Source organism: Cervus canadensis, chromosome 14 (assembly GCF_019320065.1).
Source record: "Cervus canadensis isolate Bull #8, Minnesota chromosome 14, ASM1932006v1, whole genome shotgun sequence".
Taxonomy (NCBI): domain Eukaryota; kingdom Metazoa; phylum Chordata; class Mammalia; order Artiodactyla; family Cervidae; genus Cervus; species Cervus canadensis.
Window position 1 is genome coordinate 69,164,836 of NC_057399.1, and position 144,179 is coordinate 69,309,014.

Consider the following 144,179-nt stretch of genomic DNA (forward strand, 5'->3'; position numbering starts at 1 on the left):
TGTGAAAATATGAAGAGCATGAAACGGACTGAAAAATACAAGGAGCATGAAACAGTCAGAAAAATATGAGGAGCATGAAATGGTGTGAAAATATGAAGAGCATGAAATGGTCTGAAAAATATGAGGAGCATGAAAAGGTGTCAAAAATATGAGGAACAAGTAAAGGTATGAAAAATATGAGGACCATGAATCTGGATGAAAAATATGAGGAGTATGAAACGGTGTGAACAATAGGAAGAGCATGAAAAGGTCTGACAATACGAGGAGCATGAAAAGGTCTGAAAAATATGAAGAGCCTGAAAAGGTGTGAAAAATATGAAGAACAAGAAAATGTCTGAAAAGTATGAAGAGCACAAAAAGGTGTGACAAATAGGAGGAGAAAGAAAAGGTGTGAAAAATACGAGGAGCATAAAAAGGTGTGACAAATACGAGGAGCATGAAAAGGTGTGACAAATACGAGGAGCATGAAAAGGTGTGAAAAATACGAGGAGCATGAAAAGGTCTGAAAGATATGAGGAGCATGAAAAGGTGTGAAAAATTAGAGGAGCATGAATCGGTCTGCAAAATATGAAGAGCCCGAAAAGGTCTGAAAAATATGAAGAGCCCGAAAAGGTGTGAAAAATATGAAGAGCATGAAAAGGCATGAAAATTCGAGGAGCATGAAAAGGAGTGAAAAATGCGAGGAGCATGAAAAGGTCTGACAAATTGGAGGAGCATAAAAAGGTCTGAAAAATATGAAGAGCCTGAAAAGGTGTGAAAAATATGAAGAACAAGAAAATGTCTGAAATGTATGAAGAGCACAAAAAGGTGTGAAAAATACGAGGAACATGAAAAGGTGTGACAAATACGAGGAGCATGAAAAGGTCTGAAAAACATGAAGAGCCTGAAAAGTTTGATAAATATGAAGAGCTTGAAATGGTCTGAAAAACATGAAGAGCACAAAAAGGTGTGAAAAATATGAAGAGCACGAAAAGATCTGAAAAATATGAGGACCACGAAAAGGTGTGAAAAATACAAGGAGCACGAAAAGGTGTGAAAAATACAAGGAGCACGAAAAGGTGTGAAAAATACGAGTAGCATGTAAAGGTTGAAAAATAAGAGGAGCATGAATTTGTATAAAAAATATGAGGAGCATGAAACGGTGTGAAAAATATGAAGAGCATGAAAAGGTGTCAGAAATATGAGTAGCATGTAAAGGTTGAAAAATAAGAGGAGCATGAATTTGTATAAAAAATATGAGGAGCATGAAATGGTGTGAAAAACATGAAGAGCATGAAAAGGTGTGAAAAATATGAGGAGCATGAAAAGGTGTGAAAAATATGAAGAGCATGAAAAGGTGTGAAAAATACGAGGAGCATGAAAATGTCTGAAATATATGAAGAGCACGTAAAGGTCTGAAAAATACGAGGCGCATGAAAAGGTGTGAAAAATACAAGGAGCATGAAATGGTCTGAAATATATGAGGAGCATGAAAAGGTCTGAAAAAGATGAAGGGCCTGAAAAGGTGTGAAAGATATGAAGAGCATGAAAAGGTCTGAAAAATACGAGGAGCATGAAAAGGTCTGGAAAATATGAAGAGCCTGAAAAGGTGTGAAAAATATGAAGAACAAGAAAAGGTCTGAAAAGTATGAAGAGCACGAAAAGGTGTGAAAAATTGGAGGAGAACGAAAAGGTGTGAAAAATACGGGGAGCATGAAAAGGTCTGAATAATATGAGGAGCATCAAAATGTGTTAAAAATATTAGGAGCATGAAACGGTCTGAAAAAAATGAGGAGCATGAAAAGTTCTGAAATATAGGAGGACCATGAAAAGGTCTGAAAAATATGAGAAGCATGAAAAGGTGTTAAAAATATTAGGAGCATGAAATTGTGTGAAAAATATGAAGAGCATGATAAGGTGTGAAAAATATGAGCAGCATTAAAAGGTGTGAAAAATAGGAAGATCATGAAACACTGTGAAAAACACAAAGAGCATGAAAAATTTGGAAAAATATCAATAGCATGAAAATATCTGAAAAATATGAAAAGCATGAAAAGGTGTGAATAATATGAACAGCATGAAAAGGTGTGGAAAATACGAGGAGCATGAAAAGATCTGAAAAATAGGAGGAGCATGAAACGGTCCGAAAAATTTGAGGAGCATGAAACTTTCTGAAAAATTTCAAGAGCATGAAAAGGTCTGAGGAATATGAAGAGCATGAAAAGGTATGAAAAATTCAAAGAGCATGAAAAGTTGTGAAAAATACGAAGAGCATGAAAAGTTGTGAAAAATACCAGGAGCATGAAAAGGTGTGAAAAATACTAGGAGCATGAAAAGGTGTGAAAAGTACGAGGAGCATTAAAATGTCTAAAAAATACGAGAGCATGAAAAGGTGTGAAAAACATGCAGAGCATGAAAAGCTGTGAAAAATATAAAAAGCATGAAAAGGTCTGAAAAATATGAAGAGCATGAAAAGGTGTGAAAAATATGAAGAGCATGAAAAAATGTGAAAAATAAGAAGAGCATAAAAGGTGTGAAAAACATGCAGGGCATGTAAAAGTGTGGAAAATAAGAAGAGCATGAAAAGGTGTGACAAATACGAAGAGCATGAAAAGGTCTGAAAAATACGAGGAGCATGAAAACGTCTTAAAAATACGAGGCACATGAAAAGGTTTGAAAAATATGTAGAGCATGAACAGGTGTCAAAAATATGAGGAGAATGAAAAGGTGTGAAAAATATGAAGAGCATGAAAAGGTGTCAAAAATATGAGGAGCATGAAAACGTGAGGAAAATGTGAAGAGGATGAAAAGGTGTCAAAAATATGAGGAGCATGAAAAGGTGTGAAAAAATATGAGGAGCATGAAAAGGTGTCAAAAATATGAGGAGCATGAAACGGTGTGGAAAATGTGAAGAGCATGTAAAGGTGTCAAAAATATGAGGAGCATGAAAAGGTGTGAAAAATACGAAGAGCCTGAAAACATGTGAAAAACACGAAGAGCATGAAAAGGTGTGAAAAATACGAAGAGCTTGAAAAGGTGTGACAAATACGAAGAGCATGAAAAGTTGTGAAAAATACCAGGAGCAAGAAAAGTTGTGAAGAATACTAGGAGCATGAAAAGGTGTGAAAAGTACGAGGAGCATTAAAATGTCTGAAAAATACGAGACCATGAAAAGGTGTGAAAAACCCAAAGAGCATGAAAAGCTGTGAAAAATATAAAAAGCATGAAAAGGTCTGAAAAATATGAAGAGCATGAAAAAATGTGAAAAATAAGAAGAGCATGAAAAGGTGTGACAAATATGAAGAGCATGAAAAGGTCTGAAAAATATGAGGAGCATGAAAAAGTGTCAAAAATATGGCGAGTATGAAAAGGTGTCAAAAATATGAAGAGCATGAAATGGTGTCAAAAATATGAGTAGCATGTAAAGGTTGAAAAATAAGAGGAGCATGAATTTGTATAAAAAATATGAGGAGCACGAAACGGTGTGAAAAATATGAAGAGCATGAAAAGGTGTGAAAAATATGAGGAGCATGAAAAGGTGTAAAAATATGAAGAGCATGAAATGTGTGAAAAACACGAAGGGCAAGCAAAGGTGTGAAAAATATCAAGAGCATGAAAAGGTCTGAAAAATATGAAGAGCATGAAAAGGTGTGATAAATTTCAAGAGCATGAAAGATGTGAAAAACACGAAGGGCATGAAAAGGTGTGAAAAATATCAAGAGCATGAAAAGGTCTGAGGAAAATGAAGAGCATGAAAAGGTATGAAAAATTCAAAGAGCATGAAAAGTAGTGAAAAATACGAAGAGCATGAAAAGTTGTGAAAAATACCAGGAGCATGAAAAGGTGTGAAAAAAACTAGGAGCATGAAAAGGTGTGAAAAGTACGAGGAGCATTTAAATGTCTGAAAAATACGAGAGCATCAGACCTTTTCATGCTCCTCGTATTTTTCACACCTTTTCGTTCTCCTCCAATTTTTCACACCTTTTCGTGCTCTTCATACTTTTCAGACACTTTCTTGTTCTTCATATTTTTCACACCTTTTCAGGCTCTTCATATTTTTCAGACCTTTTCATGCTCCTCGTATTTTTCAGACCTTTTCATGCTCTTCATATTTTTCACACCTTTTCAGGCCCTTCATGTTTTTCAGACCTTTTCATGCTCCTCATATATTTCAGACCATTTCATGATCCTTGTATTTTTCACACCTTTTCATGCTCCTCGTATTTTTCAGACCTTTACGTGCTCTTCATATATTTCAGACATTTTCATGATCCTCGTAATTTTCAGAACTTTACATGCTATTCATATATTTCACACCTTTTCATGCTCCTCATATTTTTCACACCTTTTCATGCTCTTCATGTTTTTCACACCGTTTCATGCTCCTCATATATTTATACAAATTCATGCTCCTCTTATTTTTCAACCTTTACATGTTACTCATATTTCTGACACCTTTTCATGCTCTTCATATTTTCTTCACCGTTTCATGCTCCTCATATTTTTTATACAAATTCATGCTCCTCTTATTTTTCAACCTTTACATGCTACTCGTATTTTTCACACCTTTTTGTGCTACTTGTAGTTTTCACACCTTTTCGTGGTCCTCATATTTTTCAGATCTTTTCATGCTCTTCATATTTTTCACACCTTTTCGTGCTCTTCATATTTTTCAGACCATTTCAAGCTCTTCATATTTTTCAAACTTTTCAGGCTCTTCATGTTTTTCAGACCTTTTCATGCTCCTCGTATTTGTCACACCTTTTCATGCTCCTCGTATTTTTCACACCTTTTCATTCTCCTCCTATTTTTCACACCTTTTCGTGCTCTTCATACTTTTCAGACATTTTCTTGTTCTTCATATTTTTCACACCTTTTCAGGCTCTTCATTTTTTTCAGACCTTTTTATGCTCCTCCAATTTCTCAGACCTTTTCATGCTCCTCGAATTTTCACGCCTTTTCATGCTCTTCATATTTTTCACACCTTTTCGGGCTCTTCATATATTTCAGACGGATTCATGCTCCTCTAATTTTTCACACCTTTTCATGCTCCTCATATCTTTCAGACTTTTTCATGCTCCTCGTATTTTTCACACCTTTTCATGCTCCTCGTATTTTTGACACCTTTTCATGCTCCTCGTATTTGTCACACCTTTTCATGCTCCTCATATTTTTCACACCTTTTCGTTCTCCTCCTATTTGTCACACCTTTTCGTGCTCTTCATACTTTTCAGACATTTTCTTGTTCTTCATATTTTTCACACCTTTTCAGGCTCTTCATATTTTTCAGACCTTTTCATGCTCTTCCTATTGTTCACACCGTTTCATACTCCTCATATTTTTCATCCAGATTCATGCTCCTCATATTTTTCATACCTTTACTTGTTCCTCATATTTTTGACACCTTTTCATGCTCCTCATATTTTTCAGACCATTTCATGCTCTTCATATTTTCACACCATTTCATGCTCCTCATATTTTTCTGACCGTTTCATGCTCCTTGTATTTTTCAGTCCGTTTCATGCATACTTCTCATATTTTTGACACCTATTCATGCTCCTCATATTTTTCTGACCGTTTCATGCTCCTCGTATTTTTCAGTCCGTTTCATGCTCTTCATATTTTCACACCATTTCATACTTCTCATATTTTTGACACCTATTCATGCTCCTCATATTTTTCTGACCGTTTCATGCTCCTCGTATTTCTCAGTCCGTTTCATGCTCCTCTAATTTTTCACACCTTTTCATGCTCCTCATATTTTTGACAACTTTTCATGCTCCTAATATTTTTCTGACCTTTTCAGGCTCCTCGTATTTTTCAGACATTTTCATTCTCTTCATATTTTACACACCTTTTCATGCTCTTCTTATTTTTCACACCTTTTCATGCTCTTCATAATTTTCACATTTTTTCATGCTCTTAATAATTTTCACAGCTTTTCATGCTCTTCGTATTTTTCACACCTTTTCATGCTCCTCATATTTTTCACACCTTTTCGTGCTTCTCATATTTTTCACACCTTTTCGTGCTCTTCGTATTTTTCCGACCTTTTCGTGCTCTTCATATTTTTCAGACCTTTTCATGCTCCTCGTATTTTTCACACCTTTTCATGCTCTTCATATTTTCACACCTGTTCTATCTCCTCAAATTTTTCAAATTTTTCATGTTCTTCATATTCTTCACACCTTTTCTAGCTCCTCATATTTTTCCGATCTATTCATGCTCCTCCTATTTTTCAGGCCTTTTCATGCTCCTCGAATTTTTCAGACCTTTTCATGCTCCTCGTATTTTTCACACCTTTTCATGCTCCTCGTATTTTTCACACATTTTCATACTCCTCGTATTTTTCACACCATTTCGTGCTCCTCCTATTTTTCACACCTTTTCATGCTCCTCGTATTTTTCACACCTTTTCATGCTCCTCGTATTTTTCACACATTTTCATACTCCTCGTATTTTTCACACCATTTCGTGCTCCTCCTATTTTTCACACCTTTTCATGCTCCTTGTATTTTTCAGAATTTTTCATGCTCTTCATATTTTTCACACCTTTTCATGCTCTTCATAATTTTCAGAACTTTTGTGCTCTTCATATTTTTCACACCCTTTCATGCTCCTCGTATATTTCAGACCTTTTCATGCTCCTCGTATTTTTCACAACTTTTCTAGCTCCTCATATTTTTCAGACCTTTTCATGCTCCTCGTATTTTTCAGATCTTTTCATGCTTCTCGTGTTTATTACACCTTTTCATGCTCCTCAAATTTTTCAGACCGTTGCATGCTCCTCGTATTTTTCACACCTCTTCATATTTTTCACACCTTTTTTAGCTTCTCATATGTTTCAGACCTTTCCATGCTCCTCATATATTTCAGACCATTTCATGCTCCTTGTATTTTTCACACCTTTTCATGCTCCTCGTATTTTTCACACCTCTTCATGCTCCTCGTATTTTTCACACCCTTTCCTATTTTTCACACCTTTTCAGGCTCTTCATATTTTTCACACCTTTTCTAGCTTCTCATATGCTTCAGACCTTTCCATGCTCCTCATATATTTCAGACCATTTCATTCTTCTCATGTTTTTCACACCTTTTCATGCTCTTCTTATTTGTCACATTTTTTCATGCTCTTCATATTTTTCACACCTTTTCATGCTCTTCATATTTTTCACACCATTTCATGCTCTTCATATTTTTCAGACCTTTTCATGCTTTTTATATTTTTCACAGCTTTTCATGCTCTTCATATTTTTCACACCATTTCATGCTCTTCATTTTCCTCAGACCTTTTCATGCTTTTTATATTTTATAAAACAGCTTTTCCATGCTCTTCATATTATACAGCCCATTTCATGCTCTTTCAATTTTCCTCAGACTTTCATAGCCTTGATATTTTTTCTCCAACACCTTTTCATGCCCTTCGTGTTTTTCACATCTTTCATGCTCTTGAAATTTTTCACACCTTTTCATGCTCTTCATATTTTTCAGACCTTTTCATGCTCTTGATATTTTTCACACCTTTGCTTACCCTTCGTGTTTTTCACACATTTCATGCTTTTCATATTTTTACACCTTTTCATTCTCCTCATATTTTTCACACCTTTTCACGCTCTTCATATTTTTCACACCGTTTCGTGCTCCTCATATTTTTTATACAAATTCATGCTCCTCTTATTTTTCAACCTTTACATGTAACATCCATATTTGACCACCAATTTTATCATGCTCTTAGATATTTTGACACTATACTCGACCTTTTCATGCTCGCACATATTTTTGACACTTTTTCATGCTCCTCAATTTTTCCAGACCTTTTCATGCCTTATATTTGTCCCACCTTTTCTAGCTCTTCTTATTTTTCACATTTTTTCATGCTCTTCATATTTTTCAGACCTTTTCATGCTTTTTATATTTTTCACAGCTTTTCATGCTCTTTGGGTTTTTCACACCTTTTCATGGTCTCGTATTTTTCAGACATTTTAATGCTCCTCGTACTTTTCACACCTTTTCATGCTCCTAGTATTTTTCACACCTTTTCATGCTCCTGGTATTTTTCACAACTTTTCATGCTCTTCGTATTTTTCACAACTTTTCATGCTCTTTGAATTTTTCATACCTTTTCATGCTCTTCATATTCCTCAGACCTTTTCATGCTCTTGATATTTTTCAGAAAGTTTCATGCTCCTCAAATTTTTCGGACCGTTTCATGCTCCTCCTATTTTTCAGATCTTTTCATGCTCCTAGTATTTACCACACCTTTTCATGCTGTTCATATTATTCACACCTTTTCATGCTTTTCATATTTTTCAGATATTTTCATGCTATTGATATTTTTCCAAATTTTTCATGCTCTTTGTGTTTTTCACAGTGTTTCATGATCTTCCTATTTTTCACACCTTTTAATGCTGCTCATATTTTTCACACCTTATCATGCTCTTCATATTTTTCACACAATTTCATGCTCCTAATATTTTTAACACCTTTTCATGCTTCTCATATTTTTCAGACCTTTTCATGGTCCTCCTATATTTCAGAACTTTTCATGCTCCTCATTTTTTTCAGACCGTTTCATGCTCCTAATATTTTTAACACATTTTGATGCTCCTCATATTATTCAGACCTTTTCATGCTCCCCGTATTTTTCACACCTTTTCGTTCTCCTCCAATTTTTCACACCTTTTCGTGCTCTTCATACTTTTCAGACATTTTCTTGTTCTTCATATTTTTCACACCTTTTCAGGCTCTTCATATTTTCCAGACCTTTTCATGCTCCTCGTATTTTTCAGACCTTTTCATGCTCTTCATATCTTTCACACCTTTTCAGGCCCTTCATCTTTTTCAGACCTTTTCATGCTCCTCATATATTTCAGACCATTTCATGCTCCTTGTATTTTTCACACCTTTTCATGCGCCTCGTATTTTTCAGACCTTTACGTGCTCTTCATATATTTCAGACATTTTCATGCTCCTCGTATTTTTCACACCTTTTCATGCTCTTCATATTTTTCACACCTTTTCATGCTCCTCATATTTTTCACACCTTTTCATGCTCTTCATGTTTTTCACACCATTTCATGCTCCTCATATTTTTTATACAAATTCATGCTCCTCTTATTTTTCAACCTTTACATGCTACTCATATTTCTGACACCTTTTCATGCTCTTCATATTTTTCACACCGTTTCATGCTCCTCATATTTTTTATACAAATTCATGCTCCTCTTATTTTTCAACCTTTACATGCTACTCGTATTTTTCACACCTTTTCGTGCTCCTTGTATTTTTCACACCTTTTCGTGCTCCTTGTATTTTTCACACCTTTTCGTGGTCCTCATATTTTTCAGATCTTTTCGTGCTCTTCATATTTTTCACACCTTTTTGTGCTCTTCATGTTTTTCAGACCATTTCAAGCTCTTCATATTTATCAAACTTTTCAGGCTCTTCATGTTTTTCAGACCTTTTCATGCTCCTCGTATTTGTCACACCTTTTCATGTTCCTCGTATTTTTCACACCTTTTTGTGCTCTTCATACATTTCAGACATTTTCTTGTTCTTCATATTTTTCACACCTTTTCAGGCTCTTCATATTTTTCAGACCTTTTTATGCTCCTCCAATTTGTCAGACCTTTTCATGCTCCTCGCATTTTTCACTCCTTTTCATGCTCCTCGAATTTTCATGCCTTTTCATGCTCTTCATATTTTTCACACCTTTTCGGGCTCTTCATATTTTGCAGACCTTTTCGGGCTCTTCATATTTTGCAGACCGATTCATGCTCCTCTAATTTTTCACACCTTTTCATGCTCCTCATATCTTTCAGACCTTTTCATGCTCCTCGTATTTTTCACACCTTTTGATGCTCCTCGTATTTGTCACACCTTTTCATGCTCCTCGTATTTGTCACACCTTTTTATGCTCCTCGTATTTTTCACACCTTTTCTTTCTCCTCCTATTTGTCACACCTTTTTGTGCTCTTCATACTTTTCAGACATTTTCTTGTTCTTCATATTTTTCACACCTTTTCAGGCTCTTCATATTTTCAGACCTTTTCATGCTCTTCCTATTGTTCACACCGTTTCATACTCCTCATATTTTTCATCCAGATTCATGCTCCTCATATTTTTCATACCTTTACTTGTTCCTCATATTTTTGACACCTTTTCATGCTCCTCATATTTTTCAGACCATTTCATGCTCTTCATATTTTCACACCATTTCATGCTCCTCATATTTTTCTGACTGTTTCATGCTCCTTGTATTTTTCAGTCCGTTTCATGCTCTTCATATTTTCACACCATTTCATACTTCTCATATTTTTGACACCTATTCATGCTCCTCATATTTTTCTGACCGTTTCATGCTCCTCGTGTTTTTCAGTCCGTTTCATGCTCTTCATATTTTCACACCATTTCATACTTCTCATATTTTTGACACCTATTCATGCTCCTCATATTTTGCTGACCGTTTCATGCTCCTCGTATTTTTCAGTCCGTTTCATGCTCCTCTAATTTTTCACACCTTTTCATGCTCCTCATGTTTTTGACAACTTTTCATGCTCCTAATATTTTTCTGACCTTTTCAGGCTCCTCGTATTTTTCAGACCTTTTCATTCTCTTCATATTTTACACACCTTTTCATGCTCTTCGTATTTTTCACACCTTTTCATGCTCTTCATAATTTTCACACTTTTTCGTGGTTTTCCTAATTGTCACAGCTTTTCATGCTCGTCGTATTTTTCACACCTTTTCATGCTCCTCATAACTTTCACACCTTTTCGTGCTTCTCATATTTTTCACACCTTTTCGTGCTCTTCGTATTTTTCAGACCTTTTCGTGCTCTTCATATTTTTGAGAACTTTTCATGCTCCTCGTATTTTTCACACCTTTTCATGCTCTTCATATTTTCACACCTGTTCTATCTCCTCAAATTTTTCAAATTTTTCATGTTCTTCATATTCTTCACACCTTTTCTAGCTCCTCATATTTTTCCGATCTATTCATGCTCCTCCTATTTTTCAGGCCTTTTCATGCTCCTCGAATTTTTCAGACCTTTTCATGCTCCTCGTATTTTTCACACCTTTTCATGCTCCTCGTATTTTTCACACATTTTCATACTCCTCGTATTTTTCACACCATTTCGTGCTCCTCCTATTTTTCACACCTTTTCATGCTCCTCGTATTTTTCACACCTTTTCATGCTCCTCGTATTTTTCACACATTTTCATACTCCTCGTATTTTTCACACCATTTCGTGCTCCTCCTATTTTTCACACCTTTTCATGCTCCTTGTATTTTTCAGAATTTTTCATGCTCTTCATATTTTTCACACCTTTTCATGCTCTTCATAATTTTCAGAACTTTTGTGCTCTTCATATTTTTCACACCCTTTCATGCTCCTCGTATATTTCAGACCTTTTCATGCTCCTCGTATTTTTCACAACTTTTCTAGCTCCTCATATTTTTCAGACCTTTTCATGCTCCTCGTATTTTTCAGATCTTTTCATGCTTCTCGTGTTTATTACACCTTTTCATGCTCCTCAAATTTTTCAGACCGTTGCATGCTCCTCGTATTTTTCACACCTCTTCATATTTTTCACACCTTTTTTAGCTTCTCATATGTTTCAGACCTTTCCATGCTCCTCATATATTTCAGACCATTTCATGCTCCTTGTATTTTTCACACCTTTTCATGCTCCTCGTATTTTTCACACCTCTTCATGCTCCTCGTATTTTTCACACCCTTTCCTATTTTTCACACCTTTTCAGGCTCTTCATATTTTTCACACCTTTTCTAGCTTCTCATATGCTTCAGACCTTTCCATGCTCCTCATATATTTCAGACCATTTCATTCTTCTCATGTTTTTTACACCTTTTCATGCTCTGCGTATTTTTCAGACCTTTTTATGCTCCTCTTATTTCACAGACCTTTTCATGCTCCTCGAATTTTGCACACCTTTTCATGCTCCTCGTATTTTTCAGACCTTTTTATGCTCCTCCTATTTCTCAGACCTTTTCATGCTCCTGTTTCTCAGACCTTTTCATGCGCCTCGTATTATTCACACCTTTTCATGCTCCTCGTATTTTTCAGACCTTTACGTGCTCTTCATATATTTCAGACATTTTCATGCTCCTCGTATTTTTCAGACCTTTACATGCTCTTCATATATTTCACACCTTTTCATGCTCCTCATATTTTTCACACCTTTTCATGCTCTTCGTGTTTTTCACACCGTTTCATGCTCCTCATATTTTTTATACAAATTCATGCTCCTCTTATTTTTCAACCTTTACATGCTACTCATATTTCTGACAACTTTTCATGCTCTTCATATTTTTCACACCGTTTCATGCTCCTCATATTTTTTATACAAATTCATGCTCCTCTTATTTTTCAACCTTTACATGCTACTCGTATTTTTCACACCTTTTCGTGCTCCTTATATTTTTCACACCTTTTCGTGGTCCTCATATTTTTCAGATCTTTTCATGCTCTTCATATTTTTCACACCTTTTCGTGCTCTTCATATTTTTCAGACTTTTTCAACCTCTTCATATTTTTCAAACTTTTCAGGCTCTTCATGTTTTTCAGACCTTTTCATGCTCCTCGTATTTGTCACACCTTTTCATGCTCCTAGTATTTTTCACACCTTTTCATTCTCCTCCTATTTTTCACACCTTTTCGTGCTCTTCATACTTTTCAGACATTTTCTTATTCTTCATATTTTTCACACCTTTTCAGGCTCTTCATAATTTTCAGACCTTTTTATGCTCCTCCAATTTCTCAGACCTTTTCATGCTCCTCGCATTTTTCACTCCTTTTCATGCTCCTCGAATTTTCATGCCTTTTCATGCTCTTCATATTTTTCACACCTTTTCGTGCTCTTCATATTTTTCAGACCTTTTCGGGCTCTTCATATTTTTCAGACCGATTCATGCTCCTCTAATTTTATAACCCTTTTCATGCTCCTCATATCTTTCAGACCTTTTCATGCTCCTCGTATTTTTCACACCTTTACATGCTCCTCGTATTTTTGACACCTTTTCATGCTCCTCGTATTTGTCACACTTTTTCATGCTCCTCGTATTTTTCACACCTTTTCGTTCTCCTCCTATTTGTCACACCTTTTCGTGCTCTTCATACTTTTCAGACATTTTCTTGTTCTTCATATTTTTCACACCTTTTCGGGCTCTTCATATTTTTCAGACCTTTTTATGCTCCTCCAATTTCTCAGACCTTTTCATGCTCCTCGCATTGTTCACTCCTTTTCATGCTCCTCGAATTTTCACGCCTTTTCATGCTCTTCATATTGTTCACACCATTTCATACTCCTCATATTTTTCATCCAGATTCATGCTCCTCATATTTTTCATACCTTTACTTGTTCCTCATATTTTTGAAACCTATTCATGAGCCTCATATTTTTCAGACCGTTTCATGCTCTTCATATTTTCACACCATTTCATACTCCTCATATTTTTGACACCTATTCATGCTCCTCATATTTTTCTGACCGATTCATGCTCCTCGTATTTTTCAGTCCGTTTCATGCTCCTCTAATTTTTCACACCTTTTCATGATCCCCATGTTTTTGACAACTTTTCATGCTCCTAATATTTTTCTGATCTTTTCAGGCTCCTCGGATTTTTCAGACCTTTTCATTCTCTTCATATTTTTCACACCTTTTCATGCTCTTCGTATTTTTCAGACCTTTTCATGCTCTTCATATTTTGCACACCTTTTCAGGCTCTTCATATTTTCAGACTTTTTCATGCCCTCATTATTTTTTCAGGACTTTTCAGCCTTCCTATTGTTTCACACCGTTTCATACTCCTCATATTTTTCATCCCGATACATGCTTCTCATATTTTTCATACCTTTTCATGCTCCTCATATTTTTGACACCTTTTCATGCTCCTCATATTTTTCTGACCGTTTCATGCTCCTCGTATTTTTCAGTCCATTTCATGCTCTTCATATTTTCACACCATTTCATACTTCTCATATTTTTGACACCTATTCATGCTCCTCATATTTTTCTGATCCTTTCATTCTCCTCGTATTTTTCAGTCCGTTTCGTGCTCCTCTAATTTTTCACACCTTTTCATGCTCCTCATGTTTTTGACAACTCTTCATGCTCCTAATATTTTTCTGACCTTTTCAGGCTCCTCGGATTTTTCAGACCTTTTCATTCTCTTCATATTTTTCACACGTTTTCATGCCCTTCGTATTTTTCACACCTTTTCATGCTCTTCATAATTTTCACACTTTTTCATGCTCTTCATAATTTTCACACCTTTTCGGGCTCTTCATATTTTCACACCTTTTATATCTCCTCAAATTTTTCATGTTCTTCATATTTTTCACACCTTTTCTAGCTCCTCATATTTTTCAGATCTATTCATGCCCCTCCTATTTTTCAGGCCTTTTCATGCTCCTCGAATTTTTCAGACCTTTTCATGCTCCTCGTATTTTTCACACCTTTTAATGCTGCTCGTATTTTTCACACATTTTCATGCTCCTCGTATTTTTCACACGTTTTTGTGCTCCTCGTATTTTTCACATCTTTTCATGCTCCTCATATTTTTCACAACTTTACATGATCCTCGTATTTTTCACACCTTTTCGTGCTCCTCCTATTTTTCACACCTTTTCATGCTCCTCGTATTTTTCAGAATTTTTCGTGCTCTTCATATTTTTCACACCTTTTCATGCTCTTCATATTTTTCAGAACTTTTGTGCTCTTCATATTTTTCTCACCCTTTCATGCACCTCATATATTTCAGACCTTTTCATGCTCCTCGTGTTCTTCAGAGCTTTTCGTACTCCTCGTATTTTTCACACCTTTTCATGCTCCTCGTATTTTTCAGAACTTTTCATGCTTCTCATGTTTATTACACCTTTTCATGCTCCTCAAATTTTTCCGACCATTTCATGCTCCTCGTATTTTTCACACCTCTTCATGCTCCTCGTATTTTTCACAACTTTTCATGCTCTTCATTTTTTTCACACCTTTTCAGGCTCTTCATATTTTTCACACCTTTTCTACCTTCTCATATGTTTCAGACCTTTCCATGCTCCTCATATTTTTCAGACCATTTCATTCTTCTCATGTTTTTTACACCTTTTCATGCTCTGCATATTTTTCAGACCTTTTTATGCTCCTCTTATTTCTCAGACCATTTCATGCTCCTCGTACTTTTCAGACCTTTTCGTACTCCTCGTATTTTTCACACCTTTTCATGCTCCTCGTACTTTTCAGAACTTTTCATGCTCCTCGTATTTTGCACACCTTTCCATGCTCTTCATATTTTCACACCTTTTCTATCTCCTCAAATTTTTCATGTTCTTCATATTTTTCACACCTTTTCTAGCTCCTCATATTTTTCAGAACTTTTTATGCTCCTCCTATTTCTCAGACCTTTTCATGCTCCTATTTCTCAGACCTTTTCATGCGCCTCGTATTATTCACACCTTTTCATGCTCCTCGTATATTTCAGATCTTTACGTGCTCTTCATATATTTCAGACATTTTCATGCTCCTCGTAATTTTCAGACATTTACATGCTCTTCATATTTTTCACACCGTTTCATGCTCCTAATATTTTTCACACCTTTTCATGCTCTTCATATTTTTCATATCGTTTCATGCTCCTTATATTTTTTATACAAATTCATGACCCTCTTATTTTTCAACCTTTACATGCTCCTCATATTTTTGACATGTTTTCATGCTCTTCATATTTTTCACACCGTTTCATGCTCCTCATATTTTTCACACCTTTTCATGCTCCTCTTATTTTTCAAGCTTTACATGCTACTCATATTTTTCACACCTTTTCGTGCTCCTTGTATCTTTCACACCTTTTCGTGGTCCTCATATTTTTCAGATCTTTTCGTGCTCTTCATATTTTTCACACCTGTTCGTGCTCTTCATATTTTTCAGACCATTTCAAGCTCTTCATATTTTTCAAACTTTTCAGGCTCTTCATGTTTTTCAGACCTTTTCATGCTCCTCGTATTTTGACACATTTTCATGCTCCTCATATTTTTCACTCTTTTTCGTTCTCCTCCTATTTTGCACACCTTTTTGTGCTCTTCATACTTTTGAGACTGAAAAGGTCTGAAAAATATGAAGAGCACGAAAAGGTCTGAAATATACGAAAAGCACGAAAAGGTGTGAAAATTATGAAGAGCATGAAAAAGTGTGAAAATTATGAAGAGCATGAAAAGGTGTGAAAAATACAAAGAGCATGAAAAGGTGTGAAAAATATGAAGAGAATGAAAAGGTCTGAAAAATACGAGGAGAATGAAAGGATCAGAAAAATATGAGGAGCATGAATAGGGGTCAAAAATATGAGAAGTATGAAATGGTGTGAAAATATGAAGAGCATGAAATGGACTGAAAAATACGAGGAGCATGAAACGGTCAGAAAAATATGAGGAGCATGAAAAGGTGTCAAAAATATGAGGAACAAGAAAAGGTATGAAAAATATGAGGAGCATGAATCTGGATGAAAAATATGAGGCGTATGAAACGGTGTGAACAATAGGAAGAGCATGAAAAGGTGTCAAAAATATGAGGAGCACGTAAACGTTGAAAAATAAGAGGGTCATGAATTTGTATAAAAAATATAAGGAGCATGAAACGGTATGAAAAATATGAAGAGCATGAAAAGGTGTGAAAAATATGAGGAGCATGAAACGGTGTGAAAAATATGAAGAGCATGTAAAGGTCTGAAAATTACGAGGAGCATGAAAATGTCTGAAATATATGAAGAGCACGTAAAGGTCTGAAATATACGAGGAGCATGAAAAGGTGTGAATAATACGAGGCGCATGAAAAGGTATGAGAAATAGGAGCATGAAAATGTCTGAGATATAGGAGGAGCATAAAAAGTTCTGAAAAATATGAGGAGCTAGAAAAGGTGTGAAAAATATGAAGAACATGAAAAATTTGAGGAGATAGAAAAGGTGTGAAAATATGAAGAGCATGAAAAGGTGTGCAAAATACGAGGAGCATGAAAAGGTCTGAAAAATATGAAGAGCACGAAAAGGTCTGAAATATACGAAGAGCACGAAAAGGTGTGAAAATTATGAAGAGCATGAAAAGGTGTGAAAAATATGAAGAGAATGAAAAGGTCTGAAAAATCCGAGGAGCCTGAAAAGGTCAGAAAAATATTAGGAGCATGAAAAGTTGTCAAAAACATGAGGAGCATGAAAAGGTGTGAAAAATTAGAGGAGCATGAAACGGACTGAAAAATACGAGGAGAATGAAACGATCAGAAAAATATGAGGAGCATGTATAGGTGTCAAAAATATGAGAAGTATGAAATGGTGTGAAAATATGAAGAGCATGATATGGGCTGAAAAATACGAGGAGCATGAAACGGTCAGAAAAATATGAGGAGCATGAAAAGGTGTCAAAAATATGAGGAACAAGAAAAGGCATGAAAAATATGAGGAGCATGAATCTGGATGAAAAATATGAGGAGTATGAAACGGTGTGAACATTAGGAAGAGCATGAAAAGGTCTGAAAAATACGAAGAGCATGAAACGGTCTGAAAAATATGAAGAGCCTGAAAAGGTGTGAAAAATATGAAGAGCATGAAAAGGTGTGAAAAATACGAAGATCATGAAAAGGTGTGAAAAATATGAAGAGAATGAAAAGGTCTGAAAAATACGAGGAGCCTGAAAAGGTCAGAAAAATATTAGGAGCATTAAAAGTTGTCAAAAACATGGGGAGCATGAAAAGCTGTGAAAAATTAGAGGAGCATGAAACGGACTGAAAAATACGAGGAGCATTAAAAGGTCAGAAAAATATGAGGAGCATGAATAGGTGTCAAAAATATGAGAAGTATGAAATGGTGTGAAAATATGAAGAGCATGAAACGGACTGAAAAATACGAGGAGCATGAAACGGTCAGAAAAATATGAGGAGCATGAAGAGGTGTCAAAAATATGAGGAGTATGAAATGGTGTGAAAATATGAAGAGCATGAAATGGTCTGAAAAATAAGAGGCGCATGAAAAGGTGTCAAAAATATGAGGAACAAGTAAAGGTATGAAAAATATGAGGAGCATGAATCTGGATGAAAAATATGAGGAGTATGAAATGGTGTGAACAATATGAAGAGCATGAAAAGGCGTGAAAATTCGAGGAGCATGAAAAGGAGTGAACAATGCGAGGAGCATGAAAAGGTCTGAGAAATTGGAGGAGCATAAAAAGGTCTGAAAAATATGAAGAGCCCGAAAAGGTGTGAAAAATATGAAGAACAAGAAAATGTCTGAAAAGTATGAAGAGCACGAAAAGGTGTGACAAATAGGAGGAGAACGAAAAGGTGTGAAAAATACGAGGAGCATGAAAAAGTGTGACAAATACGAGGAGCATGAAAATATTTTTCACTCCTTTTCATGCTCCTCATATTTTTCACACCTTTTCATGCTCTTCATATTTTTCATACCGTTTCATGCTCCTTATATTTTTTATACAAATTTATGCCCCTCTTATTTTTCAACCTTTACATGCTACTCATATTTTTGACACCTTTTCATGCTCTTCATATTTTTCACACCGTTTCATGCTCCTCATATTTTTTATACAAATTCATGCTCCTCTTATTTTTCAACCTTCACATGCTACTCGTATTTTTCACACCTTTTCGTGCTCCTTGTATTTTTCACACCTTTTCGTGGTCTTCATATTTTTCAGATCTTTTCGTGCTCTTCATATTTTTCACACCTTTTCGTGCTCTTCATATTTCTCAGACCATTTCAAGCTCTTCATATTTTTCAAACTTTTCAGGCTCTTCATGTTTTTCAGACCTTTTCATGCTCCTCCAATTTCTCAGACCTTTTCATGTTCCTCAAATTTTTCACTCCTTTTCATGCTCCTCGAATTTTCACGCCTTTTCATGCTCTTCATATTTTTCACACCTTTTCGAGCTCTTCATATTTTTCAACCTTTTCGGGCTCTTCATATTTTTCAGACCGATTCATGCTCCTCTAATTTTTCACACCTTTTCATGTTCCTCATATCTTTCAGACCTTTTCATGCTCCTCGTATTTTTCACACCTTTTCATGCTCCTCGTATTTTTGACACCTTTTCATGCTCCTCGTATTTGTCACACCTTTTCATGCTCCTCGTATTTTTCACACCTTTTCGTTCTCCTCCTATTTGTCACACATTTCCGTGCTCTTCATACTTTTCAGACATTTTCTTGTTCTTCATATTTTTCACACCTCTTCAGGCTCTTCATATTTTTCAGACCTTTTCATGCTCCTCATATTTTTCAGACCTTTTCATGCTCTTCCTATTGTTCACACCGTTTCATACTCCTCATATTTTTCATCCAGATTCATGCTCCTCATATTTTTCATACCTTTACTTGTTCCTCATATTTTTGACACCTTTTCATGCGCCTCATATTTTTCAGACCGTTTCATGCTCTTCATATTTTCACACCATTTCATACTCCTCATATTTTTGACACCTATTCATGCTCCTCATATTTTTCTGAACGTTTCATGCTCCTCGTATTTTTCAGTCCATTTCATGCTCTTCATATTTTCACATCATTTCATACTTCTCATATTTTTGACACCTATTTATGTTCCTCATATTTTTCTGACCGTTTCATGCTCCTCGTATTTTTCAGTCCGTTTCATGCTCCTCTAATTTTTCACACCTTTTCATGCTCCACATGTTTTTGACAACTTTTCATGCTCCTAATATTTTTCTGACCTTTTCAGGCTCCTCGTATTTTTCAGACCTTATCATTCTCTTCATATTTTTCACATCTTTTCATGCTCTTCGTATTTTTCACACCTTTTCATGCTCTTCATAATTTTCACACTTTTTCATGCTCTTCCTAATTTTCACAGCTTTTCATGCTCGTCGTATTTTTCACACCTTTTCAGGCTCTTCATATTTTTCAGACCTTTTTATGCTCTTCCAATTTCTCAGACCTTTTCATGCTCCTCGCATTTTTCACTCCTTTTCATGCTCCTCGAAAATTTCACGCCTTTTCATGCTCTTCATATTGTTCACACCATTTCATACTCCTCATATTTTTCATCCAGATTCATGCTCCTCATATTTTTCATACCTTTACTTGTTCCTCATATTTTTGACACCTTTTCATGCTCCTCATATTTTTCAGACCGTTTCGTGCTCTTCATATTTTCACACCATTTCATACTCCTAATATTTTTGACACCTATTCATGCTCCTCATATTTTTCTGACCGTTTCATGCTCCTCGTATTTTTCAGTCCGTTTCATGCTCTTCATATTTTCACACCATTTCATACTTCTCATATTTTTCACACCTATTCATGCTCCTCATATTTTTCTTACCGTTTCATGCTCCTCGTATTTTTCAGTCCGTTTCATGCCTCCTCTAATTTTTCACAGCTTTTCATGCTCCCCATGTTTTTTGACAATTTAATGCTCCTAATATTTTTCTACCTTTTTCAGGCTCCTCGTATTTTTCACACCTTTTCATGCTCTTCATAATTTTCACACTTTTTCATGCTCTTCCTAATTTTCACAGCTTTTCATGCTCGTCGTATTTTTCACACCTTTTCAGGCTCTTCATATTTTTCAGACCTTTTCATGCTCCTCGTATTTTTCAGACCTTTTCATGCTCTTCCTAATGTTCACACCGTTTCATACTCCTCATATTTTTCATCCAGATTCATGCTCCTCATATTTTTCATGCCTTTTCTTGTTCCTCATATTTTTGACACCTTTTCATGCTCCTCATATTTTTCTGACCATTTCATGCTCCTCGTATTTTTCAGCCCATATCATGCTCTTCATATTTTCACACCATTTCATACTTCTCATATTTTTGACACCTATACATGCTCCTCATATTTTTCTGATCGTTTCATTCTCCTCGTATTTTTCAGTCCGTTTCATGCTCCTCTAATTTTTCACACCTTTTCCATGCCCTTCATGTTTAGACAACTTTCAATGCTCCTAATATTTTTTTCTGACCTTTTCAGGCTCCTCGGATTTTTCAGACCTTTTCCATTCTTCTCATATTTTTTCACACCTTTTCATGCTCTTCATATTTTTCATACCCTTTCATGCTCCTTATATTTTTTATACAAATTCATGCCCCTCTTATTTTTCAACCTTTACATGCTCCTCATATTTTTGACACCTTTTCATGCTCTTCATATTTTCACACCTTTTATATCTCCTCAAATTTTTCATGTTCTTCATATTTTTCACACCTTTTCTAGCTCCTCATATTTTTCAGAACTTTTTATGCTCCTCCTATTTCTCAGACCTTTTCATGCTCCTATTTCTCAGACCTTTTCATGCGCCTCGTATTATTCACATCTTTTCATGCTCCTCGTATATTTCAGACCTTTACGTGCTCTTCATATAATTCAGACATTTTCATGCTCCTCGTAATTTTCACACCTTTACTTGCTCTTCATATTTTTCACACCGTTTCATGCTCCTCATATTTTTCACACCTTTTCATGCTCTTCATATTTTTCATACCGTTTCATGCTCCTTATATTTTTTATACAAATTCATGCCCCTCTTATTTTTCAACCTTTACGTGCTCCTCATATTTTTGACACCTTTTCATGCTCTGCATATTTTTCACACCGTTTCATGCTCCTCATATTTTTTATACAAATTCATGCTCCTCTTATTTTTCAACCTTTACATGCTACTCATATTTTTCACACCTTTTCGTGCTCCTTGTATCTTTCACACCTTTTCGTGGTCCTCATATTTTTCAGATTTTTTCGTGCTCTTCATATTTTTCACACCTGTTCGTGCTCTTCATATTTTTCAGACCATTTCAAGCTCTTCATATTTTTCAAACTTTTCAGGCTCTTTATGTTTTTCAGACCTTTTCATGCTCCTCGTATTTTTGACACCTTTTCATGCTCCTCATATTTTTCACTCCTTTTCGTTCTCCTCCTATTTTTCACACCTTTTCGTGCTCTTCATACTTTTCAGACATTTTCTTGTTCTTCATATTTTCCACACATTTTCAGGCTCTTCATATTTTTCAGACCTTTTTATGCTCCTCCAATTTCTCAGACCTTTTCATGCTCCCTCGCATTTTTCACTCCTTTTCATGCTCCTCGAATTTTCATGCCTTTTCATGCTCTTCATATTTTTCACACCTTTTCGTGCTCTTCATATTTTTCAGACCTTTTCGGGCTCTTCATATTTTTCAGACCGATTCATGCTTCTCTAATTTTTCACACCTTTTCATGCTCCTCGCATTTTTCACTCCTTTTCATGCTCCTCGAATTTTCACGCCTTTTCATGCTCTTCATATTGTTCACACCATTTCATACTCCTCATATTTTTCATCCAGATTCATGCTCCTCATATTTTTCATACCTTTACTTGTTCCTCATATTTTGACACCTTTTCATGCTCCTCATATTTTTCAGACCGTTTCATGCTCTTCATATTTTCACACCATTTCATACTCCTAATATTTTTGACACCTATTCATGCTCCTCGTATTTTTCTGACCGTTTCATGCTCCTCGTATTTTTCAGTCCGTTTCATGCTCCTCTAATTTTTCACACCTTTTCATGATCCCCATGTTTTTGACAACTTTTCATGCTCCTAATATTTTTCTGACCTTTTCAGGCTCCTCGAATTTTTCAGACCTTTTCATTCTCTTCATATTTTTCACACCTTTTCATGCTCTTCGTATTTTTCACACCTTTTCATGCTCTTCATATTTTTCACACCTTTTCAGGCTCTTCATTTTTTTCAGACCTTTTCTTGCTCCTCATATTTTTCAGACCTTTTCATGCTCTTCCTATTGTTCACACCGTTTCATACACCTCATATTTTTCATCCAGATTCATGCTCCTCATATTTTTCATACCTTTTCTTGTTCCTCATATTTTTGACACCTTTTCATGCTCCTCATATTTTTCTGACCGTTTCATGCTCCTCGTATTTTTCAGTCCATTTCATGCTCTTCATATTTTCACACCATTTCATACTTCTCATATTTTTGACCCCTATTCATGCTCCTCATATTTTTCTGATCCGTTCATTCTCCTCGTATTTTTCAGTCCGTTTCGTGCTCCTCTAATTCTTCACACCTTTTCCTGCTCCTCATGTTTTTGACAACTTTTCATGCTCCTAATATTTTGCTGACGTTTTCAGGCTCCTCAGATTTTTCAGACTTTTTCATTCTCTTCATATTTTTCACACCTTTTCATGTTCTTCGTATTTTTCACACCTTTTCATGCTCTTCATAATTTTCACACTTTTTCATGCTCTTCATAATTTTCACACCTTTTCGTGCTCTTCGTATATTTCAGACCTTTTCGTGCTCTTCATATTTTTCAGACCTTTTCATGCTCCTCGTATTTTTCACACCTTTTCATGCTCTTCATATTTTCACACCTTTTCTATCTCCTCAAATTTTTCATGTTCTTCATATTTTTCACACCTTTTCTAGCTCCTCATATTTTTCAGATCTATTCATGCCCCTCCTATATTTCAGGCCTTTTCATGCTCCTCGAATTTTTCAGACCTTTTCATGCTCCTCGTATTTTTCACACCTTTTAATGCTCCTCATATTTTTCACACATTTTCATGCTCCTCGTATTTTTCACACCTTTTTGTGCTCCTCGTATTTTTCACATCTCTTCATGCTCCTCATATTTTTCACAACTTTACGTGTTCCTCGTATTTTTCACACCTTTTCGTGCTCCTCATATTTTTCACTCCTTTTCATGCTCCTCGTATTTTTCTGAATTTTTCATGCTCTTCATATTTTTCACACCTTTTCATGCTCTTCATATTTTTCAGAACTTTTGTGCTCTTCATATTTTTCACACCCTTTCATGCACCTCGTATATTTCAGACCTTTTCATGCTCCTCGTGTTCTTCAGAGCTTTTCGTGCTCCTCATATTTTTCACACCTTTTCATGCTCCTCATATTTTTCAGACCTTTTCATGCTTCTCGTGTTTATTACACCTTTTCATGCTCCTCAAATTTTTTGGACCATTTCATGGGGGTGGGGCCTTCTCCCCCTTTTGTAATTTTTTTTTCCACACTCTTCATGTTCCTCATATTTTTCACAACTGTTTCATTCTCTTTCATATTTTTCACACCTTTTCATTGCTCTTCGTATTTTTTTCACAACTTTTCATGATCTCTATTTTTTCACACCTTTTCAGGGCTCTTCATATTTCAACACCTTTTCTAGGCTTCTCATATGTCAGAACCTTTCCTTGCTCCTTTCATATTTTTCAGACCATTTCATTCTTTCTCATATTTTCCACACTTTTTCATGCTCTTCATATTTTTCATACCCTTTCAATTGCTCCTTATATTTTTTATACAAATTCATGCCCCTCTTTATTTTTTCAAAACCTTTTACATGCGCTCCTCATATTTTTTGACACCTTTTCATGCTCTTTCATATTTTTCACACCGTTTCATGCTCCTCAAATTTTTTAATACAAATTCATGCCCTTCTTATTTTTCAACCTTTACATTGCTACTCATATTTTTCACACCTTTTCGTGCTCCTTGTATCTTTCACACCTCTTCGTGGTCCTCATATTTTTCAGATCTTTTCGTGCTCTTCATATTTTTCACACCTGTTCGTGCTCTTCATATTTTTCAGACCATTTCAAGCTCTTCATATTTTTCAAACTTTTCAGGCTCTTCATGTTTTTCAGACCTTTTCATGCTCCTCCAATTTCTCAGACCTTTTCATGTTCCTCAAATTTTTCACTCCTTTTCATGCTCCTCGAATTTTCACGCCTTTTCATGCTCTTCATATTTTTCACACCTTTTCGAGCTCTTCATATTTTTCAACCTTTTCGGGCTCTTCATATTTTTCAGACCGATTCATGCTCCTCTAATTTTTCACACCTTTTCATGCTACTCATATCTTTCAGACCTTTTCATGCTCCTCGTATTTTTCACACCTTTTCATGCTCCTCGTATTTGTCACACCTTTTCATGCTCCTCGTATTTTTCACACCTTTTCGTTCTCGTCCTATTTGTCACACCTTTCCGTGCTCTTCATACTTTTCAGACATTTTCTTGTTCTTCATATTTTTCACACCTTTTCAGGCTCTTCATATTTTTCAGACCTTTTCATGCTCTTCCTATTGTTCACACCGTTTCATACTCCTCATATTTTTCATCCAGATTCATGCTCCTCATATTTTTCATACCTTTACTTGTTCCTCATATTTTTGACACCTTTTCATGCGCCTCTTATTTTTCAGACCATTTCATGCTCTTCATATTTTCACACCATTTCATACTCCACATATTTTTGACACCTCTTCATGCTCCTCATATTTTTCTGACCGTTTCATGCTCCTCGTATTTTTCAGTCCGTTTCATGCTCTTCATATTTTCACACCATTTCATACTTCTCATATTTTTGACACCTATTCATGCTCCTCATATTTTTCTGACCGTTTCATGCTCCTCGTATTTTTAGTCCTTTTCATGCTCCTCTAATTTTTCACAGCTTTTCATGCTCCCCATATTTTTGACAACTTTTCATGCTCCTAATATTTTTCTGACCTTTTCAGGCTCCTCGGATTTTTCAGACCTTTTCATTCTCTTCATATTTTTCACACCTTTTCATGCTCTTCGTATTTTTCACACCTTTTCATGCTCTTCATATTTTTCACACCTTTTCAGGCTCTTCATATTTTTCAGTGCTTTTCATGCTCCTTGTATTTTTCACACATTTTCCTGCTCCTCGTATTTTTCACACCTTTTTGTGCTCCTCGTATTTTTCACATCTTTTCATACTCTTCGTATATTTCACACCTTTTCATGCTCTTCATAATTTTCACACTTTTTCATGCTCTTCCTAATTTTCACAGCTTTTCATGCTCGTCGTATTTTTCACACCTTTTCAGCTCCTCATAATTTTCACACCTTTTTGTGCTTCTCATATTTTTCACACCTTTTCGTGCTCTTTGTATTTTTCAGACCTTTTCGTGCTCTTCATATTTTTCAGACCTTTTCATGCTCCTCATATTTTTCACACCTTTTCCTGCTCTTCATATTTTCACACCTTTTCTATCTCCTCAAATTTTTCAAATTTTTCATGTTCTTCATATTTTTCACACCTTTTCTAGCTCCTCATATTTTTCAGATCTATTCATGCTCTACCTATTTTTCAGGCGTTTTCATACTCCTCGAATTTTTCAGACCTTTTCATGCTCCTCGTATTTTTCACACCTTTTCATGCTCCTCGTATTTTTCACATATTTTCATGCTCCTCGTATGTTTCACACCTTTTTGTGCTCCTCGTATTTTTCACATCTTTTCATGCTCCTCATATTTTTCACAACTTTTCATGATCCTCGTATTTTTCATACCTTTTTGTGCTCCTCCTATTTTCACACCTTTTCGTGCTCCTCATATTTTTCAAAATTTTTCATGCTCTTCATATTTTTCACACCTTTTCATGCTCTTCATATTTTTCACACCCTTTCATGCTCCTCGTATATTTCAGACCTTTTCGTGCTCCTCGTATTTTTCACAAATTTCCTAGCTCCTCATATTTTTCAGACCTTTTCATGCTCCTCGTATTTTTCAGACCTTTTCATGCTTCTCGTGTTTATTACACCTTTTCATGCTCTTCAAATTTTTCGGACCATTTCATGCTCCTCGTATTTTTCACACCTCTTCATGCTCCTCGTGTTTTTCACAACTTTTCATGCTCTTCATATTTTTCACACCTTTTCTAGCTTCTCATATGTTTCAGACCTTTCCATGCTCCTCATATTTTTCAGACCATTTCATTCTTCTCATGTTTTTTACACCTTTTCATGCTCTTCTTATTTTTCATACCGTTTCATGCTCCTTATATTTTTTATACAAATTCATGCCCCTCTTATTTTTCAACCTTTATATGCTCCTCATATTTTTGACACCTTTTCATGCTCTTCATATTTTTCACACCGTTTCATGCTCCTCATATTTTTTTTCATGCTCCTCATATTTTTCACACCTTTTCATGCTCTTCATATTTTTCATACCGTTTCATGCTCCTTATATTTTTTATACAAATTCATGCCCCTCTTATTTTTCAACCTTTACATGCTCCTCATATTTTTGACACCTTTTCATGCTCTTCATATTTTTCACACCGTTTCATGCTACTCATATCTTTCAGACCTTTTCATGCTCCTCGTATTTTTCACACCTTTTCATGCTCCTCGTATTTGTCACACCTTTTCATGCTCCTCGTATTTTTCACACCTTTTCGTTCTCCTCCTATTTGTCACACCTTTTTGTGCTCTTCATACTTTTCAGACATTTTCTTGTTCTTCATATTTTTCACACCTTTTCAGGCTCTTCATATTTTTCAGACCTTTTTATGCTCCTCCAATTTCTCAGACCTTTTCATGCTCCTCCTATTTTTCACACCTTTTCATGCTCCTCGTATTTTTCAGAATTTTTCATGCTCTTCATATTTTTCACACCTTTTCATGCTCTTTATATTTTTCAGAACTTTTGTGCTCTTCATATTTTTCACACCCTTTCATTCACCTCGTATATTTCAGACCTTTTCATGCTCCTCGTGTTCTTAACGCTTTTCGTGCTCCTCGTATTTTTCACACCTTTTCATGCTCCTCGTATTTTTCACACGTTTTCGTGCTCCTCCTATTATTCACACCTTTTCTTCCTCCTTGTATTTTTCACACCTTTTCATGCTCCTCGTATTTTTCACAACTTTTCATGCTCCTCGTATATTCCACAGCTCTTCGTGCTCCTCGTAAATTTCAGACCTTTTCGTGCTCTTCATATTTTTCACACCTTTTCGTGCTCTTCATGTTTCTCATCCCTTTTCATGCTCCTCATATTTTTCACAACTTTTCATGATCCTCGTATTTTTCATACCTTTTCATGCTCCTCCTATTTTTCACACCTTTTCGTGCTCCTCGTATTTTTCAGAATTTTTCATGCTCTTCATATTTTTCACACCTTTTCATGCTCTTCATATTTTTCAGAACTTTTGTGCTCTTCATATTTTTCACACCCTTTTATGCTCCTCGTATATTTCAGACCTTTTCGTGCTCCTCGTATTTTTCAGACCTTTACGTGCTCTTCATATATTTCAGACTTTTTCATGCTCCTCGTAATTTTCAGACATTTACATGCTCTTCATATTTTTCACACCGTTTCATGCTCCTCATATTTTTCACACCTTTTCATGCTCTTCATATTTTTCATACCGTTTCATGCTCCTTATATTTTTTATACAAATTCATGACCCTCTTATTTTTCAACCTTTACATGCTCCTCATATTTTTGACATGTTTTCATGCTCTTCATATTTTTCACACCGTTTCATGCTCCTCATATTTTTCACACCTTTTCATGCTCCTCATATTTTTCACATCTTTTCATGCTCCTCTATTTTCACACCGTTTCATACTCCTCATATTTTTCATCCATGTACATGCTTCTCATATTTTTCATACCTTTACATTCTCCTCATATTTTTGACACTTTTTCATGCTCCTCATATTTTTCAGACCATTTCATGCTCTTCATATTTTCACATTGTTTCATACTCCTCATATTTTTGACACCTATTCATGCTCCTCATATTTTTCTGACCCTTTCATGCTCCTCGTATTTTTCAGTCCGTTTCATGCTCTTCTAATTTTTCACACCTTTTGATGCTCCTCATATTTTTGACAACTTTTCATGCTCCTAATATTTTTCTGCCTTTTCAGGCTCCTCGTATTTTTCAGACCTTTTCATTCTCTTTTTATTTTTCACACCTTTTCATGCTCTTCATAATTTTCACACTTTTTAATGCTCTTCATAATTTTCACAGCTTTTCATGCTCTTCGTATTTTTCACACCTTTTCATGCTCCTCATATTTTTCACACCTTTTCGTGCTTCTCATATTATTCACACCTTTTCGTGCTGTTCGTATTTTTCTGACCTTTTCGTGCTCTTCATATTTTTCAGACCTTTTCATGCTCCTCGTATTTTTCACAACTTTTCATGATGTTTGTATTTGTCACACCTTTTCAAGTTCTTCGTTTTTTTCGGACCTTTTCATGCTCTTCGTATTTTTCACACCTTTTCAGGCTGTTCATATTTTTCACACATTTTCATGCTCTTCGTGTTTTTCACACCTTTTCATGCTCTCGTATTTTTCAGACCTTTTCAAACTCCTCATATTTTTCACACCTTTTCATGATATTCATATTTTTCACACCGTTTCATCCTCCTCATATTTTTCATACAGATTCATGCTCCTCATATTTTTCACACCTTTACATGTTCCTCATATTTTTGACACCTTTTCATGCTCTTCATATTTTACACACCTTTTCATTCTCCTCATATTTCTGACACCTTTTCATGCTCCACATATTTTTCAGACCTTTTCATGCTTGTCGTATTTTTAAGACGTTTTCATCCTCCTCATAATTTTCACACCTTTGCATGCTCTTCATATGTTTCACACCTTTCATGCTCCTCATATTTTTCATAGAGATTCATGCTCCTCATATTTTTCACACCTTTACATGCTCCTCATATTTTTGACACCTTTTCATGCTCTTCATATTTTTCACACCTTTTCATTCTCCTCATAGTTTTGACACCTGTTAATGCTCTACATATTTTTCAGACCTTTTCATGTGCCTCGTATTTTTAAGAAGTTTTCATGCTCCTCGTACTTCAGACCTTTTCATGCTTCTCATGTTTATTACACCTTTTCATGCTCCTCAAATTTTTCGGACCGTTTCATGCTCCTCGTATTTTTCACACCTCTTCATGCTCCTCGTATTTTTCACACCTTTTCATATTTTTCCCACCTTTTCAGGCTCTTCATATTTTTCACACCTTTTCTAGCTTCTCATATGTTTCAGACCTTTCCATGCTCCTCATATATTTCAGACCATTTCATTCTTCTCATGTTTTTTACACCTTTTCATGCTCCGTGTATTTTTCAGACCTTTTTATGCTCCTCTTATTTCTCAGACCTTTTCATGCTCCTCGAATTTTGCACACCTTTTCATGCTCCTCATATTTTTCAGAACTTTTCATGCTCCTCCTATTTCTCAGTCCTTTTCATGCTCCTATTTCTCAGACCTTTTCATGCGCCTCGTATTATTCACACCTTTTCATGCTCCTCGTATATTTCAGATCTTTACGTGCTCTTCATATATTTCAGACATTTTCATGCTCCTCGTAATTTTCAGAACTTTACATGCTCTTCATATTTTTCACACCGTTTCATGCTCCTCATATTTTTCACACCTTTTCATGCTCTTCATATTTTTCATACCGTTTCATGCTCCTTATATTTTTTATACAAATTCATGCCCCTCTTATTTTTCAACCTTTACGTGCTCCTCATATTTTTGACACCTTTTCATGCTCTGCATATTTTTCACACCGTTTCATGCTCCTCATATTTTTTATACAAATTCATGCTCCTCTTATTTTTCAACCTTTACATGCTACTCATATTTTTCACACCTTTTCGTGCTCCTTGTATCTTTCACACCTTTTCGTGGTCCTCATATTTTTCAGATCTTTTCGTGCTCTTCATATTTTTCACACCTTTTCGTGCTCTTCATATTTCTCAGACCATTTCAAGCTCTTCATATTTTTCAAACTTTTCAGGCTCTTCATGTTTTTCAGACCTTTTCATGCTCCTCCAATTTCTCAGACCTTTTCATGCTCCTCAAATTTTTCACTCCTTTTCATGCTCCTCGAATTTTCATGCCTTTTCATGCTCTTCATATTTTTCACACCTTTTCGAGCTCTTCATATTTTTCAACCTTTTCGGGCTCTTCATATTTTTCAGACCGATTCATGCTCCTCTAAATTTTCACACCTTTTCATGCTCCTCATATCTTTCAGACCTTTTCATGCTCCTCGTATTTTTCACACCTTTTCATGTTCCTCGTATTTTTGACACCTTTTCATGCTCCTCGTATTTGTCACACCTTTTCATACTCCTCGTATTTTTCACACCTTTTCGTTCTCCTCCTATTTGTCACACATTTCCGTGCTCTTCATACTTTTCAGACATTTTCTTGTTCTTCATATTTTTCAGACCTTTTCATGCTCCTCATATTTTTCAGACCTTTTCATGCTCTTCCTATTGTTCACACCGTTTCATACTCCTCATATTTTTCATCCAGATTCATGCTCCTCATATTTTTCATACCTTTACTTGTTCCTCATATTTTTGACACCTTTTCATGCTCCTCATATTTTTCAGTCCGTTTCATGCTCTTCATATTTTCACACCATTTCATACTTCTCATATTTTTGTCACCTATTCATGCTCCTTCATATTTTTCTGTTCCTTCATTTCTCCTCGTATTTTCAGACCTTTTTCATTCTCTTCATATTTTTCACACCTTTTCATGCTCTTTGTATTTTTCACACCTTTTCATGCTCTTCATAATTTTCACACTTTTTCATGCTCTTCATAATTTTCACACCTTTTCGTGCTCTTCGTATATTTCAGACCTTTTCGTGCTCTTCATATTTTTCAGACTTTTTCATGCTCCCTGTATTTTTCACACCTTTTCATGCTCTTCATATTTTCACACCTTTTCTATCTCCTCAAATTTTTCATGTTCTTCATATTTTTCACACCTTTTCTAGCTCCTCATATTTTTCAGATCTATTCATGCCCCTCCTATTTTTCAGGCCTTTTCATGCTCCTCGAATTTTTCAAACCTTTTCATGCTCCTCGTATTTTTCACACCTTTTAATGCTCCTCATATTTTTCACACATTTTCATGCTCCTCGTATTTTTCACACTTTTTTGTGCTCCTCGTATTTTTCACATCTCTTCATGCTCCTCATATTTTTCACAACTTTACATGATCCTCGTATTTTTCACACCTTTTCCTGCTCCTCCTATTTTTCACACCTTTTCATCCTCCTCGTATTTTTCTGAAGTTTTCATGCTCTTCATATTTTTCACACCTTTTCATGCTCTTCATATTTTTCAGAACTTCTGTGTTCTTCATATTTTTCACACCCTTTCATGCACCTCATGTATTTCAGACCTTTTCATGCTCCTCGTGTTCTTCAGAGCTTTTCGTGCTCCTCGTATTTTTCACACCTTTTCATGCTCCTCGTATTTTTCAGACCTTTTCATGCTTCTCGTGTTTATTACACCTTTTCATGCTCCTCAAATTTTTCAGGCCGTTTCATGCTCCTCGTATTTTTCACACCTCTTCATGCTCCTCGTATTTTTCACACCTTTTCATATTTTTCACACCTTTTCAGGCTCTTCATATTTTTCACACCTTTTCTAGCTTCTCATATGTTTCAGACCTTTCCATGCTCCTCATATATTTCAGACCATTTCATTCTTCTCATGTTTTTTTCACCTTTTCATGCTCCGCGTATTTTTCAGACCTTTTTATGCTCCTCTTATTTCTCAGACCTTTTCATGCTCCTCGTATTTTGCACACCTTTTCATGCTCCTCTTATTTTTCAGAACTTTTTATGCTCCTCCTATTTCTCAGACCTTTTCATGGGCCTCGTATTATTCACACCTTTTCATGCTCCTCATATTTTTCAGACCTTTACGTGCTCTTCATATATTTCAGACATTTTCATGCTCCTCGTATTTTTCAGATCAAAAGGTGTGAAAAATTGAGCTAGCATGTAAGGTTGAAAAATAAGAGGAGCAGAATTTGTATAAAAAATATGAGAGCATGAAACGGTGTGAAAAATATGAAGAGCATGCAAAGGTGTCAAAAAAATATGAGGAGCACGTAAAGGTTGAAAAAATAAGGGGCATGAATTTGTATAAAATATAAGGAGCATGAAACGGTATGAAAAATATGAAAGCATGAAAGGTTGAAAAATATGAGAAGCATAAACGGTGTGAAAATATGAAGAGCATGTAAAGGTCTGAAATTACGAGGAGCATGAATGTCTGAAATATATGAAAGAGGCAGTAAAGATCCTGAAATATATATCGAGGAGCATGAAAAGGTGTGAATATACGAGGCGCATGAAAAAGGTCTGAGAATAGGAGCATGAAAAGGACTGAGAAATAGGAGGAGCATAAAAATTCGGGAAAAATATGAGGAGACATGAAAGTGTGCAAATTTTCGAGGAGCAAAATGAAAAGGTCGAGAAATAGAGGAGCTAAAAAGGTCTGAAAAATACAAACGGAAGCATGAAAAGGTTTGTAAAAAACATGAGAAAGAAGCATGGTCCTGAAATATGAGGAGCATGATGGAAGGTCTGAAACATATGAGAAGCTAGAAAGGTGTGAAATAAATATGAAGAGCCTGAAAAGCTGTGAAAATATGAAGAGCATGAAAAGTTTGAAAAATATGAGGAGCATGAAGAGGTGTGAAAATACGAGGAGCATGAAACGGTCCGAAAAATTTGAGGAGCATGAAAAGGTCTAAAAAACACGAGAAGCATGAAAAGGTCTGAAAAATACGAGGAGCATGAAAAGGTGTGAAAAATACGAGGAGCACGAAAAGCTCTGAAGAACACGAGGAGCATGAAAAGGTCTGAAATACATGAGGTGCATGAAAGGGTGTGAAAAATATGAAGAACACAAAAGTTCTGAAAAATATGAAGAGCATGAAAAGGTGTGAAAAATATGAAGAGCATGAAAAATTCAGAAAAATACGAGGAGGATGAAAAGGTGTGAAAAATAGGAGGAGCACGAAAAGGTGTGAAAAATACGAGGATCATGTAAAGTTGTGAAAAATATGAGGAGCATGAAGAGATGTGAAAAATACGAGGAGCACAAAAAAGTGTGAAAAATACGAGGAGCATGAAAATGTGTGAAAAATATGAGGAGCATTAAAAGGTGTGAAAAATACGAGGAGCATGAAAAGGTTTGAAAAATTCGAGGAGCATGAAAAGGCCTGAAAAATAGGAGGGGCATGAATAGATCTGAAAAATATGAGGAGCTAGAAAAGGTGTGAAAAATATGAAGAACATGAAAAATTTGAGGAGATAGAAAAGGTGTGAAAATATGAAGAGCATGAAAAGGTGTGAAAAATACAGGGAGCATGAAAAGGTCTGAAAAATATGAAGAGCACGAAAAGGTCTGAAATATACGAAAAGCACGAAAAGCTGTGAAAATTATGAAGAGCATGAAAAAGTGTGAAAATTATGAAGAGCATGAAAAGGTGTGAAAAATACAAAGAGCATGAAAAGGTGTGAAAAATATGAAGAGAATGAAAAGGTCTGAAAAATACGAGGAGAATGAAAGGAACAGAAAAATATGAGGAGCATGAATAGGTGTCAAAAATATGAGAAGTATGAAATGGTGTGAAAATATGAAGAGCATGAAATGGACTGAAAAATACGAGGAGCATGAAACGGTCAGAAAAATATGAGGAGCATGAAAAGGTGTCAAAAATATGAGGAACAAGTAAAGGTATGAAAAATATGAGGAGCATGAATCTGGATGAAAAATATGAGGAGTATGAAACGGTGTGAACAATAGGAAGAGCATGAAAAGGTCTGAAAAATACGAGGAGCATGAAAAGGTCTGAAAAATATGAAGAGCCTGAAAAGGTGTGAAAAATATGAAGAACAAGAAAATGTCTGAAAAGTATGAAGAGCACGGAAAGGTGTGACAAATAGGAGGAGAACGAAAAGGTGTGAAAAATACGAGGAGCATGAAAAGGTGTGACAAATACGAGGAGCATGAAAAGGTGTCAAAAATACGAGGAGCATGAAAAGGTGTGAAAAATATGAGGAGCATGAAAAGGTCTGAAAGATATGAGTAGCATGAAAAGGTGTGAAAAATTAGAGGAGCATGAATCGGTCTGAAAAATATGAAGAGCCCGAAAAGGTTGAAAAATGTGAAGAGCTCGAAAAGGTGTGAAAAATATGAAGAGCATGAAAAGGCGTGAAAATTCGAGGAGCATGAAAAGGAGTGAAAAATTTGAGGAGCATGAAAAGGTCTGAGAAATTGGAGGAGCATGAAAAGGTCTGAAAAACATGAAGAGACTGAAAAGTTTGAAAAATATGACTAGCTTGAAATGGTCTGAAAAATATGAAGAGCACGAAAAGGTGTGAAAAATATGAAGAGCACGAAAAGATCTGAAAAATATGAGGACCACGAAAAGGTGTGAAAGATACAAGGAGCACGAAAAGGTGTGAAAAATATGAGTAGCATGTAAAGGTTGAAAAATAAGAGGAGCATGAATTTGTATAAAAAATATGAGGAGCATGAAACGGTGTGAAAAATATGAAGAGCATGAAAAGGTGTCAAAAATATGAGGAGCATGTAGAGGTTGAAAAATAAGAGGGGCATGAATTTGTATAAAAAATATAAGGAGCATGAAACGGTATGAAAAATATGAAGAGCATGAAAAGGTGTAAAAATATTGGAAGAATGGAAATGGTCTGAAAATATTGAGGGAGCATCGGAAAGGTCTGAAACATATGGAGAAGCCTAGAAAAGGTTGAAAAAAATAGAGAGCCTGAAAAGGTGTGAAAAATTGAGAGCATTGAAAAGGTGTCAAAAATATGAGGAGCATGTAAAAGGTTGAAAAATAAGAGGGGCATGAATTTGTATTAAAAAATTATAAGGAGCATGAAAAGGTATGAAAAATTATGAAGAGCATGAAAAGGTGTGAAAAATATGAGGAGCATGAAACGGTGTGAAAAATATGAAGAGCATGTAAAGGTCTGAAAATTACGAGGAGCATGAAAATGTCTGAAATATATGAAGAGCACGTAAAGATCTGAAATATACGAGGACCATGAAAAGGTGTGAATAATACGAGGCGCATGAAAAGGTCTGAAAAATTCGAGGAGTATGAAAACGCCTGAAAAATAGGTAGAGCATGAATAGAACTGAAAAATATGAGGAGCTAGAAAAGGTGTGAAAAATATGAAGAACATGAAAAATTTGAAAAATTTGAGGAGATAGAAAACGTGTGAAAATATGAAGAGCAGGAAAAGGTGTGAAAAATACGAGGAGCATGAAAAGGTCTGAAAAATATGAAGACCACGAAAAGGTCTGAAAAATACAAAGAGCACGAAAAGGTGTGAAAAATATGAGAAGCACAAAAAGGTGTGAAAATTATGAGGAGCGTGAAAAGGTGTGAAAAATACGATGAGCATGAAAAGGTGTGAAAATTAGTAAGAGCATGAAAAAGTGTGAAAATTATGAAGAGCATGAAAAGGTGTGAAATATACGAAGAGCATGAAAAGATGTGAAAAATACGAGGAGCACAAAAAGGTGTGAAAAATACGAGGAGCATGAAAATGTGTGAAAAATACGAGGAGCATGAAAAGGACTGAAAAATATGAAGAGCCTGAAAAGGTGTGAAAAATATGAAGAGCATGAAAAGGTGTGAAAAATACGAAGAGCATGAAAAGGTATGAAAAATATGAAGAGAATGAAAAGGTCTGAAAAATCCGAGGAGCCTGAAAAGGTCAGAAAAATATTAGGAGCATGAAAAGTTGTCAAAAATATGGGGAGCATGAAAAGCTGTGAAAAATTAGAGGAGCATGAAAAGGACTAAAAATACGAGGAGCATGAAACGGTCAGAAAAATATGAGGAGCATGAATAGGTGTCAAAAATATGAGAAGTATGAAATGGTGTGAAAATATGAAGAGCATGAAACGGACTGAAAAATACGAGGAGCATGAAACGGTCAGAAAAATATGAGGAGCATGAAGAGGTGTCAAAAATATGTGGAGTATGAAATGGTGTGAAAATATGAAGAGCATGAAATGGTCTGAAAAATAAGAGGCGCATGAAAAGGTGTCAAAAATATGAGGAACAAGTAAAGGTATGAAAAATATGAGGAGCATGAATCTGGATGAAAAATATGAGGAGTATGAAACGGTGTGAACAATAGGAAGAGCATGAAAAAGTCTGAAAAATATGAGGAGCATGAAAAGGTCTGAAAAATATGAAGAGCCTGAAGAGGTGTGAAAAATATGAAGAACAAGAAAATGTCTGAAAAGTATGAAGAGCACGGAAAGGTGTGACAAATAGGAGGAGAACGAAAAGGTGTGAAAAATACGAGGAGCATGAAAAGGTGTGACAAATACGAGGAGCATGACAAGGTGTCAAAAATACGAGGAGCATGACAAGGTGTCAAAAATACGAGGAGCATGAAAAGGTGTGAAAAATACGAGGAGCATGAAAAGGTCTGAAAGATATGAGTAGCATGAAAAGGTGTGAAAAATTAGAGGAGCATGAATCGGTCTGAAAAATATGAAGAGCCCGAAAAGGTTGAAAAATATGAAGAGCTCGAAAAGGTGTGAAAAATATGAAGAGCATGAAAAGGCGTGAAAATTCGAGGAGCATGAAAAGGAGTGAAAAATTTGAGGAACATGAAAAGGTCTGAGAAATTGGAGGAGCATGAAAAGGTCTGAAAAACATGAAGAGCCTGAAAAGTTTGAAAAATATGAAGAGCTTGAAATGGTCTGAAAAATATGAAGAGCATGAAAAGATGTGAAAAATATGAAGAGCACGAAAAGATCTGAAAAATATGAGGACCACGAAAAGGTGTGAAAGATACAAGGAACACGAAAAGGTGTAAAAAATATGAGTAGCATGTAAAGGTTGAAAAATAAGAGGAGCATGAATTTGTATAAAAAATATGAGGAGCATGAAACGGTGTGAAAAATATGAAGAGCATGAAAAGGTGTCAAAAATATGAGAAGCATGTAAAGGTTGAAAAATAAGAGGGGCATGAATTTGTATAAAAAATATAAGGAGCATGAAAGGGTATGAAAAATATGAAGAGCATGAAAAGGTGTGAAAAATATGAGAAGAATGAAATGGTCTGAAAAATATGAGGAGCATGGAAAGGTCTGAAACATATGAGAAGCTAGAAAAGGTGTGAAAAATATGAAGAGCCTGAAAAGGTGTGAAAAATATGAAGAGCATGAAAAGGTGTCAAAAATATGAGGAGCATGTAAAGGTTGAAAATATGAAGAGAATGAAAAGTTCTGAAAAATATGAGGAGCCTGAAAAGTTGTTAAAAATACGAGGAGCATGAAATGGTCCAAAAAATTTGAGGAGCATGAAAAGGTGTAATAAACACGAGAAGCATGAAAAGGTCTGAAAAATATGAGGAGCATGAAAAGGTGTGAAAAATACGAGGAGCACGAAAAGCTCTGAAGAACACGAGGAGCATGAAAAGGTCTGAAATATACGAGATGCATGAAAGGGTGTGAAAAATATGAAGAGCACAAAAGTTCTGAAAAATATGAAGAGCATGAAAAGGTGTGAAAAATATGAAGAGCATGAAAAATTCAGAAAAATACGAGGAGCATGAAAAGGAGTGAAAAATATGAGGAGCACGAAAAGGTGTGAAAAATACGAGGAACACGTAAAGTTGTGAAAAATATGAGGAGCATGAAGAGATGTGAAAAATACGAGGAGCACAAAAAGGTGTGAAAAATACGAGGAGCATGAAAATGTGTGAAAAATATGAGGAGCATTAAAAGGTGTGAAAAATACGAGGAGCATGAAAAGGTCTGAAAAATTCGAGGAGCATGAAAAGGCCTGAAATATAGGAGGGGCATGAATAGATCTGAAAAATATGAGGAGCTAGAAAAGGTGTGAAAAATATGAAGAACATGAAAAATTTGAGGAGATAGAAAAGGTGTGAAAATATGAAGAGCATGAAAAGGTGTGAAAAAAACGAGGAGCATGAAAAGGTCTGAAAAATATGAAGAGCACGAAAAGGTCTGAAATATACGAAGAGCACGAAAAGGTGTGAAAATTATGAAGAGCATGAAAAAGTGTGAAAATTATGAAGAGCATGAAAAGGTGTGAAAAATACGAAGAACATGAAAAGGTGTGAAAAATATGAAGAGAATGAAAAAGTCTGAAAAATCTGAGGAGCCTGAAAACGTCAGCAAAATATTAGGAGCATGAAAAGTTGTCAAAAACATGAGGAGCAGGAAAAGGTGTGAAGAATTAGAGGAGCACGAAACGGACTGAAAAATACGAGGAGAATGAACGGATCAGAAAAATATGAGGAGCATGAATAGGGGTCAAAAATATGAGAAGTATGAAATGGTGTGAAAATATGAAGAGCATGAAATGGACTGAAAAATACGAGGAGCATGAAACGGTCAGAAAAATATGAGGAGCATGAAAAGGTGTCAAAAATATGAGGAACAAGAAAAGGTATGAAAAATATGAGGAGCATGAATCTGGATGAAAAATATGAGGTGTATGAAACGGTGTGAACAATAGGAAGAGCATGAAAAGGTCTGAAAAATATGAGGAGCAAGAAAAGGTCTGAAAAATATGAAGAGCCTGAAAAGGTGTGAAAAATATGAAGAGCATGAAAAGGTGTGAAAAATACGAAGAGCATGAAAAGGTGTGAAAAATATGAAGAGAATGAAAAGGTCTGAAAAATTCGAGGAGCCTGAAAAGGTCAGAAAAATATTAGGAGCATGAAAAGTTGTCAAAAACATGGGGATCATGAAAAGGTGTGAAAAATTAGAGGAGCATGAAACGGACTGAAAAATACGAGGAGCATGAAACGGTCAGAAAAATACGAGGAGCATGAATAGGTGTCAAAAATATTAGGAGTATGAAATGGTGTGAAAATATGAAGAGCATGAAACGGTCTGAAAAATATGAGGAGCATGAAAAGGTGTCAAAATATGAGGAACAAGTAAAGGTATGAAAAATATGAGGAGCATGAATCTGGATGAAAAATATGAGGAGTATGAAATGGTGTGAACAATATGAAGAGCATGAAAAGGCGTGAAAATTCGAGGAGCATGAAAAGGAGTGAAAAATGCGAGGAGCATGAAAAGGTGTGAAAAATTAGAGAAGCATGAATCGGTCTGAAAAATATGAAGAGCCCGAAAAGGTCTGAAAAATATGAAGAGCACGAAAAGGTGTGAAAAATATGAAGAGCATGAAAAGGCATGAAAATTCGAGGAGCATGAAAAGGAGTGAAAAATGCGAGGAGCATGAAAAGGTCTGAGAAATTGGAGGAGCATAAAAAGGTCTGAAAAATATGAAGAGCCTGAAAATGTGTGGAAAATATGAAGAACAAGAAAATGTCTGAAAAGTATGAAGAGCACGAAAAGGTGTGAAAAATAGGAGGAGAACGAAAAGGAGTGAAAAATATGAGGAGCATGAAAAGGTGTCAAAAATACGAGGAGCATGAAAAGGTCTGAAAAACATAAAGAGCCTGAAAAGTTTGAAAAATATGAAGAGCTTGAAATGGTCTGAAAAATATGAAGAGCACGAACAGGTGTGAAAAATATGAAGAGCACGAAAAAATCTGAAAAATATGAGGACCACGAAAAGGTGTGAAAGATACAAGGAGCACGAAAAGGTGTGAAAAATATGAGTAGCATGTAAAGGTTGAAAAATAAGAGGAGCATGAATTTGTATAAAAAATATGAGGAGCATGAAACGGTGTGAAAAATATGCAGAGCATGAAAAGGTGTCAAAAATATGAGGAGCACGTAAAGGTTGAAAAATAAGAGGGGCATGAATTTGTATAAAAAATATAAGGAGCATGAAACGGTATGAAAAATATGAAGAGCATGAAAAGGTGTGAAAAATATGAGGAGCATGAAACGGTGTGAAAAATATGAAGAGCAAGTAAAGGTGTGAAAATTACGAGGAGCATGAAAATGTCTGAATTATATGAAGAGCACGTAAAGGTCTGAAATATACGAGGAGCATGAAAAGATGTGAATAATACGAGGCGCATGAAAAGGTCTGAGAAATAGGAGCATGAAAAGGTCTGAGAAATAGGAGGAGCATAAAAAGTTCTGAAAAATATGAGGAGCTAGAAAAGGTGTGAAAAATATGAAGAACATGAAAAATTTGAGGAGATATAAAAGGTGTGAAAATATGAAGAGCATGAAAAGGTGTCAAAAATATGAGGAGCATGTAAAGGTTGAAAAATATGAAGAGCACGAAAAGGTCAAATATACGAAGAAGCACGAAAAGGTGTGAAAATTATGAAGAGCATGAAAAGGTGTGAAAAATATGAAGAGAATGAAAAGGTCTGAAAAATCCGAGGAGCCTGAAAAGGTCAGAAAAATATTAGGAGCATGAAAAGTTGTCAAAACATGAGGAGCATGAAAAGGTGTGAAAAATTAGAGGAGCATGAAACGGACTGAAAAATACGAGAGAATGAAACGATCAGAAAAATATGAGGAGCATGTATAGGTGTCAAAAATATGAGAAGTATGAAATGGTGTGAAAATATGAAGAGCATGATATGGGCTGAAAAATACGAGGAGCATGAAACGGTCAGAAAAATATGAGGAGCATGAAAAGGTGTCAAAAAATATGAGGAACAAGAAAAGGCATGAAAAATATGAGGAGCATGAATCTGGATGAAAAATATGAGGAGTATGAAACGGTGTGAACATTAGGAAGAGCATGAAAAGGTCTGAAAAATACGAGGAGCATGAAACGGTCTGAAAAATATGAAGAGCCTGAAAAGGTGTGAAAAATTGAAGAGCATGAAAAGGTGTGAAAAATACGAAGATCATGAAAAGGTGTGAAAAATATGAAGAGAATGAAAAGTCTGAAAATACGAGGAGCCTGAAAAGGTCAGAAAAATATTAGGAGCATTAAAAGTTGTCAAAAACATGGGGAGCATGAAAAGCTTTGAAAAATTAGAGGAGCATGAAACGGACTGAAAAATACGAGGAGCATGAAACGGTAAGAAAAATATGAGGAGCATGAATAGGTGTGAAAAATATGAGGAGTATGAAATGGTGTGAAAATATGAAGAGCATGAAACGGACTGAAAAATACGAGGAGCATGAAACGGTCAGAAAAATATGAGGAGCATGAATAGGTGTCAAAAATATTAGGAGTATGAAATGGTGTGAAAATATGAAGAGCACGAAACGGTCTGAAAAATATGAGGAGCATGAAAAGGTGTCAAAAATATGAGGAACAAGTAAAGGTATGAAAAATATGAGGAGCATGAATCTGGATGAAAAATATGAGGAGTATGAAATGGTGTGAACAATATGAAGAGCATGAAAAGGCGTGAAATTTTCGAGGAGCATGAAAAGGAGTGAAAAATGCGAGGAGCATGAAAAGGTCTGAGAAATTGGAAGAGCATAAAAAGGTCTGAAAAATATGAAGAGCCTGAAAAGGTGTGAAAAATACGACGAGCATGAAAAGCTGTGAAAATTAGGAAGAGCATGAAAAAGTGTGAAAATTATGAAGAGCATGAAAAGGTGTGAAAAATACGAAGAGCATGAAAAGATGTGAAAAATATGAAGAGAATGATAAGGTCTGAAAAATACGAGGAGCCTGAAAAGGTCAGAAAAATATTAGGAGCATGAAAAGTTGTCAAAAACATGTGGAGCATGAAAAGGTGTGAAAAATTAGAGGAGCATGAAACGGACTGAAAAATACGAGGAGCATGAAACGGTCAGAAAAATATGAGGAACATAAATAGGTGTCAAAAATATGAGAAGTATGAAATGATGTGAAAATATGAAGAGCATGAAATGGACTGAAAAATACGAGGAGCATGAAACGTTCAGAAAAATATGAGGAGCATGAATAGGTGTCAAAAATATGAGGAGTATGAAATGGTGTGAAAATATGAAGAGCATGAAACGGTCTGAAAAATATGAGGCGCATGAAAAGGTGTCAAAAATATGAGGAACAAGTAAAGGTATGAAAAATATGAGGAGCATGAATCTGGATGAAAAATATGAGGAGTATGAAACGGTGTGAACAATAGGAAGAGCATGAAAAGGTCTGAAAAATATGAGGAGCATGAAAAGGTCTGAAAAATATGAAGAGCCTGAAGAGGTGTGAAAAATATGAAGAACAAGAAAATGTCTGAAAAGTATGAAGAGCACGGAAATGTGTGACAAATAGGAGGAGAACGAAAAGGTGTGAAAAATAGGAGGAGCATGAAAAGGTGTGACAAATACGAGGAGCATGAAAAGGTGTCAAAAATACGAGGAGCATGAAAAGGTGTGAAAAATACGAGGAGCATGAAAAGGTCTGAAAGATATGAGTAGCATGAAAAGGTGTGAAAAATTAGAGGAGCATGAATCGGTCTGAAAAATATGAAGAGCCCGAAAAGGTTGAAAAATATGAAGAGCTCGAAAAGGTGTGAAAAATATGAAGAGCATGAAAAGGCGTGAAAATTCGAGGAGCATGAAAAGGAGTGAAAAATTTGAGGAACATGAAAAGGTCTGAGAAATTGGAGGAGCATGAAAAGGTCTGAAAAACATGAAGAGCCTGAAAAGTTTGAAAAATATGAAGAGCTTGAAATGGTCTGAGAAATATGAAGAGCACGAAAAGGTGTGAAAAATATGAAGAGCACGAAAAGATCTGAAAAATATGAGGACCACGAAAAGGTGTGAAAGATACAAGGAGCACGAAAAGGTGTGAAAAATATGAGTAGCATGCAAAGGTTGAAAAATAAGAGGAGCATGAATTTGTATAAAAAATATGAGGAGCATGAAACGGTGTGAAAAATATGAAGAGCATGAAAAGGTGTCAAAAATATGAGGAGCATGTAGAGGTTGAAAAATAAGAGGGGCATGAATTTGTATAAAAAATATAAGGAGCATGAAACGGTATGAAAAATATGAAGAGCATGAAACGGTGTGAAAAATATGAAGAGCATGTAAAGGTCTGAAAATTACGAGGAGCATGAAAATGTCTGAAATATATGAAGAGCACGTAAAGATCTGAAATATACGAGGACCATGAAAAGGTGTGAATAATACGAGGCGCATGAAAAGGTCTGAAAAATTCGAGGAGTATGAAAACGCCTGAAAAATAGGTAGAGCATGAATAGAACTGAAAAATATGAGGAGCTAGAAAAGGTGTGAAAAATATGAAGAACATGAAAAATTTGAAAAATTTGAGGAGATAGAAAACGTGTGAAAATATGAAGAGCAGGAAAAGGTGTGAAAAATACGAGGAGCATGAAAAGGTCTGAAAAATATGAAGACCACGAAAAGGTCTGAAAAATACAAAGAGCACGAAAAGGTGTGAAAAATATGAGAAGCACAAAAAGGTGTGAAAATTATGAGGAGCGTGAAAAGGTGTGAAAAATACGATGAGCATGAAAAGGTGTGAAAATTAGTAAGAGCATGAAAAAGTGTGAAAATTATGAAGAGCATGAAAAGGTGTGAAATATACGAAGAGCATGAAAAGATGTGAAAAATACGAGGAGCACAAAAAGGTGTGAAAAATACGAGGAGCATGAAAATGTGTGAAAAATACGAGGAGCATGAAAAGGACTGAAAAATATGAAGAGCCTGAAAAGGTGTGAAAAATATGAAGAGCATGAAAAGGTGTGAAAAATACGAAGAGCATGAAAAGGTATGAAAAATATGAAGAGAATGAAAAGGTCTGAAAAATCCGAGGAGCCTGAAAAGGTCAGAAAAATATTAGGAGCATGAAAAGTTGTCAAAAATATGGGGAGCATGAAAAGCTGTGAAAAATTAGAGGAGCATGAAAAGGACTAAAAATACGAGGAGCATGAAACGGTCAGAAAAATATGAGGAGCATGAATAGGTGTCAAAAATATGAGAAGTATGAAATGGTGTGAAAATATGAAGAGCATGAAACGGACTGAAAAATACGAGGAGCATGAAACGGTCAGAAAAATATGAGGAGCATGAAGAGGTGTCAAAAATATGTGGAGTATGAAATGGTGTGAAAATATGAAGAGCATGAAATGGTCTGAAAAATAAGAGGCGCATGAAAAGGTGTCAAAAATATGAGGAACAAGTAAAGGTATGAAAAATATGAGGAGCATGAATCTGGATGAAAAATATGAGGAGTATGAAACGGTGTGAACAATAGGAAGAGCATGAAAAAGTCTGAAAAATATGAGGAGCATGAAAAGGTCTGAAAAATATGAAGAGCCTGAAGAGGTGTGAAAAATATGAAGAACAAGAAAATGTCTGAAAAGTATGAAGAGCACGGAAAGGTGTGACAAATAGGAGGAGAACGAAAAGGTGTGAAAAATACGAGGAGCATGAAAAGGTGTGACAAATACGAGGAGCATGACAAGGTGTCAAAAATACGAGGAGCATGACAAGGTGTCAAAAATACGAGGAGCATGAAAAGGTGTGAAAAATACGAGGAGCATGAAAAGGTCTGAAAGATATGAGTAGCATGAAAAGGTGTGAAAAATTAGAGGAGCATGAATCGGTCTGAAAAATATGAAGAGCCCGAAAAGGTTGAAAAATATGAAGAGCTCGAAAAGGTGTGAAAAATATGAAGAGCATGAAAAGGCGTGAAAATTCGAGGAGCATGAAAAGGAGTGAAAAATTTGAGGAACATGAAAAGGTCTGAGAAATTGGAGGAGCATGAAAAGGTCTGAAAAACATGAAGAGCCTGAAAAGTTTGAAAAATATGAAGAGCTTGAAATGGTCTGAAAAATATGAAGAGCATGAAAAGATGTGAAAAATATGAAGAGCACGAAAAGATCTGAAAAATATGAGGACCACGAAAAGGTGTGAAAGATACAAGGAACACGAAAAGGTGTAAAAAATATGAGTAGCATGTAAAGGTTGAAAAATAAGAGGAGCATGAATTTGTATAAAAAATATGAGGAGCATGAAACGGTGTGAAAAATATGAAGAGCATGAAAAGGTGTCAAAAATATGAGAAGCATGTAAAGGTTGAAAAATAAGAGGGGCATGAATTTGTATAAAAAATATAAGGAGCATGAAAGGGTATGAAAAATATGAAGAGCATGAAAAGGTGTGAAAAATATGAGAAGAATGAAATGGTCTGAAAAATATGAGGAGCATGGAAAGGTCTGAAACATATGAGAAGCTAGAAAAGGTGTGAAAAATATGAAGAGTATGAAAAGGTCTGAAAAATATGAAGAGCATGAAAAGGTGTCAAAAATATGAGGAGCATGTAAAGGTTGAAAAATAAGAGGAGCATGAATTTGTATAAAAAATATAAGGAGCATGAAACGGTATGAAAAATATGAAGAGCATGAAAAGGTGTGAAAAATATGAGGAGCATGAAACGGTGTGAAAAATATGAAGAGCATGTAAAGGTCTGAAAATTACGAGGAGCATGAAAATGTCTGAAATATATGAAGAGCACGGAAAGATCTGAAATATACGAGGAGCATGAAAAGGTGTGAATAATACGAGGCGCATGAAAAGTCTGAAAAATTCTAGGAGCACGAAAAGGCCTGAAAAATAGGAGGAACATGAATAGATCTCAAAAATATGAGGAGCTAGAAAAGGTGTGAAGAATATGAAGAACATGAAAAATTTGAAAAATTTGAGGAGATAGAAAAGGTGTGAAAATATGAAGAGCATGAAAAGGTGTGAAAAATACAAAAATAGGAAGAGCACAAAAAGGTGTGAAAAATATGAAGGGCACGAAAAGGTCTGAAAAATAAGAGGACCAGAAAAGGTGTGAAAAATATGAGGAGCTTGAAAAGGTGAGAAAAATAGGAGGAGCATGAAAAGGTGTGAAAAATACAAGGGGCATGAAAATGCCTGATACATACGAGGAGCCTGAAAAGGTCTGAAAAATACGAGGAGCATGAAAAGGTGTTGAAAATACGAGGAGAATGAAAAGCTCTGAAAAATACGAGTAGTATGAAATGTGTGAAAAATATGAGCAGCATGAAAAGGTGTGAAAAATACGAGGAGCATGAAAGGTCTGAGAAATGGAAGGAGCATGAAAAGGTTTGAAAAATACGAGGAACATGAAAAGATCTGAAAAATACGGGGAGCATTAAATGGTATGAAAAATACGAAGAGCACGAAAAGGTCTGAAAAATACGAGGAAAACGAAAAGGTGTGAATAATACGAAGAGCATGAAAAGGTCTGAAAAATACTAGGAGCATGAAAAGATCTGAAAAGTAGGAAGAACATGAAAAGGTGTGAAAAAAGGAGGAGCATGAAAAGTTCTTAAAAATACGAAAAGCACGAAAAGGTGTGAAGAATACGAGGCGCATGAAAGGGTGTGAAAAATGTGAGGAGCATGAAAAGGTGTGAAAAATACGAGGAGCATGAAAAGGCCTGAAAAATAGGAGGAATATAAAAAGGTCTGAAAAAATGAGGAGTATGAAAAGGTCTGGAAAATATGAAGAGCCTGATAAGGTGTGAAAAATAGGAGGAGCACGAAAAGATCTGAAAAATACAAAGAGCCTGAAAAGGTGTGAAAAATATGCAGAGCATGAAAAGGCCTGATACATATGAGGAGCATGAAAAGGTCTGAAAAATACGAGGAGCATGAAAAGGTGTGGAAAATACAAGGAGCATGAAAAGGTCTGAAAAATACGGGGAGCATGATATGGTATGAAAAATACGAAGAGCACGAAAAGGTCTGAAAAATACGAGGAACACGAAAAGGTGTGAATAATATAGAGAACATGAAAAGGTCTGAAAAGTAGTAAGAGCATGAAAAGGTGTGAAAAAAGGAGGAGCATGAAAAGTTCTTAAAAATACGAAGAGCACGAAAACGTGTGAAAAATACGAGGAGCATGAAAGGGTGTGAAAAATATGAGGAGCATGAAAAGGTGTGAAAAAACGAGGAGCATGAACGCCTGTGAAAAATACGAGGAGCATGAAAAGGTGTGAAAATTACGATGAGCATGAAAAGGCCTCAAAATAGGAGGAGCATAAAAAGGTCTGAAAAATACGAGGAGCATGAAAAGCTGTGAAAAATACAAGGAGAATGAAAAGGCCTGAAAAACAGGAGGAGCGTAAAAAGGTCTGAAAAATTCGAGAAGCATGTAAAGTTGTGAAAACTACGATCATGAAAATGTGTGAAAAATACGAGGAGCATGAAAAGGTGTGAAAAATACGGGGGGCACGAAAAGGTGTGAAAAATACGAGGAGCATGAAAAGGTGTGAAAAATATGAAGACCATGAAAAGGTCTGAAAAATAGGAAGAGCACAAAAAGGTGTGAAAAATATGAAGAGCACGAATAGGTCTGAAAAATAAGAGGACCAGAAAAGGTGTGAAAAATATGAGGAGCTTGAAAAGGTGAGAAAAATAGGAGGAGCATGAAAAGGTGTGAAAAATACAAGGGGCATGAAAATGCCTGATACATACGAGGAGCATGAAAAGGTCTGAAAAATACGAGGAGCATGAAAAGGTGTTGAAAATACGAGGAGAATGAAAAGCTCTGAAAAATACGAGTAGTATGAAAATGTGTGAAAAATATGAGCAGCATGAAAAGGTGTGAAAAATACGAGGAGCATGAAAGGTCTGAGAAATGGAAGGAGCATGAAAAGGTTTGAAAAATACGAGGAGCATGAAAAGATCTGAAAAATACGGGGAGCATTAAATGGTATGAAAAATACGAAGAGCACGAAAAGGTCTGAAAAATACGAGGAAAACGAAAAGGTGTGAATAATACGAAGAGCATGAAAAGGTCTGAAAAATATTAGGAGCATGAAAAGATCTGAAAAGTAGGAAGAACATGAAAAGGTGTGAAAAAAGGAGAAGCATGAAAAGTTCTTAAAAATACGAAAAGCACGAAAAGGTGTGAAGAATACGAGGCGCATGAAAGGGTGTGAAAAATGTGAGGAGCATGAAAAGTTGTGAAAAATACGATTAGCATGAAAACGTGTTCAAAATACGAGGAGCATGAAAAGGTGTGAAAAATACGACGAGCATGAAATGGCCTCAAAAATAGGAGGAGAATAAAAAGGTTTGAAAAATACGAGGAGCATGAAAAGCTGTGAAAAATACAGGAGCATTAAAAGGCCAGAAAAATAGGAGGAGCATAAAAAGGTCTGAAAATTCGAGGAGCATGAAAAGTTGGGGAAACTACGATCATGAAAACGTCTGAAAAATACGAGGAGCATGAAAAGGTGTGAAAAATATGGGGAGCATGAAAAATACGAGGAGAATCAAAAGGTGTGAAAAATGCAAGGATCATGAAAAGGTGTGAAAAATACCAGGAGCATGAAAAGGTGTGAAAAATATGAAGAGCATGAAAAGGCCTGAAAAATAGGAGTGGCAAAAAAACTCTGAAAAATACGAGGAGCATGAAAAGGTCTCAAAAATATGAAGAGCCTGAAAAGGTGGGAAAAATATGAAGGGCATGAAAAGCAGTGAAAAATGCAAAGAGCATGAAAAGGTCTGAGAAATACGAGGAGCATGAAGAGGTCTGAGAAATAAGAGGAGAATAAAAAGGTCTGAAAAATTCGAGGAGCATGAAAAGTTCTGAGAAATATGCAGAGTATGAAAAAGTGTGACAAATACGAGGAGCATGAAAGGTTTGAAAAATATGAAAAGCATGAAAAGGTCTGAAAAATATGAGGAGCATGAAAAGGTGTGAAAAATATGAGGAGCATGAAAAGGTCTGAGAAATATGAGGAACATGAAAAGGTGTAAAAAACTCGAGAAGCATGAAAACGTCTGAGAAATAAGAGGAGCATCAAAAGGTCTGAAAAATACGAGGAGCATGAAAAGGTCTGAAAAATACGAGGATTATGAAAAAGTCAGAAAAATACGAGGAAAATGAAAGGTCTGAAAAATATGAAGAGCATGAAAAGGTGTGAAAAATATGAAGAACATGAAAAGGTGTGAATAATATGAACAGCATGAAAAGGTGTGAAAAATACGAGGAGCATGAAAAGGTTTGAAAAATATGAGGAGCATGAAGACGTCTGAAAAATACGACGAGCATGAAAAGGTCTGAAAAATATGTAGAGCATGAAAAAGTGTCAAAAATATGGGGAGCATGCAAAGGTGTCAAAAATATGAAGAGCATGAAACGGTGTCAAAAATATGTGTAGCATGTAAAGGTTGAAAATAAGAGGAGCATGAATTTGTATTAAAAATATGAGGAGCATGAAATGGTGCGAAAAATATGAAGAGCATGAAATGTGTGAAAAACACGAAGGGCATGCAAAGGTGTGAAAAATATCAACAGCATGAAAAGGTCTGAAAAATATGAACAGCATGAAAAGGTGTGAAAAATATGAGGAGCATGAAATGTGTGAAAAACACGAATGGCATGCAAAGGTGTGAAAAATATCAACAGCATGAAAAGGTCTGAAAAATATGAACAGCATGAAAAGGTGTCAAAAATATCAAGAGCATGAAAGATGTGAAAAACACGAAGGGCAAGAAAACGTGTGAAAAATATCAAGAGCATGAAAGGTCTGAAGAATATGAAGAGCATGAAAAGGTGAGAAAAATACGAGGAGCATGAAAAGGTCTGAAAAAGTCGAGGAGCATGAAAAGGTCTGAGAAATACGAGGAGCATGAAAAGGTGTGAAAAATACGAGGAGCATGAAAAGGTCTGAAAAAGACGAGGAGCATGAAAAGGTCTGAGAAATACGAGGAGCATGAAAAGGTGTGCAAAATAGGAGGAGCATGAAAAGTTGTGAAAAAAACGAGGATCATGAAATGGTGTGAAAAATACGAGGAGCATGAAAAGGACTGAAAAATACGAGGAGCTTGAAAAGGTGTGAAAAATATGAGGAGCATGAAAAAGCCTGAGAAATACGAGGAGCATGAAAAGGCATGAAAAACACGAGGAGCATGAAAATATGTGAAAAATACGAGGAACATGAAAAGGTGAGAAGAATTCGAAGAGCATGAAAAGGTGTCAAAATTACGAGGAGCACGAAAAGTTGTGAAAAATAGGAGGAGCACGAAAACGTGTGAAAAATACGAGGAGCATGAAAAGGTTTGAAAAATACAAGGAGCATGAAAAGCTGTGAAGAATACGAGAAGCATGAAAAGATGTTGAAAAATATGAGGAGCACGAAAAGTTGTGAAAAATAGGAGGAGCACAAAAAGGTCTGAAAAATATGAGGAGCATGAAATGGTGTGAAAAATATGTAGAGCACAAAAGTTCTGAAAAATAGGAAGAGCATGAAAAGGAGTGAAAAATATGAAGAGCATGAAAAGGGGTGAAATATACGAGGAGAATGAAAACGTCTGAAAAATACGAGGTGGATGAAAATGTTTGAAAAATACGAGGAGCATGAAAAGGTCTGGAAAATACGAGGAGCATGAAATGGTCTGAAAAATACGAGAGCAGGAAATGTTCTGGGAAATAGGAGGAGCCTGAAAAGGTCTGAAAAATACAAGGAGCATCAAAAGGTCTGAAATATAGGAGGAGCATGAAAAGGTCTGAAAAATATGAGGAGCAAGAAACGGTCTAAACAATACGAGGAGCATGAAAAGGTCTGAAAAATATGTAGAGCATGAGAAGGTGTCAAAAACATGAGGAGCATGAAAAGCTGTCAAAAATATGAGGAGCGTGAAAAGCTGTCAAAAATATGAGGAGCATGTAAAAGTGTGAAAAATATGAGGAGCATGAAAAGGTCTGAAAAATAGGAGAAGCATGAAACAATGTGAAAAATAAGAGGAGCGTGAAATGGCGTGAAAAAATGAGGAGCATGAAAAGATCTGAAAATTAAGAGTAGCATGTAAAGGTCTGAAATATACAAGGAGCACGAAAAGCTCTGAAAAAAACGAGGAGCATGAAAAGGTCTGAAATATACAAGGAGAAAGAAAAGGTCTGAAAAATATGAAGAGCATGAAAAGGTGTCAAAAATATAAGGAGCATGAAAAGGTGTGAAAAATACGAAGAGCAGGAAAAGGTGTGAAAAACACGAAGAGCATGAAAAGCTTTCAAAAATATCAAAAGCATGAAAAGGTCTGAAAAATATGAAGAGCATAATAAGGTGTCAAGGATATGAGGAGCATTAAAAGCTGTTGAAAATATGAGAAGCATGTAAAGGTGTGAAAAATACGAGCAGCATGAAAAGGACTGCAATATATGAAGAGCATGAAAAGGTGTCAAAAATATGAGGAGCATGTAGAGGTGTGAAAAATATGAGGAGAATGAAACTGTATGAAAAATCTGAGGAGCATGAAATGGTGTGAAATATACGAGGAGCATGAAAGGTGTGTAAAATACGAGGAGCATGAAAATGTGTGAAAAATATGAAGAGCATGAAAGTGTATGAAAAATATGAGGTGCATGAAATGGTGTGAAAAATAAGAGTAGCATGGAATGGTGTGAAAAAATGAGGAGCATGAAAAGATCTGAAAATTAAGAGGAGCATGAAAAGGTGTGAAATATACGAGGAGCATGAAAAGCTCTGAAAAATACGAGGAGCATGAAAAGGTTTCAAAAATATAAGGAGCATGAAAAGGTGTGAAAAATTCGAAGAGCAGGAAAAGGTGTGAAAATTATCAAAAGCATGAAAAGGTCTGAAAAATATGAAGAGCATGTTAAGGTGTCAAAAATATGAGGAGCATTATAAGGTGTCGAAAATATGAGAAGCATGTAAAGGTGTGAAAAATATGAGGAGCATGAAACTGTATGAAAAATTAGAGGAGGATGAAACGGTGTGAAAAATATAAAGAGCATGAAAAGGTGTGAAAAATATGAGGAGCATGAAACACTTGAAAAACACGAGATCATGAAATGGAGTGAACAACACGAAGAGCATGGAAAGCTGTGAAAAATATCAAGAGCATGAAAAGGTCTGAAAAATATGAAAAGCATGAAAACGTGTCAAAAATATGAAGAGCATGAAAAGTGTGAAAAATATGAAGAGCCTGAAAAGGTGTGAAAAACACAAAGAGCATGAAAAGGTGTGAAAAATACGAAGAGCCTGAAAAGGTGTGAAAAACAGGAAGAGCATGTAAAGTTGTGAAAAATACGAGGAGCATGAAAAGTTCTGAAAAATACGAGGAGCATGAAGACGTCTGAAAAATACGACAAGCATGAAAAGGTCTGAAAAATATGTAGAGCATGAAAAAGTGTCAAAAATATGGGAAGCATGAAAAGGTGTCAAAAATATGAAGAGCATGAAAAGGTGTCAAAAATATGAGTAGCATGTGAAGGTTGAAAAATAAGAGGAGCATGAATTTGTATAAAAAATATGAGGACCAAATCTATAGATTCAAAGCAATCCCTATCAAGCTACTGACGGTATTTTTCACATTTCTATACCAAAGAATTTCACAATTTGTATGGAAATACCAAAAACCTCGAATAGCCAAAATAATCTTGAGAAAGATGAATGGAACTGGAGGAATCAACCTGCCTGACTTCAGACTCTACTACAAAGCCACAGTCAAGACAGTATGGTAATGGCACAAAGACAGAAATATAGATCAATGGAACAGAATAGAAAGCCCAGAGATAAATCCACGAACCTATGGACACCTTATCTTGACAAAGGAGGCAAGGATATACAATGGAAAAAAGACAACCTCTTTAACAAGTGGTGCTGGGAAAACTGGTCAACCACTTGTAAAAGAATGAAACTAGAACACTTTCTAACACCATACACAAAAATAAACTCAAAATGGATTAAAGATCTAAATGTAAGACCAGAAACTATAAAACTCCTAGAGGAGAACATAGGCAAAACACTCTCCGACATAAATCCAGCAAGATCCTCTATGACCCACCTCCCAGAATATTGGAAATAAAAGCAAAACTAAACAAATGGGACCTAATGAAACTTAAAAGCTTTTGCACTACAAAGGAAACTATAAGCAAGTGAAAAGACAGCCCTCAGATTGGGAGAAAATAATAGCAAATGAAGAAACAGACAAAGGATTAATCTCAAAAATATACAAGCAACTCCTGCAGCTCAATTCCAGAAAAATAAATGACCCAATCAAAAAATGGGCCAAAGAACTAAATAGACATTTCTCCAAAGAAGAGATACAGATGGCTAACAACACATGAAAAGATGCTCAACATCACTCATTATCAGAGAAATGCAAATCAAAACCACAATGAGGTACCATTACACGCCAGTCAGGATGGCTGCTATCCAAAAGTCTACAAGCAATAAATGCTGGAGAGGGTGTGGAGAAAGGGAACCCTCTTACAAGCAAATTGGATATAAGGCCTGAATGCTACAAGTCGTGGCAGATTTCTTAAAAACTGGGAAAAGAACTGCCATATCTACCCAGCAATCCCACTTCTGGGGGAATTACACCAACCGGGAGAAGAAAGGTATCCTGAAAAGACAAACGTGGGCCAAGCCCCAATTCACACGGAGTGGCAGATGTGTTTAGATGAGCAGGACAGTGAAGAGATTGCTGCAGGGCAGATGAACTGATACAGGAAGCTTGTACAAACACCATGGAATATTACTCAGCCATAAAAAGAATTCTTTGAACCAGTCCAATAATGGATGAGGCTGGAGCCCCATTATACAGAGTGAAGTAAGCCAGAAAGATAAAGAACATTACAGCATACTAACACATATATATGGAATTTAGAAAGATGGTAATGATAACCTATATGCAAAACAGAAAAAGAGACACATAAATACAGAACAGACTTTTGAACTCTGTGGGAGAAGGTGAGGGTGGGATATTTCAAAAGAACAGCATGTATACTATCTATGGTGAAACAGATCACCAGCCCAGGTGGGATGCATGAGACAAGTGCTCCGGCCTGGTGCACTGGGAAGACCCAGAGGAATCGGGTGGAGAGGGAGGTGGGAGGGGGGATCGGGATTGGGAATATATGTAAATCCATGTCTGATTCATATCAATGTATGACAAAACCCACTGGAAAAAAAATAAATAAAAAAAAGAAAAGAAAAAAAAATATGAGGAGCATAAACGGTGTGAAAAATATGAAGAGCATGAAAAGGTGTGAGAAATATGAGGAGCATGAAATGTGTGAAAAACACGAAGGGCATGCAAAGGTGTGAAAAATATCAAGAGCATGAAAAGGTCTGAAAAATATGAAGAGCATGAAAAGGTGTGAAAAATATCAAGAGCATGAAAGATGTGAAAAACACGAAGGGCATGAAAAGGTGTGAAAAATATCAAGAGCATGAAAAGGTCTGAGGAATATGAAAAGCATGAAAAGGTATGAAAAATTCAAAGAGCATGAAAATATGTGAAAAATACGAAGAGCATGAAAAGTTGTGAAAAATACCAGGAGCATGAAAAGGTGTGAAAAATACTAGGAGAATGAAAAGGTGTGAAAAGTACGAGGAGCATTAAAATGTCTGAAAAATACGAGAGCATGAAAAGGTGTGAAAAACACGAAGATCATGAAAAGCTGTGAAAAATATAAAAAGCATGAAAAGGTCTGAAAAATATGAAGAGCATGAAAAGGTGTGAAAAATCTGAAGAGCATGAAAAAAAGTGAAAAATAAGAAGAGTATGAAAAGGTGTGAAAAACATGCAGAGCATGTAAAAGTGTGGAAAATAAGAAGAGCATGAAAAGGTGTGACAAATACGAAGAGCATGAAAAGTTGTGAAAAATACCAGGAGCATGAACAGTTGTGAAAAATACGAGGACATGAAAAGGTGTGAAAAATATGGATAGCATGAAAAAGTGTGAAAAGTACGAGGAGCATGAAAAGGTCTGAAAAATACGAGGAGCATGAAAACGTCTTAAAAATACGAGGCACATGAAAAGGTGTGAAAAATATGTAGAGCATGAACAGGTGTCAAAACTATGAGGAGAATGAAAAGGTGTGAAAAATATGAAGAGCATGAAAAGGTGTCAAAAATATGAGGAGCATGTAAAGGTGTGAAAAATATGAGGAGCATGAATCTGTATGAAAAATATGAGGAGCATGAAACGGTGTGAAACATATGAAGAGCATGAAAAGGTGTGAAAATTATGAGGAGGATGAAAATGTCTTAAAAATACGAGGAGCAAGAAAAGGTCTGAAAAATATGTGGAGCATGAAAAGGTGTCAGAAATATGAGGAGAATGAAAAGGTGTCAAAAATATGAGGAACATGTAAAGGTGTGAAAAATATGAGGAGCATGAATCTGTATGAAAAATATGAGGAGGATGAAACGGTGTGAAAATATGAATATCATGAAAAGGTGTGAAAAATATGAGGAGTTTGAAAAGGTCTGAAAAATACGAGAGCATGAAAAGGTGTGAAAAATATGAAGAGCATGAAAATGTGTGAAAAATATGAACAGCCTGAAAAGGTGTGAAAAACACAAAGAGCATGAAAAGGTGTGAAAAATATGAGGAGCACGAAAGGAGTGAAAAATACGAGGAGCATGAAAATGTGTGAAAAATACGAGGAGCACAAAACGGTGTGAAAAATACGAGGAGCATGAAAAGGTCTGAAAAATACGAGGAGCATGAAAAGGTGTGAAAAATACGAGGAGCATGAAAAGATCTGAAAAATACGAGGAGCATGAAAAGGCCTGAAAAATAGGAAGAGCATGAATAGAAATGAAAAATATGAGGAGCTAGAAAAGGTGTGAAAAATATGAAGAACATGAAAAATTTGAAAAATTTGAGGAGATAGAAAATGTGTGAAAATATGAAGAGCATGAAAAGGTGTGAAAAATACGAGGAGCATGAAAAGGTCTGAAAAATATGAAGAGCACGAAAAGGTCGGAAAAATACGAAGAGCACGAAAAGGTGTGAAAAATATGAGAAGCACGAAAAGGTGTGAAAAATATGAGGAGCATGAAAAGGTGTGAAAAATAAGAAGAGCATGAAAAGCTGTGAAAATTATGAAGAGCATGAAAAAGTGTGAAAATTATGAAGAGCATGAAAAGGTGTGAAAAATAAGAAGAGAATGAAAAGGTCTGAAAAATACGAGGATCCTGAAAAGGTCAGAAAAACATGAGGAGCATGAATAGGTGTCAAAAATATGAGGAGTATGAAACGGTGTGAAAATATGAAGAGCATGAAACGGTCTGAAAAATATGAGGAGCATGAAAAGGTATTAAAAATATGAGGAGCATGTAAAGGTATGAAAAATATGAGAAGCATGTATCTGGATGAAAAATATGAGGAGTATGTAACGGTGTTAAAATACGAGGAGCATGAAAAGGTGTAAAAAATATGAGGAGGATGAAACGGTCTGAAAATATTGAGGAGCATGAAAAGTTCTGAAATATAGGAGGACCATGAAAAGGTCTGAAAAATATGAGGAGCATGAAAAGGTGTGATTAATATGAATAGCATGAAAAGGTGTGGAAAATACCAGGAGCATGAAAAGATCTGAAAAATACGAGGAACATGAAACGGTCTGAAAAATATGAGGAGCATGAAACTGTCTGAAAATATGAGGAGCATGAAACGGTCTGAAAAAAATGAGGAGCATGAAAAGTTGTGAAAAATACGAAGAGCATGAGAAGTTGTGAAAAATACGAGGATCATGAAAAGGTCTGACAAACAAGAGGAGCATAAAAAGGTCTGAAAATTATGCGGAGCATGAAAAGGTGCAATAAACACGAGAAGCATGAAAAGGTCTGAAAAATACGAGGAGCAAGAAAAGGTCTGAAAAATATGAGGAGATAGAAAAGGTCTGAAAAATATGAAGAGCCTGAAAAGGTGCGAAAAATATGAAGACCATGAAAAGGTGTGAAAAATACGAGGAACATGAAAACGTGTGAAAAATACGAGGAGCATGAAGAGGTGTGAAAAATACGAGGAGCATGAAAAGGTGTGAAAAATACGAGGAGCATGAAATGGTATGAAAAATATGAGAAGAATGAAAAGACGTGAAAAATACGAGGAGCATGAAAAAGTGTGAAAAATACGAAGAGCATGAAAAGCTGTGAAAATTATGAAGAGTATGAAAAAGTGTGAAAATTATGAAGAGCATGAAAAGCTGTGAAAAATACGAAGAGGATGAAAAGGTGTGAAAAATATGAAGGGAATGAAAATGTCAGAAAAATACGAGGAGCCTGAAAAGGTCAGAAAAATATTAGGAGCATGAAAAGTTGTCAAAAATATGAGGAGCATCAAAAGGTGTGAAAAATTTGAGGAGCATGAATCGGACTGAAAAATAAGAGGAGCATGAACCGGTCAGAAAAATATGAGGAGCATGAATAGGTGTCAAAAATATGAGGAGTATGAAACGGTGTGAAAATATGAAGAGCATGAAACGGTCTGAAAAATATGAGGAGCATGAAAAGGTATTAAAAATATGAGGAGCATGTAAAGGTATGAAAAATATGAGAAGCATGTATCTGGATGAAAAATATGAGGAGTATGTAACGGTATGAAAATACGAGGAGCATGAAAAGGTGTGGAAAATATGAGGAGCATGAAAAGGTGTGAAAAATATGAGGAGGATGAAACGGTCTGAAAATATTGAGGAGCATGAAAAGTTCTGAAATATAGGAGGACCATGAAAAGGTCTGAAAAATATGAGGAGCATGAAAAGGTGTTAAAAAATATTAGGAGCATGAAACGGTGTGAAAAATATGAAGAGCATGATAAGGTGTGAAAATATCAGCAGCATTAAAACGTGTGAAAAATAGGAAGAGCATGAAACACTGTGAAAAACACGAAGAGCATGAAAAGGTTGGAAAAGTATCAAGAGCATGAAAAGGTCTGAAAAATATGAAAAGCATGAAAAGCTGTGAATAATATGAACAGCATGAAAAGGTGTGAAAAATACGAGGAGCATGAAAAGATCTGAAAAATACGAGGAGCATTTAACGGTCTGAAAAATATGAGGAGCATGAAACTGTCTGAAAAATATGAGGAGCATGAAACGGTCTGAAAAAAATGAGGAGCATGAAATGGTGTGAAATATACGAGGAGCATGAAAAGGAGTGTAAAATACGAGGAGCATGAAAATGTGTGAAAAATACGAAGAGCATGAAAGGGTATGAAAAATATGAGGAGCATGAAACGGTGTGAAAAATAAGAGGAGCATGACATGGTTTGAAAAAATGAGGAGCATGAAAAGATCTAAAAATTAAGAGGAGCATTTAAAGGTCTGAAAAATACGAGGAGCATGAAAAGCTCTGAAAAATACGAGGAGCATGAAAAGGTGTGAAATATACAAGGAGCATGAAAAGGTCTGAAAAATATGAAGAACATGAAGACGGCTGAAAAATACCGACGAGCATGAAAAGTCTGAAAAAATATGGTAGAGCATGAAGAACAGGTCAAAAATATGGGGAGCAATGAAAAGGTGTCATACGAAGACATGAAAACGGTGTCAAAAAATATGAGTGCATTTGTAAAGGTTGAATAATAAGAGGAGCATGAAAATTTGTATAGAAAAATATGGGGCATGAAATGGTGTTGAAAAATATGAAGAGCATGAAAAGGTGTAAAAAATATGAAGAGCATGAAATGTGTGAAAAACACGAAGGGCATGCAAAGGTGTGAAAAATATCAAGAGCATGAAAAGGTCTGAGGTATATGAAGAGCATGAAATGGTATGAAAAATTCAAAGAGCATGAAAAGGTGTGAAAAATACGAAGATTATGAAAAGTTGTGAAAAATACCAGAAGCATGAAAAGTTGTGAAAAATACTCGGAGCATGAAAAGGTTGAAAAGTAGCGAGGAGCATTAAAATCGTCTGAAAAATATACGCAGAGCAGAAAAGGTGTACAAAAACACCGAAGAGCATGAAAAGCTGTGAAAAATATAAAAAGCATGAAAAGGTCTGAAAAATATGAAGAGCATGAAAAGGTGTGAAAAATATGAACAACATGAAAAAATGTGAAAAATAAGAAGAGCATGAAAGGGTGTGAAAAACATGCAGAGCATGAAAAAGTGTGGAAAGTAAGAAGAGCATGAAAAGGTGTGACAAATACGAAGAGCATGAAAAGTTGTGAAAAATACGAGGAGCATGAAAAGTTGTGAAAAATACGAGGAGCATGAAAAGGTATGAAAAATATGAATAGCATGAAAAAGTGTGAAAAGTACAAGGAGCATGAAAAGGTCTGAAAATACGAAGAGCATGAAAACGTCTTCAAAATACGAGGCACATGAAAAGGTCTGAAAAATATGTAGAGCATGAACAGGTGTCAAAAATATGAGGAGAATGAAAAGGAGTGAAAAATATGAAGAGCATGAAAAGGTGTCAAAAATATGAGGAGCATGTAAAGGTGTGAAAAATATGAGGAGCATGAATCTGTATGAAAAATATGAGGAGCATGAAATGGTGTGAAACATATGAAGAGCACGCAAAGGTGTGAAAATTATGAGGAGTATGAAAACGTCTTAAAAATACGAGGAGCATGAAAAGGTCTGAAAAATATGTGCAGCATGAAAAGGTGTCAAAAATATGAGAAGAATGAAAATGTGTGTAAAATATGAAGAGCATGAAAAGGTGTCAAAAATATGAGGAACATGTAAAGGTGTGAAAAATATGAGGGGCATGAATCTGTATGAAAAATATGAGGAGGATGAAAAGGTGTGAAAAACATGAATATAATGAAAAGGTGCGAAAAATATGAGGAGTTTGAAAAGGTCTGAAAAATACGAGAGCACGAAAAGGTATGAAAAACACGAAGAGCATGAAAATGTGTGAAAAATAAGAACAGCCTGAAAAGGTGTGAAAAATACGAAGAGCATGAAAAGGTCTGAAAAATACGAAGAGCTTGAAAAGGTGTGACAAATACAAACATCATGAAAAGGTGTGAAAAATACGAGGAGCATGAAAAGGTGTGAAAAACACGAGGAGCATGAAAAGGTCTGAAAAATACGAGGAACATTAAATGGTCTGAAAAAAACGAGGAGCATGAAAAGTTGTGAAGAATACGAGGAGCATGAAAAGATCTGACAAATACGAGGAGCAAGAAAGGGTCTGAAAAATACGAGGAGCATGAAATGGTCTGAAATACACGAGGGGCATGAAAAGGTCTGAAAATATGAAGAACATGTAAAGGTGTCAAAAATATGAGGAGCATGAAAGGTGTGAAAAATATGAAGAGCATGAAAAGGTGTCAAAAATATGAGGAGCATTTAAAGGTGTGAAAAATAGGAAGAGCATGAATCTGTATGAAAAATATGAGGAGCATGAAACGGTGTTAAAAATAGGAAGAGCATGAAAAGGTGTCAAAAATATGAGGAGCATGAAACGGTGTGAAAAATGTGAGGAGCATGAAAAGGTGTCAAAAATATGAGGAGCATGAAAAGTTCTGAAAAACTTGAAGAACATTAAAAGGTGTCAAAATATGTGGAGCATGAAAAGGTGTGATAAATATGAGGATCATGAAAAGGTGTGAAAAATATGAAGAGCTTCAAAAGATTTCAAAAATATGAGGTGCATGAAAAGTTGTGAAAAATATGAAGACAATGAAAAGGTGTGAAAAATACAAAGAGAATGAAACGGTCTGAAAAATATGAGGAGCAGGAAACTGTCTGAAAAATATAGGGGCATGAAAAACTGTCAAAAATATGTGGAGCATGAAATGGTGTGAAAAAAGTGAAGAGCATGAAAAGGTATGAAAAATATGACGAGAATGAAACAGTGGGAAATATACGAAGAGCATGAAAAGTGTGAAAAGCACGAAGAGCATGAAAAGGTGTGAAAAATATCAAGAGCATGAAACAGCCTGAAAAATTCGAAGAGCAGGAAAAGGTGTGAAAAACCCAAAGAGCATGAAGAGGTTTGAAAAATACGAAGAGCATGAAAAGGTCTGCAAAATACGAGAAGCATGAAAAGGTCTGAAATATACGAGGAGCATGAAAAGGTGTGAAAAATACGAGGAGCATGAAAAGGTGTGAAAAATACGAGGAGCATGAAATGGTCTGAAAAAACGAGGAGCATGAAAAGGGGTGAAAAATACGAGGAAAATGAAAAGGTGTGAAAAATACGAGGAGCATGAAAAGGTGTGAAATTTCCGAGCAGCATGAAAAGGTCTGAAAAATACGAGGAGCAAAAAAGGGTGAAAAATACGAAGAGCATGAAACGTGTGATAAATAAAGGGAGCATGAAAACGTCTGAAAAATACGAGGAGCATGAAAAGGTCTGAAAAATACGAGGAGCATGACAAGGTCTGAAAAACATGAGGAGCATGAAACGGTCTGAAAAGTACGAGGAGCATGAAAAAGTCTGAAAAATATGAGCAGCATGAAAAGGACTGCAATATATGAAGAGCATGAAAAGGTGTCAAAAATATGAGGAGCATGTAGAGGTGTGAAAAATATGAGGAGAATGAAACTGTATGAAAAATCTGAGGAGCATGAAATGGTGTGAAATATACGAGGAGCATGAAAGGTGTGTAAAATACGAGGAGCATGAAAATGTGGGAAAAATATGAAGAGCATGAAAGTGTATGAAAAATATGAGGTGCATGAAATGGTGTGAAAAATAAGAGTAGCATGGAATGGTGTGAAAAAATGAGGAGCATGAAAAGATCTGAAAATTAAGAGGAGCATGAAAAGGTGTGAAATATACGAGGAGCATGAAAAGGTCTGAAAAATATGAAGAGCATGAAAGGTGTCAAAAATATAAGGAGCATGAAAAGGTGTGAAAAATACGAAGAGAAGGAAAAGGTGTGAAAATTTTCAAAAGCATGAAAAGGTCTGAAAAATATGAAGAGCATGTTAAGGTGTCCAAAATATGAGGAGCATTAAAAGGTGTCGAAAATATGAGAAGCATGTAAAGGTGTGAAAAATATGAGGAGAATGAAACTGTATGAAAAATTAGAGGAGGATGAAACGGTGTGAAAAATATGAAGAGCATGAAAAGGTGTGAAAAATATGAGGAGCATGAAACACTTGAAAAACACGAGATCATGAAATGGAGTGAACAACACGAAGAGCATGGAAAGCTGTGAAAAATAACAAGAGCATGAAAAGGTCTGAAAAATATGAAAAGCATGAAAACGTGTCAAAAATATGAAGAGCATGAAAAGTGTGAAAAATATGAAGAGCCTGAAAAGGTGTGAAAAACACGAAGAGCATGAAAAGGTGTGAAAAATACGAAGAGCCTGAAAAGGTGTGAAAAACAGGAAGAGCATGTAAAGTTGTGAAAAACACGAGGAGCATGAAAAGTTCTGAAAAATACGAGGAGCATGAAGACGTCTGAAAAATACGACAAGCATGAAAAGGTCTGAAAAATATGTAGAGCATGAAAAAGTGTCAAAAATATGGGAAGCATGAAAAGGTGTCAAAAATATGAAGAGCATGAAACGGTGTCAAAAATATGAGTAGCATGTGAAGGTTGAAAAATAAGAGGAGCATGAATTTGTATAAAAAATATGAGGACCAAATCTATAGATTCAAAGCAATCCCTATCAAGCTACTGACGGTATTTTTCACAGAACTAGACCAAAGAATTTCACAATTTGTATGGAAATACAAAAAACCTCGAATAGCCAAAATAATCTTGAGAAAGAAGAATGGAACTGGAGGAATCAACCTGCCTGACTTCAGACTCTACTACAATGCCACAGTCATCAAGACAGTATGGTACTGGCACAAAGACAGAAATATAGATCAATGGAACAGAATAGAAAAGCCCAGAGATAATCCCACGAAACCTATTGGGACACCTTATCTTGACAAAGGAGGCAAGAGATATACAATGGAACAAAGACAACCTCTTTAACAGTGGTCTGGAAAACTGGTCACTACTTGTAAGAATGAAACTAACAGAACACTTTCTAACAGCCATCACAAAATAAACTCAAAATGGGATTAAAGATCTAAATGTAAGACCAAGCAAACTATAAAACTCCTAGAGGAGAACATGGCAAACACTCTCCGACATACAATCACAGCAAGATCCTCTATGACCACTCCCAAGAATATTGGAAATAAAAGCAAAACTAAACAAATGGACTAATGGAAACAAAAGGCTTGCACTACAAGGGGAAACTATAAGCAAGGGTGAAAGACAGCCCTCAGATTGGGAGAAATAATAGCAAATGAAGAACAGACAAAAGGATTAATCTCAAAAATATAACAAGCACTCTGCACGCTCATTTCCAGAAAAATAAATGACCCAAACAAAAAAATGGGCCAAAGAACTAAACAGACATTTCTCCAAAGAAGACATACAGATGGCTAACAAACACATGAAAGATGCTCAACATCACTCATTATCAGAGAAATGCAAATCAAAACCACAATGAGGTACCATTACACGCCAGTCAGGATGGCTGCTATCCAAAAGTCTACAAGCAATAAATGCTGGAGAGGGTGTGGAGAAAAGGGAACCCTCTTACACTGTTGGTGGGAATGCAAACTAGTACAGCCGCTATGGAAAACAGTGTGAGATTTCTTAAAAAACTGGAAATAGAACTGCCATACATTGACCCGCAATCCACTTCTGGCTACACACGAGGAAACCAGATCTGAAAGAGACACGTGCACCCCAATGTTCAATCGCGCACTGGGTTTATAAATAGCCAGGACATGGAAGCAACCTAGATGCCCATCAGCAAGATGAATGGATAAAGGAAGCTGTGGTCATATACACCATGGAATATTACTCAGCCAGTTAAAAGAATTCATTTGAACCAGCTAAGAGATGGATGAAGCTGGAGCCCATATAACAGAGTGACAGTAAAGCCAGAAAGATAAAGAACATTAACAGCATACTAACACTATATATGGAATTTAGAAAGGTGATAATGATAACCCTATATGCAAAACAGAAAAAAAGAGACACATAAATACAGACAGACTTTTGAACTTTGTGGGAGAATGTGAGGGGGGGATATTTCAAAAGAACAGCATGTATACTATCTATGGTGAAACAGATCACCAGCCCAGGTGGGATGCATGAGACAAGTGCTCCGGCCTGGTGCACTGGGAAGACCAAGAGGAATCGGGTGGAGAGGGAGGTGGGAGGGGGGATCGGGATTGGGAATATATGTAAATCCATGTCTGATTCATATCAATGTATGACAAAACCCACTGGAAAAAAAATAAATAAAAAAAAAAGAAAAGAAAAAAAATATGAGGAGCATGAAACGGTGTGAAAAATATGAAGAGCATGAAAAGGTGTGAGAAATATGAGGAGCATGAAATGTGTGAAAAACACGAAGGGCATGCAAAGGTGTGAAAAATATCAAGAGCATGAAAAGGTCTGAAAAATATGAAGAGCATGAAAAGGTGTGAAAATTATCAAGAGCATGAAAGATGTGAAAAACACGAAGGGCATGAAAAGGTGTGAAAAATATCAAGAGCATGAAAAGGTCTGAGGAATATGAAAAGCATGAAAAGGTATGAAAAATTCAAAGAGCATGAAAATATGTGAAAAATACGAAGAGCATGAAAAGTTGTGAAAAATACCAGGAGCATGAAAAGGTGTGAAAAATACTAGGAGAATGAAAAGGTGTGAAAAGTACGAGGAGCATTAAATGTCTGAAAAATACGAGAGCATGAAAAGGTGTGAAAAACACGAAGATCATGAAAAGCTGTGAAAAATATAAAAAGCATGAAAAGGTCTGAAAAATATGAAGAGGATGAAAAGGTGTGAAAAATCTGAAGAGCATGAAAAAAAGTGAAAAATAAGAAGAGTATGAAAAGGTGTGAAAAACATGCAGAGCATGTAAAAGTGTGGAAAATAAGAAGAGCATGAAAAGGTGTGACAAATACGAAGAGCATGAAAAGTTGTGAAAAATACCAGGAGAATGAACAGTTGTGAAAAATACGAGGACATGAAAAGGTGTGAAAAATATGAATAGCATGAAAAAGTGTGAAAAGTACGATGAGCATGAAAAGGTCTGAAAAATACGAGGAGCATGAAAACGTCTTAAAAATACGAGGCACATGAAAAGGTCTGAAAAATATGTAGAGCATGAACAGGTGTCAAAAATATGACGAGAATGAAAAGGTGTGAAAAATATGAAGAGCATGAAAAGGTGTCAAAAATACGAGGAGCATGTAAAGGTGTGAAAATATGAGGAGCATGAATCTGTATGAAAAATATGAGGAGCATGAAACGGTGTGAAAAATATGAAGAGCATGAAAAGGTGTGAAAATTATGAGGAGGATGAAAATGTCTTAAAAATACGAGGAGCAAGAAAAGGTCTGAAAAATATGTGGAGCATGAAAAGGTGTCAGAAATATGAGGAGAATGAAAAGGTGTCAAAAATATGAGGAACATGTAAAGGTGTGAAAAATATGAGGAGCATGAATCGGTATGAAAAATATGAGGAGGATGAAACGGTGTGAAAAATATGAATATCATGAAAAGGTGTGAAAAATATGAGGAGTTTGAAAAGGTCTGAAAAATACGAGAGCATGAAAAGGTGTGAAAAATATGAAGAGCATGAAAATGTGTGAAAAATATGAACAGCCTGAAAAGGTGTGAAAAACACAAAGAGCATGAAAAGGTGTGAAAAATATGAGGAGCACGAAAGGAGTGAAAAATACGAGGAGCATGAAAATGTGTGAAAAATACGAGGAGCACAAAACGGTGTGAAAAATACGAGGAGCATGAAAAGGTCTGAAAAATACGAGGAGCATGAAAAGGTGTGAAAAATACGAGGAGCATGAAAAGATCTGAAAAATACGAGGAGCATGAAAAGGCCTGAAAAATAGGAAGAGCATGAATAGAAATGAAAAATATGAGGAGCTAGAAAAGGTGTGAAAAATATGAAGAACATGAAAAATTTGAAAAATTTGAGGAGATAGAAAATGTGTGAAAATATGAAGAGCATGAAAAGGTGTGAAAAATACGAGGAGCATGAAAAGGTCTGAAAAATATGAAGAGCACGAAAAGGTCGGAAAAATACGAAGAGCACGAAAAGGTGTGAAAAATATGAGAAGCACGAAAAGGTGTGAAAAATATGAGGAGCATGAAAAGGTGTGAAAAATAAGAAGAGCATGAAAAGCTGTGAAAATTATGAAGAGCATGAAAAAGTGTGAAAATTATGAAGAGCATGAAAAGGTGTGAAAAATAAGAAGAGAATGAAAAGGTCTGAAAAATACGAGGATCCTGAAAAGGTCAGAAAAACATGAGGAGCATGAATAGGTGTCAAAAATATGAGGAGTATGAAACGGTGTGAAAATATGAAGAGCATGAAACGGTCTGAAAAATATGAGGAGCATGAAAAGGTGTCAAAAATATGAGGAGCATGTAAAGCTATGAAAAATATGAGAAGCATGTATCTGGATGAAAAATATGAGGAGTATGAAACGGTGTGAAAATACGAGGAGCATGAAAAGGTGTGAAAAATATGAGGAGCATGAAAAGGTGTGAAAAATATGAGGAGCATGAAACGGTCTGAAAAAAATGAGGAGCTTGAAAAGTTCTGAAATATAGGAGGACCATGAAAAGGTGTGAAAAATATGAGGAGCATGAAAAGGTGTGATTAATATGAATAGCATGAAAAGGTGTGGAAAATACCAGGAGCATGAAAAGATCTGAAAAATACGAGGAACATGAAACGGTCTGAAAAATATGAGGAGCATGAAACTGTCTGAAAATATGAGGAGCATGAAACGGTCTGAAAAAAATGAGGAGCATGAAAAGTTGTGAAAAATACGAAGAGCATGAGAAGGTGTGAAAAATACGAGGATCATGAAAAGGTCTGACAAACAAGAGGAGCATAAAAAGGTCTGAAAATTACGCGGAGCATGAAAAGGTGCAATAAACACGAGAAGCATGAAAAGGTCTGAAAAATACGAGGAGCAAGAAAAGGTCTGAAAAATATGAGGAGATAGAAAAGGTCTGAAAAATATGAAGAGCCTGAAAAGGTGCGAAAAATATGAAGACCATGAAAAGGTGTGAAAAATACGAGGAACATGAAAAGGTGTGAAAAATACGAGGAGCATGAAGAGGTGTGAAAAATACGAGGAGCATGAAAAGGTGTGAAAAATACGAGGAGCATGAAAAGGTATGAAAAATATGAGAAGAATGAAAAGACGTGAAAAATACGAGGAGCATGAAAAAGTGTGAAAAATACGAAGAGCATGAAAAGCTGTGAAAATTATGAAGAGCATGAAAAAGTGTGAAAATTATGAAGAGCATGAAAAGCTGTGAAAAATACGAAGAGGATGAAAAGGTGTGAAAAATATGAAGGGAATGAAAATGTCTGAAAAATACGAGGAGCCTGAAAAGGTCAGAAAAATATTAGGAGCATGAAAAGTTGTCAAAAATATGAGGAGCATGAAAAGGTGTGAAAAATTAGAGGAGCATGAAACGGACTGAAAAATACGAGGAGCATGAAACGGTCAGAAAAATATGAGGAGCATGAATAGGTGAAAAAAAAATGAGGAGTATGAAACGGTGTGAAAATATGAAGAGCATGAAACGGTCTGAAAAATATGAGGAGCATGAAAAGGTGTCAAAAATATGAGGAGCATGTAAAGGTATGAAAAATATGAGAAGCATGTATCTGGATGAAAAATATGAGGAGTATGAAACGGTTGAAAATACGAGGAGCATGAAAAGGTGTGAAAAATATGAGGAGCATGAAAAAGTGATAAAAATATAAGGAGCATGAAACGGTCTGAAAAAAATGAGGAGCATGAAAAGTTCTGAAATATAGGAAGACCATGAAAAGGTCTGAAAAATACGAGGAGCATGAAAAGTTCTGAAAAATATGAGGAGCTAGAAAAGGTCTGAAATATATGAAGAGCCTGAAAAGGTGTGAAAAATACAAAGAGCATGATAAGGTGTAAAAAATATCAGCAGCATTAAAACGTGTGAAAAATAGGAAGAGCATGAAACACTGTGAAAAACACGAAGAGCATGAAAAGGTTGGAAAAGTATCAAGAGCATGAAAAGGTCTGAAAAATATGAAGAGCATGAAAAGCTGTGAATAATATGAACAGCATGAAAAGGTGTGAAAAATACGAGGAGCATGAAAAGATCTGAAAAATACGAGGAGCATGAAACGGTCTGAAAAATATGAGGAGCATGAAACTGTCTGAAAAATATGAGGAGCATGAAGTCTGAAAAAATGAGGAGCCATGAAATGGTGTGAAATAAGACAGGAGCATGAAAAGGGTGAAAAATACGAAGAAGCTTGAAAAGGTTGACAAAACGAAGAGCATGTAATTGTGATATGAGGAGCCATGAAAAGGTCTGAAAAATACGAGAGGCATGAAGATCGTCTGAAAAATCGACGAGCATGAAAAGGTCTGAAAAATGTAGAGGCATGAAAAGTGTCAAAATATGGGGAGCATGAAAAGGTGTCAAAAATATGAAGAGCATGAAACGGTGTCAAAATATGAGTGCATGTAAGGTTGAAAATAGAGGACATGAATTTGTATAAAAAATATGAGGAGCATGAAATGGTGTGAAAAATATGAGAGCAGGAAAAGGTGTGAAAAATATGAAGAGCATTAAATGTGTGAAAAACACGAAGGGCATGCAAAGGTGTGAAAAATATCAAGAGCATGAAAAGGTCTGAGGAATATGAAGAGCATGAAAAGGTATGAAAAATTCAAAGAGCATGAAAAGATGTGAAAAATACGAAGAGCATGAAAAGTTGGGAAAAATACCAGGAGCATGAAAAGGTGTGAAAAATACTAGGAGCATGAAAAGGTGTGAAAAGTACGAGGAGCATTAAAATGTCTGAAAAATACGAGAGCATGAAAAGGTGTGAAAAACACGAAGAGCATGAAAAGCTGTGAAAATATAAAAAGCATGAAAAGGTCTGAAAAATATGAAGAGCAAGAAAAGGTGTGAAAAATATGAAGAGCATGAAAAAATGTGAAAAATAAGAAGAGCATGAAAAGGTGTGAAAAACATGCAGAGCATGTAAAAGTGTGGAAAATAAGAAGAGCATGAAAAGGTGTGACAAATACAAAGAGCATGAAAGGTTGTGAAAAATACGAGGAGCATGAAAAGTTGTAAAACACGAGGAGCATGAGGAGGTGTGAAAAATATGAATAGCATGGTAAAGTGTGAAAAGTACAAGGAGCATGAAAAGGTTTGAAAAATACGAGGAGCATGAAAACGTCTTAAAAATACGAGGTGCATGAAAAGGTCTGAAAAATATGTAGAGCATGAACAGGTGTCAAAAATATGAGGAGAATGAAAAGGTGTGAAAAATATGAAGAGCATGAAAAGGTGTGAAAAATATGAGGAGCATGTAAAGGTGTGAAAAATATGAGGAGCATGAATCTGTATGAAAAATATGAGGAGCATGAAATGGTGTGAAACATATGAAGAGCATGCAAAGGTGTGAAAATTATGAGGAGTATGAAAACGTCTTAAAAATACGAGGAGCATGAAAAGGTCTGAAAACTATGTGCAGCATGAAAAGGTGTCAAAAATATGAGAAGAATGAAAATGTGTGTAAAATATGAAGAGCATGAAAAGGTGTCAAAAATATGAGGAACATGTAAAGGTGTGAAAAATATGAGGGGCATGAATCTGTATGAAAAATATGAGGAGGATGAAAAGGTGTGAAAAACATGAACATAATGAAAAGGTGCGAAAAATATGAGGAGTTTGAAAAGGTCTGAAAAATATGAGAGCACGAAAAGGTATGAAAAACACGAAGAGCATGAAAATGTGTGAAAAATAAGAACAGCCTGAAAAGGTGTGAAAAACACGAAGAGCATGAAAAGGTCCGAAAAATACGAAGAGCTTGAAAAGGTGTGACAAATACAAACATCATGAAAAGTTGTGAAAAATACGAGGAGCATGAAAAGGTGTGAAAAACACGAGGAGCATGAAAAGGTCTGAAAAATACGAGGAACATGAAATGGTCTGAAAAAAACGAGGAGCATGAAAAGGTGTGAAGAATACGAGGAGCATGAAAAGATCTGAAAAATACGAGAAGCAAGAAAGGGTCTGAAAAATACGGGGAGCATGAAATGGTCTGAAATACACGAGGGGCATGAAAAGGTCTGAAAAATATGAAGAGCATGAAAAGGTGTCAAAAATATGAGGAGCATGAAAAGGAGTGAAAAATATGAAGAGCATGAAAAGGTGTCAAAAATATGAGGAGCATTTAAAGGTGTGAAAAATAGGAAGAGCATGAATCTGTATGAAAAATATGAGGAGCATGAAACGGTGTTAAAAATAGGAAGAGCATGAAAAGGTGTCAAAAATATGAGGAGCATGAAACGGTGTGAAAAATGTGAGGAGCATGAAAAGGTGTCAAAAATATGAGGAGCATGAAAAGTTCTGAAAAACTTGAAGAACATTAAAAGGTGTCAAAAATATGTGGAGCATGAAAAGGTGTGAAAAATATGAGGAGCATGAAAAGGTGTGAAAAATATGAAGAGCTTCAAAAGATTTCAAAAATATGAGGTGCATGAAAAGTTGTGAAAAATATGAAGACCATGAAAAGGTGTGAAAAATATCAAGAGCATGAAACGGTCTGAAAAATATGAGGAGCAGGAAACTGTCTGAAAAATATGAGGGGCATGAAAAACTGTCAAAAATATGTGGAGCATGAAATGGTGTGAAAAAAGTGAAGAGCATGAAAAGGTGTGAAAAATATGACGAGAATGAAACAGTGGGAAATATACGAAGAGCATGAAAAGTGTGAAAAGCACGAAGAGCATGAAAAGGTGTGAAAAATATCAAGAGCATGAAACAGCCTGAAAAATTCGAAGAGTCTTTTCATGCTCCTCTTTTTTTCACACCGTTTCATGCTACTCTTATTTTTCACACCATTTCATGCGCCTCATATTTTTCATACCCTTTCATGCTCTTCATAATTTTCACACATTTTCATGCTCCTCGTATTTTTCACACCTTTTCATGCTCCTCGTATATTTCAGACCTTTTCATGCTTCTCGTATTTTGCAGACCTTTTCATGCTCTTCATATTTTTGACACCTTTTCATGCTCCCCATATTTTTGACACTGTTTCATGCTCTACATATTTTTCAGACCTTTTCATGCTTGTCGTATTTTTCAGACGTCTTCATGCTCCTCGTGTTTTTCAGACCTTTAAATGCTCCTCTTAATTTTTAGATCTTTTCATGCTCCTCATTTTTTCAAACCATGTCATGCTCCTCGTATTTTTCACACCTTTTCATGCTCCTCGTATATTTCAGACCTTTTCATGCTTCTCGTATTTTGCAGACCTTTTCATGCTCTTCGTATTTCTCAAACCTCTTCATGCTCTTCGGGATTTTCACACCTTTTCCTGCTCTTCGAATTGTTCAGGCCGTTTCATGCTCTTGATATTTTTCACACCTTTTCATGCTCTTCGTGTTTTTCACACCTTTTCATGCTCTTCGTATATTTCCCACCGTTTCATTCTCGTCATATTTTTCACACGTTTTCATGCTCTTCACTTTTTTCACACCATTTCATGCTCCACATATTTTTGACAGTTTTTCATGCCCCTATATTTTTCAGACAGTTTCCTGCTCCTCATATTTTTCAGACCGTTTCATGCTCTTGATATTTTTCACACCTTTCCATGGTCTTCATATTTTTCACAACTTTTCATGCTACTCATATTTTTGAAATCTTTTGAAGCTCTTCATATTTTTCACACCTTTTCATGATCCTCATATTTATCAACACCTTTTCATGCTCCACATATTTTGACACCTTTTAATGTTCTTCAAGTTTTTCAGAACTTTTCATGCTCCTCATATTTTTGACACCTTTTCATGCTCCTCGTATTTTTCAGGCCATTGCATGCTCCTCATATTTTTCATACAGATTCATGCTCTTCTATTTTTTCCACACTTTAAATGCTCTCATATTTTTGACACCTTTCATGCTCTTCATATTTTTTCACTCCTTTTCATGCTCCTCATATTTTTGACCCTTTTCATCTCCCTCAACATTTTTCACACCAATTTCCATGCTCCCTCATATTTTTTTCATACAGATTCATGCTTATCCTATTTTTCAACACTTTAAAATGCTCCTCAAAATATTTTGACAGGCTTTTCATGCTCTTCGATTTTTTCAGGACCTTTTCATGCCCCTGTGTATTTCTAAAACCTTTTCATGCTCCTGGTATTTTTCAGACCTTTTCATGCTCCTCGTAGTTTTCAGACCTTTTCATGCTCTTCGTATTTTTCACACCTTTTCATGATCTTCGTATTTTTCACACCTTCTCATGCTCTTCGTATTTTTCACAACTTTTCATGCTCCTCATTTTTTTCAGACTGTTGCATGCTCCTCATATTTTTCAGACAGTTTCATGCCCCTCATATTTTTCAGACCGTTTCATGCTCCTCGTATTTTTCAGATCCTTTCATGCTCCTCGTATTTTTCACACCTTTTCATGCTGTTCATATTATTCACATCTTTTCATGCTTTTCATATTTTTCAGACCTTTTCATGCTCTTGATACTTTTCCAACCTTTTCATGCCCTTCGTGTTTTTCACAGTGTTTCATGCTCTTCCTATTTTTCACACGTTTTAATGCTGCTGATATTTTTTACACCTTATCATGCTCTTCGTGGTTTTTTCCACACTTTCAGGCTTCTCGTAGTTTTCACACATTCCATGCTCTTCACTATTTTGACACGTTTCATGCTTTTCATATTTTTTCAGACTTTCCAGCTTCTAGATATTTTTCACAGCTTTCCATGCTCATTCGTGTTGTTCACTCCATTTTCATGATCTTCGTGTTTTCAAGCTGTTTCGATGTGCTCCTCTATTTTCACACCTTTTCATTGCTCTTCCATATTTTTCACACCGTTTCATCCTTCCTTCTTAATTTTTCCTACAGTTTCATGCTCCTCATTTTTCACACGCGCTTTACATGCTTTCTCATATTTCGACACCTTTATATGCCTCCTCATATTTTGGGACACCTTATCATGCTCATTCATATTTTTCAGACCTTTTCAGTGCTTTGATAATCTTTCACACCTTTTTCCTTCTCTTTCGTATTTTTCACACGCTTCGCCTCTTCGTATCTTTTCACACCTTTTCATGCTCCTTATATTATTTGTGACAGCCTTTCATGCTCCTCGTATTTTTCAGAGCTTTTCATGCTCCTCGTATTTTTCAGACCTTTAAATGCTCCTCTTAATTTTCAGATCTTTTCATGCTCCTCATTTTTTCACACCATTTCATGCTACTCTTATTTTTCACACCATTTCATGAGCCTCATATTTTTCATACCCTTTCATGCTCTTCATAATTTTCACACATTTTCATGCTCCTCGTATTTTACACACCGTTTCATGCTCCTCGTATATTTCACACCATTTCATGCTCCTCAGATGTTTCATACAGTTTCATTCTCCTCATATTTTTCACACCTCTACATGCTCCTCATATTTTTGACACCTTTTCATGCTCTTCATATATTGCAGTCCTTTTCATGCTGCTCGTATTTTTCAGACCTTTTAATGCTCCTCGTACTTTTCAGACCATTTCATGCTCCGCATGTTTTTCAGACCTTGTCATGCTCTTCGTATTTTTCAGAGCTTTTCATGCTCCTCGTATTTTTCAGACGTTTTCATGCTCCCTTTATTTATAACACGTTTCATGCTCTTCGTATTTTTCACCCGTTTTTGCTCCTCGTATTTTTCAGACCTTTTCATGCTGCTCGGAATTTTCACACCTTTTCATGCTCCTCGTATTTTTCACACCTTTTTCATGTTCCTCGTATTTTTCACACCTTTTCATGCTCCTCATATTTATCACACCTTTTCATGCTCCACATATTTTTGACAGCTTTTAATGTTCTTCAAGTTTTTCAGAACTTTTCATGCTCCTCATATTTTTGACACCTTTTCATGCTCCTCACATTTTTCACACCGTTTCATGCTCCTCATATTTTTGACACCTTTTCATGCTCTTCGTATTTTTTACACCGTTTCATGCTCCTCATATTTTTCATACAGATTCATGCTCTTCCTGTTTTTCACACCTTTAAATGCTCCTCATATTTTTGACACCTTTTCATGCTCTTCATATTTTTCACTCCTTTTCACGCTCCTCATATTTTTGACACCTTTTTATGCTCTTCATATTTTTCACACCTTTTCATGCTCCTCGTATATTTCACACCTTTTCATGCTCCTCGTATTTTTCACAACTTTTCATGCCCCTCGTATTTTTCACAAATTTACATGCTCTTCGTATTTGTCACACCTTTTCAAGCTCTTCATATTTTTACACCTTTTCATGCTCTTCATATTTTTGACATGCTTTCATGCTCTTCGTATTTTTCAGACCTTTTCATGCTCTTCATATTTTTTAAACCGTTTCATCCTCCTCTAATTTTTCATACAGTTTCATGCTCCTCATATTTTTCACACCTCTACATGCTCCTCATATTTTTGACACCTTTTCATGCTCTTCATATATTGCAGTCCTTTTCATGTTGCTCGTATTTTTCAGACGTTTTCATGCTCCTCGAATTTTTAAGACGTTTTCATACTCCTCATAATTTTCACACCTTTGCATGCTCTTCATATTTTTCACACCTTTTCATGCTCCTCGTATATTTCACACCTTTTCATGCTCCTCGTATTTTTCACACCTTTTCATGCTGTTCATATTATTCACATCTTTTCATGCTTTTCATATTTTTCAGACCTTTTTATGCTCTTCGTGTTTTTCACAGTGTTTCATGCTCTTCCTATTTTTCACACGTTTTAATGCTGCTGATATTTTTTACACCTTATCATGCTCTTCGTGTTTTTCACACCTTTTCAGGCTCTTCGTATTTTTCACACATTTCATGCTCTTCATATTTTTGACACGTTTTCATGCTTTTCATATTTTTCAGACCTTTTCATGCTCTTGATATTTTTCACAGCTTTCCATGCTCTTCGTGTTGTTCACTCCATTTCATGATCTCGTGTTTTTCAAGTGTTTCATGCTCCTCATATTTTTCACGCCTTTTCATGCTCTTCATATTTTTCACACCGTTTCATCCTCCTCTAATTTTTCATACAGTTTCATGCTCCTCATATTTTTCACACCTTTACATGCTTCTCATATTTTCGACACCTTTTAATGCTCCTCATATTTTGGACACGTTATCATGCTCTTCATATTTTTCAGACCTTTTCATGCTTTTGATAATTTTCACACCTTTTCCTTCTCTTCGTATTTTTCACACCTTTTCCTGCTCTTCATATATTTCACACCTTTTCATGCTCCTTATATTTTTGACACCTTTTCATGCTCTTCATATTTTTCAGACCTTTTCATGCTCCTCGTATATTTCACACCTTTTCATGCTCCTCTTAATTTTCAGATCTTTTCATGCTCCTCATTTTTTCACACCATTTCATGCTACTCTTATTTTTCACACCATTTCATGCGCCTCATATTTTTCATACCCTTTCATGCTCTTCATATTTTTCACACATTTTCATGCTCCTCGTATTTTACACACCGTTTCATGCTCCTCGTATATTTCACACCATTTCATGCTCCTCAGATTTTTCATACATTTTCATTCTCCTCATATTTTTCACACCTCTACATGCTCCTAGGGAGGCCTCCTGCTTGAGTGCTTGTGGTAAGGTGGTATTCCTCTGGAGTCGAAGCCAGGGACTAACCTCTCATCTCGAGTTGATTTTTGGTCCACGGAGCTCTTTCGTGTTGCTACAGTGACCTCAGGATCCCTCTAGCCTTGAAACAGTGTTCTTGGGGTTTCTCTGGAGTGCCATCAAGGAAATCAAGGCTCTTTTCATGTGTGATGTGCAACACGGAATTGCTCTGCACGCAGTGCAGGGGAATCGGGCCTCATCTCGCGGCGAGGGGGAAGTCTCATGGTTTTTCTCGAGTTGCGGCGGGAACCTGTTGTATATTCTCGAGTTACGACGAGGATGGCCCTTCCGCACACGTGTTTGTTCAGCGACGTCAGGACTCCTGCCTAGTTGCGAGGGACAACTAGGGATTCGCCTCGAGGCTTGGCACGGCAATTGGGACGCCTCTCCAGCTGAGGCGGGAGACCAAGGGTCCCTTTCCACGTGCCACAGGAATCCTGGACTCCTATCAAGTTTCACGAGGACTCAGGCTTCGTCTCCTTTTGAAACATTGATCTCCGCATTCCTCCTACCAAGTTTCATGAAACGTGTGATAAACAAATGGAGCATGAAAACGTCTGAAAAATACGAGAAGCATAAAAATGTCTGAAAAATAAGAAGAGCCCGAAAAGGTGTGAAAAATATGAAGAGCATTAAAAGGTCTGAAAAATATGAAGAGCACGAAAAGGTTTGAAAAATATGCAGAGCACGAAAAGACCTGAAAAATATGAGGAGCATGCAATGGTGTGAAAAATACGAGGAGCATGAAAAGGTGTGAAAAATACGAGGAGAATGAAAAGATGTGAAAAATACCAGGAGCATGAACAGGTGTGAGAAATATGAAGAGCCTGAAAAGATGTGAAAAATATGAAGAGCATGAAAAGGTCTGAAAAATACGAAGAGCATGAAAATGTGTGAAAAATACGAGGAGCATGAAAAGGTCTGAGAAATACGAGGAGTATGAAAAGGTGTGAAAAACATGAGGAGCATGAACGGTGTGAAAAATATGAAGAGCATGAGAAGGCCTGAAAAATAAGTGGAGGTTAAAACGGTCTGAAAAATACGAGGAGCATGAAAAGGTCTGATAAATACGAGGAGCATGAAGAAGTCTGAAAAATACGAGGAGCATGAAAAGGTCTGAAAAATATGAAGAGAATGAAAACGTCTGAAAAATACGAGGAGCATGAAAATGTCTGAAAAATACGAAGAGCCCGAAAACGTGTGAATAATAGGAGGAGCACGAAAAGTTGTAAAAAATACGAGGAGCATGAAAAGGTGTGAAAATTACGAGGAGCATGAAAAGGTCTGAAAAATACGAGGGTAGGAAAAGTTGTTAAAGATACGAGGAGCATGAAAAGGTGTGAAAAATATGAAGAGCATGAAAAGGCCTGAAAAATAGTCTGATGATAAGAAGGTCGGAAAAATACAAAGAGCATGAAAAGTTGTGAAAAATTCGAGGAAAATGAAATGGTCTGAAAAATACGAGTAGTATGAAAATGTGTGAAAAATTCGAGGAGCCTGTAAAGCTGTGAAAAACACGAGGAGCATGAAAAGGTGTGAAAAATACGTGGAGCATGAAAAGGTGTGAAAAATAAGAGGAGCATGAAAAGGTGTGAAAAATACGAGGAGCAAGAAAAGGTCTGAGAAATGGAAGGAGCATAAAAAGGTCTGAAAAATAAGTGGAGCATTAAAAGGTGTGAAATATACGAGGAGCATGAAAATGTGTGAAAACTACGAGAAGCATGAAAAGCTCAGAAAAATACGAGGAGTATGAAAACGTGTGAAAAATACGAGGAGCATGAAAAGGTGTGAAAAATTGGAGAAACATGAAAAGGTCTGAAAAATACGAGGAGCATGAAAAGATCTGAAAACTATGACGAGCATGAAAAGGTCTGAAAAATACGAGGAGCATGAAAAGATCTGAAAAAATATTAGGAGCATGAAAAGGTCTGAAAAGTAGGATGAGCATGAAAACGTGTGAAAAAAGGAAGAGCATGAAAAGTTCTTAAAAATACGAAGAGCACGAAAAGGTGTGAATAATACGAGGAGCATGAAAGGGTGTGAAAAATATGAGGAGCATGAAAAGGTGTGAAAAATACGAGGAGCATGAAAACGTGCAGAAAAAACGAGGAGCATGAAATGGTGTGAAAAATATGAGGAGCATGAAAAGGCCTCAAAATACAAGGAGCATAAACAGGTCTAAAAAATACGAGGAGCATGAAAAGCTCTGAAAAATACAAGGAGCATGAAAAGGCCTGAAAAAAAGGAGGAATATAAAAAGGTCTGAAAAAATGAGGAGTATGAAAAGGTCTGGAAAATATGAAGAGCCTGATAAGGTGTGAAAAATAGGAGGAGCACGAAAAGATCTGAAAAATACGAAGAGCCTGAAAAGGTGTGAAAAATATGCAGAGCATGAAACGGTCTAAAAAATACGAGGAGCATGAAAGGGTCTGAAAAATACGAGGAGCATGAAATGGTCTGAAATACACGAGGGGAATGAAAAGGTCTGAAAAATATGAAGAGCATGAAAAGGTGTCAAAAATATGAGGAGCATGAAAAGGAGTGAAAAATATGAAGAGCATGAAAAGGTGTCAAAAATATGAGGAGCATTTAAAGGTGTGAAAAATAGGAAGAGCATGAATCTGTATGAAAAATATGAGGAGCATGAAACGGTGTGAAAAATAGGAAGAGCATGAAAAGGTGTCAAAACTATGAGGAGCATGAAATGGTGTGAAAAATGTGAGGAGCATGAAAAGGTGTCAAAAATATGAGGAGCATGAAAAGTTCTGAAAAACTTGAAGAACATTAAAAGGTGTCAAAAATATGTGGAGCATGAAAAGGTGTGATAAATATGAGGAGCATGAAAAGGTGTGAAAAACACGAAGAGCATGAAAAGGTGTGAAAAATATCAAGAGCATGAAACGGTCTGAAAAATTCGAAGAGCAGGAAAAGGTGTGAAAAACCCGAAGAGCATGAGGAGGTTTGAAAAATACGAAGAGCATGAAAAGGTCTGCAAAATACGAGAAGCATGAAAAGGTCTGAAATATACGAGGAGCATGAAAAGGTGTGAAAAATAAGAACAGCCTGAAAAGGTGTGAAAAACACGAAGAGCATGAAAAGGTCCGAAAAATACGAAGAGCTTGAAAAGGTGTGACAAATACAAACATCATGAAAAGTTGTGAAAAATACGAGGAGCATGAAAAGGTGTGAAAAACACGAGGAGCATGAAAAGGTCTGAAAAATACGAGGAACATTAAAGGGTCTGAAAAAAACGAGGAGCATGAAAAGTTGTGAAGAATACGAGGAGCATGAAAAGATCTGAAAAATACGAGGAGCATGAAAGGGTCTGAAAAATACGAGGAGCATGAAATGGTCTGAAATACACGAGGGGCATGAAAATTTCTGAAAAGTATGAAGAGCATGATAAGGTGTCAAAAATATGAGGAGCATGAAAAGGAGTGAAAAATATGAAGAGCATGAAAAGGTGTCAAAAATATGAGGAGCATTTAAAGGTGTGAAAAATAGGAAGAGCATGAATCTGTATGAAAAATATGATGAGCATGAAACGGTGTGAAAAATAGGAAGAGCATGAAAAGGTGTCAAAAATATGAGGAGCATGAAACGGTGTGAAAAATGTGAGGAGCATGAAAAGGTGTCAAAAATATAAGGAGCATGAAAAGTTCTGAAAAACCTGAAGAACATTAAAAGGTGTCAAAAATATGTGGAGCATGAAAAGGTGTGATAAATATGAGGAGCATGAAAAGGTGTGACAAATATGAAGAGCTTCAAAAGATTTCAAAAATATGAGGTGCATGAAAAGTTGTGAAAAATATGAAGACCATGAAAAGGTGTGAAAAATATCAAGAGCATGAAACGGTCTGAAAAATATGAGGAGCAGGAAACTGTCTGAAAAATATAGGGGCATGAAAAACTGTCAAAAATATGTGGAGCATGAAATGGTGTGAAAAAAGTGAAGAGCATGAAAAGGTGTGAAAAATATGACGAGAATGAAATGGTGGGAAATATACGAAGAGCATGAAAAGGTGTGAAAAACACGAAGAGCATGAAAAGGTGTGAAAAATATCAAGAGCATGAAACGGCCTGAAAAATTCGAAGAGCAAGAAAAGGTGTGAAAAACCCGAAGAGCATGAAGAGGTTTGAAAAATACGAAGAGCATGAAAAGGTCTGCAAAATACGAGAAGCATGAAAAGGTCTGAAATATACGAGGAGCATGAAAAGGTGTGAAAAATATGAGGAGCACGAAAAGGTGTGAAAAATACGAGGAGCATGAAATGGTCTGAAAAAACAAGGAGCATGAAAAGGTGTGAAAAATACGAGGAACATGAAAAGGTGTGAAAAATACGAGGAGCATGAAAAGGTGTGAAAATTCCGAGCAGCATGAAAAGGTCTGAAAAATACGAGGAGCAAAAAAAGGTGAAAAATACGAAGAGCATGAAACGTGTGATAAATAAAGGGAGCATGAAAACGTCTGAAAAATACGAGTAGCATGAAAAGGTCTGAAAAATACGAAGAGCATGACAAGGTCTGAAAAACATGAGGAGCATGAAATGGTCTGAAAAGTACGAGGAGCATGAAAAAGTCTGAAAAATACGAGCAGCATGAAAAGGACTGCAATATATGAAGAGCATGAAAAGGTGTCAAAAATATGAGGAGCATGTAGAGGTGTGAAAAATATGAGGAGAATGAAACTGTATGAAAAATCTGAGGAGCATGAAATGGTGTGAAATATACGAGGAGCATGAAACGGTGTGTAAAATACGAGGAGCATGAAAATGTGTGAAAATTATGAAGAGCATGAAAGGGTATGAAAAATATGAGGCGCATGAAATGGTGTGAAAAATAAGAGTAGCATGAAACGGTGTGAAAAAATGAGGAGCATGAAAAGATCTGAAAATTAAGAGGAGCATGAAAAGGTGTGAAATATACGAGGAGCATGAAAAGGTCTGAAAAATATGAAGAGCATGAAAAGGTGTCAAAAATATAAGGAGCATGAAAAGGTGTGAAAAATACGAAGAGCAGGAAAAGGTGTGAAAAATACGAAGAGAAGGAAAAGGTGTGAAAAATATCAAAAGCATGAAAAGGTCTGAAAAATATGAAGAGCATGATAAGGTGTCCAAAATATGAGGAGCATTAAAAGGTGTCGAAAATATGAGAAGCATGTAAAGGTGTGAAAAATATGAGGAGCATGAAACTGTATGAAAAATTAGAGGAGGATGAAACGGTGTGAAAAATATGAAGACCATGAAAAGGTGTGAAAAATATGAGGAGCATGAAACACTTGAAAAACACGAGATCATGAAATGGAGTGAACAACACGAAGAGCACGGAAAGCTGTGAAAAATATCAAGAGCATGAAAAGGTCTGAAAAATATGAAAAGCATGAAAACGTGTCAAAAATATGAAGAGCATGAAAAGTGTGAAAAATACGAAGAGCCTGAAAAGGTGTGGAAAACACGAAGAACATGAAAAGGTGTGAAAAATACGAAGAGCTTGAAAAGGTGTGACAAATACAAAGAGCATGTAAAGTTGTGAAAAATACGAGGAGCATGAAAAGGTCTGAAAAATACAAGGAGCATGAAGATGTCTGAAAAATACGACAAGCATGAAAAGGTCTGAAAAATATGTAGAGCATAAAAAAGTGTCAAAAATATGGGGAGCATGAAAAGGTGTCAAAAATATGAAGAGCATGAAACGGTGTCAAAAGTATGAGTAGCATGTGCAGGTTGAAAAATAAGAGGAGCATGAATTTGTATAAAAAATTTGAGGAGCATGAAACGGTGTGAAAAATACGAAGAGCATGAAAAGGTGTGAAAAATATGAGGAGCATGAAATGGTGTAAAAAATATGAGGACTATGAAATGTGTGAAAAACACGAAGGGCATGCAAAGGTGTGAAAAATATCAAGAGCATGAAAAGGTCTGAAAAATATGAAGAGCATGAAAAGGTGTCAAAAATATGAGGAACATGTAAAGGTGTGAAAAATATGAGGGGCATGCATCTGTATGAAAAATATGAGGAGGATGAAAAGGTGTGAAAAACATGAATATAATGAAAAGGTGCGAAAAATATGAGGAGTTTGAAAAGGTCTGAAAAATACGAGAGCACGAAAAGGTATGAAAAACACGAAGAGCATGAAAATGTGTGAAAAATAAGAACAGCCTGAAAAGGTGTGAAAAATACGAAGAGCATGAAAAGGTCTGAAAAATACGAAGAGCTTGAAAAGGTGTGACAAATACAAACATCATGAAAAGTTGTGAAAAATACGAGGAGCATGAAAAGGTGTGAAAAACACGAGGAGCATGAAAAGGTCTGAAAAATACGAGGAACATTAAATGGTCTGAAAAAAACGAGGAGCATGAAAAGTTGTGAAGAATACGAGGAGCATGAAAAGATCTGAAAAATACGAGAAGCAAGAAAGGGTCTGAAAAATACGAGGAGCATGAAATGGTCTGAAATACACGAGGGGCATGAAAAGGTCTGAAAAATATGAAGAGCATGAAAAGGTGTCAAAAATATGAGGAGCATGAAAAGGAGTGAAAAATATGAAGAGCATGAAAAGGTGTCAAAAATATGAGGAGCATTAAAAGGTGTGAAAAATAGGAAGAGCATGAATGTGTATGAAAAATATGAGAAGCATGAAACGGAGTGAAAAATAGGAAGAGCATGAAAAGGTGTCAAAAATATGAGGAGCATGAAACGGTGTGAAAAATGTGAGGAGCATGAAAAGGTGTCAAAAATATGAGGAGCATGAAAAGTTCTGAAAAACTTGAAGAACATTAAAAGGTGTCAAAAATATGTGGAGCATGAAAAGGTGTGATAAATATGAGGAGCATGAAAAGGTGTGAAAAATATGAAGAGCTTCAAAAGATTTCAAAAATATGAGGTGCATGAAAAGTTGTGAAAAATATGAAGACCATGGAAAGGTGTGAAAAATATCAAGAGCATGAAACGGTCTGAAAAATATGAGGAGCAGGAAACTGTCTGAAAAATATAGGGGCATGAAAAACTGTCAAAAATATGTGGAGCATGAAATGGTGTGAAAAATGTGAAGAGCATGAAAAGGTGTGAAAAATATGACGAGAATGAAACAGTGGGAAATATACGAAGAGCATGAAAAGTGTGAAAAGCACGAAGAGCATGAAAAGGTGTGAAAAATATCAAGAGCATGAAACAGCCTGAAAAATACGAAGAGCAGGAAAAGGTGTGAAAAACCGAAAGAGCATGAAGAGGTTTGAAAAATACGAAGAGCATGAAAAGGTCTGCAAAATACGAGAAGCATGAAAAGGTCTGAAATAAACGAGGAGCATGAAAAGGTGTGAAAAATATGAGGAGCACGAAAAGGTGTGAAAAATACGAGGAGCAGGAAATGGTCTGAAAAAACAAGGAGCATGAAGGTGTGAAAAATACGAGGAACATGAAAAGTGGTGAAAATACGGAGCATGAAATGGTGGTGAAAATTCCGAAGCACATGAAAAGGTCTGAAAAATACGAGGAGCAAAAAAGGGTGAAAGAATACGAAGAGCATGAAACGTGTGATAAATAAGGGAGCATGAAAACGTCTGAACACACACTACGAAGTATCCGCATGAAAAGGTGCTGAAAATACGAAGAGCATGACAAGGTCTGAAAAACATGAGGACAATGAAATGGTCTGAAAATGTACGAGGGAGCATGAAAAGAGGTCTGAAATAACGCCGCAGCATGAAAAGGACTGCAATATATGAAGAGCATGAAAAGGTGTCAAAAATATGAGGAGCATGTAGAGGTGTGAAAAATATGAGGAGAATGAAACTGTATGAAAAATCTGAGGAGCATGAAATGGTGTGAAATATACGAGGAGCATGAAAGGGTGTGTAAAATACGAGGAGCATGAAAATGTGTGAAAAATATGAAGAGCATGAAAGGGTATGAAAAATATGAGGCGCATGAAAAGGTGTGAAAAATAAGAGTAGCATGAAATGGTGTGAAAAAATGAGGAGCATGAAAAGATCTGAAAATTAAGAGGAGCATGAAAAGGTGTGAAATATACGAGGAGCATGAAAAGGTCTGAAAAATATGAAGAGCATGAAAAGGTGTCAAAAATATAAGGAGCATGAAAAGGTGTGAAAAATACGAAGAGAAGGAAAAGGTGTGAAAATTATTAAAAGCATGAAAAGGTCTGAAAAATATGAAGAGCATGATAAGGTGTCAAAAATATGAGGAGCATTAAAAGGTGTCGAAAATATGAGAAGCATGTAAAGGTGTGAAAAATATGAGGAGCATGAAACTGTATGAAATATTAGAGGAGGATGAAACGGTGTGAAAAATATGAAGAGCATGAAAAGGTGTGAAAAATATGAGGAGCATGAAACACTTGAAAAACACGAGATCATGAAATGGAGTGAACAACATGAAGAGCACGGAAAGCTGTGAAAAATATCAAGAGCATGAAAAGGTCTGAAAAATATGAAAAGCATGAAAACGTGTCAAAAATATGAAGAGCATGAAAAGTGTGAAAAAAACGAAGAGCCTGAAAAGGTGTGAAAAACACGAAGAGCATGAAAAGGTGTGAAAAATACGAAGAGCTTGAAAAGGTGTGACAAATACAAAGAGCATGTAAAGTTGTGAAAAATACGAGGAGCATGAAGACGTCTGAAAAATACGACAAGCATGAAAAGGTCTGAAAAATATGTAGAGCATGAAAAAGTGTTAAAAATATGGGGAGCATGAAAAGGTGTCAAAAATATGAAGAGCATGAAACGGTGTCAAAAGTATGAGTAGCATGTGCAGGTTGAAAAAGAAGAGGAGGATGAATTTGTATAAAAAGTATAAGGAGCATGAAACGGTGTGAAAAATATGAAGAGCATGAAAAGGTGTGAAAAATATGAGGAGCATGAAAAGGTGTAAAAAATACTAGGAGCATGAAAAGGTGTGAAAAATACTAGGAGCAAGAAAAGGTGTGAAAAGTACGAGGAGCATTAAAATGTCTGAAAATTATGAATAGCATGAAAAACTGTGAAAAGTACGAGGAGCATGAAAAGGTCTGAAAAATACGAGGAGCATGAAAAGGTCTGAAAAATATGTAGAGCATGAAAAGGTGTCAAAAACATGAGGAGCATGAAAAGCTGTCAAAAATATGAGGAGCATGTAAAAGTGTGAAAAATATGAGGAGCATGTAAAAGTGTGAAAAATATGAGGAGCATGAAACGGTCTGAAAAATAGGAGCAGCATGAAACAGTGTGAAAAATAAGAGGAGCGTGAAATGGTGTGAAAAATGAGGAGCATGAAAAGATCTGAAAATTAAGAGGAGCATGTAAAGGTCTGAAATATACGAGGAGCATGAAAAGCTCTGAAAAAAACGAGGAGCATGAAAAGGTCTGAAATATACGAGGAGCATGAAAAGGTGTCAAAAATATAAGGAGCATGAAAAGGTGTGAAAAATACGAAGAGCAGGAAAAGGTGTGAAAAACACGAAGAGCATGAAAAGCTTTCAAAAATATCAAAAGCATGAAAAGGTCTGAAAAATATGAAGAGCATAATAAGGTGTCAAGGATATGAGGAGCATTAAAAGCTGTTGAAAATGTGAGAAGCATGTAAAGGTGTGAAAAATATGAGGAGCATGAAACTGTATGAAAAATAAGAGGAGGATGAAACGGCGTGAAAAATATGAAGAGCATGAAAAGGTGTGAAAAATATGAGGAGCATGAAACAGTCTGAAAAACACGAGATCATGAAACGGAGGGAAAAACACGAAGAGCATGGAAAGCTGTGAAAAATATCAAGAGCATGAAAAGGTCTGAAAAATATGAAGAGCATGAAAACGTGTCAAGAATATGAAGAGCATGAAAAGGTGTGAAAAATACGAAGAGCCTGATATGGTGTGAAAGACACGAAGAGCATGAAAAGGTGTGAAAAATACGAAGAGCTTGAAAAGGTGTGACAAATACAAAGAGCATGTAAAGTTGTGAAAAATACGAGGAGCATGAAAAGGTCTGAAAAATACGAGGAGCATGAAGATGTCTGAAAAATACGACAAGCATGAAAAGGTCTGAAAAATATGTAGAGCATGAAAAAGTGTCAAAAATATGGGGAGCATGAAAAGGTGTCAAAAATATGAAGAGCATGAAACGGTGTCAAAAGTATGAGTAGCATGTGAAGGTTGAAAAATAAGAGGAGCATGAATTTGTATAAAAAATATGAGGACCAAATCTATAGATTCAAAGCAATCCCTATCAAGCTACTGACGGTATTTTTTTTTTTTTTTTACCAAAGAATTTCACAATTTGTATGGAAATACCAAAAACCTCGAATAGCCAAAATAATCTTGAGAAAGAAGAATGGAACTGGAGGAATCAACCTGCCTGACTTCAGACTCTACTACAAAGCCACAGTCATCAAGACAATGTGGTACTGGCACAAAGACAGAAATATAGATCAATGGAACAGAATAGAAAGCCCAGAGATAAATCCAGGTTTTCTCGAGTTGCGGCTGGAACCTGGGGTATATTCTCGAGTTACGACGGGGATGGCCCTTCCACACACGTGTTTGTTCAGCCACGTCAGGACTCCTGCCTAGTTGCGAGGGACAACTCGGGATTCTCCTCGAGGCTTGGCAGTGCAATTGGGACGCCTCTCCAGCTGAGGTGGTAGACCAAGGGTCCCTTTCCACCTGCCACAGGAATCCTGGACTCCTATCAAGTTTCACGAGGATTCAGGCTTCGTCTCCTTTTGAGGCATTGATCTCCGCAATCCTCCTACCAAGTTTCATGAAACGTGTGATAAACAAATGGAGCATGAAAACGTCTGAAAAATACGAGGAGCATGAAAAGGTCTGAAAAATAAGAAGAGCCCGAAAAGGTGTGAAAAATATGAAGAGCATGAAAAGGTCTGAAAAATATGAAGAGCACGAAAAGACCTGAAAAATATGAGGAGCACGCAAAGGTGTGAAAAATACCAAGAGCATGAAAAGGTCTAAGAAATATGAAGGGCATGAAAAGGTATGAAAAATTCAAAGAGCATGAAAAAATGTGTAAAATACGAAGAGCATGAAAAGTTGGGAAAAATACCAGGAGCATGAAAAGGTGTGAAAAATACTAGGAGCATGAAAAGGTGTTAAAAGTACGAGGAGCATTAAAATGTCTGAAAAATACGAGAGCATGAAAAGGTGTGAAAAACACGAAGAGAATGAAAAGCTGTTGAAAATATAAAAAGCATGAAAACGTCTGAAAAATATGAAGAGCATGAAAAGGTGTGAAAAATATGAACAACATGAAAAAATGTGAAAAATAAGAAGAGCATGAAAGGGTGTGAAAAACATGCAGAGCATGTAAAAGTGTGCAAAATAAGAAGAGCATGAAAAGGTGTGACAAATACGAAGAGCATGAAAAGTTGTGAAAAATACGAGGAGCATGAATCTGTATGAAAAATATGAGGAGCATGAAACGGTGTGAAAAATATGAAGAGCATGCAAAGGTGTGAAAATTATGAAGAGTATGAAACGTCTTAAAAATACGAGGAGTATGAAAAGGTCTGAAAAATATGTGCAGCATGAAAAGGTGTCAAAAATATGAGAAGAATGAAAATGTGTGTAAAATATGAAGAGCATGAAAAGGTGTCAAAAATATGAGGAACATGTAAAGGTGTGAAAAATATGAGGGGCATGAATCTGTATGAAAAATATGAGGAGGATGAAAAGGTGTGAAAAACATGAATATAATGAAAAGGTGCGAAAAATATGAGGAGTTTGAAAAGGTCTGAAAAATACGAGAGCATGAAAAGGTGTGAAAAACACGAAGAGCATGAAACGGTGTGTAAAATACGAGGGGCATGAAAATGTATGAAAAATATGAAGAGCATGAAAGTGTATGAAAAATATGGGGCGCATGAAATGGTGTGAAAAATAAGAGTAGCATGAAATGGTGTGAAAAAATGAGGAGCAAGAAAAGATCTGAAAATTAAGAGGAGCATGAAACGGTGTGAAAAATAAGAGGAGCATGACATGGTTTGAAAAAATGAGGAGGATGAAAAGATCTAAAAATTAAGAGGAGCATTTAAAGGTCTGAAAAACACGAGGAGCATGAAAAGCTCTGAAAATACGAGGAGCATGAAAAGGTGTGAAATATCCGAGGAGCATGAAAAGGTCTGAAAAATATGAAGAGCATGAAAAGGTGTCAAAAATATAAGGAGCATGAAAAGGTGTGAAAAATACGAAGAGCAGGAAAAGGTGTGAAAAATACGAAGAGAAGGAAAAGGTGTGAAAATTATCAAAAGCATGAAAAGGTCTGAAAAGTATGTAGAGCATGAAAAGGTGTCAAAAACATGAGGAGCATGAAAAGCTGTCAAAAATATGACGAGCATGAAAAGCTGTCAAAAATATGACGAGCATGTAAAAGTGTGAAAAATATGAGGAGCATGAAACGGTCTGAAAAATAGGAGAAGCATGAAACAGTGTGAAAAATAAGAGGAGCGTGAAATGGTGTGAAAAAATGAGGAGCATGAAAAGATCTGAAAATTAAGAGTAGCATGTAAAGGTCTGAAATATACAAGGAGCACGAAAAGCTCTGAAAAAAATGAGGAGCATGAAAAGGTCTGAAATATACGAGGAGCAAGAAAAGGTATGAAAAATATGAAGAGCATGAAAAGGTGTCAAAAATATAAGGAGCATGAAAAGGTGTGAAAAATACGAAGAGCAGGAAAAGGTGTGAAAAAAACGAAGAGCATGAAAAGCTTTTAAAAATATCAAAAGCATGAAAAGGTCTGAAAAATATGAAGAGCATAATAAGGTGTCAAGGATATGAGGAGCATTAAAAGCTGTTGAAAATATGAGAAGCATGTAAAGGTGTGAAAAATATGAGGAGCATGAAACTGTATGAAAAATTAGAGGAGGATGAAACGGTGTGAAAAATATGAAGAGAATGAAAAGGTCTGAAAAATGTGAAGAGCATGAAAGCATGTCAAAAATATGAAGAGTATGAAAAGGTGTGAAAAATACGAAGAGCATGAAAAGGTGTAAAAATACGAAGAGCTTGAAAAGGTGTGACAAATACGAAGAGCATGTAAATTTGTGAAAAATACGAGGAGCATGCAAAGGTCTGAAAAATAGGAGGAGCATGAAAAGGTCTGAAAAATACGAGGAGCATGAAAAGGTCTGAAAAATACAAGAGCATGAAAAGGTGTGAAAAACACGAAGAGCATGAAAAGCTGTGAAAAATATAAAAAGCATGAAAAGGTCTGAAAAATATGAAGAGCATGAAAAGGTGTGAAAAATATGAACAACATGAAAAAATGTGAAAAATAAGAAGAGCATGAAAGGGTGTGAAAAAAATGCAGAGCATGTAAAAGTGTGGAAAATAAGAAGAGCATGAAAAGGTGTGAAAAACACGAAGAGCATGAAAAGGTGTGAAAAATATCAAGAGCTTAAAAAGGTATCAAAAATATGAGTAGCATGTAAAGGTGACAAAAATAAGACGAGCATGATCCTGTATAAAAAATATGAGGAGCATGAAAAGGCTTTGAAAAATATGAAGAGCATGAAAAGGTGTGAAAAATATCAAGAGCATGAAAAGATCTGAAATAGATGTAGAGCACGAAAAGGTGTGAAAAATAAGAAGAACATGAAATGGTGTGAAAAACACGAAGAGCATGAAAATGTGTGAAAAAAACTAGGAGCAAGAAAAGGTGTGAAAAAGTTCGAGGAGCATGAAAAGGTGTGACAATTACTAGGAGCAGAAAAGGTGTGAAATTTCCAGGAGCATGAAAAGGTCTGAAAAATACGTGGAGCTTGAAAAGGTGTGAAAAATATTAGGAGCATGAAACGATGTGAAAAATACGAAGAGCATGATAAGGTGTAAAAAATATCAGCAGCATTAAAACGTGTGAAAAATAGGAAGAGCATGAAACACTGTGAAAAACATGAAGAGCATGAAAAGGTTGGAAAAGTATCAAGAGCATGAAAAGGTCTGAAAAATCTGAAAAGCATGAAAAGGTGTGAATAATATGAACAGCATGAAAAGGTGTGAAAAATACGAGGAGCATGAAAGGATCTGAAAAATACGAGGAGCATGAAAAGGTCTGAAAAACACGAGGAGTGTGAAGACGTCTGAAAAATACGACGAGCATGAAAAGGTCTGAAAAATATGTAGAGCATGAAAAAGTGTCAAAAATATGGGGAGCATGAAAAGGTGTCAAAAATATGAAGAGCATGAAACGGTGTCAAAAATATGAGTAGCATGTAAAGGTTGAAAATAAGAGGAGCATGAATTTGTATAAAAAATATGAGGAGCATGAAATGGTGTGAAAAATATGAAGAGCATGAAATGTGTGAAAAACACGAAGGGCATGCAAAGGTGTGAAAGAGATCAACAGCATGAAAAGGTCTGAAAAATATGAACAGCATGAAAAGGTGTCAAAAATATCAAGAGCATGAAAGATGTGAAAAACACGAAGGGCATGAAAAGGTGTGAAAAATATCAACAGCATGAAAAAGTCTGAAAAATATGAAGAGCATGAAAAGGTGTGAAAAATATCAAGAGCATGAAAGATGTGAAAAACACGAAGGGAAAGAAAAGGTGTGAAAAATATCAAGAGCATGAAAAGGTCTGAGGAATATGAAGAGCATGAAAAGGTATGAAAAATTCAAAGAGCATGAAAAAATGTGAAAAATACGAAGAGCATGAAAAGTTGGGAAAAATACCAGGAGCATGAAAAGGTGTGAAAAATACTAGGAGCATGAAAAGGTGTGAAAAGTACGAGGAGCATTAAAATGTCTGAAAAATACGAGAGCATGAAAAGCTGTGAAAAACACGAAGAGCATGAAAAGCTTTGAAAAATATAAAAAGCATGAAAAGTTGTGAAAAATACGAGGAGCATGAATCTGTATGAAAAATATGAGGAGCATGAAACGGTGTGAAAAATATGAAGAGCATGCAAAGGTGTGAAAATTATGAGGAGTATGAAAACGTCTTAAAAATACGAGGAGCATGAAAAGGTCTGAAAAATATGTGCAGCATGAAAAGGTGTCAAAAATATGAGAAGAATGAAAAGGTGTGTAAAATATGAAGAGCATGAAAAGGTGTCAAAAATATGAGGAACATGAAAAGGTGTGAAAAATATGAGGGGCATGAATCTGTATGAAAAATATGAGGAGGATGAAAAGGTGTGAAAAACATGAATATAATGAAAAGGTGCGAAAAATATGAGGAGTTTGAAAAGGTCTGAAAAATACGAGAGCATGAAAAGGTGTGAAAAACACGAAGAGCATGAAAATGTGTGAAAAATAAGAACAGCCTGAAAAGGTGTGAAAAACACGAAGAGCATGAAAAGGTCCGAAAAATACGAAGAGCTTGAAAAGGTGTGACAAATACAAACATCATGAAAAGTTGTGAAAAATACGAGGAGCATGAAACGGTGTGAAAAACACGAGGAGCATGAAAAGGTCTGAAAAATACGAGGAACATAAAAGGGTCTGAAAAAAACGAGGAGCATGAAAGGTTGTGAAGAATACGAGGAGCATGAAAAGATCTGAAAAATACGAGGAGCATGAAAGGGTCTGAAAAATACGAGGAGCATGAAATGGTCTGAAATACACGAGGGGCATGAAAAGGTCTGAAAAATGTGAAGAGCATGAAAAGGTGTCAAAAATATGAGGAGCATGAAAAGGAGTGAAAAATATGAAGAGCATGAAAAGGTGTCAAAAATATGAGGAGCATTTAAAGGTGTGAAAAATAGGAAGAACATGAATGTGTATGAAAAATATGAGAAGCATGAAACGGAGTGAAAAATAGGAAGAGCATGAAAAGGTGTCAAAAATATGAGGAGCATGAAACGGTGTGAAAAATGTGAGGAGTATGAAAAGGTGTCAAAAATATGAGGAGCATGAAAAGTTCTGAAAAACTTGAAGAACATTAAAAGGTGTCAAAAATATGTGGAGCATGAAAAGGTGTGATAAATATGAGGAGCATGAAAAGGTGTGAAAAATATGAAGAGCTTCAAAAGATTTCAAAAATATGAGGTGCATGAAAAGTTGTGAAAAATATGAAGACCATGAAAAGGTGTGAAAAATACAAAGAGAATGAAACGGTCTGAAAAATATGAGGAGCAGGAAACTGTCTGAAAAATATAGGGGCATGAAAAACTGTCAAAAATATGTGGAGCATGAAATGGTGTGAAAAAAGTGAAGAGCATGAAAAGGTGTGAAAAATATGACGAGAATGAAACGGTGGGAAATATACGAAGAGCATGAAAAGGTGTGAAAAACACGAAGAGCATGAAAAGGTGTGAAAAATATCAAGAGCATGAAACGGCCTGAAAAATTCGAAGAGGAGGAAAAGGTGTGAAAAACCCGAAGAGCATGAAAAGGTTTGAAAAATACGAAGAGCATAAAAAGGTCTGCAAAATACGAGAAGCATGAAACGATCTGAAATATACGAGGAGCCTGAAAAGGTGTGAAAAATACGAGGAGCATGAAAAGGTGTGAAAAATACGAGGAGCATGAAATGGTCTGAAAAAACGAGGAGCATGAAAAGGTGTGAAAAATACGAGGAAAATGAAAAGGTGTGAAAAATACGAGGAGCATGAAAAGGTGTGAAATTTACGAGCAGCATGAAAAGGTCTGAAAAATACGAGGAGCAAAAAAGGGTGAAAAATACGAAGAGCATGAAACGTGTTATAAATAAAGGGAGCATGAAAACCTCTGAAAAATACGAGGAGCATGGAAAGGTCTGAAAAATACGAAGAGCATGACAAGGTCTGAAAAACATGAGGAGCATGAAATGGTCTGAAAAGTACGAGCAGCATTAAAAGGTCTGAAAAATACGAGCAGCATGAAAAGGACTGCAATATATGAAGAGCATGAAAAGGTGTCAAAAATATGAAGAGCATGTAGAGGTGTGAAAAATATGAGGAGAAAGAAACTGTATGAAAAATCTGAGGAGCATGAAATGGTGTGAAATATACGTGAGCATGAAAAGGTGTGTGAAATATGAGGAGCATGAAAATGTGTGAAAAATATGAAGAGCATGAAAGGGTATGAAAAATATGAGGCGCATGAAATGGTGTGAAAAATAAGAGTAGCATGAAATGGTGTGAAAAAATGAGGAGCATGAAAAGATCTGAAAATTAAGAGGAGCATGAAACGGTGTGAAAAATAAGAGGAGCATGACATGGTTTGAAAAAATGAGGAGCATGAAAAGATCTAAAAATTAAGAGGAGCATTTAAAGGTCTGAAAAACACGAGGAGAACGAAAAGGGGTGAAGAATACGGAGAGCATGAGAAAATTCGTGACAATATACGAGGAGCATGAAAAGTCCTGAAACAATATGCAGAGCATGAAAAGGTTGTCAAAAATATAAGGAGCACTGAAAGTTGTAAAAAAATACCGGAGCAGAAAGGTGGTGAAAATAACGAAAGAGTGAAAAGCTGTAGAAATTATTCAAAAGCATGCAAAAGGTCTGAAAAAATATGAAGAGCATGTTAAGGTGTCCAAAATATGAGGAGCATTAAAAGGTGTCGGAAATATGAGAAGCATGAAAAGGTGTGAAAAATATGAGGAGCATGAAACTGTATGAAAAATTAGAGGAGGATGAAATGGTGTGAAAAATATGAAGAGCATGAAAAGGTGTGAAAAATATGAGGAGCATGAAACACTTGAAAAACACGAGATCATGAAATGGAGTGAACAACACGAAGAGCATGGAAAGCTGTGAAAAATATCAAGAGCATGAAAAGGTCTGAAAAATATGAAAAGCATGAAAACGTGTCAAAAATATGAAGAGCATGAAAAGTGTGAAAAATACAAAGAGCCTGAAGAGGTGTGAAAAACACGAAGAACATGAAAAGGTGTGAAAAATACGAAGAGCTTGAAAAGGTGTGACAAATACAAAGAGCATGTAAAGTTGTGAAAAATACGAGGAGCATGAAAAGGTCTGAAAAATACGAGGAGCATGAAGATGTCTGAAAAATATGACAAGCATGAAAAGGTCTGAAAAATATGTAGAGCATGAAAAAGTGTCAAAAATATGGGGAGCATGAAAAGGTGTCAAAAATATGAAGAGCATGAAATGGTGTCAAAAGTATGAGTAGCATGTGAAGGTTGAAAAGTAAGAGGAGCATGAATTTGTATAAAAAATATGAGGAGCATGAAACGGTGTGAAAAATATGAAGAACATGAAAAGGTGTGAAAAATATGAGGAGCATGAAAACGTGTAAAAAATATGAGGAGCATGAAATGTGTGAAAAACACGAAGGGCATGCAAAGGTGTGAAAAATATAAAGAGCATGAAAAGGTCTGAAAAATATGAAGAGCATGAAAAGGTGTGAAAAATATCAAGAGCACGAAAGATGTGAAAAACACGAAGGGCATGAAAAGGTGTGAAAAATATCAAGAGCATGAAAATGTCTGAGAAATATGAAGAGCATGAAAAGGTATGAAAAATTCAAAGAGCATGAAACGATGTGAAAAATACCAGGAGCATGAAAAGGTGTGAAAAATACTAGGAGCATGAAAAGGTGTGAAAAGTACGAGGAGCATTAAAATGCCTGAAAATTATGAATAGCATGAAAAAGTGTGATTTCAGAACTTTTCATGCTCCTCATATTTTTGACACCTTTTCATGCTCCTCACATTTTTCACACCGTTTCATGCTCCTCATATTTTTGACACCTTTTCATGCTCTTCGTATTTTTCAGACCTTTTCATGCTTGTCGTATTTTTCAGACGTCTTCATGCTCCTCGTGTTTTTCAGACCTTTAAATGCTCCTCTTAATTTTTAGATCTTTTCATGCTCCTCATTTTTTCAAACCATGTCATGCTCCTCGTATTTTTCACACCTTTTCATGCTCCTCGTATATTTCAGACCTTTTCATGCTTCTCGTATTTTGCAGACCTTTTCATGCTCTTCGTATTTCTCAAACCTCTTCATGCTCTTCGGGATTTTCACACCTTTTCCTGCTCTTCGAATTGTTCAGGCCGTTTCATGCTCTTGATATTTTTCACACCTTTTCATGCTCTTTGTGTTTTTCACACCTTTTCATGCTCTTCGTATATTTCCCACCGTTTCATTCTCGTCTTATTTTTCACACCTTTTCATGCTCTTCACTTTTTTCACACCATTTCATGCTCCACATATTTTTGACAGTTTTTCATGCCCCTATATTTTTCAGACAGTTTCCTGCTCCTCATATTTTTCAGACCGTTTCATGCTCTTGATATTTTTCACACCTTTCCATGGTCTTCATATTTTTCACAACTTTTCATGCTACTCATATTTTTGAAATCTTTTGAAGCTCTTCATATTTTTCACACCTTTTCATGATCCTCATATTTATCACACCTTTTCATGCTCCACATATTTTGACACCTTTTAATGTTCTTCAAGTTTTTCAGAACTTTTCATGCTCCTCATATTTTTGACACCTTTTCATGCTCCTCACATTTTTCACACCATTTCATGCTCCTCATATTTTTCATACAGATTCATGCTCTTCCTATTTTTCACACCTTTAAATGCTCCTCATATTTTTGACACCTTTTCATGCTCTTCATATTTTTCACACCGTTTCATGCTCCTCATATTTTTGACACCTTTACATGCTCTTCCTATTTTTTACACCATTTCATGCTCCTCATATTTTTCATACAGATTCATGCTCTTCCTATTTTTCACACCTTTAAATGCTCCTCATATTTTTGACACCTTTTCATGCTCTTCGTATTTTTCAGACCTTTTCATGCCCCTCGTGTATTTCAAACCATTTCATGCTCCTCGTAATTTTCACACCTTTTCATGCTCCTCGTATTTTTCAGACCTTTTCATGCTCCTCGTAATTTTCACACCTTTTCATGCTCCTCGTATTTTTCACACCTTCTCATGCTCTTCGTATTTTTCACAACTTTTCATGCTCCTCATTTTTTTCAGACTGTTGCATGCTCCTCATATTTTTCAGACAGTTTCATGCTCCTCATATTTTTCAGACCGTTTCATGCTCCTCGTATTTTTCAGATCCTTTCATGCTCCTCGTATTTTTCACACCTTTTCATGCTGTTCATATTATTTACATCTTTTCATGCTTTTCATATTTTTCAGACCTTTTCATGCTCTTGATACTTTTCCAACCTTTTCATGCTCTTCGTGTTTTTCACAGTGTTTCATGCTCTTCCTATTTTTCACACGTTTTAATGCTGCTGATATTTTTTACACCTTATCATGCTCTTCGTGTTTTTCACACCTTTTCAGGCTCTTCGTATTTTTCACACATTTCATGCTCTTCATATTTTTGACACGTTTTCATGCTTTTCATATTTTTCAGACCTTTTCATGCTCTTGATATTTTTCACAGCTTTCCATGCTCTTCGTGTTGTTCACTCCATTTCATGATCTCGTGTTTTTCAAGTGTTTCATGCTCCTCATATTTTTCACACCTTTTCATGCTCTTTATATTTTTCACACCGTTTCATCCTCCTCTAATTTTTCATACAGTTTCATGCTCCTCATATTTTTCACACCTTTACATGCTTCTCATATTTTCGACACCTTATAATGCTCCTCATATTTTTGACACCTTAACATGCTCTTCATATTTTTCAGACCTTTTCATGCTTTTGAAAATTTTCACACCTTTTCCTGCTCTTCGAATTTTTCACACCTTTTCATGCTCCTTATATTTTTGAAACCTTTTCATGCTCCTCGTATTTTTCAGAGCTTTTCATGCTCCTCGTATATTTCACACCTTTTCATGCTCCTCTTATTTTTCAGATCTTTTCATGCTCCTCATTTTTTCACACCATTCCATGCTACTCTTATTTTTCACACCATTTCATGCACCTCATATTTTTCATACACTTTCATGCTCTTCATATTTTTCACACATTTTCATGCTCCTCGTATTTTACACACCTTTCATGCTCCTCGTATATTTCACACCATTTCATGCTCCTCAGATTTTTCATACAGTTTCATTCTCCTCATATTTTTCACACCTCTACATGCTCCTCATATTTTTGACACCTTTTCATGCTCTTCATATATTGCAGTCCTTTTCATGCTGCTCGTATTTTTCAGACCTTTTCAAGCTCCTCGTACTTTTCAGACCATTTCATGCTCCCCATATTTTTCAGACCTTGTCATGCTCCTCGTATTTTTCAGACCTTTTCATGCTCCTCGTATTTTTCAGACGTTTTCATGCTCCCTTTATTTATCACACGTTTCATGCTCTTCGTATTTTTCACCCTTTTTTGCTCCTCGTATTTTTCAGACCTTTTCATGCTGCTCGGCAATTTCACACCTTTTCATGCTCCTCGTATTTTTCACACCTTTTCATGTCCCGTATTTTTCACACCTTTTCATGCTCCTCATATTTATCACACCTTTTCATGCTCCACATATTTTTGACAGCTTTTAATGTTCTTCAAGTTTTTCAAAACTTTTCATGCTCCTCATATTTTTGACACCTTTTCATGCTCCTCACATTTTTCACACCGTTTCATGCTCCTCATATTTTTGACACCTTTTCATGCTCTTCGTATTTTTCACACCGTTTCATGCTCCTCATATTTTTCATACAGTTTCATGCTCTTCCTGTTTTTCACACCTTTAAATGCTCCTCATATTTTTGACACCTTTTCATGCTCTTCATATTTTTCACTCCTTTTCATGCTCCTCATATTTTTGACACCTTTTTATGCTCTTCATATTTTTCACACCTTTTCATGCTCCTCGTATATTTCACACCTTTTCATGCTCCTCGTATTTTTCACAACTTTTCATGCCCCTCGTATTTTTCACAAATTTACATGCTCTTCGTATTTGTCACACCTTTTCAAGCTCTTCATATTTTTACACCTTTTCATGCTCTTCATATTTTTGACATGCTTTCATGCTCTTCGTATTTTTCAGACCTTTTCATGCTCTTCATATTTTTTAAACCGTTTCATCCTCCTCTAATTTTTCATACAGTTTCATGCTCCTCATATTTTTTCACGACCATATATCTTACAATTGATACCTCATACTTTATATGGACAAATGACAATACTACTACATTCATCGCCTCTTTACTATCATAGTCCACTTAATCACCCTCTCATTTCTTAATTGGACATCGCTGTCACAGAAAATATATTCTCATACAGTACATATTCTCACACATGAGAACTTACCCTACAAGATACATCTTATGAATTTAATTCTTACATACCTGTATTTTCATTACACTAATTCCCCATAATTTTCACACCCTATTGCAGTGACACTCCCTTCAATCATTTACACTAACCAAGACTCATTATTTCAATCTGCTCACTACGATAATTAATTCACACATTTGCACCCATGCCTCTACTGTCATACCTTATTCAAACCTTAATTCTCATTATCTGTTTCATATTATTTACATCTTTTCATGCTTTTCATATTTTTCAGACCTTTTCATGCTCTTGATACTTTTCCAACCTTTTCATGCTCTTCGTGTTTTTCACAGTGTTTCATGCTCTTCCTATTTTTCACACGTTTTCATGCTGCTCATATTTTTTACACCTTATCATGCTCTTCGTATTTTTCACACCGTTTCATGCTCCTAATATTTTTCACACCTTTTCAAGCTCTCCCCTGCACTGCGTGCAGAGCAATTCCGTGTTGCACATCACACATGAAAGGAGCCTTGATTTCCTTGATGGCACTCCAGAGAACCCCCAAGAACACTGTTTCAAGGCTAGAGGGATCCTGAGGTCACTGTAGCAACATGAAAGAGCTCCGTGGACCAAAAATCAACTCGAGATGAGAGGTTAGTCCCTGGCTTCGACTCCAGACGAATACCACCTTACCACAAGCACCTCAAGAGGAGGCTTCTCTCAGCTCTAGGTATGTGAGAGAGGAACCCTGAGTTTGCGACCTCAAGTGGAATGGACACCGCGATGCCCTGACTCGAAATAAGGCCGGATATGCCTGCAGTGACTGAAGGCAGGCTCGTCGCATCTCCCAAGACAAAGATGTGCTGAATCCCCGGTGGAGACCACAGAGAAAGAACTAGTTCCCCACTCATCGGGACCGGAGCCGCACATCCTTTTGAAAACTCCAGAGGGTACGCGGAGAATCCAATGCCTTCCAAAGGAGACGATGCCTGACTTCCTCGTTGAAACTTGTAGGAGTCCCAGGTATTCCTGTTGGACGTGGAGGGAGCCCTGGCTCCGCCTCAGCTGGAGAGGCGTCCCAATTGCCCTGCACGCCTCGGGATCCGAGTTGTCCCTCGCAACTAGGCCAGGAGTCCTGTGTTCACTGAACAAACACGTGTGTGGAAAGGCCTCCCGTCGTAAACTCGAGATTATACCCCAGGTTTCCAACGCAACTCGAGAAAAACCATGAGAATTCCCCTCGCCGGCACGACGATGAGGCCCGATTCCCCTGCACTGCGTGCAGAGGAATTCCGTGTTGCACATCACACATGAAAGGAGCCTTGATTTCCTTGATGGACTCCAGAGAAACCCCAAGAACACTGTTTCAAGGCTAGAGGGATCCTGAGGTCACTGTAGCAACAAGAAAGAGCTCCGTGGACCAAAAATCAACTCGAGATGAGAGGTTGGTCCCTGGCTTCGACTCCAGGGGAATACCACCTTACCACAAGCACCTCAAGAGGAGGCTTCTCTCAGCTTGAAACCTACTTGTCTGAGCAAGGTTAATCTTTAAAACTACTTCTGAATTATATACTGGAACATCAGGCTCTTTTGAATTCAAAAGAAGCTGTGAGTCTAGCCACAGTGAGAGTAGTTTTTAACCCACAGATTTAGAGTCTTGGCTGAATAAAAACAGTCAGTGATTACGAGAGAAGTGCCAAAGCTCAGGACTTTAAAGAGCAATGGGGCTCAGTTTTTGTTGAAATACGATTTGACCGAAACTAATATTATAAGAAAGTTACATTATTATGATTGTGAACTGGTTGTTTTTAATTCAAGTTAGAAGTTACTGATCATTTAAATAGCTAAAAAATAAAAAGCCTTGCACATTAAAAATTAAATTAAATTTATAAGCTAATTATACTTTTAAGACAGAAAAGTAAAATTAATGATAAGGATACTAATATTTTTTTTTAATTTTATTTATTTTTTCAGTGGGTTTTGTCATACATTGATATGAATCAGCAATAGATTTACACGTATTCCCCATCCCGATCCCCCCCTCCCACCTCCCTCTCCACCCGATTCCTCTGGGTCTTCCCAGTGCACCAGGCCCGAGCACTTTGTCTCATGCATCCCACCTGGGCTGGTGATCTGTTTCACCATAGATAATATACACGCTGTTCTTTCGAAACATCCCACCCTCACCTTCTCCCACAGAGTTCAAAAGTCTGTTCTGTACTTCTGTGTCTCTTTTTCTGTTTTGCATATAGGGTTATTGTTACCATCTTTCTAAATTCCATATATATGTGTTAGTATGCTGTAATGTCCTTTATCTTTCTGGCTCACTTCACTCTGTAAAGGGTGTGAAAAACAAGCAGAGCATGAAAAAGTGTGGAAAGTAAGAAGAGCATGAAAAGGTGTGACAAATACGAAGAGCATGAAAAGTTGTGAAAAATACGAGGAGCATGAAAAGTTGTGAAAAATACGAGGAGCATGAAAAGGTATGAAAAATATGAATAGCATGAAAAAGTGTGAAAAGTACAAGGAGCATGAAAAGGTCTGAAAATACGAAGAGCATGAAAACGTCTTCAAAATACGAGGCACATGAAAAGGTCTGAAAAATATGTAGAGCATGAACAGGTGTCAAAAATATGAGGAGAATGAAAAGGAGTGAAAAATATGAAGAGCATGAAAAGGTGTCAAAAATATGAGAAACATGTAAAGGTGTGAAAAATATGAGGAGCATGAATCTGTATGAAAAATATGAGGAGCAGGAAACGGTGTGAAACATATGAAGAGCATGCAAAGGTGTGAAAATTATGAGGAGTATGAAAACGTCTTAAAAATATGAGGAGCATGAAAAGGTCTGAAAAATATGTGCAGCATGAAAAGGTGTCAAAAATATGAGGAACATGTAAAGGTGTGAAAAATATGAGGGGCATGAATCTGTATGAAAAATATGAGGAGGATGAAAAGGTGTGAAAAACATGAATATAATGAAAAGGTGCGAAAAATATGAGGAGTTTGAAAAGGTCTGAAAAATATGAGAGCACGAAAAGGTATGAAAAACACGAAGAGCATGAAAATGTGTGAAAAATAAGAACAGCCTGAAAAGGTGTGAAAAATACGAAGAGCATGAAAAGGTCGGAAAAATACGAAGAGCTTGAAAAGGTGTGACAAATACAAACATCATGAAAAGTTGTGAAAAATACGAGGAGCATGAAAAGGTGTGAAAAACACGAGGAGCATCCAAAGGTCTGAAAAATACGAGGAACATTAAATGGTCTGAAAAAAACGAGGAGCATGAAAAGTTGTGAAGAATACGAGGAGCATGAAAAGATCTGACAAATACGAGGAGCAAGAAAGGGTCTGAAAAATACGAGGAGCATGAAATGGTCTGAAATACACGAGGGGCATGAAAAGGTCTGAAAATATGAAGAACATGAAAAGGTGTCAAAAATATGAGGAGCATGAAAAGGTGTCAAAAATATGAGGAGCATTTAAAGGTGTGAAAAATAGGAAGAGCATGAATCTGTATGAAAAATATGAGGAGCATGAAACGGTGTTAAAAATAGGAAGAGCATGAAAAGGTGTCAAAAATATGAGGAGCATGAAACGGTGTGAAAAATGTGAGGAGCATGAAAAGGTGTCAAAAATATGAGGAGAATGAAAAGTTCTGAAAAACTTGAGGAACATTAAAAGGTGTCAAAAATATGTGGAGCATGAAAAGGTGTGAAAAATATGAGGAGCATGAAAATGTGTGAAAAATATGAAGAGCTTCAAAAGATTTCAAAAATATGAGTAGCATGAAAAGTTGGGAAACATATGAAGACCATGAAAAGGTGTGAAAAATATCAAGAGCATGAAACGGTCTGAAAAATATGAGGAGCAGGAAACTGTCTGAAAAATATAGGGGCATGAAAAACTTTCAAAAATATGTAGAGCATCAAATGGTGTGAAAAAAGTGAAGAGCATGAAAAGGTGTGAAAAATATGACGAGAATGAAACGGTGGGAAATATACGAAGAGCATGAAAAGGTGTGAAAAACACGAAGAGCATGAAAAGGTGTGAAAAATATCAAGAGCATGAAACAGCCTGAAAAATTCGAAGAGCAGGAAAAGGTGTGAAAAACCGAAAGAGCATGAAGAGGTTTGAAAAATACGAAGAGCATGAAAAGGTCTGCAAAATACGAGAAGCATGAAAAGGTCTGAAATATACGAGGAGCATGAAAAGGTGTGAAAAATATGAGGAGCATGAAAAGGTGTGAAAAATACGAGGAACATGAAATGGTCTGAAAAAACGAGGAGCATGAAAAGGTGTGAAAAATACGAGGAAAATGAAAAGGTGTGAAAAATACGAGGAGCATGAAAAGGTGTGAAATTTCCGAGCAGCATGAAAAGGTCTGAAAAATACGAGGAGCAAAAAAGGGTGAAAAATACGAAGAGCATGAAACGTGTGATAAATAAAGGGAGCATGAAAACGTCTGAAAAATACGAGGAGCATGACAAGGTCTGAAAAACAAGAGGAGCATGAAATGGTCTGAAAAGTACGAGGAGCATGAAAAGGTCTGAACAATATGAGCAGCATGAAAAGGACTGCAATATATGAAGAGCATGAAAAGGTGTCAAAAATATGAGGAGCATGTAGAGGTGTGAAAAATATGAGGAGAATGAAACTGTATAAAAAATCTGAGGAGCATGAAATGGTGTGAAATATACGAGGAGCATGAAAGGTGTGTAAAATACGAGGAGCATGAAAATGTGTGAAAAATATGAAGAGCATGAAAGGGTATGAAAAATATGAGGGGCATGAAATGGTGTGAAAAATAAGAGTAGCATGAAATGGTGTGAAAAAATGAGGAGCATGAAAAGATCTGAAAATTAAGAGGAGCATGAAAAGGTGTGAAATATACGAGGAGCATGAAAAGGTCTGAAAAATATGAAGAGCATGAAAAGGTGTCAAAAATATAAGGAGCATGAAAAGGTGTGAAAAATACGAAGAGAAGGAAAAGGTGTGAAAATTTTCAAGAGCATGAAAAGGTCTGAAAAATATGAAGAGCATGTTAAGGTGTCCAAAATATGAGGAGCATTAAAAGGTGTCGAAAATATGAGAAGCATGAAAAGGTGTGAAAAATATGAGGAGCATGAAACTGTATGAAAAAATAGAGGAGGATGAAACGGTGTGAAAAATATGAAGAGCATGAAAAGGTGTGAAAAATATGAGGAGCATGAAACACTTGAAAAACACGAGATCATGAAATGGAGTGAACAACACGAAGAGCATGGAAAGCTGTGAAAAATATCAAGAGCATGAAAAGGTCTGAAAAATATGAAAAGCATGAAAACGTGTCAAAAATATGAAGAGCATGAAAAGTGTGAAAAAAACGAAGAGCCTGAAAAGGTGTGAAAAACACGAAGAGCATGAAAAGGTGTGAAAAATACGAAGAGCTTGAAAAGGTGTGACAAATACAAAGAGCATGTAAAGTTGTGAAAAATACGAGGAGCATGAAAAGGTCTGAAAAATACGAGGAGCATGAAGACGTCTGAAAAATACGACAAGCATGAAAAGGTCTGAAAAATATGTAGAGCATGAAAAAGTGTCAAAAATATGGGGAGCATGAAAATGTGTCAAAAATATGAAGAGCATGAAACGGTGTCAAAAGTATGAGTAGCATGTGAAGGTTGAAAAATAAGAGGAGCATGAATTTGTATAAAAAATATGAGGACCAAATCTATAGATTCAAAGCAATCCCTATCAAGCTACTGACGGTATTTTTCACAGAACTAGACCAAAGAATTTCACAATTTGTATGGAAATACCAAAAACCTCGAATAGCCAAAATAATCTTGAGAAAGAAGAATGGAACTGGAGGAATCAACCTGCCTGACTTCAGACTCTACTACAAAGCCACAGTCATCAAGACAGTATGGTACTGGCACAAAGACAGAAATATAGATCAATGGAACAGAATAGAAAGCCCAGAGATAAATCCATGAACCTATGGACACCTTATCTTTGACAAAGGAGGCAAGGATATACAATGGAAAAAAGACAACCTCTTTAACAAGTGGTGCTGGGAAAACTGGTCAACCACTTGTAAAAGAATGAAACTAGAACACTTTCTAACACCATACACAAAAATAAACTCAAAATGGATTAAAGATCTAAATGTAAGACCAGAAACTATAAAACTCCTAGAGGAGAACATAGGCAAAACACTCTCCGACATAAATCACAGCAAGATCCTCTATGACCCACCTCCCAGAATATTGGAAATAAAGCAAAACTAAACAAATGGACCCTAATGTAAACTTAAAGCTTTTGCCACCTACAAAGGAAAACTATAAGCAAGGTGAAAAGACAGCCCTCAGATTGGGAGGAAAATAATAGCAAATGAAGAAACAGACAAAGGATTAATTCTCAAAAATATCAACAAGCAAACTCCTGCACCTCATTCCAGAAAAATAAATGAACCAATCAAAAAATGGGGCAAAGAACTAAACAGACATTTCTCCAAAGAAGACATACAGATGGCTAACAAACACATGAAAAGATGCTCAACATCACTCATTATCAGAGAAATGCAAATCAAAACCACAATGAGGTACCATTACACGCCAGTCAGGATGGCTGCTATCCAAAAGTCTACAAAGCAATAAATGCTGGAGAGGGTGTGGAGAAAAGGGAACCCTCTTACACTGTTGGTGGGAATGCAAACTAGTACAGCCGCTATGGAGAACAGTGTGGAGATTTCTTTAAAAAACTGGAAATAGAACTGCCATATGACCCAGCAATCCCACTTCTGGGCATACACACTGAGGAAACCAGATCTGAAAGAGACACATGCACCCCAATGTTCATCGCAGCACTGTTATATAATAGCCAGGACATGGAAGCAACCTAGATGCCCATCAGCAGATGAATGGATAAGGAAGCTGTGGTACATATACACCATGGAATATTACTCAGCCATTAAAAAGAATTCATTTGAACCAGTCCTAATGAGATGGATGAAGCTGGAGCCCATTATACAGAGTGAAGTAAGCCAGAAAGATAAAGAACATTACAGCATACTAACACATATATATGGAATTTAGAAAGGTGATAATGATAACCCTATATGCAAAACAGAAAAAGAGACACATAAATACAGAACAGACTTTTGAACTTTGTGGGAGAATGTGAGGGTGGGATATTTCAAAAGAACAGCATGTATACTATCTATGGTGAAACAGATCACCAGCCCAGGTGGGATGCATGAGACAAGTGCTCCGGCCTGGTGCACTGGGAAGACCCAGAGGAATCGGGTGGAGAGGAGGTGGGAGGGGGGATCGGGATTGGGAATATATGTAAATCCATGTCTGATTCATATCAATGTATGACAAAACCCACTGGAAAAAAAATAAAAAAAAAAAAGAAAAGAAAAAAAAATATGAGGAGCATAAAACGGTGTGAAAAATATGAAGAGCATGAAAAGGTGTGAGAAATATGAGGAGCATGAAATGTGTGAAAAACACGAAGGGCATGCAAAGGTGTGAAAAATATCAAGAGCATGAAAAGGTCTGAAAAATATGAAGAGGATGAAAAGGTGTGAAAAATATCAAGAGCATGAAAGATGTGAAAAACACGAAGGGCATGAAAAGGTGTGAAAAATATCAAGAGCATGAAAAGGTCTGAGGAATATGAAGAGCATGAAAAGGTATGAAAAATTCAAAGAGCATGAAAAGATGTGAAAAATACCAGGAGCATGAAAAGGTGTGAAAAATACTAGGAGCATGAAAAGGTGTGAAAAGTACAAGGAGCATTAAAATGTCTGAAAAATACGAGAGCATGAAAAGGTGTGAAAAACACGAAGATCATGAAAAGCTGTGAAAAATATAAAAAGCATGAAAAGGTCTGAAAAATATGAAGAGCATGAAAAAGTGTGAAAAATATGAAGAGCATGAAAAAATGTGAAAAATAAGAAGAGTATGAAAAGGTGTGAAAAACATGCAGAGCATGTAAAAGTGTGGAAAATAAGAAGAGCATGAAAAGGTGTGACAAATACGAAGAGCATGAAAAGTTGTGAAAAATACCAGGAGCATGAACAGCTGTGAAAAATATGAGGACATGAAAAGGTGTGAAAAATATGAATAGCATGAAAAAGTGTGAAAAGTACGAGGAGCATGAAAAGGTCTGAAAAATACGAGGAGCATGAAAACGTCTTAAAAATACGAGGCACATGGAAAGGTCTGAAAAATATGTAGAGCATGAACAGGTGTCAAAACTATGAGGAGAATGAAAAGGTGTGAAAAATATGAAGAGCATGAAAAGGTGTCAAAAACATGAGGAGCATGTAAAGGTGTGAAAAATATGAGGAGCATGAATCTGTATGAAAAATATGAGGAGCATGAAACAGTGTGAAACATATGAAGAGCATGAAAAGGTGTGAAAATTATGAGGAGGATGAAAACGTCTTAAAAATACGAGGAGCATGAAAAGGTCTGAAAAATATGTGGAGCATGAAAAGGTGTCAGAAATATGAGGAGAATGAAAAGGTGTGTAAAATATGAAGAGCATGAAAAGCTGTCAAAAATATGAGGAGCATGTAAAAGTGTGAAAAATATGAGGAGCATGAAACGGTCTGAAAAATAGGAGCAGCATGAAACAGTGTGAAAAATAAGAGGAGCGTGAAATGGTGTGAAAAAATGAGGAGCATGAAAAGATCTGAAAATTAAGAGGAGCATGTAAAGGTCTGAAATATACGAGGAGCATGAAAAGCTCTGAAAAAAACGAGGAGCATGAAAAGGTCTGAAATATACGAGGAGCATGAAAAGGTCTGAAAAATATGAAGAGCATGAAAAGGTGTCAAAAATATAAGGAGCATGAAAAGGTGTGAAAAATACGAAGAGCAGGAAAAGGTGTGAAAAACACGAAGAGCATGAAAAGCTTTCAAAAATATCAAAAGCATGAAAAGGTCTGAAAAATATGAAGAGCATAATAAGGTGTCAAGGATATGAGGAGCATTAAAAGCTGTTGAAAATGTGAGAAGCATGTAAAGGTGTGAAAAATATGAGGAGCATGAAACTGTATGAAAAATTAGAGGAGGATGAAACGGCGTGAAAAATATGAAGAGCATGAAAAGGTGTGAAAAATATGAGGAGCATGAAACAGTCTGAAAAACACGAGATCATGAAACGGAGTGAAAAACACGAAGAGCATGGAAAGCTGTGAAAAATATCAAGAGCATGAAAAGGTCTGAAAAATATGAAGAGCATGAAAGCATGTCAAAAATATGAAGAGCATGAAAAGGTGTGAAAAATACGAAGAGCCTGAAAAGGTGTGAAAAACACGAAGAGCATGAAAAGGTGTAAAAATACGAAGAGCTTGAAAAGGTGTGACAAATACGAAGAGCATGTAAATTTGTGAAAAATACGAGGAGCATGAAAAGGTCTGAAACATACGAGGAGCATGAAAAGGTCTGAAAAATACGAGGAACATGAAATGGTCTGAAAAATACGAGGAGCATGAAAACGTCTGAAAAATATGATGAGCATGAAACGGTGTCAAAAATGTGAGGAGCATGATACGGTGTGAAAAATATGAAAAACATGAAAAGCTGTGAAAATATGAGGAGCATGAAACAGTCTGAAAAACACGAGATCATGAAACAGAGTGAAAAACACGAAGAGCATGGAAAGCTGTGAAAAATATCAAGAGCTTGAAAACGTCTGAAAAATATGAGGGGCATGAAAAAGTGTCAAAAATATGAAGAGCAATGAAAAGGTGTGAAAAATACGAAGAGCCTGAAAAGCTGTGAAAAACATGAAGAGCATGAAAAGGTGTGAAAAATACGAAGAGGTTGAAAAGGAGTGACAAATACGAAGAGCATGTAAAGGTGTGAAAATACAAGGAGCATGAAAAGGTCTGAAAAATACGAGGAGCATGAAAAGGTCTGAAAAACACGAAGAGCATGAAAAGGTGTGAAAAATATCAAGAGCTTAAAAAGGTATCAAAAATATGAGTAGCATGTAAAGGTGACAAAAATAAGACGAGCATGATCCTGTATAAAAAATATGAGGAGCATGAAAAGGCTTTGAAAAATATGAAGAGCATGAAAAGGTGTGAAAACACGAAGAGCATGAAAATGTGTGAAAAATATCAAGAGCATGAAAAGATCTGAAATAGATGTAGAGCACGAAAAGGTGTGAAAAATAAGAAGAACATGAAATGGTGTGAAAAACACGAAGAGCATGAAAATGTGTGAAAAAAACTAGGAGCATGAAAAGGTGTGAAAAAGTTCGAGGAGGATGAAAAGGTGTGACAATTACTAGGAGCATGAAAAGGTGTGAAATTTCCAGGAGCATGAAAAGGTCTGAAAAATACATGGAGCTTGAAAAGGTGTGAAAAATATTAGGAGTATGAAACGGTGTGAAAAATACAAAGAGCATGATAAGGTGTAAAAAATATCAGCAGCATTAAAACGTGTGAAAAATAGGAAGAGCATGAAACACTGTGAAAAACACGAAGAGCATGAAAAGGTTGGAAAAGTATCAAGAGCATGAAAAGGTCTGAAAAATATGAAAAGCATGAAAAGGTGTGAATAATATGAACAGCATGAAAAGGTGTGAAAAATACGAGGAGCATGAAAAGATCTGAAAAATACGAGGAGCATGAAATGGTCTGAAAAATATGAGGACCATGAAACTGTCTGAAAAATATGAGGAGCATGAAACGGTCTGAAAAAAATGAGGAGCATGAAATGGTGTGAAATATACGAGGAGCATGAAAAGGTGTGTAAAATACGAGGAGCATGAAAATGTGTGAAAAATACAAAGAGCATGAAAGGGTATGAAAAATATGAGGAGCATGAAACGGTGTGAAAAATAAGAGGAGCATGACATGGTTTGAAAAAATGAGGAGCATGAAAGATCTAAAAATTAAGAGTAGCATTTAAAGGTCTGAAAATTACGAGGAGCATGAAAAGCTCTGAAAAATACGAGGAGCATGAAAAGGTGTGAAATATACGAGGAGCATGAAAAGGTCTGAAAAATATGAACAGCATAAAAAGGTGTCAAAAATATAAGGAGCATGAAAAGGTGTGAAAAATACGAAGAGCAGGAAAAGGGGTGAAAAATACAAAGAGCAGGAAAAGATGTGAAAATTATCAAAAGCATGAAAAGGTCTGAAAAATATGAAGAGCATGATAAGGTGTCAAAAATATGAGGAGCATTAAAAGGTGTTGAAAATATGAGAAGCATGTAAAGGTGTGAAAAATATGAGGAGCATGAATCTGTATGAAAAATATGAGGAGCATGAAACGGTGTGAAACATATGAAGAGCATGAAAAGGTGTGAAAATTATGAGGAGGATGAAAATGTCTTAAAAATACGAGGAGCAAGAAAAGGTCTGAAAAATATGTGGAGCATGAAAAGGTGTCAGAAATATGAGGAGAATGAAAAGGTGTCAAAAATATGAGGAACATGTAAAGGTGTGAAAAATATGAGGAGCATGAATCTGTATGAAAAATATGAGGAGGATGAAACGGTGTGAAAAATATGAATATCATGAAAAGGTGTGAAAAATATGAGGAGTTTGAAAAGGTCTGAAAAATACGAGAGCATGAAAAGGTGTGAAAAACACGAAGAGCATGAAAATGTGTGAAAAATATGAACAGCCTGAAAAGGTGTGAAAAACACAAAGAGCATGAAAAGGTCCGAAAAAAACGAAGAGCTTGAAAAGGTGTGACAAATACAAACAGCATGAAAAGTTGTGAAAAATACGAGGAGCATGAAAAGTTGTGAAAAAAACGAGGAGCATGAAAAGGTCTGAAAAATACGAGGAGCATGAAAGGGTCTGAAAAATACGAGGAGCATGAAAAGGTCTGAAAAATACGAGGAGCATGAAATGGTCTGAAATACACGAGGGGCATGAAAAGGTCTGAAAAATATGAAGAGCATGAAACGGTCTGAAAAATATGAGGAGCATGAAAAGGTGTGAAAAATATGAAGAGCATGAAAAGGTGTCAAAAATATGAGGAGCATTTAAAGGTGTGAAAAATAGGAAGAGCATGAATCTGTATGAAAAATATGAGGAGCATGAAACGGTGTGAAAAATAGGAAGAGCATGAAAAGTTGTCGAAAATATGAGGAGCATGAAACGGTGTGAAAAATGTGAAGAGCATGAAAAGGTGTCAAAAATAAGAGGAGCATGAAAAAGGTCTGAAAAACATGAAAAACATAAAAAGATGTCAAAAATATGAGGAGCATGAAAAGGTGTGAAAAATATGAAGACCATGAAAAGGTGTGAAAAATATCTAGACCATGAAACGGTCAGAAAAATATGAGGAGCATGAATAGGTGTCAAAAATATGAGGAGTATGAAACGGTGTGAAAATATGAAGAGCATGAAACGGTCTGAAAAATAGGAGGAGCATGAAAAGGTATTAAAAATATGAGGAGCATGTAAAGGTATGAAAAATATGAGAAGCATGTATCTGGATGAAAAATATGAGGAGTATGTAACGGTGTGAAAATACGAGGAGCATGAAAAGGTGTAAAAAATATGAGGAGGATGAAACGGTCTGAAAATATTGAGGAGCATGAAAAGTTCTGAAATATAGGAGGACCATGAAAAGGTCTGAAAAATATGAGGAGCATGAAAAGGTGTTAAAAATATTAGAAGCATGAAACGGTGTGAAAAATATGAAGAGCATGATAAGGTGTGAAAAATATGAGCAGCATTAAAACGTGTGAAAAATAGGAAGAGCATGAAACACTGTGAAAAACACGAACAGCATGAAAAGTTTGGAAAAATATCAATAGTATGAAAAGGTCTGAAAAATATGAAAAGGTGTGAATAATATGAACACGATGAAACGGTCTGAAAAATATGAGGAGCATGAAACTGTCTGAAAATTATGAGGAGCATGAAACGGTCTGAAAAAAATGAGGAACATGAAAAGTTGTGAAAAATACGAAGAGCATGAGAAGGTGTGAAAAATACGAGGATCATGAAAAGGAGTGAAAAATACGAAGAGCATGAAAAGTCTGAAAAACACGAGGAGCATGAAAAGGTCTGAAAAATACCAGGAGCATGAAAAGGTCTGAAAAACACGAGGAGCATGAAATGGTCTGAAAAGTACGAGGAGCATTAAGAGGTATGAAAAATAGGAGCAGCATGAAGGGCTTCAATATATGAAGAGCATGAAAAGGTGTCAAAAATATCAGGAGCGTGTAGAGGTGTGAAAAATATGAGGAGAATGAAACTGTATGAAAAATCAGCGGAGCATGAAATGGTCTGATATATACGTGAGCATGAAAAGGTGTGTAAAATATGAGGAGCATGAAATGGTCTGAAATACACGAGGGGCATGAAAAGGTCTGAAAAATATGAAGAGCATGAAACGGTCTGAAAAATATGAGGAGCATGAAAAGGTGTGAAAAATATGAAGAGCATGAAAAGGTTTGAAAAATACAAGGAGCATGAAAAGACGTGAAAAATACGAGGAGCATGAAAAGACGTGAAAAATACGAGGAGCATGAAAGGTGTGAAAAATATGAAGAGCATGAAAAGCTGTGAAAATTATGAAGAGCATGAAAAAGTGTGAAAATTATGAAGAGCATGAAAAGGTGTGAAAAATACGAAGAGCATGAACGGGTATGAAAAATATGAGGAGAATGAAATGGTGTGAAAAATATGAAGAGCATGAAAAGGTTTGAAAAATATAAGGAGCATGAAAAGGTGTGAAAAATATGAGGAGCATGAAAAGGTTTGAAAAATACAAGGAGCATGAAAAGACGTGAAAAATACGAGGAGCATGAAAAGGTGTGAAAAATACGAAGAGCATGAAAAGCTGTGAAAATTATGAAGAGCATGAAAAAGTGTGAAAATTATGAAGAGCATGAAAAGGTGTGAAAAATATGAAGAGAATTAAAAGGTCTGAAATATACGAGGAGCCTGAAAAGGTCAGAAAAATATTAGGAGCATGAAAAGTTGTCAAAAATATGAGGAGCATCTAAAGGTGTGAAAAATTAGAGGAGCATGAAACGGACTGAAAAATACGAGGAGCATGAAACGGTCAGAAAAATATGAGGAGCATGAATAGGTGTCAAAAATATGAGAAGTATGAAACGGTGTGAAAATATGAAGAGTATGAAACGGTCTGAAAAATATGAGGAGCATGAAAAGGTGTCAAAAATATAAGGAGCATGTAAAGGTATGAAAAATATGAGAAGCATGTATCTGGTGAAAAATATGAGGAGTATGAAATGGTGTGAAAATACGAGGAGCATAAAAAGGTGTGAAAAATATGAGGAGCATGAAAAGGTGTGAAAAATATGAGGAGCATGAAACGGTCTGAAAAAAATGAGGAGCATGAAAAGTTCTGAAATATAGGAGGACCATGAAAAGGTCTGAAAAATACGAGGAGCATGAAAAGGTCTGAAAAATATGAGGAGCTAGAAAAGGTCTGAAAAATATGAAGAGCCTGAAAAGGTGTGAAAAATATGAAGACCATGAAATGTTGTGAAAAATACGAGGAACATGAAAAGGTGTGAAAAATACGAGGAGAAAGAAAAGGTGTGAAAAATACGAGGAGCATGAAAAGGTGTGAAAAATACGAGGAACATGAAATGGTATGAAAAATATGAGGGGCATGAAAAGGTCTGATAAATACGAGGAGCATGAAAAGGCGTAAAAAATATGAAGAGCACGAAAAGGTGTGACAATAAGAGGAGCACGAAAAGGTATGAAAAAGACGAGGAGCATGAAAACGTGTGAAAAATATGAAGAGCATGAAAAGGTCTGAGAAACATGAAGAGCATGAAAAGGTGTGAAAAATATGAAGAGCACGAAAAGGTCTGAAATTTACGAGGAGCACGAAAAGCTGTGGAATATACGAGGAGCATGAAAAGTTGTGAAAAATACGAGGAGCATGCAATGGTGTGAAAATTACAACGAGGAAGAAAAAGTGTGAAAAATAGGAGGAACACGAAAACGTGTGAAAAATACGAGGAGCATGAAAAGGTGTGAAAAATAAGAGGAGCTCGAAAAGTTGTGAAAAATACGAGGAGCACGAAAAGGTCTGAAATATACGAGGAGCATGAAAGGGTGTGAAAAAGATGAAGAGCACAAAAGTTCTGAAAAAAATGAAGAGCATGAAAAGGTGTGAAAAATATGAAGAGCATGAAAAATTCTGAAAAATACGAGAACGAAAAGGTGTGAAAAATACGAGGATCATGAAAAGTTGTGAAAAATATGAGGAGCAGGAAAAGGAGTGAAAAATACGAGGAGCATGAAAATGTGTGAAAAATACGAGGAGCACAAAACGGTGTGAAAAATACGAGGAGCATGAAAAGGTCTGAAAAATACGAGGAGCATGAAAAGGTCTGAAAAATACGAGGAGCATGAAAAGATCTGAAAAATACGAGGAGCATGAAAAGGCCTGAAAAATAGGAAGAGCATAAATAGATCTGAAAAATATGAGGAGCTAGAAAAGGTATGAAAATTATGAAGAACATGAAAAATTTGAGGAGATAGAAAAGGTGTGAAAATTATGAAGAACATGAAAAGGTATGAAAAATACGAGGAGCATGAAAAGGTCTGAAAAATATGAAGAGCACGAAAAGGTCAGAAAAATACGAAGAGCACGAAAAGGTGTGAAAAATATGAGAAGCACGAAAAGGTGTGAAAAATATGAGGAGCATGAAAAGGTGTGAAAAATACGAAGAGCATGAAAAGCTGTGAAAATTATGAAGAGCATGAAAAAGTGTGAAAATTATGAAGAGCATGAAAAGGTGTGAAAAACTAAAAAGAGAATGAAATGGTCTGAAAAATACGAGGAGCCTGAAAAGGTCAGAAAAATATTAGGAGCATGAAAAGTTGTCAAAAATATGACGAGCATCAAAAGGTGTGAAAAATTAGAGGAGCATGAAACGGACTGAAAAATACGAGGAGCATGAAATGGTCAGAAAAATATGAGGAGCATGAATAGGTGTCAAAAATATGAGGAGTATGAAACGGTGTGAAAATATGAAGAGCATGAAACGGTCTGAAAAATATGAGGAGCATGAAAAGGTGTCAAAAATATGAGGAGCATGTAAAGGTATGAAAAATATGAGAAGCATGTATCTGGATGAAAAATATGAGGAGTATGAAACGGTGTGAAAATACAAGGAGCATGAAAAGGTGTGAAAAATATGAGGAGCATGAAACGGTCTGAAAAAATTGAGGAGCTTGAAAAGTTCTGAAATATATGAGGACCATGAAAAGGTCTGAAAAATATGAGGAGCATGAAACGGTCTGAAAAATATGAGGAGCATGAAACTGTCTGAAAAATATGAGGAGCATGAAACGGTCTGAAAAAAATGAGGAGCATGAAAAGTTGTGAAAAATACGAAGAGCATGAGAAGTTGTGAAAAATACGAGGATCATGAAAAGGTCTGAGAAATAAGAGGAGCATAAAACGGTCTGAAAATTATGCGGAGCATGAAAAGGTGCAATAAACACGAGAAGCATGAAAAGGTCTGAAACATACGAGGAGCAAGAAAAGGTCTGAAAAATATGAGGAGCTAGAAAAGGTCTGAAAAATATGAAGAGCCTGAAAAGGTGTGAAAAATATGAAGACCATGAAAAGGTGTGAAAAATACGAGGAACATGAAAAGGTGTGAAAAATACGAGGAGCATGAAGAGGTGTGAAAAATACGAGGAGCATGAAAAGGTGTGAAAAATACGAGGAGCATGAAATGGTATGAAAAATATGAGAAGAATGAAAAGACGTGAAAAATACGAGGAGCATGAAAAGGTGTGAAAAATATGAAGACCATGAAAAGGTGTGAAAAATACGAGGAACATGAAAAGGTGTGAAAAATACGAGGAGCATGAAAAGACGTGAAAAATACGAGGAGCATGAAAAGGTGTGAAAAATACGAAGAGCATGAAAAGCTGTGAAAATTACGAAGAGCATGAAAAAGTGTGAAAATTATGAAGAGCATGAAAAGGTGTGAAAAATACAAAGAGCATGAAAAGGTGTGAAAAATATGAAGAGAATGAAAAGGTCTGAAAAATATGAGGAGCCTGAAAAGGTCAGAAAAATATTAGGAGCATGAAAAGTTGTCAAAAACATGAGGAGCATGAAAAGGTTTGAAAAATTAGAGGAGCATGAAACGGACTGAAACATACGAGGAGCATGAAACGGTCAGAAAAATATGAGGAGCATGAATAGGTGTCAAAAATATGAGGAGTATGAAACGGTGGGAAAATATGAAGAGCATGTAATGGTCTGAAAAATATGAGGAGCATGAAAAGGTGTCAAAAATATAAGGAGCATGTAAAGGTATGAAAAATATGAGAAGCATGTATCTGGATGAAAAATATGAGGAGTATGAAATGGTGTGAAAATATGAGGAGCATAAAAAGGTGTGAAAAATATGAGGAGCATGAAAAGGTGTGAAAAATATGAGGAGCATGAAACGGTCTGAAAAAAATGAGGAGCTAGAAGAGTTCTGAAATATAGGAGGACCATGAAAAGGTCTGAAAAATACGAGGAGCATGAAAAGGTCTGAAAAATATGAGGAGCTAGAAAAGGTCTGAAAAATATGAAGAGCCTGAAAAGGTGTGAAAAATATGAAGACCATGAAATGTTGTGAAAAATACGAGGAACATGAAAAGGTGTGAAAAATACGAGGAGCATGAAGAGGTGTGAAAAATACGAGGAGCATGAAACGGTGTGAAAAATACGAGGAACATGAAATGGTATGAAAAATAGGAGGAGCATGAAAAGGTCTGATAAATACGAGGAGCATGAAAAGGCGTGAAAAATACGAGGAGCATGAAAAGGTGTGAAAAATATGAAGAGCACGAAAAGGTGTGAAAATAAGAGGAGCACGAAAAGGTTTGAAAAAGACGAGGAGCATGAAAACGTGTGAAAAATATGAAGAGCATGAAAAGGTCTGAGAAACATGAAGAGCACGAAAATGTGTGAATAATATGAAGAGCACAAAAAGGTCTGAAATTTACGAGGAGCACGAAAAGCTGTGGAATATACGAGGAGCATGAAAAGTTGTGAAAAATACGGGGAGCATGCAAAGGTGTGAAAATTACAACGAGGAAGAAAAAGTGTGAAAAATAGGAGGAACACGAAAACGTGTGAAAAATACGAGGAGCCTGAAAAGGTGTGAAAAATACGAGGAGCTCGAAAAGTTGTGAAAAATACGAGGAGCACGAAAAGGTCTGAAATATACGAGGAGCATGAAAGGGTGTAAAAAATATGAAGAGCCTGAAAAGGTGTGAAAAATATGAAGAGCATGAAAAATTCTGAAAAATACGAGGAGCACGAAAAGGTGTGAAAAATAGGAGGAGCACGAAAAGGTGTGAAAAATACGAGGAACATGAAAAGGTGTGACAAATACCAGGAGCATGAAAAGGTCTGAAAAACATGAAGAGCCTGAAAAGTTTGAAAAAGATGAAGAGCTTGAAATGGTCTGAAAAATATGAAGAGCACGAAAAGGTGTTAAAAATATCAAGAGCACGAAAAGATCTGAAAAATATGAGGACCACGAAAAGGTGTGAAAAATACAAGGAGCACGAAAAGGTGTGAAAAATACGAGTAGGATGTAAAGGTTGAAAAATAAGAGGAGCATGAATTTGTATAAAAAATATGAGGAGCATGAAACGGTGTGAAAAATATGAAGAGAATGAAAAGGTGTCAAAAATATGAGGAACATGAAAAGGTGTGAAAAATATGAAGAGCATGTAAAGGTCTGAAAAATACGAGGAGCATGAAAAGGAGTGCAAAATTCGAGGAGCATGAAAAGGTCTGAGAAATAAGAGGAGCATAAAAAGGTCTGAAAAATACGCGGAGCATGAAAAGGTGTAAAAAACATGAGAAGAATGAAATGGTCTGAAAAATACGAGGAGCATGGAAAGGTCTGAAACATATGAGGAGCTAGAAAAGGTGTGAAAAATATGAAGAGCCTGAAAAGGTGTGAAAAATATGAAGAGCATGAAAAGTTGTGAAAAATACGAGGAGCATGAAGAGGTGTGAAAAATACGAGGAGCATGCAACGGTCTGAAAAATTTGAGGAGCATGAAAATGTGTAATAAACACGAGAAGCATGAAAAGGTCTGAAAAATACGAGGAGCATGAAAAGGTCTGAAAAATATGAGGAGTTACAAAAGTTGTGAAAAATACGAGGAGCACGAAAAGGTCTGAAATATACGAGGAGCATGAAAGGGTGTGAAAAATATGAAGAGCACAAAAGTTCTGAAAAATATGAAGAGCATGAAAAGGTGTGAAAAATATGAAGAGCATGAAAAATTCTGAAAAATACGAGGAGAACGAAAAGGTGTGAAAAATAGGAGGAGCACGAAAAGGTGTGAAAAATACGAGGAGCATGAAAAAGTGTGAAAAATACGAGGAGCATGAAAAGGTGTGAAAAATACGAGGAGCATGAAAAGGTCTGAAAAATTCTAGGAGCATGAAAAGGCCTGAAAAATAGGAGGAGCATGAATAGATCTGAAAAATATGAGGAGCTAGAAAAGGTGTGAAGAATATGAAGAACATGAAAAATTTGAAAAATTTGAGGAGATAGAAAAGGTGTGAAAATATGAAGAGCATGAATTGGTGTGATAAATACGAGGAGCATGAAAAGGTCTCAAAAATACGAAGAGCACGAAAAGGTGTGAAAAATATGAGAAGCACGAAAAGGTGTGAAAATGATGAGGAGCATGAAAAGGTGTGAAAAATACGACGAGCATGAAAAGCTGTAAAAATTAGGAAGAGCATGAAAAAGTGTGAAAATTATGAAGAGCATGAAAAGGTGTGAAAAATACGAAGAGCGTGAAAAGGTGTGAAAAATATGAAGAGAATGAAAAGGTCTGAAAAATACGAGGAGCCTGAAAAGGTCAGAAAAATATTAGGAGCATGAAAAGTTGTCAAAAACATGAGGAGCATGAAAAGGTGTGAAAAATTAGAGGAGCATGAAACGGACTGAAAAATACGAGGAGCATGAAACGGTCAGAAAAATATGAGGAGCATGAAAAGGTGTCAAAAATATGAGGAACAAGTAAAGGTATGAAAAATATGAGGAGCATGAATCGGGATGAAAAATATGAGGAGTATGAAACGGTGTGAACAATAGGAAGAGCATGAAAAGGTCTGAAAAATACGAGGAGCATGAAAAGGTCTGAAAAATATGAAGAGCCTGAAAAGGTGTGAAAAATATGAAGAACAAGAAAAGGTCTGAAAAGTATGAAGAGCACAAAAAGGTGTGACAAATAGGAGGAGAAAGAAAAGGTGTGAAAAATACGAGGAGCATGAAAAGGTGTGACAAATACGAGGAGCATGAAAAGGTGTGACAAATAAGAGGAGCATGAAAAGGTGTGAAAAATACGAGGAGCATGAAAAGGTCTGAAAGATATGAGGAACATGAAAAGGTGTGAAAAATTAGAGGAGCATGAATCGGTCTGAAAAATATGAAGAGCCCGAAAAGGTCTGAAAAATATGAAGAGCACGAAAAGGTGTGAAAAATATGAAGAGCATGAAAAGGCATGAAAATTCGAGGAGCATGAAAAGGAGTGAAAAATGCGAGGAGCATGAAAAGGTCTGAGAAATTGGAGGAGCATAAATAGGTCTGAAAAATATGAAGAGCCTGAAAAGCTGTGAAAAATATGAAGACCAAGAAAATGTCTGAAAAGTATGAAGAGCACGAAAAGGTGTGAAAAATAGGAGGAGCATGAAAAGGTGTGACAAATACGAGGAGCATGAAAAGGTCTGAGAAATTGGAGGAGCATAAAAAGGTCTGAAAAATATGAAGAGCCTGAAAAGGTGTGAAAAATATGAAGAACAAGAAAATGTCTGAAAAGTATGAAGAGCACGAAAAGGTGTGAAAAATAGGAGGAGAACGAAAAGGTGTGAAAAATACGAGGAACATGAAAAAGTGTGACAAATACGAGGAGCATGAAAAGGTCTGAAAAACATGAAGAGCCTGAAAAGTTTGAAAGATATGAAGAGCTTGAAATGGTCTGAAAAATATGAAGAGCACGAAAAGGTGTTAAAAATATCAAGAGCACGAAAAGATCTGAAAAATATGAGGACCACGAAAAGGTGTGAAAAATACAAGGAGCACGAAAAGGTGTGAAAAATACGAGTAGCATGTAAAGGTTGAAAAATAAGAGGAGCATGAATTTGTATAAAAAATATGAGGAGCATGAAACGGTGTGAAAAATATGAAGAGCATGAAAAGGTGTCAAAAATATGAGGAACATGAAAAGGTGTGAAAAATATGAAGAGCACGAAAAGGTCTGAAAAATACGAGGAGCATGAAAAGGAGTGCAAAATTCGAGGAGCATGAAAAGGTCTGAGAAATAAGAGGAGCATAAAAAGGTCTGAAAAATACGCGGAGCATGAAAAGGTGTAAAAAACATGAGAAGAATTAAATGGTCTGAAATATATGAGGAGCATGGAAAGGTCTGAAACATATGAGAAGCTAGAAAAGGTGTGAAAAATATGAAGAGCCTGAAAAGGTGTGAAAAATATGAAAAGGTGTGAAAAATACGAGGAGCATGAAGAGGTGTGAAAAATACGAGGAGCATGAAACGGTCTGAACAATTTGAGGAGCATGAAAAGGTGTAATAAACACGAGAAGCATGAAAAGGTCTGAAAAATACGAGGAGCATGAAAAGGTCTGGAAAATATGAGGAGCTAGAAAAGTTGTGAAAAATACGAGAAGCATGAAAGGGTGTGAAAAATATGAAGAGCACAAAAGTTCTGAAAATTATGAAGAGCATGAAAAGGTGTGAAAAATATGAAGAGCATGAAAAATTCTGAAAAATACAAGGAGCACGAAAAGGTGTGAAAAATAGGAGGAGCACGAAAAGGTGTGAAAAATACGAGGAGCATGAAAATGTGTGAAAAATACGAGGAGCATGAAAAGGTGTGAAAAATACGAGGAGCATGAAAAGGTCTGAAAAATTCTAGGAGCATGAAAAGGCCTGAAAAATAGGAGGAGCATGAATAGATCTGAAAAAAATGAGGAGCTAGAAAAGGTGTGAAGAATATGAAGAACATGAAAAATTTGAAAAATTTGAGGAGATAGAAAAGGTGTGAAAATATGAAGAGCATGAATTGGTGTGAAAAATACGAGGAGCATGAAAAGGTCTCAAAAATACGAAGAGCACGAAAAGGTGTGAAAAATATGAGAAGCATGAAAAGGTGTGAAAATGATGAGGAGCATGAAAAGGTGTGAAAATACGACGAGCATGAAAAGCTGTAAAAATTAGGAAGAGCATGAAAAAGTGTGAAAATTATGAAGAGCATGAAAAGGTGTGAAAAATACGAAGAGCATGAAAAGGTGTGAAAAATATGAAGAGAATGAAAAGGTCTGAAAAATACGAGGAGCCTGAAAAGGTCAGAAAAATATGAGGAGCATGAATAGGTGTCAAAAATATGAGAAGTATGAAATGGTGTGAAAATATGAAGAGCATGAAACGGACTGAAAAATACGAGGAGCATGAAACCGTCAGAAAAATACGAGGAGCATGAATAGGTGTCAAAAATATTAGGAGTATGAAATGGTGTGAAAATATGAAGAGCATGAAACGGTCTGAAAAATATGAGGAGCATGAAAAGGTGTCAAAAATATGAGGAACAAGTAAAGGTATGAAAAATATGAGGACCATGAATCTGGATGAAAAATATGAGGAGTATGAAACGGTGTGAACAATAGGAAGAGCATGAAAAGGTCTGACAATACGAGGAGCATGAAAAGGTCTGAAAAATATGAAGAGCCTGAAAAGGTGTGAAAAATATGAAGAACAAGAAAATGTCTGAAAAGTATGAAGAGCACAAAAAGGTGTGACAAATAGGAGGAGAAAGAAAAGGTGTGAAAAATACGAGGAGCATGAAAAGGTGTGACAAATACGAGGAGCATGAAAAGGTGTGACAAATACGAGGAGCATGAAAAGGTGTGAAAAATACGAGGAGCATGAAAAGGTCTGAAAGATATGAGGAACATGAAAAGGTGTGAAAAATTAGAGGAGCATGAATCGGTCTGAAAAATATGAAGAGCCCGAAAAGGTCTGAAAAATATGAAGAGCACGAAAAGGTGTGAAAAACATGAAGAGCATGAAAAGGCATGAAAATTCGAGGTTCATGCTCCTCGTATTTTTCACACCTTTTCATGCTCCTCGTATTTTTCACACCTTTTCATGCTCCTCCTATTTTTCAGGCCTTTTCATGCTCCTCGTATTGTTCAGACCTTTTCATGCTCGTCGTAGTTTTCACACATTTTCATGCTCCTCATATTTTTCATACAGATTCATGCTCCTCATATTTTTCACACCTTTACATGCTCCTCATATTTTTGACACCTTTTCATGCTCTTCATATTTTTCTCACCTTTTCATTCTCCTCATAGTTTTGACACCTGTTCATGCTCTACATATTTTTCAGACCTTTTCATGCACCTCGTATTTTTCACACCGTTTTGTGCTCCTCGTATTTTTCACACATTTTCATGCTCCTCGTATTTTTCACTCCTTTTCGTGCTCCTCATATTTTTCACAACTTTTCATGATCCTCATATTTTTCACACCTTTTCGTGCTCCTCCTATTTTTCACACCTTTTCGTTCTCCTCGTATTTTTCAGAATTTTTCATGCTCTTCATATTTTTCACACCTTTTCAGGCTCTTCATATTTTTCAGAACTTTTGTGCTCTTCATATTTTTTACACCCTTTCATGCTCCTCGTATATTTCAGACCTTTTCGTGCTCCTCGTATTTTTCACAACTTTTCGAGCTCCTCTTATTTTTCACACCTTTTCATGCTCCTCGTATTTTTCACACGTTTTCGTGTTCCTCCTATTTTTCACACTTTTTCTTCCTCGTTGTAATTTTCACACCTTTGCATGCTCCTCGTATTTTTCACAACTTTTCATGCTCCTCGTATATTCCACAGCTTTTCGTGCTCCTCGTAAATTTTCAGACCTTTTCGTGCTCTTCATATTTTTCACACCTTTTCATGCTCTTCATGTTTCTCAGACCTTTTCATGCTCTTCATATTTTTCACACGTTTTCATGCTCCTCGTCTTTTTCATACCTTTTCGTGCTCCTCTTATTGTCACACCTTTTCGTGCTCTTCATATTTTTTACGCCTTTTCATGCTCCTCGTATTTATCAGACCTTTTCATGCCCCTCATATTTTTCATACCATTTCATGTTCCTCGTATTTTTCACACCTTTTCATGCTCCTCGTATTTTTCACACCTTTTCTTTCTCCTCGTATTTTTCACACCTTTTCATGTTCCTCGTATTTTTCACAACATTTCATGGTCTTCATATTTTTCACACCTTTTCAGGCTCTTCATATTTTTCAGACCTTTTCTAGCTCCTCATATTTTTCAGACCTTTTCATGCTCCTCGTATTTTTCAGACCTTTTCATGGTCCTCCTATATTTCAGAACTTTTCATGCTCCTCATTTTTTTCAGACCGTTTCATGCTCCTCATATTTTTTACACCTTTTCATGCTCCTCATATTTTTCACACCTTTTTATGCTCCTCGTATTTTCACACCATTTCATACTCCTCATATTTTTCATCCAGATACATGCTTCTCATATTTTTCATACCTTTACATGCTCCTTATATTTTTGACACCTTTTCATGCTCCTCATATTTTTCAGACCGTTACATGCTCTTCATATTTTCACACCGTTTCATACTCCTCATATTTTTGACACCTATTCATGCTCCTCATATTTTTCTGACCGTTTCATGCTCCTCGTATTTTCACACCATTACATACTTCTCATATTTTTCATCCAGATACATGCTTCTCATATTTTTCATACCTTTACATGCTCCTCATATTTTTAATACCTTTTCGTGCTCCTCATATTTTTCAGACCGTTTCATTCTCTTCATATTTTCACACCGTTTCATACTCCTCATATTTTTGACACCTATTCATGCTCCTCATATTTTTCTGACCGTTTCATGGTCTAGATATTTTTCACACCTTTTCATGATCTTCATATTTTTCACAACTTTTCATGCTCCTCATATTTTTGAAATCTTTTGAAGCTCTTCATATTTTTCACACCTTTTCATGCTCCTCATATTTTTCACACCTTTTCATGCTCCTCATATTTTTGACATCTTTTAATGTTTTTCATGTTTTTCAGACCTTTTCATGCTCCTCTTATTTTTGACACCTTTTCATGCTCTTCACATTTTTCACACCGTTTCATGCTCCTCATATTTTCGACAACTTTTCATGCTCTTCCTATTTTTCACACCGTTTCATGCTCCTCATATTTTTCATACAGATTCATGCTCTTCCTTTTTTTCACACCTTTAAATGCTCCTCATATTTTTGACACCTTTTCATGCTCTTCATATTTTTCACACCTTTTCATGCTCCTCATATTTTTGACACCTTTTCATGCTCTTCATATTTTTCAGACATTTTCATGCCCCTCGTGTATTTCAGACCATTTCATGCTCCTCGTATTTTTCAGACCCTTTCATGCTCCTCGTATTTTTCAGACCCTTTCATGCTCCTCGTATTTTTCAGACCTTTTCATGCTCCTCGTATTTTTCACACCTTTTCATGCTCCTCGTATTTTTCAGAACTTTTCATGCTGTTTGTATTTGTCACACCTTTTCAAGCTCTCGTTCTTTCGACCTTTTCATGCTCTTCGTGTTTTTCACACCTTTTCAGGCTGTTCATATTTTTCACACATTTTCATGCTCTTCGTGTTTTTCACACCTTTTCATGCTCTTCATATTTTTCACACCTTTTCATGCTCCTCGTATTTTCACAACTTTTCATGCTCCTCGTATTTTTAACACCTTTTCGTGCTCCTCTTACTGTCACACCTTTTCGTGTTCTTCATATTTTTTACACCTTTGCATGCTCCTCGTATTTTTCAGTCCGTTTCATGCTCCTGTATTTTAGTCAGGCCTTTTCATGCTCTCATATTTTCTTACCATTTCATGCTCCTCGTATTTGCTATTTTTCACACCTTTTCGTGCTCTTCATACTTTTCAGACATTTTCTTGGTCTTCATATTTTTCACACCTTTTCAAGCTCTTCATATTTTTCAGACCTTTTTATGCTCCTCCAATTTCTCAGACCTTTTCATGCTCCTCGCATTTTTCACTCCTTTTCATGCTCCTCGAATTTTCATGCCTTTTCATGCTCTTCATATTTTTCACACCTTTTCGTGCTCTTCATATTTTTCAGACCTTTTCGGGCTCTTCATATTTTTCAGACCGATTCATGCTCCTCTAATTTTTCATACCTTTTCATGTTCCTCATATCTTTCAGACCTTTTCATGCTCCTCGTATTTTTCACACCTTTTCATGCTCCTCGTATTTGTCACACCTTTTCATGCTCCTCGTATTTGTCACACCTTTTCATGCTCCTCGTATTTTTCACACCTTTTCTTTCTCCTCCTATTTGTCACACCTTTTTGTGCTCTTCATACTTTTCAGACATTTTCTTGTTCCTCATATTTTTCACACCTTTTCAGGCTCTTCATATTTTTCAGACCTTTTCATGCTCCTCGTATTTTTCAGACCTTTTCATGCTCTTCCTATTGTTCACACCGTTTCATACTCCTCATATTTTTCATCCAGATTCATGCTCCTCATATTTTTCATCCCTTTACTTGTTCCTCATATTTTTGACACCTTTTCATGCTCCTCATATTTTTCAGACCGTTTCATGCTCTTCATATTTTCACACCATTTCATACTCCTAATATTTTTGACACCTATTCATGCTCCTCGTATTTTTCTGACGGTTTCATGCTCCTCGTATTTTTCAGTCCGTTTCATGCTCTTCATATTTTCACACCATTTCATACTTCTCATATTTTTGACACCTATTCATGCTCCTCATATTTTTCTGACCGTTTCATGCTCCTCGTATTTTTCAGTCGGTTTCATGCGCCTCTAATTTTTCAAACCTTTTCATGCTCCTCATGTTTTTGACAACTTTTCATGCTCCTAATATTTTTCTGACCTTTTCAGGCTCCTCGTATTTTTCAGACCTTTTCATTCTCTTCATATTTTTCACACCTTTTCATGCTCTTCGTATTTTTCACACCTTTTCATGCTCTTCATAATTTTCACACTTTTTCATGCTCTTCATAATTTTCACAGCTTTTCACACTCTTTGTATTTTTCACACCTTTTCATGCTCCTCATATTTTTCACACCTTTTCGTGCTCCTCGTATTTTTCACACCTTTTCATGCTCTTCATATTTTCACACCTTTTCTATCTCCTCAAATTTTTCAAATTTTTCATGTTCTTCATATTCTTCACACCTTTTCTAGCTCCTCATATTTTTCAGATCTTTTCATGCTCCTCCTATTTTTCAGGCCTTTTCATGCTCCTAGAATTTTTCAGACCTTTTCATGCTCCTCGTATTTTTCACACCTTTTCATGCTCCTCGTATTTTTCACACCTTTTCATACTCCTCGTATTTTTCACACCATTTCGTGCTCCTCCTATTTTTCACACCTTTTCATGCTCCTTGTATTTTTCAGAATTTTTCATGCTCTTCATATTTTTCACACCTTTTCATGCTCTTCATAATTTTCAGAACTTTTGTGCTCTTCATATTTTTCACACCCTTTCATGCTCCTCGTATATTTCACACCTTTTTGTGCTCCTCGTATTTTTCACAACTTTTCTAGCTCCTCATATTTTTCAGACCTTTTCATGCTCCTCATATTTTTCAGACCTTTTCATGCTTCTCGTGTTTATTACACCTATTCATGCTCCTCAAATTTTTCAGACCGTTTCATGCTCCTCGTATTTTTCACACCTTTTCATATTTTTCACACCTTTTCAGGCTCTTCATATTTTTCACACCTTTTCTAGCTTCTCATATGTTTCAGACCTTTCCATGCTCCTCATATATTTCAGACCATTTCATTCTTCTCATGTTTTTTACACCTTTTCATGCTCCGCGTATTTTTCAGACCTTTTTATGCTCCTCTTATTTCTCAGACCTTTTCATGCTCCTCGAATTTTGCACTCCTTTTCATGCTCCTCGTATTTTTCAGACCTTTACATGCTCTTCATATTTTTCACACCTTTTCATGCTCCTCATATTTTTCAGACCTTTTCATGCTCTTCATATTTTTCACACCGTTTCATGCTCCACATAATTTTTATACAAATTCATGCTCCTCTTATTTTTCAACCTTTACATGCTACTCGTATTTTTCACACCTTTTCGTGCTCCTTGTATTTTTCACACCTTTTCGTGCTCCTTGTATTTTTCACACCTTTTCGTGGTCCTCATATTTTTCAGATCTTTTCGTGCTCTTGATATTTTTAACACCTTTTCGTGCTCTTCATATTTTTCAGACCATTTCAAGCTCTTCATATCTTTCAAACTTTTCAGGCTCTTCATGTTTTTCAGACCTTTTCATGCTCCTCGTATTTGTCACACCTTTTCATGTCCTTGTATTTTTCACACCTTTTCGTTCTCCTCCTATTTTTCACACCTTTTCGTGCTCTTCATACTTTTCAGACATTTTCTTGTTCTTCATATTTTTCACACCTTTTCAGGCTCTTCATATTTTTCAGACCTTTTTATGCTCCTCCTATTTCTCAGACCTTTTCATGCTCCTCGTATTTGTCACACCTTTTCATGCTCCTCCTATTTTTCACACCTTTTCGTGCTCTTCATACTTTTCAGACATTTTCTTGGTCTTCATATTTTTCACACCTTTTCAGGCTCTTCATATTTTTCAGACCTATTTATGCTCCTCCAATTTCTCAGACCTTTTCATGCTCCTCTCATTTTTCACTCCTTTTCATGCTCCTCGAATTTTCATGCCTTTTCATGCTCTTCATATTTTTCACACCTTTTCGTCCTCTTCATATTTTTCAGACCTTTTCGGGCTCTTCATATTTTTCAGACCGATTCATGCTCCTCTAATTTTTCACACCTTTTCATGTTCCTCATATCTTTCAGACCTTTTCATGCTCCTCGTATTTTTCACACCTTTTCATGCTCCTCGTATTTGTCACACCTTTTCATGCTCCTCGTATTTGTCACACCTTTTCATGCTCCTCGTATTTTTCACACCTTTTCTTTCTCCTCCTATTTGTCACACCTTTTTGTGCTCTTCATACTTTTCAGACTTTTTCTTGTTCTTCATATTTTTCACACCTTTTCAGGCTCTTCATATTTTTCAGACCTTTTCATGCTCCTCGTATTTTTCAGTCCGTTTCATGCTCTTCATATTTTCACACCATTTCATACTTCTCATATTTTTGACACCTATTCATGCTCCTCATATTTTTCTGACCGTTTCATGCTCCTCGTATTTTTCAGTCCGTTTCATGCTCCTCTAATTTTTTACACCTTTTCATGCTCCTCATGTTTTTGACAACTTTTCATGCTCCTAATATTTTTCTGACCTTTTCAGGCTCCTCGTATTTTTCAGACCTTTTCATTCTCTTCATATTTTTCACACCTTTTCATGCTCTTCGTATTTTTCACACCTTTTCATGCTCTTCATAATTTTCACACTTTTTCATGCTCTTCCTAATTTTCACAGCTTTTCATGCTCGTCGTATTTTTCACACCTTTTCATGCTCCTCATCATTTTCACACCTTTTCGTGCTTCTCATATTTTTCACACCTTTTCGTGCTCTTCGTATTTTTGAGACCTTTTCATGCTCCTCGTATTTTTCACACCATTTCATGCTCTTCATATTTTCACACCTTTTCTATCTCCTCAAATTTTTCAAATTTTTCATGTTCTTCATATTCTTCACACCTTTTCTAGCTCCTCATATTTTTCAGATCTATTCATGCTCCTCCTATTTTTCAGGCCTTTTCATGCTCCTAGAATTTTTCAGACCTTTTCATGCTCCTCGTATTTTTCACACCTTTTCATGCTCCTCGTATTTTTCACACATTTTCATGCTCCTCGTATTTTTCACACCTTTTCGTGCTCCTCCTATTTTTCACACCTTTTCGTGCTCCTTGTATTTTTCAAAATTTTTCATGCTCTTCATATTTTTCACACCTTTTCATGCTCTTCATAATATTCAGAACTTTTGTGCTCTACATATTTTTCACACCCTTTCATGCTCCTCGTGTATTTCAGACCTTTTCGTGCTCCTTGTATTTTTCACAACATTTCAAGCTCCTCATATTTTTCAGACCTTTTCATGCTCCTCGTATTTTTCAGACCTTTTCATGCTTCTCGTGTTTATTACACCTTTTCATGCTCCTCAAATTTTTCAGACCGTTTCATGCTCCTCGTATTTTTCACACCTCTTCATGCTCCTCGTATTTTTCACACCTTTTCATATTTTTCACACCTTTTCAGGCTCTTCATATTTTTCACACCTTTTCTAGCTTCTCATATGTTTCAGACCTTTCCATGCTCCTCATATATTTCAGACCATTTCATTCTTCTCATGTTTTTTACACCTTTTCATGCTCCGCGTATTTTTCAGACCTTTTTATGCTCCTCTTATTTCTCAGACCTTTTCATGCTCCTCGAATTTTGCACTCCTTTTCATGCTCCTCGTATTTTTCAGACCTTTACATGCTCTTCATATTTTTCACACCTTTTCATGTTCCTCATATTTTTGACACCTTTTCATGCTCTTCATATTTTTCACACCGTTTCATGCTCCTCATATTTTTTATACAAATTCATGCTCCTCTTATTTTTCAACCTTTACATGCTACTCGTATTTTTCACACCTTTTCGTGCTCCTTGTATTTTTCACACCTTTTCGTGGTCCTCATATTTTTCAGATCTTTTCGTGCTCTTGATATTTTTAACACCTTTTCGTGCTCTTCATATTTTTCAGACCATTTCAAGCTCTTCATATTTTTCAAACTTTTCAGGCTCTTCATGTTTTTCAGACCTTTTCATGCTCCTGGTATTTGTCACACATTTTCATGTTCCTCGTATTTTTCACACCTTTTCGTGCTCCTCCTATTTTTCACACCTTTTCGTGCTCCTCGTATTTTTCAGAATTTTTCATGCTCTTCATATTTTTCACACCTTTTCAGGCTCTTCATATTTTTCAGAACTTTGTGCTCTTCATATTTTTTACACCCTTTCATGCTCCTCGTATATTTCAGACCTTTTCGTGCTCCTCGTATTTTTCACAACTTTTCGAGCTCCTCGTATTTTTCACACCTTTTCAGGCTCCTCGTATTTTTCACACGTTTTCGTGTTCCTCCTATTTTTCACACTTTTTTTTCCTCGTTGTAATTTTCACACCTTTGCATGCTCCCCGTATTTTTCACAACTTTTCATGCTCCTCGTATATTCCACAGCTTTTCGTGTTCCTCGTAAATTTCAGACCTTTTTGTGCTCTTCATATTATTCACACATTTTCGTGCTCTTCATGTTTCTCAGACCTTTTCATGCTCTTCATACTTTTCACACGTTTTCATGCTCCTCATCTTTTTCAAACCTTTTTGTGCTCCTCTAATTTTCACACCTTTTCGTGCTCTTCATATTTTTCACACCTTTTCATGCTCCTCGTATTTTTCACGCCTTTTCATGCTCCTCGTATTTATCAGACCTTTTCATGCTCCTCATATTTTTCATACCATTTCATGTTCCTCGTATTTTTCACACCATTTCATGCTCCTCGTATTTTTCACACCTCTTCATGATTCTCGTATATTTCACACCTTTTCATGTTCCTCGTATTTTTCACAACTTTTCATGGTCTTCATATTTTTCACACCTTTTCAGGCTCTTCATATTTTTCAGACCTTTTCTAGCTCCTCATATTTTTCAGACCTTTTCATGCTCCTCGTATTTTTCAGACCTTTTCATGGTCCTCCTATATTTCAGAACTTTTCATGCTCCTCATTTTTTTCAGACCGTTTCATGCTCCTCATATTTTTCACACCTTTTCATGCTCCTCATATTTTTCTGACCATTTCATGCTCCTCGTATTTTTCAGTCCGTTTCATGCTCCTCTAATTTTTCACACCTTTTGATGCTCGTCATATTTTTGACAACTTTTCATGCTCCTAATATTTTTCTGACCTTTTCAGGCTCCTAGTATTTTTCAGACCATTTCATTCTCTTTTTAGTTTTTCACACCTTTTCATGCTCTTCATAATTTTCACACTTTTTCATGCTCTTCATAATTTTCACAGCTTTTCATGCTCTTCGTATTTTTCACACCTTTTCATGCTCCTCATATTTTTCACACCTTTTCGTGCTTCTCATATTTTCACACCTTTTCGTGCTCTTCGTATTTTTCTGACCTTTTCGTGCTCTTCATATTTTTCAGACCTTTTCATGATCCTCGTATTTTTCATACCTTTTCATGCTCTTCGTATTTTCACACCTTTTCTATCTCCTCAAATTTTTCATGTTCTTCATAATTTTCATACCTTTTCTAGCTCCTCATATTTTTCAGATCTATTTATGCTCTTCCTATTTTTCAGGTCTTTTCATGCTCCTCGTATTTTTCAGATCTTTTCATGCTCCTCGTATTTTTCAGACCTTTTCATGCTCCTCGTATTTTTCAGACCTTTTCATGCTCCTCGTATTTTTCACACCGTTTTGTGCTCCTCGTATTTTTCACACATTTTCATGCTCCTCGTATTTTTCACTCCTTTTCGTGCTCCTCATATTTTTCACAACTTTTCATGATCCTCGTATTTTTCACACCTTTTCGTTCTCGTATTTTTCAGAATTTTTCATGCTCTTCATATTTTTCACACCTTTTCATGCTCTTCATTTTTTCAGAACTTTTGTGCTCTTCATATTTTTCACACCCTTTCATGCTCCTCGTATATTTCAGACCTTTTCGTGCTCCTCGTATTTTTCACAACTTTTCGAGCTCCTCTTATTTTTCACACTTTTTCATGCTCCTCGTATTTTTCACACGTTTTCGTGTTCCTCCTATTTTTCACACTTTTTCTTCCTCGTTGTAATTTTCACACCTTTGCATGCTCCTTGTATTTTTCACAACTTTTCATGCTCCTCGTATATTCCACAGCTTTTCGTGCTCCTCGTAAATTTCAGACCTTTTCGTGCTCTTCATATTTTTCACACCTTTTCATGCTCTTCATGTTTCTCAGACCTTTTCATGCTCTTCATATTTTTCACACGTTTTCATGCTCCTCGTCTTTTTCATACCTTTTCGTGCTCCTCTTATTGTCACACCTTTTCGTGCTCTTCATATTTTTTACGCCTTTTCATGCTCCTCGTATTTATCAGACCTTTTCATGCCCCTCATATTTTTCATACCATTTCATGTTCCTCGTATTTTTCACACCTTTTCATGCTCCTCGTATTTTTCACACCTTTTCTTTCTCCTCGTATTTTTCACACCTTTTCATGTTCCTCGTATTTTTCACAACATTTCATGGTCTTCATATTTTTCACACCTTTTCAGGCTCTTCATATTTTTCAGACCTTTTCTAGCTCCTCATATTTTTCAGACCTTTTCATGCTCCTCGTATTTTTCAGACCTTTTCATGGTCCTCCTATATTTCAGAACTTTTCATGCTCCTCATTTTTTTCAGACCGTTTCATGCTCCTCATATTTTTCACACCTTTTCATGCTCCTCATATTTTTCACACCTTTTTATGCTCCTCGTATTTTCACACCATTTCATACTCCTCATATTTTTCACCAGATACATGCTTCTCATATTTTTCATACCTTTACATGCTCCTTATATTTTTGACACCTTTTCATGCTCCTCATATTTTTCAGACCGTTTCATACTCTTCATATTTTCACACCGTTTCATACTTCTCATATTTTTGACACCTATTCATGCTCCTCATATTTTTCTGACCGTTTCATGCTCCTCGTATTTTTCAGTCCGTTTCATGCTCCTCTAATTTTTCACACCTTTAGATGCTCCTCATATTTTTGACAACTTTTCATGCTCCTAATATTTTTCTGACCTTTTCAGGCTCCTCGTATATTTCAGACCTTTTAATTCTCTTCATATTTTTCACACCTTTTCATGCTCTTCATAATTTTCACACTTTTTCATGCTCTTCATAATTTTCACAGCTTTTCATGCTCTTCGTATTTTTCACACCTTTTCATGCTCCTCGTATTTTTCACGTCTTTTCATGCTCCTTGTATTTTTCAAACCTTTTCATGCTCGTCATATTTTTCACACCTTTTCATGCTCCTTATATTTTTCAAACCTTTTCATGCTCTTCATATTTTTCACACCATTTCATTCTCCTCATATTTTTCATACCCGTTCATGCTCTTCGTATTTTTCACACCTTTTCATGCTCTTCATAATTTTCACACTTTTTCATGCTCTTCATAATTTTCACAGCTTTTCATGCTCTTCATATTTTTCACACCTTTCATGCTCCTCGTATTTTTCACGTCTTTTCATGCTCCTTGTATTTTTCAAACCTTTTCATGCTCCTCATATTTTTCACACTTTTTCATGCTCCTTATATTTTTCAAACCTTTTCATGCTCTTCATATTTTTCACACCGTTTCATTCTCCTCATATTTTTCATACGCGTTCATGCTCTTCATATTTTTCACACATTTTCATGCTCCTCATATTTTACACACCTTTTCATGCTCACGTATATATCAGACCATTTCATGCTCCGCTGATTTTTCATACAGTTTCATTCTCCTCATATTTTCCACACCTCTACACGCTCCTGATATTTTTGACACCTTTTCATGCTCTTCATATATTGAAGCCCTTCATGCTGCTCCTATTTTTCACACCTCTTAATGCTCCTCGTACTTTTCAGACCATTTCATGCTCCTCGTGTTTTTCAGACCTTTTCATGCTCCTGGTATTTTTCAGACCTTTTCATGCTCCTCGTGTTTTTCAGACTTTTCATGCTCTTCGTATTTTTCACACCTTTTCATGATCCTCGTATTTTTCACACCTTCTCATGCTCTTCGTATTTTTCACAACTTTTCATGTTCCTCATTTTTTTCAGACCGTTTCATGCTCCTCATAATTTTCAGACAGTTTCATGCTCCTCATATTTTTCAGACCGTTTCATCGTGTTCATATTATTCACACCTTTTCATATTTTTCAGACCTTTTCATACTATGGATATTTTTCCAAACTTTTCATGCTCTTCGTGTTTTTCACAGTGTTTCATGCTCTTCCTATTTTTCACACGTTTTAATGCTGCTCATATTTTTCACACCTTATCATGCTCTTCATATTTTTCACACCGTTTCATGCTCCTAATATTTTTAACACCTTTTCGTGCTCCTCATATTTTTCAGACCTTTTCATGGTCCTCCTATATTTCAGAACTTTTCATGCTCCTCAATATTTTCAGACCGTTTCATCCTCCTCATATTTTTTACACCTTTTCATGCTCCTCGTATTTTCACACCGTTACATACTCCTCATATTTTTCATCCAGATACATGCTTCTCATATTTTTCATACCTTTACATGCTCTTCATATTTTTAATACCTTTTCATGCTCCTCATATTTTTAAGACCGTTTCATGCTCTTCATATTTTCACACCATTTCATACTCCTCATATTTTTGACACCTATTCATGCTCCTCATATTTTTCTGACCGTTTCATGGTCTAGATATTTTTCACACCTTTTCATGGTCTTCGTATTTTTCACAACTTTTCATGCTCCTCATAATTTTGAAATCTTTTGAAACTCTTCATATTTTTCACACCTTTTCATGCTCCTCATATTTTTCACACCTTTTCATGCTCCTCATATTTTTGACATCTTTTAATGTTTTTCATGTTTTTCAGACCTTTTTCATGCTCCTCTTATTTTTGACACCTTTTCATGCTCTTCACATTTTTCACACCGTTTCATGCTCCTCATATTTTCGACAACTTTTCATGCTCTTCCTATTTTTCACACCGTTTCATGCTCCTCATATTTTTCATACAGATTCATGCTCTTCCTTTTTTTCACACCTTTAAATGCTCCTCATATTTTTGACACCTTTTCATGCTCTTCATATTTTTCACACCTTTTCATGCTCCTCATATTTTTCAGACCGTTTCAAGCTCTTCATATTTTTCAGACCTTTTCATGCCCCTCGTGTATTTCAGACCATTTCATGCTCCTCGTATTTTTCAGACCCTTTCATGCTCCTCATATTTTTCAGACCTTTTCATGCTCCTCGTATTTTTCAGACACCTTTTCATGCTCCTCGTATTTTTCACAACTTTTCATGCTGTTTGTATTTGTCACACCTTTTCAAGCTCTTCGTTTTTTTCGGACCTTTTCATGCTCTTTGTGTTTTTCACACCTTTTCAGGCTGTTCATATTTTTCACACATTTTCATGCTCTTGGTGTTTTTCACACCTTTTCATGCGCTCGTATTTTTCAGACCTTTTCAAACTCCTCATATTTTTCACACCTTTTCATTATATTCATATTTTTCACACCGTTTCATCCTCCTCATATTTTTCATACAGATTCATGCTCCTCATATTTTTCACACCTTTACATGTTCCTCATATTTTTGACACCTTTTCATTCTTCCCTCATATTTCTGACACCTTTTCATGCTCCACATATTTTTCAGACCTTTTCATGCTCCTCGTATTTTTAAGACGTTTTCATCCTCCTCATAATTTTCACACCTTTTCATGCTCTTCATATGTTTCACACCGTTTCATTCTCCTCATATTTTTCATACAGATTCATGCTCCTCATATTTTTCACACCTTTACATGCTCCTCATATTTTTGACACCTTATCATGCTCTTCATATTTTTCAGACCTTTTCATGCTTTTGATAATTTTCACATCTTTTCCTGCTCTTTGTATTTTTCACACCTTTTCCTGCTCTTCGTATTTTTCACACCTTTTCATGCTCCTTATATTTTTGACACCTTTTTATGCTGTTCATATTTTTCAGACCTTTTCATGCTCCTCGTATATTTCACACCTTTTCATGCTCCTCGTATTTTTCAGAGCTTTTCATGCTCCTCGTATTTTTCAGACCTTTAAATGCTCCTCTTAATTTTTAGATCTTTTCATGCTCCTCATTTTTTCAAACCATGTCATGCTCCTCTTATTTTTCACACCGTTTCATGCTCCTCATATTTTTCATACCCTTTCATGCTCTTCGTATTTTTCACACATTTTCATGCTCCTCGTATTTTACACACCTTTTCATGCTCCTCGTATATTTCACACCATTTCATGCTCCTCATTTTTTTCAGACCGTTTCATGCTCCTCATATTTTTCAGACAGTTTCATGGTCCTCATATTTTTCAGACCATTTCATGCTCCTCGTATTTTTCAGATCTTTTCATGCTCCTTGTATTTTTCACACCTTTTCATGCTGTTCATATTATTCACACCTTTTCATGCTTTTCATATTTTTCAGACCTTTTCATGCTCTTGATACTTTTCCAACCTTTTCATGCTCTTCGTGTTTTTCACAGTGTTTCATGCTCTTCCTATTTTTCACACGTTTTAATGCTGCTGATATTTTTTACACCTTATCATGCTCTTTGTATTTTTCACACCGTTTCATGCTCCTAATATTTTTCACAACTTTTCAAGCTCCACGTATTTTTCAGACCTTTTCATGCTCCTGGAAATTTCACACCTTTTCATGCTCCTAGTAATTGTTACACCTTTTCATCCTCCTCGAACTTTTCACACCTTTTCTGCTCCTAGTTTTTTTCACACATTTTCATGCTCTTCGTGTTTTTCACACCATTTCATGTTCTTCTTATTTTTCACACCTTTTCGTGCTCTACATCTATTTCAGATCTTTTCATGCTCTTGATATTTTTCACACATTTTCATGCTCTTCGTGTTTTCACACCTTTTCATGCTCTTCATATTTTTCAAAGCCTTTTCATGCTCCTCATATTTTTTATACAGGATCATGCTCGTCTTATTTTTGTCACCTTTACATGCTACTCATATTTTTGATACCTTTTTAAGCTCTTGATATTTTTCACACCTTTTCATGCTCTTCGTGTTTTTCAGACCTTTTCATGCTCCTCGTATTTTTCAGACCTTTTCATGCTCCTTGTATTTTCACACCTTTACATGCTCTTCGTATTTGTCACTCCTTTTCAACCTCTTCGTATTTTTCACACCTTTTCATGCTCTTCATGTTTTTCACAGCTTTTCAGGCTCTTCGTATTTTTCACACCTTTTCATTGCTCTTCATATTTTTGACACTTTTTCATGCCCCTCATATTTTTCAGACGTTTTCAAGCTCTTGATATTTTTCACAGCTTTCCATGCTCTTCGTGTTTTTCACTCTGTTTCATGATCTCGTGTTTTTCAGACTGTTTCATGCTCCTCATATTTTCACAGCTTTTCATGTTTTTCATATTTTTCACACCGTATCATGCTCCTCACATTTTTGACACCGTTTCATGCTCATCATATTTTTCAGACGTTTTCATGCTCCTCGTATTTTTCAGACCATTTCATGTTCCTCGTATTTTTCAGACCTTTTCATGCTCCTCGTATGTTTCAGAACTTTTCATGCTCCTCGTATTTTTCACAAATTTACATGCTCTTCGTATTTGTCACACCTTTTCAAGCTCTTCGTATTTTTACACCTTTTCATGCTCTTCGTGTTTTTCACACCTTTTCAGGCTCTTCGTATTTTTCACACCTTTTCATGCTCTTCATATTTTTGACATGCTTTCATGCTCTTCATATTTTTCAGACCTTTTCATGCTCTTGATATTTCTCCACAGCTTTCCATGCTCTTCGTGTTTTTCACTCCGTTTCATGATCTCGTGTTTTTCAGACTGTTTCATGCTCCTCATATTTTTCACACCTTTTCATGCTCTTCATATTTTTCACGCCGTTTCATCCTCCTCTAATTTTTCATACAGTTTCATGCTCCTCATATTTTTCACACCTTTACATGCTTCTCACATTTTCAACAGCTTTTAATGCTCCTCATATCCTTGACACCTTATTATGCTCTTCATATTTTTCAGACCTTTTCATGCTTTTGATATTTTTGAAAGCTTTTCATGCTCTTCGTGTTTTTCACACCTTTTCCTGCTCTTCGTATTTTTCACACCTTTTCATGCTCCTTATATTTTTGACACCTTTTCATGCTCTTCATATTTTTCAGACCTTTTCATGCTCCTCGTATATTTCAGACCTTTTCATGCTCCTCGTTTTTTTTCAGAGCTTTTCATGCTCCTCGTATATTTCAGACCTTTACATGCTCCTCTTAATTTTCAGATCTTTTCATGCTCCTCATTTTTTCACACCATTTCACGCTCCTCTTATTTTTCACACTGTTTCATGCTGCTCCTATTTTTCAGACCGTTTCATGCTCCTCATATTTTTCACACTTTTTCATGCTCCTCATATTTTTGACAGCTTTTCATGCTCTTCATATTTTACACACCTTTTCATTCTCCTCATATTTCTGACACCTTTTCATGCTCCACATATTTTTCAGACCTTTTCATGCTCCTCGTATTTTTAAGACGTTTTCATCCTCCTCATATTTTTCACACCTTTTCATGCTCTTCATATGTTTCACACTGTTTCATGCTCCTCATATTTTTCATACAGATTCATGCTCCTCATATTTTTCACACCTTTACATGCTCCTCATGTTTTTGACACCTTTTCATACTCTTCATATTTTTCACACCTTTTCATTCTCCTCATAGTTTTGACACCTGTTCATGCTCTACATATTTTTCAGACCTTTCCATGTGCCTCGTATTTTTAAGACGTTTTCATGCTCCTCGTATTTTTCAGACCTTTTCATGCTCCTCGTACTTTTCACACTTTTTCATGCTATTCATATTTTTCACACCTTTTCATGTCCTCATATTTTTCACAGCTGTTCATGCTCCTGGTATTTTTCACACCTTTTCATGCTCTTCGTATTTGTCACACCTTTTCATGCTCTTCTTATTTTCCACACTTTTACATGCTCTGCATGTTTTTCACACCTTTTCATACTCTTCTTATTTTTCACATTTTTTCATGCTCTTCATATTTTTCACACTTTTTCATGCTCTTCATATTTTTCAGACCTTTTCATGCTTTTTATATTTTTCACAGCTTTTCATGATCTTCGTGTTTTTCACACCTTTTCATGCTCTCGTATTTTTCAGACATTTTAATGCTCCTTGTACTTTTCACACCTTTTCATGCTCCTAGTATTTTTCACACCTTTTCATGCTCCTGGTATTTTTCACATCTTTTCATGCTCTTTGAATTTTTCATACCTTTTCATGCTCTTCATATTCCTCAGACCTTTTCATGCTCTTGATATTTTTCACACCTTTTCATGCCCTTCGTGTTTTTCACATCTTTCATGCTCTTGATATTTTTCACACCTTTTCATCCTCTTCATATTTTTCAGACCTTTTCATGCTCTTGATATTTTTCACACCTTTGCATGCCCTTCGTGTTTTTCACACATTTCCTATATTTTTTCACACATTTCATGCTCTTCATATTTTTCACACCGTTTCATGCTCCTCATATTTTTTTTTCTTTTTTTTTTTTTAATTTATTTTTTTTTCCAGTGGGTTTTGTCATACATTGATATGAATCAGCCATGGATTTACATGTATTCCCAATCCCGATCCCCCCTCCCACCTCCCTCTCCACCCGATTCCTCTGGGTCTTCCCAGTGCACCAGGCCCGAGCACTTGTCTCATGCATCCCACCTGGGCTGGTGATCTGTTTCACCATAGATAGTATACATGCTGTTCTTTTGAAACATCCCACCCTCACCTTCTCCCACAGAGTTCAAAAGTCTGTTCTGTATTTCTGTGTCTCTTTTTCTGTTTTGCATATAGGGTTATCGTTATCACCTTTCTAAATTCCATATATATGTGTTAGTATGCTGTAATGTTCTTTATCTTTCTGGCTTACTTCACTCTGTATAATGGGCTCCAGTTTCATCCATCTCATTAGAACTGATTCAAATGAATTCTTTTTAATGGCTGAGTAATATTCCATGGTGTATATGTACCACAGCTTCCTTATCCATTCATCTGCTGATGGGCATCTAGGTTGCTTCCATGTCCTGGCTATTATAAACAGTGCTGCGATGAACATTGGGGTGCACGTGTCTCTTTCAGATCTGGTTTCCTCAGTGTGTATGCCCAGAAGTGGGATTGCTGGGTCATATGGCAGTTCTATTTCCAGTTTTTTAAGAAATCTCCACACTGTTTTCCATAGTGGCTGTACTAGTTTGCATTCCCACCAACAGTGTAAGAGGGTTCCCTTTTCTCCACACCCTCTCCAGCATTTATTGCTTGTAGACTTTTGGATAGCAGCCATCCTGACTGGCGTGTAATGGTACCTCATTGTGGTTTTGATTTGCATTTCTCTGATAATGAGTGATGTTGAGCATCTTTTCATGTGTTTGTTAGCCATCTGTATGTCTTCTTTGGAGAAATGTCTGTTTAGTTCTTTGGCCCATTTTTTGATTGGGTCATTTATTTTTCTGGAATTGAGCTGCAGGAGTTGCTTGTATATTTTTGAGATTAATCCTTTGTCTGTTTCTTCATTTGCTATTATTTTCTCCCAATCTGAGGGCTGTCTTTTCACCTTGCTATAGTTTCCTTTGTAGTGCAAAAGCTTTTAAGTTTCATTAGGTCCCATTTGTTTAGTTTTGCTTTTATTTCCAATATTCTGGGAGGTGGGTCATAGAGGATCTTGCTGTGATTTATGTCGAGAGTGTTTTGCCTATGTTCTCCTCTAGGAGTTTTATAGTTTCTGGTCTTACATTTAGATCTTTAATCCATTTTGAGTTTATTTTTGTGTATGGTGTTAGAAAGTGTTCTAGTTTCATTCTTTTACAAGTGGTTGACCAGTTTTCCCAGCACCACTTGTTAAAGAGGTTGTCTTTTTTCCATTGTATATCCTTGCCTCCTTTGTCAAAGATAAGGTGTCCATAGGTTCATGGATTTATCTCTGGGCTTTCTATTCTGTTCCATTGATCTATATTTCTGTCTTTGTGCCAGTACCATACTGTCTTGATGACTGTGGCTTTGTAGTAGAGTCTGAAGTCAGGCAGGTTGATTCCTCCAGTTCCATTCTTCTTTCTCAAGATTATTTTGGCTATTCGAGGTTTTTGGTATTTCCATACAAATTGTGAAATTCTTTGGTCTAGTTCTGTGAAAAATACCGTCAGTAGCTTGATAGGGATTGCTTTGAATCTATAGATTTGGTCCTCATATTTTTTATACAAATTCATGCTCCTCTTATTTTTCAACCTTCACATGCTACTCATATTTTTGACACCGTTTCATGCTCTTCATATTTTTGACACCTTTTCATGCTTCCCATATTTTTGACACTTTTTCATGCTCTACATATTTTTCAGACCTTTTCATGCTTGTCATATTTTTCAGACATCTTCATGCTCCTCGTATTTTTCAGACCTTTTCATGCTCCTCGTACTTTTCACAACTTTACATGCTCTTTGTATTTGTCACACCTTTTCAAGCTCTTCGTATTTTTCACACCTTTTCATGTTCTTCGTGTTTTTCACACCTCTTCAGGCTCTTTGTATTTTTCACACTTTTCATGCTCTTCATATTTTTGACACGTTTTCATGCTTTTCATATTTTTCAGACCTTTTCATGCTCTTGATATTTTTCACAGCTTTCCATGCTCTTCGTGTTGTTAACTCCATTTCATGATCTCGTGTTTTTCAAGTGTTTCATGCTCCTCATATTTTTCACACCTTTTCATATTTTTCACACCGTTTCATCCTCCTCTAATTTTTCATACAGTTTCATGCTCCTCATATTTTTCACACCTTTACATGCTTCTCATATTTTCGACACCTTTTAATGCTCCTCATATTTTGGACACCTTATCATGCTCTTCATATTTTTCAGACCTTTTCATGCTTTTCATAATTTTCACACCTTTTCCTTCTCTTCGTATTTTTCACACCTTTTCATGCTCCTTATATTTTTGACACCTTTTCATGCTCTTCATATTTTTCAGACCTTTTCATGCTCCTCGTATATTTCACACCTTTTCATGCTCCTCTTAATTTTCAGATCTTTTCATGCTCCTCATTTTTTCACACCATTTCATGCTACTCTTATTTTTCACACCATTTCATGCACCTCATATTTTTCATACCCTTTCATGCTCTTCATATTTTTCACACATTTTCATGCTCCTCGTATTTTACACACCCTTTCATGCTCCTCGTATATTTCACACCATTTCATGCTCCTCAGATTTTTCATACAGTTTCATTCTCCTCATATTTTTCACACCTCTACATGCTCCTCATATTTTTGACACCTCTTCATGCTCTTCATATATTGCAGTCCTTTTCATGCTGCTCGTATTTTTCAGACCTTTTCATGCTCCTCGTACTTTTCAGACCATTTCATGCTCCTCATGTTTTTCAGACCTTGTCATGCTCCTCGTATTTTTCAGACCTTTTCATGCTCCTCGTACTTTTCAGACCATTTCATGCTCCTCATGTTTTTCAGACCTTGTCATGCTCTTCGTATTTTTCAGACCTTTCCATGCTCCTCGTATTTTTCAGAGGTTTTCATGCTCCCTTTATTTATAACACGTTTCATGCTCTTCGTATTTTTCACCCTTTTTTGCTCCTCGTATTTTTCAGACCTTTTCATGCTGCTCGGAATTTTCACACCTTTTCATGCTCCTCGTATTTTTCACACCTTTTCATGTTCCTCGTATTTTTCACACCTTTTCATGCTCCTCGTTTTTTCAGACCATTTCATGCTCTTCATATTTTTCACACCTTTTCATGCTCCTCATATTTTTCACACCTTTTCATGCTCCTGGTATTTTTCCCAACTTTTCATACTCTTCGTATTTTTCACATCTTTTCATGCTCTTTGAATTTTTCATACCTTTTCATGCTCTTCATATTCCTCAGACCTTTTCATGCTCTTCATATTTTTCACACCTTTTCTTGCCCTTCGTGTTTTTCACATCTTTCATACTCTTGATATTTTTGACACCTTTTCATGTTGTTCATATTTTTCAGACCTTTTCATGCTGTTGATATTTTTCACACCTTTGCATGCCCTTCGTGTTTTTCACACATTTCATGCTCTTCATATTTTTCACACCAATTCATGCTCCTCATATTTTTTATACGAATTCATGCTCCTCTTATTTTCAACCTTTACATGCTACTCATATTTTTGACACTGTTTCATGCTCTTCATATTTTTGACACCTTTTCATGCTCCCCATATTTTTGACACCTTTTCATGCTCCCCATATTTTTGACACTTTTTCATGCTCTACATATTTTTCAGACCTTTTCATGCTTGTCATATTTTTCAGACATCTTCATGCTCCTCGTATTTTTCAGACCTTTTCATGCTCCTCGTATTTTTCACAACTTTACATGCTCTTTGTATTTGTCACACCTTTTCAAGCTCTTCGTATTTTTCACACCTTTCCATGTTCTTCGTGTTTTTCACACCTTTTCAGGCTCTTCGTATTTCTCACACTTTTCATGCTCTTCATATTTTTGACACGTTTTCATGCTTTTCATATTTTTCAGACCTTTTCATGCTCTTGATATTTTTCACAGCTTTCCATGCTCTTCGTGTTGTTCACTCCATTTCATGATCTCGTGTTTTTCAAGTGTTTCATGCTCCTCATATTTTTCACACCTTTTCATGCTCTTCATATTTTTCACACCATTTCATCCTCCTCTAATTTTTCATACAGTTTCATGCTCCTCATATTTTTCACACCTTTACATGCTTCTCATATTTTCGACACCTTTTAATGCTCCTCATATTTTGGACACCTTATCATGCTCTTCATATTTTTCAGACCTTTTCATGCTTTTGATAATTTTCACACCTTTTCCTGCTCTTCGTATTTTTCACACCTTTTCATGCTCCTTATATTTTTGACACCTTTTCATGCTCTTCATATTTTTCAGACCTTTTCATGCTCCTCGTATATTTCACACCTTTTCATGCTCCTCTTAATTTTCAGATCTTTTCATGCTCCTCATTTTTTCACACCATTTCATGCTACTCTTATTTTTCACACCATTTCATGCACCTCATATTTTTCATACCCTTTCATGCTCTTCATATTTTTCACACATTTTCATGCTCCTCGTATTTTACACACCTTTTCATGCTCCTCGTATATTTCACACCATTTCATGCTCCTCAGATTTTTCATACAGTTTCATTCTCCTCATATTTTTCACACCTCTACATGCTCCTCATATTTTTGACACCTTTTCATGCTCTTCATATATTGCAGTCCTTTTCATGCTGCTCGTATTTTTCAGACCTTTTCATGCTCCTCGTACTTTTCAGACCATTTCATGCTCCTCATGTTTTTCAGACCTTGTCATGCTCCTCGTATTTTTCAGACCTTTTCATGCTCCTCGTACTTTTCAGACCATTTCATGCTCCTCATGTTTTTCAGACCTTGTCATGCTCTTCGTATTTTTCAGACCTTTCCATGCTCCTCGTATTTTTCAGAGGTTTTCATGCTCCCTTTATTTATAACACGTTTCATGCTCTTCGTATTTTTCACCCTTTTTTGCTCCTCGTATTTTTCAGACCTTTTCATGCTGCTCGGAATTTTCACACCTTTTCATGCTCCTCGTATTTTTCACACCTTTTCATGTTCCTCGTATTTTTCACACCTTTTCATGCTCCTCGTTTTTTCAGACCATTTCATGCTCTTCGTATTTTTCACACCTTTTCATGCTCCTCATATTTTTCACACCTTTTCATGCTCCTGGTATTTTTCCCAACTTTTCATGCTCTTCGTATTTTTCACATCTTTTCATGCTCTTTGAATTTTTCATACCTTTTCATGCTCTTCATATTCCTCAGACCTTTTCATGCTCTTGATATTTTTCACACCTTTTCTTGCCCTTCGTGTTTTTCACATCTTTCATGCTCTTGATATTTTTGACACCTTTTCATGTTGTTCATATTTTTCAGACCTTTTCATGCTGTTGATATTTTTCACACCTTTGCATGCCCTTCGTGTTTTTCACACATTTCATGCTCTTCATATTTTTCACACCTTTTCATGCTCTTCATATTTTTCACACCAATTCATGCTCCTCATATTTTT